Source organism: Tauraco erythrolophus, chromosome 8 (genome assembly GCF_009769465.1).
Source record: "Tauraco erythrolophus isolate bTauEry1 chromosome 8, bTauEry1.pri, whole genome shotgun sequence".
Classification (NCBI taxonomy): domain Eukaryota; kingdom Metazoa; phylum Chordata; class Aves; order Musophagiformes; family Musophagidae; genus Tauraco; species Tauraco erythrolophus.
Window position 1 is genome coordinate 5,595,413 of NC_141472.1, and position 142,073 is coordinate 5,737,485.

The window sequence follows — 142,073 nt, forward strand, 5'->3', positions numbered from 1 at the left end:
AGGCTGGGCGGAGAATGGATTGAGAGCAGCCCTGAGGAGGAGGACTTGGGGGTGTTGGTTGATGAGAATCTCAACATGAGCTGGCAATGTGCGCTGGTAGCCCAGAAAGCCAACCGTATCCTGGGCTGCATCCAAAGCAGCGTGGCCAGCAGGTCGAGGGAGGGGATTCTGCCCCTCTACTCTGCTCTTGTGAGACCCCACCCAGAATACTGTGTTCAGCTCTGGAGTCCCCAACACAAGAAGGACATGGGGCTGCTGGAGCAAGTCCAGAGGAGGTCACAAAGATGATCCGAGGGCTGGAGCACCTCTGCTATGGAGACAGGCTGACAGAGTTGGGACTGTTCAGCCTGGAGAAGAGAAGGGTCTGGGGTGATCTTCTTAGCAGCTTTCCAGTACTTAAAGGGGGCCTACAGGAAAGCTGGAGAGGGACTTTTGACAAGGGTGTGTAGTGACAGGACAAGGGGCAATGGCTTTAAACTGAAAGAGGGGAGATTTAGATTAGATAGAAAGAAGAAATTTTTTACATTGAGGGTGGTAAGGCAGTGGAACAGGTTGCCCAGAGGAGCTGTGGCTGCCCCATCCCTGGAAGTGTTCAAGGCCAGACTGGATGAGGCTTTGGGCAACCTGGTGTAGTGGAGGGTGTCCCTGCCCATGGCAGGCGGGTTGGAACTAGATGATCTTTGAGATCCCTTCCAACACAAACCATTCTATGATTCTGTGACTTGTTGCTTAAAAAAGAAGAGAAAACCCAGACAAATTGTGCTGTGGAAATGTTACTGCAACAAGTGCAGAGTCACTAGGCACACGAGACAGACTTAGAAAAGGTATTTATAGTCTTAAGTATCCTTTTCAGAATGACGTTAATTGGGGTAAAGAAAAGTTTCTAAACACCAGCAAAGAAAACGTTCTCTGTTAACGATAATCATAAAGTCCTGAAGATAAACTGCTAGTTAAAAATCAGTGGGTGGTGCCGCGTTCTGGGTATCTGTTGTGCCGTGGAGTGCGCCGAGTTCTCGTGGCCGTGGCTTCTCTGCAAAGGTCTGCGAGGGAAGGGGTGAGCACGCGTGTGCCACGCTGCATCTCGTGGCACCCGGGGGTGGCACCCGGGGGGCTGCCCCTTGCTCAGAGCTCGGTGTGCAGGAGCTTCTTCGCTCGTCTCATGTTTTCAATCACTGCGGAGAAAGCACTGAGATGCTAAAGATGACAGGGAGGAATCCTACAGCTACACAGCTTAAGGTCAGAAGTTAAAGCTACTCTGAATAGCTAGACTTCTAAAAGGTCTTTAAAAAGATTTTTTTTTCCCAGTTTTAATGAGTAGTTTCGACTAGTTATTTTGTCTCAGCAACAGATTTTGACTGGAATTAGCTTTTGACTTCTAGAAAAATATTAAGCCACTGGTTTACGAGAATAATTTATTTTTCTTCTTGGACTATTTTGCAAACTCCTCCCGGTAGAAGAAGCATCTATAATGCTGCGTTTTAATTGGCACTCTGGCCCTGGATCACCATTAGAATACACCAGTTCATCTGATGGAGTTCACAAGTAGGACAGATGCTCTTTTCTGCGTTCTGCAGGTGTCCTGTGAGGTTCAAAGCTTTCTCTGAGTGTCAGACAAAAGTCTGTGTGCTGCTGAAGTGGAAAAACTAGAAGGGAGAACTGTGAACCCAAATCACAGAATTGTTGTTTGTCTGCTTGTCTGAGAGAAGGGGTTTGTCCTGTTACCCACAGCTTTTGGATCTGGCTCATCCCAGCTTGCCATGATCTGGGGATTGAGACCTCAGAAAAATACAATTCTCTAAGTGTTAAAGTGGGCAGCCAGGAGAGGGGAGCACAGAGACACCAACCCTTAGGAATTAATTCCAGTCCTCCTGGATATGTATTTTTAAACTTTGGTGACCCCTAGGGTGAGATTTATTGAAACAGCTCCTGCGGTTGAAGTTACGAAGCAGAGCAGCAGCGTGCTCAAGTCTGCATGTGCCTTGAACTGAAGCAGGTGGGGTTTTGGGGCTAAGTTTACACATTTGAAAACTCCACCAGCACGGTTCAGACACTGAGAACAACTCTCCCTGTACTTTACTGCCCAGTTCTTCAGAAGTATTCAGCAATTCTTTTTTTGCCAGAAGGTGCTTATGCTGAATTTACTTCATTTATGCTTATAAAGGGCTGTGAACAGATTTTACTGCAGAAACAGATCCAGTATGTCTCAAGATTCCCTTATACCCTCTTCCTTTAACCACATTTGGCTTGTAAAAACTTGAGGTGGGTAAAAAGGGATCAGTAAAGTGCCCATTTCACTCACAGGTTGAAATATCATCTGGTTCGTAAGTGTACATCCTGTTCCCATATTTGCCAGTTAGATCAGCTCGAACCGTCATAGAAGGATCTTGAGGGGAAAAAAGTAGAAGATATTAGCAACTCCAGATTTGTGAAGTGGGCCAGTGGTGAATAATTTTGTGAGAATAAAACCCTTTTAAAATAGTGCTGATTGGCCTTTTCGTGGCTGGAAAGGTACATCTGGAAGCACCAGGTTCTCAGCAGCTCTAAGTTAATGAAGGAAGTCTACTTCTGGAACCCATCATGAGCAGATCCTCTATGTGCAAGCCTTGTCTGGTATTGCCTGTCGTCCCCTTCGTGCCCATCAGTTTGATGGTAAATTTGCCTTTTGTACAGTTGTTGGTCACAATGGGTGACAGGCCTTTGTTCTGCCCTTGGAATAAGAGGCTATATTCGGATGCTGTGACACGGTGTGACACAGGCAGGACCAAACTCTTAAAGGATATATGTTGGTCATTAATAGCAGTGCCACGCTGTCCGTTTCCACTAGTAGAATAAGACTCTCGTGGTCCTGTTTTTAAAAAGATGGTAGTAGTTTTGGGTGCCTGACTTGAGCTCTGATTGTTAAACAACTCCTCTGAAATAAGGCCCAATTTGGGGTTTTGCAGTTAAGCTGTTCCTTCTGAAAGTCTGGGATATTCCTACAGCTTGAGTGCTCAGAAGAACGTGAGCTATTACTTGGAGCAACATGAATTCAATGGAGACCATATAGAAAAAATGCTGCCCTGATTGTTCCCCTGACCCCAGAGACTCACCCACAAAGAGGATCCGAGGGACATAATGGCCATCGGGTGCCATGTTGTCATCGCTGCTGGAATGCTGTTGGAATTAGATAGCCTCTTAGTGATGGAAAACTGTCCGAGCGCCAGAAATGGACTGAATCAGCTGAGCTTGCCTCGTCTACCAACAACTAACAATTCTGGTATGATCAAATACAGAGTTTCCCTGATCTGTCCAAGTTGTCCCATGCTAGGTGCTTGGGGATGAAGACAGAAACCCCAGGCAGGTAACCAGAAAGCCTGATGACTGGGTATTTTTTTCCTATTTTCCCTTGTATTGGAATATATCCTGTTATTGGAGAATGCAAAATGGTGTTCCCTTACAAATAAGGCTATGTATGGCAGTGTTTCCCTGTCCCCTCTCCCAGGAGGAATTGCGTTGGTGTTTCGCAAACCCTGTTGTACATCCCCAGAGAAGGTGGGAGAATTTCAAATACAACTTCAAAGCTGTGCAAAGTGAATCCACTTCTCATTTTAATATGAATTATTCCACTCTCCAGTAAACGTTTTGATTAATATTTTAAAATTCAGACTTACCACCAGATTGAGCATGATAAAGTCCTCCTGAGCCATCTGCTGGATATCTGGGCTGGAAGCAAATGCTTTCCTCAAAGCTAGGAGAAAGAGAAATACATTATTTAAGCAGGAAACAAAATCTGGATCACTGCTTTTCATGAGTTTGCATCATCTTATCTTGCTTCTAGATACACCAGTAAATGACTGGCACTAGTTTCTGATGTACACATTTCTCACCAAGGACTTGAAGGACTTGATTCTCGTAAAGTAAAATGCAAAAGACATTTAGTCCTTGAGAAACTGAAGTGCTGGTGTACAGACATACTTCCTTCCCAGTGGCTGAACAGGTCAGGAATGCATACGGCTTGGTTTTATTCGGCTGTCTGTGGCCCTGCACTACAGAGCGCAGGAGTTGTCTGCACAGTTCATGCTGTTTGCGTTTGGGGTAGCAAATACAGAAGTTTCACAAGAAATGGTGGGGCCATACTTCCCTGACAAACCTCACTTTGTTCTCCATAACCTAGGAGGTATCAAGTGGTAGTGAGTGGCCTGACACGCAGGGAGCCTCATAACAGTGAGAGGAAAGTGCATAAACCAGATGGTAGCAGATCCTCTTGCAGGCCAGAAGATGATTTGAGCTTTCCAATGCTGTAAGCTATGGCACTTCTAAGGTTCTTGTCTGCAGATGAAAATACGCTGTGAAAGACATGTTGCAATCCCTGTGAATCAGTGAATATGAGGCTATAAAGATAATTTTCTCCATGTCTGACTCCTCCCTGCTTGCAGGATAACCATAACTTGAAAGCCACGGTTTAAAACAACACAACGGAGGCGAGGCAGTGTGATGCCTGACCTCGCTGACTTGACATGGTCTACTTTCAGGGCCTCTTTCTGGGAGGGATATGACTTCCCTAAGCTTTAATTACATGAGCTGATGATTTCCATGCTTGCCTGAGGCCGGAAGTAGGCAGGAAGGAGAATTGACCCGAAATCAGGGTTGGGAAAGAACATAAAGGAAGAAAGCATGGTTGTCTGCCTGCCTGTTTTGTAGCCATGTCTCTCTGCCAGGGGAGTTTTGACCTAGAGCATGTTACTGCCCAGAAAAACTTTACAACTGTGTTATTCTCCAACTCTTCTCAAGGGTCCCCAGTGGATTTTCTGTCTCTCCACCTTTCCCTGCATGTGCTGGAAAGGCTTCACACCAAGTGCTCAAATGCTTTGTAAGGAACGAGTACTGCCAGGGAGGTTTGGATCCTTCAGGTTGTTTGGAAGGGTTTGCTTTGCTCACCTTGGCTGTAAGGACACTCTTCCAAGTGGTGAATTACCATCAGTGGCTTCATGCTGAAACGACATTGCGGAAAAGGAGTGGGGAGCCAATTCAGACCCTTTACAAACTGCACTTCCAAAGTGTTAAGGCACTGAGTTGCTCCAGGGATACACTGACGTTGCGAGGAGCAATAGCAACCGGGCTAGTAGGGAGGTGTGGACACAGTCATGTACAGAGGGGCCTTTCACTGAGAAGGTGACACTGGAGGCACTGCAAGGGCATTTGCTCGTCTCCCAAAAGGTGAGCATCCACCAAAATCTTGTTCAGCCTCCGTACCATACACCAAAATACAACTTGCATCTTCCTTGCAGGGTACAGGGCACAGCGTGAGCATCACGTTAGAGCGTAGCTTTGTTCTGTGCGGTTAAATGTATGAACTGTCATAACAAAGAGTTGTGGGTTACCTGTGTTTTGATCGTGCTAAACCTTCTTCATATGTCTGCACCCATTCAATGTCATCTCCCCAGCCTGCGGAGAGCACCCTTAGTTAATTTTCCAGTCAGTATGGGTGAGGACATTCTGCTGAACGGGGAGTTAGAGCCACACGTGTAATTGGATGGCACAAACTGGGCACCTTCCCTTGGGTGTCAAGACCCTCAAGGCAGTTTGAGGGTACCAGGAGAGCCCCAAGCAGAAAGGTGCAAAGAAACAGCTGATGAGGAACCAGGGGGTGAAACCCTAGCCTTGCTAGCGCTCAGGTGGTGGATTAAGATTACAGACAGGTACTTCCACCCACTCAAAAGCTGGAGCTCAGAGTTCATCCCTCAACTTGTCCTCCCTCCCGAAGAGCAGAACCAGGCTTGCTGCTTGCAAGTGGCTTCCTACAGTAAGGGAGTGCTCAGCAGACTGGGAGCTAGGGAGGGTAGGGATGCAGGAGTGGTTTTGGCGTGAGGTGCCTGGATCTTACTTGATGGAACAAAGCTCGGACCCAAGTCTGGAGCCCCTTCCAATGGCCACAGCACCCTGCTCATGCTCTGCGTCATCCAAAGGAGACCTCAAGGGGGAAGAGGATGTACCTGTTGCCCATGCCTGACCTACGATGCTGGCAGGAAAGTGGGCAGCAAAAGGGTTGAGCTGGCTGTGTGGCTATGGTCTCCTGCATACATAGCATGCCTTTGTAGGGGTAGGGGCTGCTGGTGGGGCTGCCTGTTGAGCTCAGCCTCTGCAAAGCTGATCTAGCAGCTGATCAGCAGCCAGTGTCACAGCCTGGCTCTTGGCTCTGACCCCAGCCCAGGTTTGGAGCAAAGCACCTATAGCTGTTCCCAAGCACAGGAGCGTGAGGACTTCTCCCCTGCTGCATGCACCAGTGCTCTTGGCCACGGTGGAAATGGCACCTGTGAAAGGTAGGTTTGGACTTCTGCATGGGAACACAGAGTGGGTGTGTCCCAACTGCTGCTCTCAGACATTTACCTGCCTGGAATATGTGGGTGGAGGTGCACACTATCCACCGTGACAGGGAAATAGGGGTGCTTCAGGTCTGCCCTCAGCATGTCAGTCACTCACCTCGAGAGAGAGTCTGTGGGGTCCGTATCTGAGCTAGGCTTTCTTCCTCTTCATCAGAGAACTTCTGGGTCTTTTTCTGTGCAGCCACCATTATGTTGTTGCAGAGAAGGAGGGCACACAGTAGCAGAAAGGCGGGCATGCTTCTGGATGCCAACAACTGAGAGAGAAAGGATCTGTTCAGGCACATAGAACTTGACAAATACACAAAGTTTCAGGCAAATAAGAGAGAGGCCCATGAAACATTCATCTCCCTCTTAAAAATGGACTAACTTCAAGGTTGACACTTCAGCAGAAGCTTGGGGAGCCTCTGGAGTGACTGAGAGTTTGTCTTGCTGGTTGATCTCATCAAGAAAAAGAGCTCTATCTGGCTGTGCTTATCTCTGCACCTTGCCTTCCTGCTGAATTCCAACATTTTTTGCGTGTTTCCTACCACTCATAGAGATGCAGAGATAAGCTGCTCAATCCACTATTCATAGATTCATAGATTCATAGATTTCTAGGTTGGAAAAGACCTTAGAGATCATCGAGTCCAACCGTCCCTAATCCCCAGTAAACCATATCCCTAAGTAGATCATCCACCCTATTCCTAAACACATCTAGGGATGGGGACTCAACCACCTCCCTGGGCAGCCTCTACTTACTATGAAGTAGTCTATATTTGCAGCCAAGCGTGGATCAGCCAGTTGGGTTTGATGGGAGATAAAGAGAAGCAATACAGATCAGGTCATCTCTATCCGAAGGTCTGAATGCACCTGGAGCCTGGTAAGTGACTTGGAAGATGCAGGCTGAAAGAGCCATGGGGCAGCAGTTACCCTCTGTCCTGTGTGACCTCGATGTATGTTAGTTGTTTTGGCCAAGCGGACCTCCTCGCCTGGGTACAGTTCAGTGGTATAACAACCAGCAATTCCATCTAGCAAAAGCCCACCCACCCAGAGCAGGTACACTGGCAGAAAAGAAATGCCTGGTCTTTCTGAGAGACAAAGCAGTGTCATATAGAGCTACTTACTTGGAACTGGTCTCTCACCTGGCAGCTCCTGCTGACGTCTCGACAGGAGTGTCCTCGCTGCAGCCTCTCCTCTCCAGCCTGGGTAAGGCAAGGTCTCTTTATACCTCTGTATTTGCACAATAGCTGGGTATGGACGTCAGCTGAAATTCCAGGATATCCTGCTCCCGCCAAGGCACAGAACAACCTTTTTACAAAAGCTTTCTTCAATCAGCCCAGTAACATGCATGTTTTTAATCAAGGTATGTTGATTTGTGAAAGCATTCATGCAGAGTTTCTGCTAGACACGCCTAGCTCCTTGGGGTGGACTGTGGGTCTCCAGGTACGGTGAAGTCTCCCAGAGTCAAACTGAGAGATACAGAGAGGATGCATATAGCTTGCATATAGGGGCTGTTCAGCCTGGAGAAGAGAAGGCTCCAGGGTGATCTTATTGCGGCCTTCCAGTACCTGAAGGGGCTACAGGAAAGCTGGAGAGGGACTTTTTACAAGGGTGTGTAGTGATAGGACAGGGGCAATGGCTTTAAACTGAAAGAGGGGAGATTTCGATTAGATGTAAGGAAGAAATTTTTTACACTGAGGGTGGTGAGGCACTGGAACAGGTTGCCCAGAGAAGCTGTGGCTGCCCCATCCCTGGAAGTGTTCAAGGCCAAGTTGGATGAGGCTTTGGGCAACCTGGTGTAGTGGAGGGTGTCCCTGCCACTGCAGGGGAGTTGGAACAAGATGATCTTTGAGGTCCCTTCCAACCCAAACCATTCTATGATTCTATGCTTGACACTCTTCACACCAAGAGTGGTGCAGAACGCACACTCCTGTAAGGGGGAAAAAAAAAAAAGTAAGAAAATAAGAAATAGTAATGTAAACAACATGGTATGAACTGAAACATGTCACAAGTAGAAGGGAACAGCAGCATAATGAAAGGGCCATGCAAGGATAAGAGACATAACTCTGTGGAATAACCAGGGCTTGTTTAGGCGATGGCCTTCTCCCGCCATCGATTTTAAGGAAGTGAAACACCAGATTTCCATGGAGGGTTGACAGCTCTTTGCAAAGCTTCTGCTGTGTTCAAGGAAAAAAGACCATAATTTCCATTGTGGAACCAACCACTGTCCTGTTAGGAAATCCTACCTCTGCCTCTCTACGCTGTCAGATTGTGGTTTTTGTTTCTGTCTGCCCTGTTTTGCTGAGTAAGAGAAGGGCACTTGCGAGGACCCCCTTCTGGTGGCCCATAGAGTCGGCTTTAGTGTATCATATGGGCCCAGGAGGTCACAGCAGGGTTTAGAAGAGCTGGAAATATTGTGGCCCCTGTGTTTCCAGTGCTTGGTTACTCAACCGGAGGAATCCGTGTCCTAACGCTGTTTTATGCGAATGCCTTTCCTTGGCACTTTTTGAAGAAACAGTGTTTGCCTGTATTTAAGGTCCAGCAGGACTTGGACTTTGAACTGTACTTCTTGCCTTTGTTGCCTGAAGGACAGGGGACAACAGCCCTGGGCTGTTTCCCTGCTAGACCTTGGGGATGGTGATGGCTGTGCTCACCGAAGGGAGACAAGCCCTTCCTTGAAGTCCTCAGTGCAAAGGAAGGGGTTGGAGCCAGTGCAGGTCATGGGAAAGGAGAGATCCCTTCTTTCCTCTGACTTGCCCTCCGTTCTTGCCTTCTTATACCTTCTCATTGAAGCAGTGAACTGAGTCCCAGGTGCAGAGGGTCGTATATATATGTTCTCATTCATCACCAGTGGTTTTCTTCTATCTCCAGTTCACTCGTGAGGTGAAGAGGCAGTATCCAGACACGGAAGCATCACAAAGCAAGCTCAAGAGCACTGCCAGGGACTTACAGCACATGGCTAGCTTGAGGCTGAGGATTACAGTGGACAGAGAGACACTGAACTGTGCAAAAATCACACGTTTCTTGAAACAGAAGGATGCTGCATGAAACCTGGGTGTAAATTGCACGGGGAGGTTGAGTTGTGCAGTGGAAGGTGGATTGTATTTCAGCAGAATTCAAAAACTCTGCTTGTTTGCAAAGCTGGGCTATAAAAACACAAGCATGCTGCTGTGCTCTAAATGATGAACTTTTCTGAATTACAAGAGAAATAAAAGCCAGCATGGACAGCTTTAGCAGAGACTGGTGGAAGGAAACCAGCACACAGCCAAAATTAAAAAAAAAAAATAAAAAGGAGGAAAGAAATCCCGAGAACGAAGTGACATTTTGTAGAGACCCAGCTCTCACAGAAGTTGGGGTTTTCAATTTTGGTTATGGCGGGGCAGAAAGAATAAATCCACTCCATAACAGCAGGCATGGCACGTTAACGTTGTTTCAACAGTCCCAAAGGGAATGGTTTCTCCTGATAAAAAAAGAAATCTGTGCACGATACACCCATTAAGTGCAAAATTCTTTTTAATTGATTTAACAAAATAAATCAAACAAGCCTTTCCATTAACACTCCTAAGAGTAAACATGTCACAGCTTCCAGGCTGCTTATTGTGGTTTAGGTCTTATCCAATTCACCAAACACAACTGGCCAAATCAAATTTATGCTGGGGTCCTGAATGGTCCCTCCATTACGTATCTTGAGCAGGTAAAGATAAGAAAACCAAAACATTTTTAAAAGTTTTGTATAGAATCTGTAGTGAAATGACGGAAATCAGTAGGAAATATCTACCTGGGAAATCACACAGCCCTGTTTGTCCAGTCATTATCTCTGCACAAACAGTATTTAAGGCATATTTTATCGATCGATTGCTTTTGTATCTAAAAAAATAACCACAAAGGCAATTCACCTTGTTTCTCCCTTGCTTTCCGTAACACAGCACTCCTGAGGCGCAACATCTTTTGTTGCCTTGAGGATGGTGACACCCTGATCCAGGCAGGATCAGCCAGCGAGCTGCGTCCGTAGCGCTGGGACACGTCTTGCCAGCTGGATTGTCGCTGGATGGCAGAGGCAGGGCAACGGAGCCTCTGCAGAGCTGGGAGTTCTACAAATACATCTCACGGCAAGCAGCCAGGAAATGAAACAAATACCAAGGGCCATGCCAAAGCCCCCAAAGAGGTATGTAAGAGGCCAGGACCTCCGCTGGCAGAAGACAGGTTTGCTGAGATTCATCCCGTATTCAAAAAACTAAAAAGGTGTAGAAGGTGGCTATGACTGTGTGTTACTTGTCACCAGGTGGGCTGGTGACAAGTTGGTTTCTTTAAGTTCCCTCTGCCACAGACTTTATCCTGTTGGATGTGGTTCAGATTTTGAAGTGAAGGGTGTTTTGGAGTGTGAAGTTTTTTTTTGTTTCACAAGAGTTGCTGAGCACTTTAAAATGTCTGCCTACTTTGCTATGGTACCAGACTGGAGCCAAGCAGTCACCAGCATCTGTCAGTGCATTGCACTGGTGAGATGGAGCTCAGCTGCCTTGGAGAAGAGTGAAACGTGTGCTGGAGATCTCTATCCTGCACACAGGGGAAAGGAGAAGAGTAGGTTCAATCAAATGGTGTCTGAATCTGGATTTTGCAATCTGCAAGTCTGAAGTTTCATGGAATAAAATAGAATCATAGAATTGTTTAGGTTGGAAGAGACCTTGAAGATTAGAGAGTCCAACTGTTAACCTAACATCGCCAAGTCCACCACTAAACCATGTCCCATGACGATCGCTTCCCTAGTCATGCTGGCCACACTATTTCTCATACAAGCCCCGGTGCTATTGGCTTTCTTGGCCACCTGGGCACACTGCTGGCTCATATTCAGCCGGCTGTCAACTGGTACACTCGGGTCCTTTTCCTCCAGGCAGCTTTCCAGCCACTCTTCCCTAACCCGTAGACTTGCGTGGGGTTGCTGTGACCCAAGTGCAGGACCTGGCACTCAACCTTGTTGAACCTCACTCAGTTGGCCTCAACCCATCAATCCAGCCTGTCCAGATCCTTCTGTAGAGCCTTCCTACCCTCAAGCAAATCAACACTGCCACCCAGCTTGGTACCATCTGCAAACTTACTGAGGGTGCACTCGATCTCTTCATCCAGATCATTGATAAAGATATTAAACCGTACTGAGCCCTGGGGAACACCACTGGTGACCGGACGCCAACTGGATTTCAAAAAATGACCTTTCTTATTGCAAGTGCTGGCTTAGCAATGCAGAGCCCACATGGGACACACCCTTGGTGTCAGATGCCAGCTTCATTCTCCTTTCCAAACTGTCTGTGTTCCCCATCATTGACTTTTCTTGCAATTAGAATTAAATAGTAAATGAAAATGAGAAATCATTAGCCCCAGAGCTATAGTCACCAATTTCTTCATGGCTTACTGGTGGGAGGATAACTAAAAAATGACACAGAACACAAGGAAAATCTCACTGGTTTCCATGTTGCAGGTGTTGGGCTCGTGCGATTACATTTCAGGACAAATGAACTGCAGAAGTGGGCCTGGGTGGGAGCTCTGCCCACTGTGAAGTGCCATCCTTGGAGCCTGCTTTCTGAAACGTTCACAAGATGATGCCACATCCAAGTGTCTCTGGTAAGTCTGTGCTGAGTGAAAATGGTTAGTTTCCCACTCTAATTTTGACAGTTGATAGTAATCCAAAATGTGTGGGATTGCTGGACAAAATTCCAAATTCCACATTGACAGCAGCTCAAGGAGCAAAACATGGCTTTTAAGGGGGGATAGTAATTTAAAAGGCAAACAAACTTGCAGCTGTTTAAAGGAGGAGAGGGGATTAGAGAGTTCAAGAGCACGTTGAGCGTGGAAGGCTGTCTCCCAAGCAAATGCCATCGTTTCCACGTCTCGGGCTCTTTACATGGACTTGGTTTGGTTGCTGTTCTTGACATTAGGATAAGGGATCCTGTGTGAATGTTTATTTCTGTTTGAGGAACTGATTTTAATGTAAACTTCCCCAGTCCTACCCCATGAAGACCTTTGGCGAAATCCCCACTTGGTTTAGAATTCTGCACAATTACGAACTGTTTGGTTTCCTGTTACCTTTTTAGAAGTCTTAAAACTGAGAAACTCAGTGAAGCACAAAACCCCTCATGTTTATCACAGTCAGCAGCTAAAATCTTGTTCTAAGATAATGCAGTCCGTATGTCCTTCCGTGTTACTAATGTCTCGATACCGGTATCCTCAGGTCTGAACTAGACATGTCTTTGACTAAGACAAATTTTTTGTGTTGTGAAGCTGCATCTATAGTTTACAGCTGATAGGGGTTGGAAACTGCGTATATACATGTGTGCACTTAAGCTACTGAGTTCGAAGGCTTACTTGAGACTGGAGAGAGTATCCAGCTGTTTGTGGTACATAAAAGAAACAGAGGTAGGGAGCTTTACATTCCTGCTGCTGGGCAGTTAAGCTTTGCATATTTGGCCAGCAATGTGTACCATGGTGCTGTCTTGCTGCTTTCCAGCCTATTTCTGCAAAGAAGTTCTGCTGGTTTAAGTCAAACTAGTGGCTGGAAAGGTGGGAGTCTCTTGGTCTGGGAGGAGGCAAACTCTGGAGGAAAAGGCAGTGTGCGCTGATGTCTATTCCTGCTTGCGATGGTGGTGAAGTGCTCGGAAAAGCAAGTTTCTCTGCCACCCTGTTGGTGTTAGGATGGCCTTTGGCACATGTCGGAGATCTGTGAATCATCTCTGGAGCCAGCTGGTAAGCTGCTTTGTCTCTTGTTGATGCTGTGTGGTCAGCTCAATTTCCTACTGACATCTTCGGGAGGATTGGCCTCAGCTTGCCCATCTGTGAACAATTCTGGTCCAAGGTCCTCAAAAAGACTATGTCTCCAAACTAAACTTAAAGCTATCTGTTTTAAGGGCTTAGGGTACTTCTTCCAATTCCAACGCCTTCCTTTAGGTCCACAGGGATTCACAGAGACTTTGTGGGTTGCTAGCTCTTGGTTCTTCAGTTAAATTGAGCTGTGCTTCCTCGGGGTACCACCTCTTCAGCAACACAAGCATGCCAAAGGCCAAATTTAACAAAACCCCTGAGATCCCCTCTCAGGCATCTCAGACACTTCACGGAGAGCCAGTGGCAGAAATCCAGATGAACCACATGATTCCAAAATAAACAGTCCTCTTCCCCAGAGCAGCTTCTTCCCAGTCTTCCTGCTTCCTCTGAGACCTCTTCAGATACCGTTGGACGTAGAAGCTGTCAACACCTCCTTTTCTTCCCAGGCTCACCAGACCCTGTAGTCACAGCCTGGCTGGGAATCTCATCGGCCCACCAGCACGTTAGGCTGGGGGAAGACACAAAATGCTTCCCTGCAACCACCTGCTCTCCAGAGCCCAGCTGTAATTACCGGGTCAGTGTGGAAGCTGTTCACTTCCCTTCCTCTGCTTAAAAAACCCAACTTTTCCCTTGTTTCAGCTGACACCAGATAAATGTGTTTTGTTGTGCTGGGGGGAACGGGCCGTGGCCTGGCTTTGCCAGGGAGCGTGGCAAGGATCAGGCAATCCTGGCGTCAGCTCCTTCTCCTCACCTGTCCCTCTCAATTTTTACTTTTCTCAAAATGAGTAGAAAGTAAAAAAAAAAAACCAAAAAAGATACAATTGGCATTCTGAGCACCGTTTATCTGCTGGCGATTCAAATAAGGGGCTGGGATACCACTAGTTGTGTGGGACAAGAGGTTCGGGGGCTGATTCCAGGGGCTCTTCCCTCAGGCCCGGGCCGGTTGCTAGGGCCGCGCTCTGCCTAGCAACGGCCCGCCGCGGCTCTGCGCTTGCGCAGTGGAGCGCCCCGCGCCGCGGGGCAGGCCGGGAATGCTCGGCGCCGCCGGTGGCGGCGGCGGCGCGGTCCCGTCCCGCCGCCGCTATGGACGACGCGGTGGTGCGGCGGACGCAGGAGTCTTTGGGCCAAGTGATCCGCAAGCCGCCGCTGACCGAGCGGCTGCTGAATAAGCCGCCCTTCCGCTACCTGCACGACGTGATCACCGAGGTGGGCCGGGGGCCGGCCTGCGGGCCCGCTCCGCTGTTGCCAGGCAACGGGGCCTCCCGGCGCGCTCGGCCGCCCCCTGGCGGGGAGGGGGGGGGGGCGTCCGCGGGCGCGGGGCTCCAGGGTGGCTGGAGCGGGGGGTACCGGGGCCTGAGCGCTCCCCCGCTCGGGAGCGAGGACTCCGGCGCCTTCCCGGGCTCTGCGCGGGGCCGAGGAGCGAGTGAAACGCAGGGCGTTTAGGGCAGTCAGTAAATCTCCGGGGTTTTAGGGTGGTGGGTGAATCTCGGGGTTTTAGGGCAGTCAGTAAATCTCCGGGGTTTTAGGGTGGTGGGTGAATCTCGGGGTTTTAGGGCAGTAAGTAAATCTCAGGGTTTTAGGGTGGTGGTGAAGGCCAATGGAGAGGTCTGACTCTCTTCCTCAGCCTCCTGTGCATTTGATCTTTCGTGAAACCTGCTAGTAGGTTGTTTTTTCCACCTCTCATTTAAAAAAAAAAACCCACAAAAACAAGCCAACAAGCTAGTCTTAATGTTTACATTCGCTGAGCTGCTGCTTTTACACGTGGAAAGAAGTCAGTAAGGGAATAACGCGGAGCTGCGTTTAAAATGCATCTGCTGGTGTTTATGTTGTGAGTCTCCCGGAGTCACCAACCATCAAGGTTAAAGATGGAATTAAATAGGAAGGCAGGCCTGAGCCGTAAGCAAGGATTAAGTCTCGTTGTTCCAGAGCGTGTTCAGAGTCACAGCAGACTTCCAGACCTGCTCTGGAAATAGTTCTAAATGGGGTATCATCTCTGAAAGCAAATGAGACCAACGTGCTTCTCCTTGCCACATAGGCTTTATTGAACAGAGGCCTTCAGGTGTTCCTAACTTACTCCTTCTCTTCTGTTTTGAAGGTAATTAGAGTGACAGGTTTTATGAAAGGACTTTACACAGATTTCGAATTGAAATCGGAAAACGTGAAGGTGGGTATGAAATTTCCGTATTTACTTAGCTTTAATATTAGGATGCTTTGATGCTTGCCACAAGCTACTTTTGATCTTTTCTGTGTTCTGCATCAGTTTGGTGTAGAAGCTGTTGCCTATCGGTTGTGTTATGCATGGGGTGAACACCTATAGGTTGCATTCGTGGACGTGACACAAACAAGCTGCCGTGTGTCAAGAAGTGTTTCTGTAGAGATCTCAAAGCAGTGAGGGTTCGTCTGTGACTAGATCTAGGTTCCCAAAATGCTGTTACAGATAATGATGATCATTATGTAGCGAGACTGCCTTGAAGTCATTAGAAATTGATAATAAATCACAAGCACTGGAAATCCACGCGCAGCTTTTTAGGGAGTTGTGGTCTCTCAATGGAATGAATGGGTTTGTATCTGTGGCTTTATATGTGTGTGTATGCACATATTTATGTATATGCTGTGTATGTATATACAGTAAATATTCTTGCTTAATATCTCTCCTGGTTTCAGCTAGGGTACAGTTAGCTTTCTTCTTGGTAGCAAACAAACCAAAACAAGGAATTCATTCTCTGCTTCCCATGGGCAGGCAGGTGTTCAGCCATCTCCAGGAATGCAGAGCTCTGTCACGCTTAGCAGTTGATTGGGAAGACTCGCCATACTCTGAACGTTTCCTTCTTCTTGCCCCAGCTTTATACGCTGAGCATGACGTCATATGGTCTGGAACATCCCTTTGGTCAGCTGGGGTCAGCTGTCCCAGCTGTGTCCCCTCCTAACTCCTTGTGCACCCCCAGCCTGCCCACTGGTGGGGTGGGGTGAGGAGCAGAAGAGACCTTGACTCTGTGTAAGCACTGATCAGTGACAACAAAAACACCCCTGTGTGTTGTCAACACAAATCCAAAACACAGCCCCGTAGTAGCTACCATGGAGAGAATTAACTCTATCCCAGCCCAAACCAGCACAATGTCCCAGGACTTGCTGATGCCTTTATCTTGTATGTGCGTTCCACAATAGCTTCATTACAGTATGCAAATGGCTAGTTACTGAAAGAGGAGGTTAATGTTATCGCTGAAAAATGCATTTGTTGAAGTACAAGGGCGACTTTAGTCTCTCTTTGCTGCTCTTTCACTATCTGCCTCTTTTCTGAGCCAAGGATGCTGATTTCTCCAGCTACCACCTTGACTGGAAACTTTTGTTGTTTATTCAGGGCAAATATTGTCGTGTTTGTATGTTGCTAGTTAGGCAGCTACATCCCTTGGTCATTGTTTAAGACACCAACTGAAAGTATGAGGTCTGTCAGCCTGGTTTGTCATCCACACAGCCAGTTGCATGGATGTTTCATGCACTTCTTGCAGCTAATTCTTGGTCTGGTGGGTACGTTCATTTCTTTGACCATTCTTATTGTTGTTGGGATAACTAAAATCTAAATTAGTTATACAACGGATTGTTGTTTCTGTTGATACTTTCCCTGTTGAAGCTTGTCAGTAGTTTCTACGAGGAAGAGTAGCTTAGCACATGCTGCCTCTTCTTAAGGGAGCACTATGCCCTTTATTTCTGGATCAAAAAAGTGAATTTCCTTGCAGCTCCTGAGAAGGTCTTTGTATCTGCATACTGCGATAGCTGTGAAGTGGCACCAGTCTTGAGTACCTCTCTGAGAATTTTTTCACAGGCCATGAGACCATGGTTTGTAGAGTTCAGGCACAGAAGGTCGAAATGCTGTAATGTGGAGGAAAACATCTTTAGCTTGTGTCCCTATTTTCATGACACTAGTCAGGAGACAAGACTCGGCTCTCCCAGGACGCTTCCTTATTGTGAATTCTGTTAGAGTTGTAGGAATGCATGCCTGCAACAACTGCCTTTGTTTCTGGTTTTGATTCACCTCTCTCACCTGGACACAGCACTGGGGTCCTGAAGTACTTACTGTTTCTTCTGTGCCACCTTTTATGTCTCCACTGTTGGGATAACACATATTCCATGGATAGCTGGTGTCCTCCTCCCGCGTAGAAAGGGGTGGGAGGCAGGCTGGAAGCATCCCGAGAAGCTCAATATGAGCCGGCAATGTGCTCTTGCGGCCCAGAAGGCCAACCGCGTCCTGGGCTGCATCAAGAGGAGCGTGGCCAGCAGGTCGAGCGAGGTGATTCTCCCCCTCTACTCTGCCCTCGTGAGACCTCACTTGGAGTACTGCGTCCAGTTCTGGAGTCCCCAACATAAGAAGGACATGGACCAGTTGGAGAGGGTCCAGAGGAGGGCCACGAAGATGATAAGAGGGCTGGAGCACCTTTCCTATGAGGACAGGCTGAAAGAGTTGGGGCTGTTCAGCCTGGAGAAGAGGAGGCTCCGGGGTGACCTTATAGCGGTCTTCCAGTACCTCAAGGGGCCTACAGGAAAGATGGGGAGAGGCTGTTCAGGAGGGCCAGTTATGATAGGACAAGGGGTAATGGTTTTAAAATAGAGGGAGGTAGGTTCAGGTTGGATATTAGGAAAAAATTTTTTACTATGAGAGTGGTAGAACACTGGAACAGGTTGCCCAGAGAGGTGGTGGATGCTCCATCCCTGGAGACGTTCAAGGCCAGGTTGGACAAGGCCCTGAGCAACCTGATCTAGTAGGAGATATCCCTGTTCCTTGCAGGGGGGTTGGACTAGATGACCTTTGAAGGTCCCTTCCAGCCCTAACCATTCTATGATTCTATGATTCTATGATCCCGTGAGCCAAGTCTGGCCTGCAGAGCATGCCTGTGGACCTCACTGAGTTCAGGTCTGTTTCAGGGATGAAATCAGTCAATGGAAGATGGATGTAAGGGAAATGTAAAGCGTGGGGACAGCTGCACTGGGTGGTGTTGCTGTGTGCGTGTTTATCAGAAAGGTTCGTCTCATCAGGTCTAGTAAAATGTTCTCCTATAAATAGAAAGATTGGATATCAGGCTGGCTCTTTTCATCTTTCACATCAGCTTTATATAGATACACAAAAAAGTCTTTATATATATAAAGTATTACCACTTGAAATAGGGGAGATTCCTTTTTTTGAAATCTACTCTATAAAAATATTCTTAAGCTCTCGGCACTGTTTCAGGTGTTTGTTTCTATTTTGATGGAACTTTATTTACTGGTGCAGGTAGGAGCCATAGATTTCTCCTCGGGTTCATGGGGATTTCTTATATGGACAGAAAACACCGGTAACATAACTGCTGGAAATGATGAGGATGTAGGAGGAACTTTTGGATCTTTATTTGAAAACTTGTTTGGTTTAGAATAGTGTTCTGTCTCCTTCCCTAAATTTATAGATTGCACATGTCCTTGGAAGGACGGACAACCATTTTAATAGAAGGAGGTTGCAGTATATCCTTCCTTTCCTTTTTTATTTTTACATGCAGGGAGCACTGGAGAGGGTGAAGTGCTCCTGATGTTAAAGGAGACAATCTGGAAATCCCAGCTATGTGGCAGTTGTTTGTTTTAATCCATTTGGAAGAGTTGAAGATGGGAAGTACCCTGACTCTGGAGACTGTCTTCCCACACATTTAAGTATCGTTTATGTTCTTGCAGCAGAACCCAGTTCTTGTTTATGGAGAGTGACTCTGGGACTTGAGATACCTCATGAACACTATGAAGGTCCAGTGCTGCAGGAGCAGACAGTGCTACCAGGTGGCCTGTCAAGAGAGAGTTCCTTGCTCAGCTGAGGAAATACTGGCTTCTGTGGCTTTCCCCTGTATCGGTACCTCTGTCAAATTAGAGCCAGGTCATTCCGGATCTGTGCACCTGAGATACTCAGGTAGGAAGTGCAGTGCAAAGTCAGGTGTTTTACTGGATCATCAAAGCTGCTTCTTTTCTGAATAAACTGAAACAGCAGTGGCCCACTTCTCAGTTATCGGTTTGAACGCTGTAGTTTAAATTCTTTTGAACCAGTGCCTGTTAAAACATGCATACGGAATTCTTCTCACATGAGTTTGCTTTTTAACAGGCTTGTAAAATGCTGCGTCTCTGCTCATGACTTTTACTTGGTGGGGCTTGGTTTATTTGACTTTGTTTTTTTCTTACGATTTTGCATAATCACCAAAAGCCATCATCTCTACTGAAGGGCACTTGGGGAGAGTTGTTTGTAAGGTATAATTATAAAACTAAACCGCATCTGGTAATTGTGGAGATAAAAATACATGCCTGGATCCCTTTCCCACCATCTTTTGTATATTTTCTTTACTCACTGTTAAGTCTGGTTTGTAAAGTTGGTGTGCAAGCGTCTAAGTCCCTCAGTTTAGACTCATGTGAGTCCCATAACTCTGAGACTTCTGTGCGGAAAAATATTCAGGGCAAGAACTGTCCTTGTGAGCAATATCTGCTGTAGCAGTCCTGTTTAACTGTTTAGTGTTTGTTTTGGTAATACTTGCAGTCATTTCTTAGGAAAAACTTGATCTTCTTTAACATGTAAGCTTTGAAAACAAAGTGCCAAGGGTCTTACGAGAGTGTTAAAATGCACTGGAGCTAAATGATAAACACACTAAAAAGACAAAGTTATACTTTTGCTGTGGTCATTCCAGTTGAATGCTCATCCATTATCAAAGCTGTCATTTCTTAATCAGAAATAGCTAACTATAAATCTTTCCTGACCTTAGAAACCAGGTGCTGCTCCTGTTGTACGGATGCTTTCTGCAACTGTTCCTCTCATCAGAGTTTTTCTGGTCTTTAGGTGGTGTGCGGAATTATGTTGGAGTCTCAATATTGTTTCCTAATTGCTCTTTCACCAGGATAAAGATGCCAAAATCAGCTTCCTTCAGAAGGCCATTGATGCTGTGGTAATGGTAACAGGAGAGCCACTGGCAGTAAAACCAGCGCGTGTTGTGGCTGGACACGAGCCCGAAAAAACCAATGAGTTTCTTCAAGCAATCGGGAAGTGTTGCTTAAACAAAGTATGACATTGCTGTCTGTATTTTATACACAAGATAAATGTTGGGTCACCACTTACAGTAATGACAACAGGTAGAGGGTGTACAATCCTTAGCAGAGTTTGAGCCATGTCCCCATTCAAATACATTCTGGATGCTTTTAATGTGTACTGGTTTGTATTTTTTACCTTATTCTTTGGTCATTTAATAACATTTATTAGCTTTGAAGAACACATGAAGTTTCAGAACTTTTAAAACTTTGGGATGCAGATACATTAATTATATGACTAGATATGCTACCGCCTTTGACTTTATCTCCTTTAAAATGTCAGTCAAATCTCTCAATTCTGTAGTGAAAGCCAGAATTATTCCAGTGTGCTGCCTTTTTTTTTTTCAAAAATGCAGCAAAAGAGAAATTTGATAACTTGTTAAAAATAACTGCAGGCAGTTCTTAAAATAATTGTTGCATTAAAAGTAATGAGGATCCTTTGCTTATAGGTGTTAGAGATTTTGAAATACAAATGTATTGTCTAAAATCTGTGAATTAATGAGTGTGAAGAAATTGTGTATAACAAATGTGAAATACTACAGTGTTTACAGGCTGCCTGCAAGTTTAATTCGGATTATTTTTGTCTGATAATCTACTCATTTAAATTTATGTTATTTGTTTTAATTAGCTGAGTGCTATGAGCTGCTTCCTTATGAATAGCTTGAGAGCAGGAAGGGGAAAGTTGATAAACATATGCAAATAGACTGGACCAGTTTGGAAACAGCTTTGTAGAACGTTGTGATGAGATTTACTGTCCAGAGGACATAGTCTACCCATTTGAGCTAAGATAATTAGCCCCTTGTCTTTTATTGTGCTTGATGTGTATTGTGGAAAGGATTTCCTTCAGTCTCTAGCTCCGTGCTTTTAGTGCTGAGCTGAGCGCACTGCTTGGAGTTACATAGTTCAGGCAAACGTTGCTCATGTGCAGAAGTTTGTGTCCAAATGTAAAAACCCACAAAATTCATGGTTTACGTGTACAAACCAGGAGAGAATCAGGAGTCAACCCCCAGGGCAATATCAGTTGTAGTGATCTAAAAGCTGTTCCTGTTTCAGGGGGAGTTCCCTGGCAATGTGATGATTTTTTGTTTGTTTGTGTGTGTGTTAACGTAGTCAAACTCCTTGCCACTTGGACATGAAAACATGACATTAACTTGTTGTCTAAATGATCTAATTAATAATTGCTTGTCATCTTAACAAATGAACTAGATGCTTTTTAAAACACACTTATTGAAAGTCATTCTTAATGTAGTTTTCTTTTCTTTAGTGACCGTTGCTGATTGAGCAAGTATTAGGTGAAAGTGGAGTGGCCTAAAAGTGGATACAAATACAACACAGTGTGATTTATGAGCGTTTAACCAATCTAGCAGTCGTGGTACAGGGATTTGGCAATCATTTAGCTTACCGTTTTGGAAGATATTTAGGTTGTTGCAGTGAGAATTGCTGTTGTGCTCTAAGACATAAAAAGCACCGTATATTTATATAGCTCTGGCATGTATAATCAAATTATTACAAGAATTGCAAGGAGGTGTTTGATATCGAAGGGCATTATTACTCCTGCAAAAGAATGTTTCCAAAAGAGCAGAAATATAAGCTTTATTTAAAAAAATCTAACACCCTCCCCCTCCCCCCCAAAAGTCATGTTGATTACAGAGAGGAAGAAAGGAGATATTTAATAAAATAATTTACTCACTTCAATGATATTTTTCATTCCTTGCAGCTGTCCAGTGATGTTGCTGTAAGAAAGATCTTAGCTGGGGAAAGACGTGATGCTAAAGGGAAACCTCCATCCTCTAAATCTCGAGATAAGGAAAGCAGAGAATCCAAAACAGAAGAACAGAAAAGCCATAGAGATAAAGAGGTAGGCATTTGCAACTTTTGTGGGTCACAGGGACCACTGCTCTTTATGATTTATTGTTCGTTGTTCTTTTTGCTTGCATATTTGTCTGTAGAAAGTAGCTGCATGATAGAATTGTCATGTATTGGAATTAATTTTTAGTTTTTACTTTCATTTTAGAGTAGAGGAAACACTGGAATTAAAGACAGAAGCTCAAGCAGAGACAGAAAACCCAAAGGAGATTTGAAAGAGAGTGAAGAAAGAGAAAAGGAAAGTGATAAACAGAAGGATAATGAAGAGAAGCACAAAGACTCTGAAAGAGACACCCTTAAGGAAGGAGAAAAACAAGAAAGGGAAAGAAGCAAAAGCAGAACAACCAAGCAAGGAAGAGAAACAGAAAAAAAACAGGGAAGAGGAGACATAGAACGAGAAGATGATCTTGAGCGTGGTAAAGGCCAGGAAAGAGAGAAAAAAATGAAGGAGGAAGAGAAAAGGACAGACTGAAAGGAAGAGACAAAGATAAGGCTAGAGACAGAGAACGAGAGAAAGACAGAGAGAGAGGAAAAGGTCGGGAAAGGGATAGACAAAGGGACAGAGAAAAGATGGGGAGCATTAAGAGAACATGGAAAGGATAAAGCAGAGAAAAAGGTAATCGACATCTTGTTTCAAAGAGCAGTCACTTTTGCCATGCTGTGGTAGGGACTGAACATTTGTTAGAATGGCCTTGCGTGTTTGTGTTCTCTGCCCATTTAACAATTAAGTACTTTCTTTAACAGCAGTTAAAGTGAAAGTGTTGGTGTGGATTTGTTCTGGCAAGAGTGTGACTTGAGGCTGTGTGTCTCTGTCATGATATATCTTGACCTGAGCCATAAGACTCATCTGACCATTCTTCCTGAAGAGCTAGTAAGCGGTTTGTTTTCTGAACTCCGCGTGTCTGGATTGTCCTGATCACGTTAGATTGTTTGGCAGAGAGGGGTGGCAGCGACTGTTGGAACTATGTACTTATATCCTCACGTGTCTTCCCATTAATACATGCTTTGCTGCACTCATAGCCAGGTTTTGGCAAAGATGGGGCTGAAGAGTGCTTCTTTGGGCCATAACTAGTCATTAATATCTCTCTTGAGCTTACTCCTTCTGTAGCAGGACACACAGGATGGAGTTGTACATCTGTTTTGTTTTTTTTTTTTCCTGGCTTTCTAGATTTTGCTGCTTGCTTCCAGCCTGATTATTATTTTATTTTTTTTCTTGAAAGAACTCTTGGGAAGCCTAGCTAGATTCTTGCAAGGGTGCTCTATTTGCAGTGGACTCTGCACATCATGTTGCATCTTTGAGAAAGGAACACATCCACTGTTTCCCCATACTTCAGACCTTCTCCGTGTAAAGTCCTAAACTACCTTAAAAGTCATCTCTTCATTGCCTTTTGTTTTGTCGTTCTTTTATCTTCTCTGTTCCTCCTCTAAATATTTCCTATTCTCCTTTTCTACTCTGTTGTGTGCTGGTTCATAATAGAAATTCGGGATTAATGGGCATCAAAGGTGCTTCTGTTAGAGGGTAGTTTAACTTTGTTAGATGTGAGAAGGCACTTCTGTCAGTACCTGTCTGCTGGCCTTAAGGATTCTTGGTTTCCTGGTATTACTCAGAAAGAACAATGTTTAACTGCTGATTTTCCTCGATTAGCCCCTACGTGGGGGAAGAAGCAAGGTAAAGAGGGCAGGTGGATGGATAAGGATACCATTGTAACGTGCTCAGTTCTACTGTGTGCCCATTTCCTCTTTCATTTCCCTTATTTAGGTGAGGGCTTCTCAGCACACTGAATATAAAGCAATTAATTTCTTTTCAGTCCGCAGATTCTGAGGAATCCATGCTTAGAAAAACACAGAGACCCACCAAAGACAGCAAGTGCCAGCCAGATGAGGTTAGTAGTATGGAAAATCTGGGAAGGGGAATATTGAAAACGTTGCATTTCAGAATGGTTTGGGAGTCTGTGTGAAAGGAATGTAGGATTGAAAGGTAGGGAGATGGCAAGTTTTAGGGCTGTAAAATAGATACTTGTCTGTTTGTTGTTTTTTGAATTTCCCTCAGCTTGAACAAAAGAAGTCTACTCAGTTTATTTCACTTTCCAGATTTTGTTTCTATGTATCGATATGTTGAGTACTTCAGGAAAAACATTTATTTGTTCAAAGTTTTCTGTTTATTCCTGTCAACATTTCCTGGAAGGCTGTTAGGGTTTTTTTTTTGGGGGGTGGGATGGTGGTGTCTTGGTAGTGTTTTGTTTTTGCACTGTAATAGAAATGACTGTTTTGAAAAGAAAATTAGTCCAATGTTGTGTCTGGGTCTGTGTTTTGCAGCTGAATGATGATAGAGCAGAATAGCAACTCACTGATTGCCTCTGAACAGTAGCTGTTGCTTGTGATACCATTGTGTCTGCATCTGCTGTTTCTTGATGACCTGAGGCAATTTGGGGAATTATGGAGCCATATGGCTAGATGTTTAAAGAGTGAGACTTCAATAAATTAACCTAAAGCAGCTCAGGATAGGAAAAATAGGCAGGATCCCAAGTCTAGCAGGGGTCTCTGTTGAGAGTCTATGGGCCACTGACATCATCGTGTCTTCTACATGAGATGACAAATTTATAGCTATTCTTTGACTGAAATCCAACCAAACTTTTAAAATTATTGGCACTTGGAGGGAGAGCTTATAAAATAGTTTTTAGCCTAAAGCAAATGTTGATGGCCAAGTTAAACTTCCTGAAAATTTGGTCTCTAATGGAAATTCTGAGCCTCATCCCAAACTGTCGTAGTGCTCTTGGGCACCACAATAATACACTGGGGCAGTAAAGTTTTCATTTCCCGTCTAAAGTGCTTTTGGGAGTGATTCCAACTCATGTGGGTTTATTGCCTTAAATCTAGATGACATGCTTTTCCTCTGCTTGCTTGCGTAATAGTAGACGCTGCTTAGTTTTTAGGTGCTGAAAACACATGCTTTAGACCAGGGCGTGACAAATGGTCATCTTCTTAAGGCTGTGGAAGAGAGGAATGAAATAAAAAACGTTCCAATGAATTTTCAGAGCTGGAGAGCTAAGGTAGCCGCACAAAGTGATTTAGAGGAAATTCCAGTGTGAAATGAATTCTAATGGACTGAGGTTGATCATCCTGTCCTCATAGCAGTTTCACAGCAATGTAATGCCTTTATTTCTAGGGATTTACCCTGATTTGAACTGCTGTAACTCCATTTAAGTCACATGACAGTGACACAAGTGTATTAAAAAGAAACAGGTTGTGTCTTTATGCACATGAGGAGTATCGAATCATAGTTCGTAGTCTCTACTGCATAATTAATAAATCTTCAGCATCCGTCTGTAGGTTTTTGTACATATAATACCAGTCAAACGATTTGAAACAGCCCCTCTCAAGCAGTGGGTGATATGCCAGTACCTAACTTGTCACCCACTCTTTTCTGCCCTAAGAATTAACCTCTTCTCCCAGTCCTGCTCCCTTTATCTTCATGCTCCTAGCCACGCTTCCTTTTCCAAGCCTGGTCTTACGTGGCTTCACGTCATAATGAGCTATTTATCTTCACTTGATTTTCATCTTGCTTCTCCCATATTTGAATTGGGTCCTTTCTTCAGACACGCTGCTTGGCAGCATATGGACGTGGAAACAGGAACTTTATTTCATTTGAGATGTCTGTGGAATTTCAGGCTGAATGGCTTCTATGCTGCATTTACTTCAGAGAACAAATTAATTTAAATTTTTTTTTCCTTCCCTGTATTCTACATGTACAGCAAAGCTATCAATTAAAGTTTAGTTCCTGGCTTTGCTCCTATGAGATAAGTCTAAATAAGATTCTATCGGTGTTCATGCAAGTCATAATTTTTCTTGCTGCTAATTATCAGAGGCCAGCTTTAAAATGCTCCTTTTTTTTTTAAAAAAAAAACAAACGTATTTTTCTGGTACTAAAGAAACTATATGTTACCCAGCATGTAATAGTCATCACATGGGTATCTATAATTTTCTGCAAATAAAAGAAAACGAGTATAAGCAGGAATTAAGAAGAGACTTTTGGCTAACACGTGGCAATCAGAAGACGACTACTTGCTGCTTCAAGGCTAGCTGCTGCATACCACACTGTGATAAGAGTGAGTTAGGTGGTGTATTCCTTTAGCTCTCAGTCCATCTCAGGGAAAAGTCTTGTTTAAAATGGACACTTCATACCATGAGTGACTGACCTTCTGAACAATAAAGATAACTGTGTCTTTTGACAAAGGTGATTGAGGTCGTAGAGCTTCTGAGCGTATGGTGCTGTTATGTGAAAGGGGCTGCAGAACAGGTATGTCATTTAGCCCTGAGGCCAAACATGTTGGAAAAGTCTCTCCCATTTACAGACGGCTGCTGAATCTCTTGGCTAAAGCTTTTGTAATATCCTGTCACTTTTGGCCACTTCCAGAATGACTTTTACTTTTGCCCTGCAAACTGTATTGCTCTGGAACTGGTCAATTGAATCAGCCTCTAAGTCATCTCTAATGAACTTCTGTTTCTGTTGGAAGTCGTCTCGACTGCGTAATGAAACAACTACTGAATGAAAAAAAGATGTAACTGCCCTACAAGCAGCAGAGAGAATCGTTCCATGGAAATCTGCTGGACATGGCTCAAATGTTTTTGTTCCAGTGCTGTGAATGACCCTCTCTTTTTGGTGTCAGTTATTTATAACTTGCTCATGTAATAGAAATCCATCGTTAAAACTTAACTTTTTGAAAAGCAGAGTTTTTCTAATAGTTCTTTTTGTGTTTGAAAGGTTTTAATTATCAGAAGCTAACACCAATAGAACACCACCTTGCGAGCCTTCATTTGAGGAAAAGATAAATGATTGATATTTTCCAAATAAGTTTTATCTCCACAGCAGTCAAAGTGACCTTAGCAAATAGAGATCTTTCCTTGTTGCTGTTGCACACTAATAAAATTATGCCTGTTAATAATGATAGCTGGTTTAGGAATAAATACTGGGAATAAAGACAATTTGAGGGAAAGAGCAAAGAAAGTCTTTGAGGGATACATAGCTTGCAGTAAAAGCGTTAGAAATGAGCTGTGTTTATTGCTGAGGAATAGTCTGTTGTGCAAAATTAAAAAGTGTATTTGTATATTTAGTTTTATTTATCTAAAACTTCTACATTTATATGCATACTATTACATTACACATGCAAATATTCCTCCTGGCACTGTGGATCAAATTAGAAGTCATCCAAAACATTGTGGTGGGATGATTGAGTTAGATTCCTATGCACAGACTTAATTCTTGTTATTACTAGTGAGCTATTGGTTGATCTGATGAGTTAGAGGGGGGAAATCCCAGTGGCCTATTTATACAATGAGTTCTCCTCTCCCTTTCTTGAGTGAGAGTGTTTTTCTTCCCTTTGGCTGTTGATGCATAGCATGACTGTGGCTGGAGGAAATGTGTGTCAGTGTGTGGTGTTGTGAACATGCTGGAGGGAAGGGATGCCATCCAGATGGACCTGAACAGGCTGGAGAGGTGGGCCTGTGCAAACCTCATGAAGTTCAACAAGGCCAAGTGCAAGGTCCTGCACGTGGATCGGGGCAATCCCAAGCACAAGTACAGGCTGGGCAGAGAATGGATTGAGAGCAGCCCTGAGGAAAAGGACTTGGGAGTGCTGGTGGATGAGAAGATCAACATGAGCCGGCAATGCGTGCTGGCAGCCCAGAAAGCCAACCGTGTCCTGGGCTGCATCCAAAGCAGCGTGGGCAGCAGGTCGAGGAGGGGATTCTGCGCCTCTACTCTGTTCTCGTGAGACCCACCTGGAATACTGGGTTCATCTCTGGAGTCCCCAACACAAGAAGGACATGGAGCTGCTGGAGTGGGTCCAGAGGAGGCCACAAAGATGATCCGAGGGCTGGAGCACCTCTGCTATGGAGACAGGCTGACAGATTTGGGGCTGTTCAGCCTGGAGAAGAGAAGGCTCCGGGGTGAGCTTATTGCAGCCTTCCAGTACTTAAAGGGGGCCTACAGGAAAGCCGGAGAGGGACTTTTGACAAGGGTGGTAGTGATAGGACAAGGGGCAATGGCTTTAAGCTGAAAGAGGGGAGATTTGGATTGGATATAAGGAAGAAATTTTTCACTGTGAGGGTGGTGAGGCACTGGAACAGGTTGCCCAGAGAAGTTGTAGATGCCTCATCCCTGGAAGTGTTCAAGGCCAGGTGGATGAGGCTTTGGGCAACCTGGTGTAGTGGAGGGTTTCCCTGCCCGTGGCAGGGGAGTTGGAACTAGATGATCTTTGAGGTCCCTTCCAACCCAAACCATTCTAAGATTCTATGTGTACAGAATTAATTATGAGAGCAGTACAATAGTCACTGATAGAAACTGTTCACGTCATCCTTTCATGAATATAGAGGTTGGTTGTTGCATGGAAGGGGGAGGAATTAGCAGTTTGGCAGGATGTCTTTTCAAAGCATATTCCTGTTCTTGACCTGCTGAAACATTAGAAATCCCTGTTATTTTATGTCTTAAAGTCAACCTATTTAAAGGTTTATAATGGGGACAAAGCAGCAGATTGGGCGGTTTACAGCAGGCTGCTGTATCCTCTCCAAATAGAAAGGTAATTACTCAAAGCTGGGAAGCGTGCATACATCCATCTAGGATTCCTCTTTAATATTTTTTTTCCAGGATGGTGTGAGATGAAGTGTAAGATTGCTTTTTAATGGCTCCAGTAACTGCTTTTCAAAGTCTTGGTGCCTATGAATTTTAAGAAGAAGAATGACCTGTTTTATCTCCCTTTGGAAAGACTCAGATCATAAATACTGAGGGATTTATGTTTTTGTGTGCTACCATAGTGATTAAATTTTAGCTTTACTTTGCACCTGTTGCCAGTGTGCCCATGTGGCTCTACAAAAATGTTAAGTGGTGTTTGTAGTCACTACCTGACATAACTAAATGACTGAATCCACTCCTCCAGAAGCCTCAGCACCTATTCCCAACTCCTTCCCACCTGTGCTAATAATTACGTCACCCCAAGAGCCGCTGATGTTTGAGTGTACCAGATGTGGCCTTGAGGGCCTGTAGAGCCAGACTCTGACGGTGTGTAAGCTTTGCTTTTGCTCCTTGCGTAGTGCTGCGATTGTGAAAGATGGTAGTAATTAAGATGAACTAAGATTTAAGATTAATCACCTCAGTATTAGCTATGCATTTTGGACCTCTGTCTGTTTTTTCTTGATAATATGCCAGCATTCCTAAAGAGTGAAACAAAAGTATTGGTAGCTCTGGTTGTAGGTCGAATAATAATCGTAATAATCTGGTGAAAATAGTGCAAGTGAAAACTAGTTTGTGTCAAAGCAGGACCATGCACTGTCTGTTCGGAATAGATTCTCGTGAAGCATAGGATGTAGGGCTTGCTTTTGGCTGATGGAATACCTGAAATTCTGAGCATGCACATTGTGTTACAGTCATGGAGGTGAAGGAGATTAGTTTCTAAAGGACCTGAATGAGCTGGTGAAGCTGACTCTTGCATAGGACTGCTCGCTTTCCTATAAAGCACCTTCCAACAGTTCGACTTCTCAGTCTATCCCAGTTGCATGCCGTCATTGTGTAATTTGGCAATTTTCTCCTACAGGTTATTGAAACATAAAATGTTAAATTTGTGTAGAAATGGAAGAATATGTAATTCTCATTATCAATATGGACATATTATCTGTAGGGTTGGCAGTAATCTTGGATGCAAACTGCAGGAACTGTTAATCCACACAAACTTCAAAGTAGTGGATAAGGAGGAAATCCTGTGAGGATCTAAACATATGTCAGAATTTTGAATTAGATGCAGAGATGTGTTATAGGGAGAGAGAGCATAGAAACATGAAAGGTATTCTGTAAATCTCCTGTACTTCATCTGTGATGTTCAGAGGTGATCGCTGCTTCTGTAGCAGCAAACGTTGCTAATGAAATCAGGGAGTTTGGTAAAAAGACAGGGAAGTTGTTGGAAGCGTGAATGGCTCGTTGGAAGCTAGTGGTTGATTACTATGTAAAGTGCTGTAAGGAGTGGGAAGCCCTTCGTGTGTGCATAGTGGGCCAGATCCCATCGCTGTCTCCATCCTCCAGTCTCCACTGGAAGCAGAAGTCTGCCCCTTCTGCCAACTGAGATGGGCATAAAGGAATGGACTTCCTCCTTCCAACCCATACCCAGGAGTTTTGTGGGGCTGGCAGGAGTCCTCCTTTACACCTTGCACCTTCTCTGGAGGCATTTGGGCCTCGGCTGTGCTTTGAGTGGTAAATCTGTAGTGTACCTGTAGTAGTGGCAGCTCTCATGGACCTGCCCCTCTGCCTGCTCTTGCCAGGATGTTGTTTTGAGGCTTTTGTAGGGCAGTGCTGCAGCTGCCTTCAGCCTCTCTGGTGCTGCTTGTGCATAGGCTCAGTGATTCCCTCTTACACAGGAGACCTTGCAGTCCGGGTGGCCTCATCTCCTGGGACCGCTGTGGACCTAATCTCATGAGAGGCTGCTGCTTATGCATGTCTTTTCCCAACCTCCAGCCAAGTGGACTTGCTGATTTAACTCGCTCTTTTCCAAGGACATATGACCATTGGAACATGCAACATAGTGCCATTGCAGAAATTATTGTCCATCGGGTGTTCTTGACTTCAGGCAGTGTGAGCTACATCCAGAGAAAACAAAAAATTCTCGTGTGTCCTTGCCTGCTTTCATTTCCTGACCTGTCTGAATCACTTTTCGGACTAAGGTCAGAGTCCTTAGAAGTGTCTTGAATTTTCTTCCAGTTTGATATTTTCCACTTTTGAACTCGTATCCTCCTTCCTGTACCAGTTGCACCATCAGATCATCCATTGCTTGTTTGCTGGGCTCTCTAGCCGGACCCATTTCTTAGTTTGTCCAGGGTCTTTGTCCAGGAAAGTTGCCATTTGAGTAAAGGACTATGCAAGTCTAGTGGCACAGTTTTCTACTCTTTGCTTCTATTTTGGAATGAAATTTAAAAGACTTCCCAGCAGGTTAAAGAGGAACTGTGTGTCTGATGTGAAACATATAGGTGATTTTAAGCATCTTACTCCTTTCCTCACTCCTAAGACCACCAGTGGCATCACAGATGCTCTACAGGTTTCACAAGATCGCTCTGATACTCTTAGTTCACATTTGGAAGTTGTCTTTACAATAATGGAATCTAATCATATGGGTTAATTTAGAAGAAAATAGCTAGCATATATCCAGGAAAAATATCTGCAGACTCTGAGGAAAACAAGCTCGATGTGTTCTTAATCTCGTATGTGTGAGTCAGTTTTGTAAGGGAATATTTTTTATGTATAATACATACAGAGAAAAAAGGAACAGATGTAAGTAAGTTTTATGTATAAAGATACTATTTTGAATATAAAATTACATAAATTTGTGGGCTTTTTTTTTTTTTAAAGAGTGAAAGTCCTGCAGGAATATCAAGGCAGCCTTCAACAAAAGGATCAAGGCAACGCGCCAAACCCGGAGGAGAAGGTAAATAGAGGGAGGATATTATTTCTATTAAATATGCTGGAGGGTTATTGAATAAGAATAGCAGAAATACTTAAATATCCATGTTTATTATTTTCAGTGCTTGTTTTATACTCCCAGTCTGCATTTACGAATCCAATAGGCAATTTTTCTGCATGGATTTGATACCTAGAAGGTGGTACTTCAGTTTGCTCACATTCCTGATGCACAATTGCGGATATAAATTCAGCCTGCTCTCAATATTTTTGGTTAGTCTACAACTATTTCTTTTCCTGTTAGTTTCACAAGAACTGTTTCTTTGCATCATAATCTAGCAAGTTTAGACAAACCTGCTGTGCAAAACTTTGGGAGGCTTTTTTTTTTTTCTTTTTTTTTTTATTTCTATCACTGAAGATAATGTACAGTATTACTGAGTTGCTAAAATATTGCATGTTACCTTTATCTAAAGTCACATGTAAAGGTTAGTTAGATGCTTACAGCAGAGCAGTATTCAGCACAGTATTTTTGTTTTAGTAAGACTTATGATATGTTGTTTAAGATTGTTGTAGTAAGATTACAGACATTTGTGAGGCAAGATGTGCTTTCCTGTAGGGATAAGTCATACAGCCTTGAACCCTGAATTTGTAACTTCATCACTTACTAATATTCAGGAAGAGTGCTTTTCCTAAATTCGTCTAGGGAATCCAAACTTCATTTATTTTCTGATTTTTTCAGTCGTTTCTCAAGGATCTGAAGTCTTATTGTTTGGTCTTTAGAAATTTGGGGTTTATAAATGAAAAAAAGGTCATATTTGTGAAAAAAAAAAAAACAACCAACAAAACAAAAATATGCAATGAAAAAAAAGGCATGTTCTGGCCAGCGCAAAAAGGAATTTCATTGGGTTTTTGTTCGATAAGGAGCACATTAAAGTATCCACATTTGTGTTAAACTTTCTGGGGTTTTATCAGTGAAAAGATGATTGAGTGAATTCTAGATCAGCCAAACCTTTCTGAGTGATTTTCATAGCTTGAGACACTTGGAATACTGCAGGTGTAAGCTGGAGAACAGGTGAAGATAAAGTGTTAAGCATTTGATGGTTAGAGAAGATTTCCTCTGAGCATTGAAACAATGGCACATGTGTTTGGATCTTGGACTCTCTCCAATGTCTGCCATTACAGCTGTGATCAACTGTGTTGCACCTGGGCTGCTGTCAGACTAGGACCTTGTGATCTGAGTTGGAAGAGGGCAGGTGATGTGGATTGATGAGTATTGATGAGGATTCATCAATACTGAATCCTCCCCGACGGCGTCTTCCACAGTAGCTCAACCAGGTGTTGACTTGGGGCTGTTTAACAAATGGTACAATCATCAATAAGCATCTCTCCTGTTGGCCATTTCTCGTTGTGTCTTCGGACAAGATTTAAGTAAAGATTTTAGTCTTGAGATAGTTTTCACTGAGTTTAACAGACAGTGGTGCCAGGCTTTGCAAATAAGTAAATAATTTTATTTATGTTGTGATGTGCTTCATTGCAATTGATTGCGTCGCCAGCTTTTGCATGTAAGTGTATTAAATATTGTATTTGCATACTGGTTGGAAACTAGGTTCTCTTCAGAATATCCCAAGTGCTTAATACTTTCTCATTAAAAAGAAAGGAATAAACTTAGTACTGCTAGCCCTTTGTGTAAGAAAGCTAAGAGGAAGAGCCTAGAGAAACATGTAGGTAAGGAATAAAACCAGCTGCTAACCCCACCTGGAATACTGTGTTCAGCTCTAGGGTCCCCAACACAAGAAGGACATGGAGCTGCTGGAGTTGGGTCCATAGGAGGCCACAAAAATGATCCGAGGGCTGGAGCACTCTGCTATGGAGACAGACTGAGAGAGTTGGGGCTGTTCAGCCTGGAGAAGAGAAGGGTCTGGGTGATCTTATAGCAGCCTTCCAGTACTTAAAGGGGCCTCCAGGAAAGCTGGAGAGGGACTTTTTACAACGGTGTGTAGTGATAGGACAAGGGGCAATGGCTTTAAACTGAAAGAGGGCAGATTTAGATTAGATCTAAGGAAGAATTTTTCACTCTGAGAGTGGTGAGGCACTGGAACAGGTTGCCCAGAGAAGCTGTGGCTGCCCCATCCCTGGAAGTGTTCAAGTCCAGGTTGGATGAGGCTTTGGGCAACCTGGTGTAGTGGAGGGTGTCCCTGGCCATGGCAGGGGCTTGGAACTGGATGATCTTTGAGGTCCCTTCCAACCTAAACCATTCTATGATTCTAACCAGAGCTCGTGTAACGACCAGTGTAACTGCAAGTTCTGTCTGTATTTAAGTGCCTTTTTCCCCCTACTCTTATTTCAGTGACTTGATCATCTACTGTCATTCGAGTTTTCTTTCAGGGTTTTGTGCCTGAGTGTTGATACTTTATTTCTAATGAAGAAGGCTCTGTACCTAAATCAGTTTAATATCTCAGTTCTGAAGATACAATAACATCTGTGAATTGATACCTGTTAAAACACCGAATTCTGGCTAAAGACTGGTCCTGTTTAATGAAGCATGAAGATCTTCATGCACTTAATCTGCCAATGTCACTGTTATTCATTTATGTAGAGAGATTATGTGTTGCTGTGTGTCTTCCCAAGCATCCATGTTTTCTTTGGGTTTCTGTTTTAGTAGGTTTCCATGTGTCTGAGGCAAAATACTGAAGTTATATCAGAGTTTGGGTAGTGTTTTCGGAACAATCAATAGCCATGTTTTCAAAAGGACTTAGGGAACAAATTAAAAAGATGTTTGGGCACCTTAAATACCTTGGAGAAGGTCTGGCGTTTTGGTTATGAATGCCTGTTGACTTAGGAGCTTAATTCAAGTTGGTGCTTGAAAATTGAAAATTTTACGTCACATGTCATGTACTTATTTGCTGTGAGATTTTAATAATTTTGCAGCTGAAAAATACCGTCTGGATTCCATTAAATGTAGTCTTATTTTACTACTTAGTGATCCTTAGCTGATCCTATAATTTTTTATTTCCCAAGATTTGAATATTTGTTTTATAGCCTGAGCTGGCACTAAACTCCGGTGAACAGACACGCCTCGTTTCATGGGATAGTCCCTTCTTTAAAATTAAGATCCTGCTTTTCTGATAAATGAAATATGGTTAACGACTTATTCTGTGTTTTGGCTTTAAAGTAAATATTTTAAAATACTTCTCTTTTCATGATGCAGCAAGCCAGCACGCTCAAATTTCAGTTTACCAAAATGATAAACACTTTTTTGTTGTTCTAGTGCAGCAGAGCTGCAATAGGTGAGTAGGAGCAGTGAGTAGGGCTCGTAGGTGCTCCAGTAAGTAATCCAGAGGGGGTAGTAAAAGCCTTCTGGAGCTGTGCTGATGCTTGTTGCACACCAGTCTCTGTAGTTAGCAGTGATGATGACCAAAGCTTTCTGTATTTTCTGATATTAACTGGAGATAAAGAAATACACAACAGGAGAACGCAGAAGGGCTAGCGTCGTGACTAAACTTACAATAAACAAAACTGAAGTGGTGAATGGAGAACCAGTTAAGCAAAACCAGGTATATTGCTATCCTAGTAATTAAAACCAGTTATACCAACATTTGCTTACCTCTGTTACGAACAGATTCCTAATGGTATTGGAGCAAATGTTTTGGATTTTTTTTAAATAGTTAATGTTACATCTATTACTACTTAGGCAATGACCGCTTTATAGTTGCAACATGCCTTGCAGCAAAACTTGTATCATGCAATAGAGACTGTTTTTTTCTAACTTAGAAGTTGATTTATAAATTGAATGTAATTTTTTTTTAAACTCGCAGTTGCTCTTAATTGAGATCTGAGCAGATTTCCTTTAGACACTAAATTAATTTCTAAATGTAAATGATGGAGTAAAGTGCTTCACTTTCCACTGTTGGTTTGGCTTTTCTGCTAAGCTCCAGACCTTATGGGTAACTTGTAGCATTGCTGTATAGATTGGTGATGAATGTGTAAATGCTTGTTTGGTTTATTAAATGACAGTTTTATTAAATTTTATTAAATTTACCTGACCTTTGTCAGCACAGGTAAATGAGAGACCTTTCTCTGCTGCGTGTTAACCTCTTCTAAACTAGTAGAACTCAGTATTTCTACTGCAATGGACTATCTTTGTGTGTGCTTCTTGTGGCATGGGTGGAGGAGGAGGTCCTCTGCTATAGATCTGTATGTCCTGAAAGTTCAGCTTTATGCTGCATGCAGTAATTTCATCACTGGTTTTGAAAGCGTTAGATGTTTCAACCCAAGCATTAGGCTGGTCTCCATCTGGTAAACCTTTTCCTGTGCTGTCAGAACTGTGGCTCATTTGTTCTGGTGGTAGAAGTGTCACCTGACGTGTCCTGGCTGTAGATAAGGGCCCTGTGATGAATCTGTTTTTGCCTTTGCGTTCCAGTTACCTGTTTGGGAGCTCTGGGATCAGTTCCTGGGCAGCACTTTCGATACCTCCGTTTTGAACACGCGTGCTCTTTCTGTGTCTGTACTCTTGCCTATTTCTGAATTTGTTCTGCTTCTGCTGCATTTCGAGGAGTGTGAGAACTGAGTATACGATATGACTTCAAGTGAAGGAAGGTTTGTGTGGGAGTGTGCATGTATGTATATATTTTTAATGATAAAACTAAAGCTAAATATTCCACCCATTCTGTACGTATCTTGACAAACGATATGAACAGTTTAACTTTTCTTGACCATGTATGTTTAACACACAGGTATATTTTCAGGAATGAGGTACAAATAGTGCTGAATTGTTCCTCCTTTCATTCCCTCCACCCTTAATGTCTCTTGTCCCTTGTCATATAATTCAGAAGTCACCAGTATACCTGAATACTTTGCTTTTTTTCTTCCAGTATGTGTTACCTTGCTTTTGTCAACATTGTTTTATTGTAACTGGGGGATGGTTAAACGGTTTAAATGGTCTTTCATTTTTAGCAAAAATAAAATTGATCCAGGTAGCATCAGACATGAACAGCATTTGTGGACGAGGCTATTGCATTACCAGCAAATTGTGGAGTTCAGCTACCAGAAATCAGCTTTTCTTCCTTGAAATTTCTTGATGGCTTTAGTACGAAAAGCGTTTAAAGCTAAAGCCTTTGAAACAAATGGAAGTGCATTATGCATTCCAAGTAGTATACAAACAATATTGTGTATTTTAAGAAAAACTTAAGAGTTTATTATTTCACCAGCTATCAGGCTAATAAATAGTACCTGTAATTCGTTTTTGAATTGAAGAAGTTGCCTTTAGTTTGCAGTAACTTAAAGAGTTCAATCAGTGGTCATGTAAAAAGTCTTCGTGAACTTTGAATGTTATTTGTTTACACTCAAGATGGTTTATTAAACTAGGATAGCCCTGAAAGAGAGGATGTAACAAGTACTTAGCATCGCTTTGTATTTTAAATTTTTATTATATCCTTGGTTTCATTTGACTATAAACTGTTTTGTTTTAGGAACTGTGGAAAAGAAAATCATGGCAGATAAGATTTCAGAGGACAGTGTTGCTAAACTGCAAGAGAACGCTGACCCAGGACTTGCAGTAAAACAGAAAGGTAGGAAGAATGAAAAAATTACTGCCTTGGAAAGTCTAACTCGAATGCTTCAGGGTCAGACTTGAACCCCTGCAGCTAAATGATTTAAGGAGGGTGATTTATACTTAATCCAACTGCTGCCTTGTGTTTTGGTTTGAAAAAAGGAACGTTCCCTGATAAAACAGTTACTTTTCTATTTTCTCTTTCCTTACTCTTAACGCAAGTTTTCAAAGAGGCCAGTGCTTACAGTGTCCCAAGGAAAGTGCAGGGCTGCTGTGCCTGAATCCCTCGGTGGCTTGTTCTATGTAAGACCTGAATCTTTGCATGTTGCCTTTTGTACAAAGTATTTGGGAGTCTCACTTAATGTTTGCATTTTACAGGATTTTAGAGGAAAATTCCATCTCTGCGTTCTTATTTCTCCTTTCTTTTTTTCCAAGTTGTACATAGCTCCCAAGACATTTGTTGTTAATGAGGTATTTGTATCCAGCTACAGTATACATGGAGCCATAGAAGCAAAATGTAGGAGGAAGAGCTGAGATTTAAGCAGAAAGCTGAGTTTTTGTTTTCTCCAGATCCAGATGCTTGACCTAGTCAGTCCGGTTGATACCATGTATGTGGGATGTCAAAAAGCTGTTTCCTAGTCCACCTGTGGCCTTCAGGGCCTCATAGCTGTGTCAGTCTAATGAAATGTAGATGGTTGGCCAAGACATTTGTGTGACCTTACACAACTGGGAAACTTCCATGCTAAGTCCTTTTCATCTTTTGGAGCTGTCTTGCCTATTGGAACATCTTGTGTATCGGAATGTATTGGTTATATTCTATAACTTTATATTCCTCTATTTCTGATTTGAATGTATGTAAGAGGAGAAGTACTCCAGGTTCACTGTTGGATTTGGATAGGATTCTCAGGTGGTATAAGAACCAAATATTGTATTGACTGTTCTTTATTTTCAGCTTTGTTCAATAAGATAGTGTAAGATAGTAGCGCATTAGTGAACTTTAATTTTCTTTAGGTTCTTATAGGGGTGAAATTATCGTTCACATGTTTAATAGCTTTCACAGGTGGAATGGGCAATCAGTTGTGACAGTCGATAAAGACAGTCATTGCAGACAGATAGAGAAGTTGGATGCTATTTGGCAGTAAGCTTAAGTCAGTGATCACATGTCCCTTCTTGCTGTGTTCTTGTGTCTTTAACTACAAATGAAAGTTATGAAAGTTTCCAAAGGAAGAATAATTTATAGGATTAAAAAAAAAAAAAATTAACTGACTGACATAAACTTATTTTCCTGGATCTTTTGGAGTATTATTTCTGCATTCTGCCTCAGTCTTATATTCTGTTTCTGAGCATTAAGGCTGTGAACCTTTTCATTGTGTTTGTTTTTTTCTTTATAAATGAGGATTTGTCAGGATTTCTCCCTTGCTGTTCTCTATTAGAAATCCTCACTGGCTAGTCCAATGCAGTTTCTTAAATAGGAAGTATACGTTTAGAGCTTTCTGGCAAGAGTGTTTTGGCCTGCCTCAGCTATTTGATGCACCCCGAAGTTACTTAGGTTCTACTTTTTTTAGACATGTCACATAAATGCGCCCACTGTGACAAGAAAGGAGGAACAGTTGGATTTCACGGCCACTCTATAAAGTGTAGGCCGCATGAGGCTTTTTCAGAAGCTAATGATTATGTAAGGTTTTCTGAACCTTGTTAAATTCTAAACCAAACATTTTTTGGGGTTTCAGTGGTGCAGTTTATCTTCTCACAGTTTTGGTAATTACGTTGAGATACACTTCTCTGGGGGGAGTAATGCCAGGCTCCTTTCTAAAGCTTATCTCAAAGTAACCTTAAGAAGTTGTCACTCGTTTATCGAATAGAATCATAGAATCGTTAGGCTGGAAGAGACCTTGAAGATCATTGAGCCCAACTGTTAACCTAACACTGCCAAGTCCCACTAAACCGTGTCCCTAAGCACCATCTACACATCTTTTAAATACCTCCAGGGATGGCGACTCAACCACTTCTGGGCAGCCTGTTCCAATGCTTGACAACCCTTTCTGTTTAGAATTTTTTCCTAATATCCAATCTAAACCTCCCCTGGCATAACTTAAGGCCATTTCCTTTTGTCCTCTCGCTTGTTACTTGGGAGAAGAGACCAACACCCACCTCGCTCAGGCACCTACCACCCATCTGCAGAGAACTGGCCTTACACATGAAATATGAGCATCCATTCCACCAGCTTGGCAGTTTCTTAAACCAAGTTAAACTGATCCAATTCTTCAGGCAGTGTGTGAACACACGTGCTAATGGGAGGGAATGGGAAGTGTGAAGGCAGGAGTGCTAATTTGGTGGCAGTGCCAGTATACACTAATGAGAGGGTTTAGGAAGCTCTGCTTAGTTTACCTGTGCCTTTTGGAGCATCCTAGAAATCACAGTTCTCTTACAGGATGCTTAGGCACTGTCTTGTTTGCTTGTGTAGCTGGTCTGTGATACTGTTTGGTTGGTTAATTATGCCTTAAGATTTATGCTCCAGCCAACTCTAGTGGAATCGAATGGAAACTGGATGTTGAAACTGCTCGAAAATCACAGTTGCTGCCCTTCTGCAACTCCAAGCCAACAGGAGTAGGTTAGTCAGAGAGGAGCTGGAGATAGTTCTTCTACAATGTTTTCAAGGGTTTAGGGGATACTTGGAACTACTTAAAAAAAAAAAGTATTACATGCTGTGAACTGCTTTTGAATTTCCTCTGGACCTTTAATTTTTATATTTGTGGACTGTGTAAACTTACTTTGAGCAGGGTGAGCAGTTCCTGTGCTTTCCTAGTTCAAAGTAGAGTGGTGGCTTTGCCTCTCAGATCCGTTGTACAGATTTATACAATTCACCTTTTACACATCTCATTTAACTTTCAGGAGTATCAGATACTCAGATGTTCAATCAAAACATCCATTTTGATCCTCCACTGTCCTTTGACTTTTTAAAAAAGTTTCATTTCTGCTGAGTGTGTGCCACTTAGTGACCACATCGACGTCTTTAGCACCAAAGTGCAGATTTGTTGGAAACTGCTCCCTAAGGTGTTTCTCCAGGGTCTCCTGGCAGTAGTTCCCAAGTAAGAAGCTGGCTGTAGTTCTTGTTGTGTGCTTCATGCCTAACTTGGTCAGATTATTATTATTATTAAAGAATTTTTACAACTTCTCTGAAAAATCAAGGTATTTGTTATTTCCAGGTGAATTTGCCAGTGATTCAGGAACATTATAGTGACAAAAGACCAGCACTGAACGTACCAATGATGGTGCTTTTTAATATAAAGCACTTCTCTAGTTTAGTGCTTTTTTTCCTTTTATGCCATGTATTAAAGAATTTTTAAGCTGTAACCAAACATGATTTAGTTGTGTTTGAATGCTTTTAGTAGACTTTATCCAAGTAGTTTCTATTTAAAAGAATACCAAAAAGCCATCTATGAAAATTCTTTATGTTAAGCTTTTTTTTTTAAAAAAAAAGATTTAATAGTTTATGAGCACTTTATGGGTTCTAGCTTGAAAATAAGCAGAACCTGTGGGGAACTTTTTGCAATATGTTGCAGGTAGTTACTGTAAGACTCAGTTTAACAAAACATACGTTTTCCATTTTCTTAATGTCAGTACATGACATTGTTTCCCTTCTCTTATTACTTGTTGTGTTTGTGGCTTCTGTTCATACCGAAAGTGAAAGCGATCCACAAAACCTTTCCTCAAATAACTGGATAATTGGGCCAGAGACAGTGAATCTGGAATCTGGTACATTGGAGGTCCCTGAAGCATCTCTTAGTTTGCTCTGCAGGTGTCACCGTGCTGTGCTGTGATACTGTCACTGCCCTGTCTCCAGTGGTGCTGTGGGGCTGGGATGGACCAGGAGAATGAGGTTTTAGAGATGCTCGTGTTTAACACAGAGTAAATGATTGCTTGCAGGACTCCTTGCAACTGTTGAATTTCTGCCTCGTGAGCAGCTGCTATGTCAGTGTGATGTATGTTGGGACGTAGCGAGAGCAAGAAATCAGCGAGACCTTGACTATGGCTGATAACTGCTCCAAAAGCTAAATTCCTTTAGCAGTCTGCACTCCTTGCTTGATGGTAACTGTTTCTTTGGAAACGAAAGTAGTGGTTCTTGCAGGCGTTGTTTCCGGGGAGCTGGGTGTATATAGAGGCAAGGGAGGTCTGTACGTGCTTCCCACAAACCTGCAGAAACCTGCCCAAAGGTCAGCGATGGCTTTCCACTATGAGAAGTGAAGATGTGCTGTTAACAGAGTGAGTGTAACACACAAAAAATTAAAAATCCTGTCTGCATAAAGGCTGCCAAAGAGTTCGTTGTTCGTCTGACGTACTCAGGGCACCCGTGGTCACCAGTGGGCTGTCGCAGCTCCTGTGATTACGTGTGCAGGCTCCAAGCAGAGCCTTTATATGCAAAATTAAATATTTTACTAAAAAACAGATCTCTTGTTTTTATTTCTCTGTACTTTTGTGATCTCCAACATGTGGGAAAATGCCTTTTGCTGTGCAGAAGGAGAATTTTGAAATCCCTATGGCATCCATTGGGCAGGGATGCTAAATGAGGTACCCAGGGAAGTGCAGGAAACTCGTACAGCCAGCAACAGAGCCCACCTTTCTGACTCAATCTTAACGTAGGGACCACTCCAGCTTGGTCGGTGTACAGTGGTTTTTCCGTACCAGTAAGACTGAGGGAAAACTTAACATAGTGCTTACGATTGTTGACTGTGTTTACATTTCTTCCTTATGTTCTCCAGTAGACCATAAGTACAATTAATACACTGTATAAACATATTTTTTTTCTTTCAAAATGTGGGATATATGCTGCCCAGTAGTTTTAAATGAGAAGGTCCTACCCATGAAATGGCTGTTCAGAGAACATGCACAAACCTTTAGGAAAGTGGAATGCAATAGACTCTGGGAAAGATACTTGCATTTCTTTGCCTGGTAAAAGCCCAGCTGCCTTGGCTTCTTTTTTTTCTTTCATTGGTGCCATTCTTTGGTAATTTCAGAGCAGAGGGACACTGAAGTGTACAATGGTGTTAGAGGAGTCCTTTCTGTGCCTGGCATTATATGGAAGAAATACTGACAGATTCATCCGAGCGAGCTTCCTAGATGGCATCCAAGAACATGGAATGCTTTTTACCTACCAAAATTATGTGTAGAAATGCTAAAGCAGAAAGTGGGGAGTGATGTCCTTAAACCTGCACTGCTAGATTGTCGAGGCAAAGATGTCATTCATCTTGTGCTCTGCTGTTATAGAGAACGGTCTAGCCTGAGCTTGGCAGGTGTGGGTTCGGGCTGTTAGCTGCACTGGGCTGGTCAGAGTAGCTTGGTGGGAAACCTGTCAACTGGGATGGAATGGTAAAACTGGTTCAGTCTGATCTAAAGAGCAAATGGGTCAACCTGTGGAGAGTATAACTATGGTGGGGTCACAGAAGAAGCCCTCATCCTCCAGTCACAGAATCCTTTATGTTGAAAGGGATGCATGGATGGAGGTCAGCCAGTCCAACCCTCTGCCCAAATCTGGGTTAACAAGAACACCAGTAGAGGAAAATAAGAAGTTAAGGTAAACAAAAGAAAGGTTTTAAAAAATCCCAGCATAAGGAATATAAGGGGTTTTAATATGATATTTCCTCTTATAATTTTCTATAAAGAGCAACTTGAAATATGGCAAATATTACCACGGAACTATGGAAGAACTGAGTAAGATGATGTCATTTTCACAGAAGAGGGAATTTCACAATATTAAGAAGCAAATAAAAAAATAAAGGAAGCTTAAATGTTTTTTCAGTGTCCCTTTTGGATTGTGAATGCTCAGGGATGTTTAAAAACTGGAAGTTCACAAGGTATTTAACTTTTATATAAGTTTGTGGAATTTCATTTCTCGTTTAAAAAGTTTGTCACGTGATGATCCTGCCTGACTAATTTGGTGGCCTTCTGTGATAAGGTTACAGCATTGATGGGTAGGGGAAGAGCAACTGACATCGTCTACCTGGACTTATCCAAAGCATTTGATACTGTCTCACATGACATCCTTGTCTCTAAACTGGAAAGACATGGTTTTTATGGATGGACCACTCGGTGGATAAGGAATTGGCTGGATGGTTGCACTCAAAGAGTTGTGGTCAACGGTTCAATGTCCAAGTGGAGGCCAGTGACGAGTGGTGTTCCTCAGGGGTCGGTACTGGGGCCAGTGCTATTTAACATCTTTGTTGGTGACATGGACAGTGGGATTGAGCGCACCCTCAGCAAGTTTGCAGATGACACCAAGTTGTGTGGTGTTGTGGACACACTGGAGGGAAGGGATGCCATCCAGAGGGACCTTGACAGGCTGGAGAGGTGGGCCTGTGTGAACCTAATGAAGTTCAACAAGGCCAAGGGCAAGATCCTGCACGTGAGTCGGGGCAATCCCAAGCACAAGTACAGGCTGGGCGGAGAATGGATTGAGAGCAGCCCTGAGGAAAAGGACTTGGGAGTGCTGGTGGGTGAGAAGCTCAACGTGAGCTGGCAATGTGCACTGGCAGCCCAGAAAGCCAACCGTATCCTGGGCTGCATCAAAAGGAGCGTGGCCAGCAGGTCGAGGGAGGTGATTCTGCCCCTCTACTCTGCTCTCTTGAGACCCCACCTGGAATAGTGCGTTCAGCTCTGGAGTCCCCAGCACGAGAAGGACATGGAGCTGCTGGAGCAGGTCCAGAGGAGGCCACAAAGATGATCTGAGGGCTGGAGCACCTCTGCTATGAAGACAGGCTGAGAGAGTTGGGGCTGTTCAGCCTGGAGAACAGAAGGCTCCGAGGTGATCTTATAGCAGTCTTCCAGTACTAAAGGGGGCCTACAGGAAAGCTGGAGAGGGACTTTTGAGAAGGGCGTGTAGTGATAGGACAAGGGGCAATGGCTTTAAACTGAAAAAGAGCAGATTTAGATTAGATATAAGGAAGAATTTTTCACTGTGAGGGTGGTGAGGCACTGGAACAGGTTGCCCAGAGAAGTTGTGGCTGCCCCATCCCTGGAAGTGTTCAAGGCCAGACTGGATGAGGCTTTGGGCAACCTGGTGTAGTGGAGGGTGTCCCTGGCCATGGCAGGGGGCTTGGAACGAGATGATCTTTGAGGTCCCTTCCAACTCTAACCATTCTATGATTCTATGTATTTCCTGAGCACACATTCAAATGTAGTGCTGATAAGATTCAAAATACTGTCATAAGAGAAGTTAGATTTGTGTTGCCAGCTAAGCTGAAACTGTATGTTTCTTTCATTTAATAGAAGGAGAAGCAGAGAACGTGGCTCCTGAAAACCCTGCGGTATCCGAAAATGGTGATGTCCCGAATGATGTTCCACCTCAGCCCATCCAAAGGTTTGCTTCTATCCTTTATTCCCTTTCAATCAAACTAAATGTGTCTGAAGATAATACAGCCCATTTGAAAACAGCAAGAAAACCTGGAGCAGTGTGTTTCTGCTAGTGGTACCAAATAATAAATATTATCACATGTATTGTTCCCTTTATTCACTTTATTCTTCTTCTGTAAAGAAAACTTTCACATTGTGAATTGTCTCAGACTTATTTTCTTGACCCATGAAGTGCTTTGATGTGATGTTTTAAATCCCAATTTACTTCTCTTTGCCCAGCAAAGGTTTGTGTAATTACAGCACTTGTGAACCCTCTTTTTTTTTTCCATTTGTGTTTCAGTGGGTATTGTTAATGTTAAATTTGGTGTTAATGGTAAATAACTCTGTTGTATACAGGTTATTTTTTTAGTGAGACAAATCAAGAGATGGTTTTATGCGGAATCATAGTTTTTTTTTGTTTAGGACGCATTTTCTAGATTTTCCTACACTCCTACTAGGATAGCAAGTATTGTGGCATTGGATTGTACACACTGGGGCTGTTTTCAGTGTTGTTATGCATTGGCTGATTTACTCAGCTCATGAGTGTTTACAAGTCTGTTCCTTTGGAGGACATGTGAGCCTGCCTTTTATAGTATAAATGAAAAAGTTTTTTTTGTTCTTGCAGACGCATTCCCCGTCCTAGCAGTGCAAGACCAGCACCACCCCGAGTGAAACGTCAAGAAAGTGCAGAGGTCGTACTTCCAGAAAGGTAAGGAATGTGGGAGATGCAGAGCAGATGTTTCTAGCTCTTGTGCCACAGTATTCTCAGATCTTCTGTTTGTCACCTGCTGCTCAACAGCTTCAGGATGAATCATCCGACTGCTCATTGATTCAGATTGGAAAATTCAAGCCTGCTTTATTTGTTTTATTGTTTCTGCAAATCCAGGGCATTGTCTAGAAGTTATGGTTGGTAGTCCCATCTGGAAGTTCAAAAACATGATTTAATTTTTTTTGCCTTTGGGAACTCTGAAACAGATGACCCTGGAACGTTAATCTAAATTGCCACTAGAATTGATCTGTGAAACATGCAGTGAATATCCCGTGTTCAAAAAAGGCTGAAACAACCATTTGAAACTATGGACAAAATGGCTCACTTGATCTTTGAGAAGTACCAGTCACTGAAGTCGTGTGTTTAGAAGGAAAATGTGTGTCCTTTTGCAAGAGAAGGATGGCTAACTGTTTTCAGAGTTGGGCAGTGAAAGGAAATAGCAGAATTTGATGTGCTTTTAGTTGGTGCTGCTTTATTTTATGGGAGGAAGGGAGGGAACTGCTGTCTCTTCTCTACTGGATAGATCTTAATAGATTTGGACAGATCTTAATAGATTTTAATTTTCATTGTGTCTCTTTCAGGAGTGGTAGTGGTAAAACAGTCTCAAATGTCATCATAGACCAGATTTCTGATGATGATGATGACGAGTTTGTGGTTGAGGCAGCACTGCCACTGCCAGAAATGCCAGAGATGGAAATGGTCTGTTCATGTTGCAAATTATATAACCTTTTTCCATACTTTGTTTGTAACTTACTTGTTTGAGTCACTTCTAGCTGAATCTTTTTCAATAGTTGTATATTATAGCAATGATAACTTACTGCAACTAAAGCTCTCTTCCTGCATGTGTAGGAGCCAGAAGTGGAGATGGTTGAGGATGAAAAGCATGGTACGTTTGCTTTTACATATGTTTTTATATATATAGAATAAAACCATGGGTTTAAACCAAATGCTGAATGCTTAAAATGCTGAATAAAGCAGCAAAATACCTCCTGAGGATAGGAGCTTGCAACTTTCACAAGAAAACTAGAAATTATTTATCAAATGCAGTCTTCTTTAGTTGAGCAGCTGCATTTGCAACTGATGTTAAGTACAGTTAACTGATGTTAAGACGTTTCTATACGTCTTTAATATCAGCAGGTTTTAAAATTCTGCATAAAAGTAAGAAATTAATGTTTCTTTGAGTGTCAGGTACAGCTTGTCAGCTCTGAGATATGAGGTACTGGCTGTTTGAGGCAAGTTATAGAAAAGCTTTTAGGAAAACTGATGGACTGGTTCTTAACGACGTTTATGCTTACTTGTGGCCTCAGATCTCTGATTCAGGGGCTTCCATTATGGTTACATTGGATATGATTTAAGCAGATACACCTACCTGCATCCAAAAATTCCTTGCAAAGGAATATGTGTATCTGTCTACATGCCTATCATGTGCAGTTCTTGAATTCTTCTGAAAGAGGGGTGCAAAGGAAAAACATTTGTGTTAATACAGCTCAGGCATCTGGTTCTGTACCAAGAGTCATTCATGGATGATACTGATGGTACAGCTTGATTTGATGGACGCTGGAGAAAATAGATCAAGTAACAAACACCTTGTATCTCAGTAATTAGAACACATAGTAGAATGCTGTTCATTTGCTCTAAAAATTGTTTACATAAAGAAAAATTAGCAATTGGTTTTGATTGTATTGTCTGAATGTTTAAATAACATTTTAGTGCCAACCAATGCTCAGAAATATACTGCTTTTTCAACAGGTGGGCTTGTAAAAAGAATCCTAGAAACAAAGAAGGATTATGAGGCATCACAGAAATCATCGAAGACGACAGAGAGGGTAAGATGGTAATGGCTTTCAACCAATTGTGAATATTAAATATTGTAATCGTGACCTTTTTCTCTGCCTTAAATGTGTTTTTTTCCATTTATGATCAAGCTTTCCTTCTGATGTGTTATGCTGCTTTTTTTCTCCATTAGTCTGTCAGATGTCGTTACCTTCTCTGTGTAGTGCTCTCTCTTTCTTACCTTTAATTTCTGTGATTTTAGTACAGTTTTTCAAGGAGCCTTCTTTAGCCTATTCTTTTGTTTTCCAGAACAAAGTCTGCTGATTTCAGCCTGGCCCTAGAGGTAGTAGGGCACACTGTGCATCTGTACAGCTGCACCATTATTGTTTCAATCTTACTTTTGTCCTCTGGCATTTGAAGAGCAGTATCCCATTGCCCTGCAGTCATTATCACTGTCTAAAAAAAAAAAGGATCTCTGGTGCGGTTAACCATATAAAGTATTTTCATATCACTGAATGTTTCTCTAGTAATGTCCTAGCATACCCCAGCAATCACATCTGAATCTATGATTTGATTTGATTTGATTTTTTCCACGATCAATAGCTGGGAAAGGGAAGGTAGTTTTGTTGTTGCTGTTTTTTTTTTTTTGTGGATTTTTTTTTGTTTGTTTTGACAGCTTATAAAGGGTCTAGTAGTGATCACAGACCATAAGCAAAAGGTCTGAACCCTCCTGATTTCAGTGACTTCCTGTTACAACTGGAGAGCTCTTGCTTTTTCAGCCTTGCAAAGCTCATGTTACAAGAAGCAGCAAAAGGCAGAGCATTTAGATGTACTTTTCTGATCCATTGGCTCTTCAGAGAGTTTCTAAATCCCTGAACTAGTTCGATGTGCTGGTGAGGAGGCACTGAGGAATGCAGCGCAGAGTGCTGTTACAAAAATACAGCAGATACCTACTGTTTTGGAAAAGCAAGTGCTTTTCACGAACTCTTAAATCTGCAATTTTGATCACAGCTTCTCTCTTTTTTAAATGATCCTTCAGAGTTGTAGGTTCTCACCACGTATATTCTTCAGTAATGATCTATAGTTTGACATACTGTTTTAAGATGCTGCAACTCAGACCTCAGGAGTCCAGCTTTTCACAGAGCATCAAGCTCTTTCAAATAGCTCTCTGAAATCAGTAGTGACTTCGGAAGCCTTGGCCACTTGACTGCCTCTTTTGGCTTTATCGAATATAATAATTTGGCAATGAGTAATGATAATGTGATAGGTTATGAGCAAAGCGTACAGCGGGAAAAAAAATATTCCTGAGGGAGTAAAGCCATGGTAGACAGTAGACTGTTTTAAAAGCCTGGTTTTATCTAGAACCTGTATGGCTTTATAATCACCTTTACAATCTGCAGCAGGAGTGACAGTGTTAAAAATGGGAATTTTGGGAGGGTAAAATCAGCAATTCTCTCCTTTTAGAGATAGTCCCATATGCTTTCGTATCTAGTGGTAACGGGTTATGCTGCCCCACACAACAGCCTTTCCATTTCTTCCCCAGCAAGTTGAGAAAGTTGGGATGGCGGATCAGACCCTTGCGGGAGTATCTTCCTATCTGAAGTTTGGGACTATCTGAGATCCAGGCCTGCTTAGCTGGAAGAAAATTCCTTTCACATGTTTCAAGGGTGAGATTATACAAGGAAATGGAATTTTTAAAGTAGGGAAACCTTTAGTTTTCCCGTTCGTACTCTCTTATGAATAGTTACAGCTTTATCCAACCTGCTGAATTATACATCATTCGTTATTATAAACGCGCAGCTTGTCGCGCTCGCGTACCGATCACCGAAACGCTGTTGGCTGTTTCTAATGAGTGTCTCTGAGGTGAAAATTTGCCTGCCCGAATGAATTCTGTCTTTATGTAACTGTTGGAAGAAAAGGGAAGTTCAAAGTCCACATTGCTCTGTTTGTGCAGTAGCTCTGAAGCTCCTGACGCGCAGTTGAGCGGGCACTTGCAGAACATGAGATGCAGCTGTTCCTGCTTCTCTAACTAGATGGTGCTGTTGAATCATCAGTCTCAAGAGTAAGTTTGGGACAGCGTTAGGAGTTCATTTAATAGTGTCTCCCGCCAGAACGAATTGCGCTGTAGGCTCTACTGTTGGTATGGTGTCCTGTCCACTTAAGCACTGGACACAGAAAGGGACAATGGGGGAGGGTTTACAAAACCGCATGGATTTCATGCTCGGGAACGTTCCTCTGGTGTTTGTGCTAAATTTTCTGGATTTTTTTTTTTTTTCCTGAATAAGAGTAACTAACTAAAACAATTCCCTTTTAACCCCTTAGATTTTTTAAAATGCACATGGGCAATTGTGTCCGTCTACAATAACCATTGAGTCCCGTCGCCTGTTTTGAGTCCCTAAAACATTCATTCAGTCCTTGTTTGTCTTTTGTTGCGTCTTTTGAAGCCCTGATCTGTGTTAGCAGCACTGATAATAGACAACTAATTCTGGAAAAAAACGTGCTGACTTCCTAGTCCATCACGTGAAAACTTGCATACAGTGCTAAGCTCCTGGAATATCATCTGATCTCATATCCAAGCAGCTGGACCTGCTCCTGCAGTAGGTTTCTTTGCTGCTACTGCTTTTCAAATTCTGTTGAAGAAGTTGTTGCAATCCAGAGAGGAGAAGTGTAGCTTTCCTGACAGCAAATGAAAAAATCAATGGAAAAGATGATTAAAAATTCTTGGAGTTGGTGACTGGGACTTGTCAGATGTGGTTCAGAAAACATGAGCTGGAGACATTACTGAATCCTGGGAATTTATTTTAGAGGATAGAGACACTATGAGGCAGCAGACAGTAAAAGTAAAAAATTTCCAACCTGGCATTGCCTCTGGGAATATTTCAGGGACTGGATATGCAGAGGGTAGCAGGTGGGGGTCTGTCGTGCTTGTGTAGCCCTAGCAACACGAGCATGTCTCATCTCTGAGGGATGTTCCTAACATCACAAGGAAGACAGGGGCAGGATTTTTTCTTGTGAGACTGCAGACCAGCAGTTTTGGGAGGAATAGTTACTGGTCTGTGGAATCTCTTTGGAGAGAGGCAGCAAAAGTAATTAAAAAGAAAGAAGAGTTTCAAGTGGTTTGTTCCTGCCAAGCAGTCTAGGCAGGCAAGTGGAACCATGTCCTGTTCTGTTGATGGGACTGGGAGAATGGGTCAATGAACTCTGGCCAGTGTGCTCTGTTCAAATGGCCGTAGGTTTTGTGCCAGGTCTGGCTGTGCAGTCTGCTGGGAAGCAGTATCAGTCTGGGATTTGACCATTTCTCCCCAGACTGTCAGCTCTTTTATTTTTTGTTTTCCATCAAACTCTCCAGAAGAAATATCTTCTACATCAGTATGCAACTGTATTCCAAAATGTATTATGCATTGGAGAGTAAAATGCAGTTGTATGTCTGTGTTTTGGAGTAAGGTAACCAAAAGTCCAGTGAAAATTTGAAGGAATACTTGCTTTGGGAAATTACATCTGATAAAATGAAGGTTATCCTTGTGTCTGTCAGTAAGAATGTTCATCTTCCCTCGTTTTGTTAAAACTATTCCGTATACACAAAATAAATGAAATATTTTCCTAGTTATATTCATTAGTCTTTAAAGCCTTGTTCTTCTGCCAGCTGGGAAAATGAAGGAAGAAAAAAATATGTTGTAGACTGAACGCTGGAACTTTTGGCTAGTACTTTTTAAAGTCCAATATTCAGCAATAAATTGATTAATGGATGTACCTGATTTATTGTGGATTAATCAAATAGAAATTAGACGAAGTTGGTGAATTAATACTTAATCCAAATAATATTGGTGAACTCTTGGGGATGTTTCACACCTTTCGTTCTAACTGCTGACTGCTGAGGGGCATTTATTTGTGTTAAGCATTCCTCTGAAACCTTTTATGTGCTGCGTTTCCCAAACATGCATTTGCTTTTTAAGAAGTTTTAATGAAGAAAAAGAAGAGAAAAGGAAAGAAGACTGGGACTTTCATCTAGGTTTTGCATGTGCAGAAACTTAAAATAATATACACAATTTTCAGGTCAAACAAAGAGGTCATTCTGGAAATACACAAGTTTTTGCTGCCTTGATTAGCTGTGTTCAGCCTAACAAATTCCTAAAAAGACTTCCTAAATGTATTTGTTTAGAATCTAACCCTCTAATGTTAAACAGAGAAAGAAACAGATGTTACATTTTGTATTCCACTTCATCTATTTGATGTGTGGAAAATGTAGGCAGGTTATTAAACAGTTTAAGCAAGTGGGATCACAGAATTCCCATCTTGCACTACCAAATACAGTTCACAGGCTTCAGAAAAGAAGCAGCTTTGAGGTTTCTGCAAGGAACAAGTGATGTTAAATAGCTTAGCACCTGGATAATATTAACTTTAATTACAAATGTGATAAATTAAGTATGTACTTTTAAGCTTAGAACAAATACAATCATTGCTGATTCTGTTTGTTTAAAGTTCTTCAGGTCATTGATTTTTCATTAATCCATCAGCCACATGACATTGGGTGTCCCCTCCAGTCAATGCAATTAGTAACGTGTCACGTTAACCAGATGTATTCATATGTCCCACCATGTAAGTATTTTGAAGAGGCTCACCATTCAAGACCACAGCTTCTCAGCATCTTGCCAGCTTAATATGTCATAAAGAATGCTGACAGTAAAATTTAATAGGAGTTACCTGCAGAAGGGCTTTCATCTTTGTTTGACAGCTGTGTTCGTGATGATGTGACGTTAACGCAGTGATCTGAATAAAGTTGCAGTGAGAAATTTTTGATGCAAGCATGCAATTCCTAAAAAATAAGAACCGTACGGACAGACACCGCAGGAGCTTAAATTGAACGAGTGTATGTGCGAGTGTCCTTGTTACACTACTACCAACTCTCAGAAGAAAACCCATGGTTCCCCAAGTAATCGTGTTACAAGCTGCGAACACAGGAACAGGACTTTTGTCACTCTTGTGATATTCCTGCTATCATGGCTCCTTTGCTGTGGCCTTTGGACACAAAATGTTTTCTCCTGTGGGTACAGTATAAATACAACACGAGACAGCAGATGGCTGTATTAAACAGAAAGGATTTCTAAAAGTGCAGCGAGACAGCTGTGATTTCCATCCCTGGGAGAGGATGTTGTGCGTCAGCTGGGTAGCAGCAGTGTGTTGTAGGACACAGTACAGGTGACTTCCACGTATTTCTAGAAGCCTATCAATGGGTTTGGCTGGGATATTCTTCTGGGGCATAGACTGGTGTGAAAGCAGTTAGTTAACTCCAGGAACACATTCATGGCAAATTCTTTTTGAACAGGAAAGAGAAGGAGGTCGTGGACCCAGAGTTTCAGCAGTGTAAGCAGAAAAGGAAAGCTGGGCAGGACTGGCACCCAATATGCCGTGATCGCTAAATGAACGCTATCTGCTGTCATTAATTACTGCTAGAGTTGTCTCTTGGCACGTGTGTGGTTGGACTCGTAGGATTCCGCGTAGCATCTAATACGTGAGGCTTTATGAACTGACTTCTCCCCGATGTGGATTGAGTTTGAAGGAAGGCAGACTGGCTCTCGGGGCTGAGGTGGAGCGTTTATGTACGGCTGAAAAGTCCGGCTCTTTTTAGAGGTATCAAATGTGAACTGGAGAAGGAAAATCACCACCACCCCCCAAAAAAGCCCTCTGTAAAGAGCTATCCATTTTTTTGTCTTTTGATGCCTTTCAACCCAGAAGCAGGTCAGACTAACTCTGGTAAATCTAATTGTAAAGAACATTTTGTCTCTGATTCCTTGTCCTGTTACTGAACTCGGTACCTGGCATGAGCAGAAAAAGCATCCTGTTCATTTGAAATGATTTAACATTTACTGTTCTCCCTGTGTTTCTGTGAAAGAGTTTCTTTCGGTGATCCCTAGTGGATAGTTACAATCTGGTTAAAATGCAGACTCTGTAAAAACCAGGAAAAGAAAACACCCTTTATGATCAAAAATATTTTCTACAATATAAAAACCCACCCTGCTTTTGCATTGAACGTATCAAAATTACTTGTCCAAAGTGAAGTTTCTCTCCTGCCCTGTAGAAGGTGGTAGGGGGGAAACGGTATAGCTCAATAAAACTATGATTACTTGGGTCTGTTTTCATAATGGGGCATAATACAATAGTTAAAAGGGGCTGTAGAAGCTATTAAGTGCTTGATGGATGTTTCTTCTCATTTGATTCATATTTAAAAGCTGGTAATTAAAAAATGGAAACCGAGGAGGAGCTGTATAAAAGTAAGCAAATCCTGTTTCTAGAAATAAACAGTGGGGGAAAAGGAATATCTTGTCACCTCTGTAGCTTAGAAGATGTCAGGACTTCAAATGCCCTCAGCAGCCCAGCCATCAGAAGGGGGATGTCTTGTGAGTGATCCATTTTTATGGAGCTGTGCACACTGCAAAATTTATACTAATTGCTTTAGCGAGGGTAAATTACACGCAAGTAAATTCTGATGGTTTCTGGAGCCCTGTTGGTAATTTCCCCTTTTTTGATGAAATAGAAAATGCCTGCTTTTTAATTTCTTGGGTCCCTGCATCTGAGTCCACGTTGTGTTCTGTTCACATTGAGGTAATGGGAAAGGCACTTTTTCCCAGGAATCCAAAATAAACATTTATCTTGGTGCCTCATGAAAAACACGCAGGAAAGGAAGCGTGTTGGGCCTACAGAAGTGATATAGTCTTTTATACGGGGATAATTTATTGATTCTTGGGCTTTTGTGAAAGGAGAGTTCATTGAGGTGTATGGCCTAATTAAATAGGCTGGAACAATTCTGATTCTGGCATTTTTCTTCAAACTGAATATATCCTGTTACATGTTTGTGCAAAATGAGCAAAGGTGGCATTCAGGACTCTTACCACCCACGTTGCCTGTTGTAATAAACCATCTGCCATAATTCTTAGTGATTTAAAAGTGTCCCGTGTATATTTTAACCCATAACTGTAACTATGAAACTGAGAACAGACAGTATGGCTTTCCTTACACCCCACCCTCCAATAATTCCTTATAATCAGCAATAGCTTGAGTGCTTCGTGGTGGTAATTCTCTGTCCTGAGCTCAGCTTCCTGTAGACTGCCGGAAATGTAACACGGCATCAGGGTAGTACAAGCGAGCTTGAAATTTAAGTCCTTCTCCTTTCTGAGAGGTAGACTAAAACACTTCTTGCAGCACTTTGATGTCATATAGTATGTGTTTCAAAGATTTGGATTTTTTTAACAAGCCTATTGATGTACCTGTTTAAGTTCGAATAGTATTTAATAGATTTTTAGTGGTAGTATGTTTCAGTACTTGAAATGACTTTGGGTGGGATAATATTTTGTCCTTTTGTGTCAGTTTTGAAGAACTGAACTGCACAAAGAGTGTGCTGGAGTTATGGGGACATTGGAATTATTCTGGAATATTTACTAATGTACTTTAAGGGCATCTTCCTGATTCATAAAAAGTATCCCACAGTGTTTTATTTCCACTTGAGCTTTTCAAGCAGCCATGTATTTTAGCATGGAATATTTCAAATTGTTAGCTGGATCTCTCTTTTAAAGTATACAATTCTGGTTTGCTTGTTTACTGAATTGTGGGATTTTCACCTCTCTTTTTTTTTTTATTTTCGTACCACACTTGCTGGTGTTGAGAAGTGTGGCTGCTTGGACTGTCTGGTATCAGGGAGGTCACACCAGCATTACAAGAACGTAAAACATTGCAGTCGGCATTTGGGCAATAAAAATGAAGCAGTCTTCAGGTTTTCACACACCCAACTATATCCTCAGATAATGGACTGGCTGAGTCTTCTCGCTTCTGAGATAGCTGTATTTGAAACAAATTCCTTATCTCTTGGCTGTGGCTTCTTATAATGGATGGCAGGGAGGAAGGTGGTAAGGATTTGGTGCACTTAGGAGGAGAGGAAGTGGGACTTCTTCCTGGGAAGCTGTTGGATATGATACAACTCCGCTTTGCTGCTGAACTGAAGGTGATTTTCTTTATAGCCTTCCCTATGGCTTTGGTGGAGCACAACACGTAGTGAGAACTTGACTAAGAAAACAGAATTAGAATAGAGAGCAAAGGGTTTGAAACACTGTGAGAGTGCAGATCTGTTCTTACATCTTCACTAGGTGCGGCAAAAAAATATTTCCAGGAGAGGAAACTTGCCAACCTCAGATGTGTGCTGAGCCCTGGTAAATGACTGGTGTGCGGGACCCTGTCCTGTGATCCGTGCCTTCAGGGGCACCTGGGCAAAAGCTGGCATCTCTGGGGAGCTTCAAGATCAACAGGCAGAGAAGCTGGACGACATTGATGGGAACACCATTGGCCAAGGAGGAGACCCGAGGGAGAAGATCTATTCGACCCTTAGCAGCTGTGCTCGGAATGGAGGTGCTCACCAGGTCTCAGGGGATGAAACGGGTCAAGAAGCATCACTTTCATCTTTGTGTCATAAAGGAGAGCAAACTTATGGATGGCTCCAGAAAGTATCTAAATAACGTGTTTTAAGTAATGGAGTATAATGAAACACCTGCTTCTGTGAGAGAGGTACGGGTCGAGTGAGAAGGAATTAAGATGAGTGTTGTTTTTAACAGTTTAGCCAGCACTCCTGAATCGACTTAGGAAGCAAAGGTCACAAGTTCAGCAGCATTTGTCACTTCAGCCCAGTTCCTAATTAAACAACTTTAACGTTATAAAATCGCAGTAAACTCCGAAGTCCCACAGTTTTCTTGCGCCGCGTGTGTGGTAGAACACAAGCATCGCAAGTAAGTAAATCTCAGCCTTCAAATCTTTAGAAGTATTTTTCTAAAATATACATATATATATATATATCTGAGTTCATCAGTGAGCCAAGGGCTGCTGAAATGTGTTTGGCAGTAGTCCCTGCTGCCTCCAAACGCAGCTGAACAAACAGCCCACAGCTCGCACAGGAAGACAGGGCCAATTGGGTAGGAGGGCAGGAGGGGACAGCGCGGTAGATTTTGTGTCCCAGCAAGAGAGAAGCACGCTGCCACCTCCGTGTTTATATAGCCGCCAGGAACTGTGCTTAGGAATTGGTTGATCCTGTGGCTGGGGTGGTAGAGAAAGACCTTTCTAGTTTTCCGGCATGCATTAAATGACCGAAATGACTTTAAATAAACTTTACTTAAAGCTTTGTGTATCTTAAAGAAAAAGTCGGTTTGGGAATTCGACCTGTAGGGCTTTTGGAAAGAAAGAAAATTAGGTTGTTTTTCTTGAAGGGGAGAGAAAGCAGCGAACTTTTCTTTAATGGTGATTGTTGTTTTCAGGGAAGGCTTTCCTGGAATAAGGTTATTACAGCGTGTTAGTAACGTGGCATCGCTTTGCTCTTTTTATGGCATCCTTTTGCTCTTCGTGACTTCACCACTTTAGCAAACACTTTCCCTGTATTTAACTGGCAGTAAGCTAGGAAGCTTCAGGAGATTGACCACAGAGACTCTGCTGGCTGCACATGAGGGAAGCGCTCACCAGACCAAATTATTTTTGAGTAGTGGAGTTTATTGAGGCCACATCTGCAGCCTGCATGATTTTACAACCACCGTTAACAGAAGTACAAGGCATAGAGTAACCGCCGTCTATTTTAGCGGAGCGTGCTATTATTAGGATCAGCATTAGGAGCTGGAAATCCAGATCCAGACAGTGGAGGGAGAGAAGCATCTTGAAGGGACCGATTTAGAGAAACTCGCAGGAGGCCATGCCCTTCAGCATCCCCTGGAGCTCCAAGTAGCAAAAAACCACTGTGGCAAGCAGGTCCAATGAACATTTATGGTGCAGTAGCCTATAAATCATGAGTGAGGATGCTTCCGCTTCTCCAAGTTACTGCCTTTCAGATTTCATAATCACCTTCCTCCAGAGTTTAACGTGACCTGTTTTGCAGTGACTTGCAGCAGTGAGTGAGTGCCAGTCCACCGAGTCATGGTGCAGGGCTCTGGAGTGGTGCAGGTCTCTGGAGTGATGCAGTGACGGTCAGCCTTGCCCTGTAGAGTGCGCAGGGGGAGGGTGGATGGATGGATGGATGGATGGATGGATGGATGGATGGACGGACGGACGTGTGCTTTACACAGCGAATACATTGGCAGCCACGACAGCAGCAGATTGATGACAAAGTGTTGTTGAGTATTACACGTCCGTTGAGAGCTTCTTTTTAATGATATCACATTAAGCCACAGAAATTTCCCTTTCTGTATATGTAAATAGGTTGGAGTAACCCATGACTGAATGCAACGGATTTCACCCCCCTGCACCCACTGCTTTGGGAAAGATCATGTCAAGAATGAGAAAATCAGTGAGATCATTTATGGGATGAAATACTAATTGGCACTCTTGTGATCTGAAAAGCAATTGAATATTGCTGATGCTATTGCACAGTTTTGTAGCAGTCCTCCGTCACAGTGGTGACCTGGATATAGCGTGCTTTCTGCTCACACGTTTCTAGACTATTGCTTTGTTTCTTCTCTTTCATTGCAGATTGTCGTAAACATTTCATAGAATCATAGAATGGTTTGGGTTGGAAGGGACCTCAAAGATCATCTAGTTCCACCCCCCTTGCCATGGGCAGGGACACCCTCCACTACACCAGGTTGCCCAAAGCCTCATCCAACCTGGACTTGAACACTTCCAGGGAGGGGGCAGCCACAACTTCTCTGGGCAACCTGTTCCACTGCTCACCACCCTCAATGTAAAAAATTTCTTCCTTCTATCTAATCAAAATCTCCCCTCTTTCCGTTTAAAGCCATTGCCCCTTGTCCTATCACTACACACCCTTGTAAAAAGCCCCTCTCCAGCTTTCTTGTAGCCCCTTCAGGTACTGGAAGGCTGCGAGAATGTCTCCTGGAGTCTTCTCTTCTCCAGGCTGAACAGCCCCAACTCTCTCAGCCTGTCTTCATAGCAGAGGTGCTCCAGCCCTCGGATCATCTTTGTGGCCTCCTCTGGACTCGCTCACAGTTAGCAGTCTCTAAAACATTCTTCATCCAATACCTTGTGCATTTTTCCTAGTTTTGATGCTTTCCTCCTTCATCCTTTCCATTAGGAGAAGCCCTTTGTATCGGAAGCAGCTAGGAAGAAAGAGAGAGACTTGGTAGCCAAAGAAATTGAGAAGTTTCAGGTCTCTATTCAGGACTCTGTGCCGGAGTGCCCTTATGCTTGGGAGGATCATGGATTACATTCAGGAAGACATGGATGCCATGAAGAATGAGTTGCAGATGTGGCGGCAGGAGAACAGACCAGCACGCAGAAGCTCTGCAGAAAGAGCAAAGGTGAGTGTGGTCAGGGAAGTTGATTTATCTCTCCAAGCAGATTTCTGTTTTTGGAGAGGGGAGAGTTTTGCTCACTTTTCAAAGCAAATTTTTCATCAGTCATTTTTGTGGTTTCGGGAAATTTTTTTTGCAGTCTGAACTGTTTTGTAAGTGTTAAAGTCTTCAGGTCTTTTCGGCTCAATTTCACATGATGCACATGACAGCAGAGATGCAAATGTTTATGTGAGGCGAGAGGGCTCTATTATGATGTGCATAATAGAAACAAGGAGGTCAGCCTAGAACGGCTTCTTTGACCTTACTTGTCTCACTGATGGGCCTTCATGCTCCTCAAAAACAGAACGTCCCTTCCAGTGTATGTCCTCTGATCATAAGATGAGCTAGATATTGATCTTCTTGGATTCACAGTCAGCTTAGACAGATTGGCTGCTCCCCGAACTGCCATGCTTTGTTCATGCAGAAGCAAGTCTCTGTTGTATTCTGAGCTGAGTCCTGTCTTGGTAGGTAGAAATGTGTTAAATGTTGGAAATTTACAGCTGCTGGCTTAGTCCACTGGCTGGGGTGGGAATTAGGGCTTGGTTCACATATGAAGTGTAATGATGTTAATTCCTTGCCTTACATAGCGCCTTCTGTCCCAAAATACTGACAGGCTTTAAAAAGTTTGGTTGGCCTCAGAATGCACCACTCCTGCAAAGAGAAGGAAATGGCATTTGGCTTTATTTTATAGTTGGAGAAACTGAGGCATTGACTCACCTTGCACCCCACCGGATGACACTGAGCAAGTCTCAGGGCCTTTCTCCAGGCATGTCTTACTCAGGTGGACCCACTTTGGCCTTGCCAAACAAGTCATTTGTGCTTCAGCGTGTTTCCCAGTACGTGTCCCTTGAAGTTCCCAGGCAAAGCGGGCTAAGGACAAGACTGTCCCTTGAGTTGGTGCAGAAGGAGAGGAGAGTGGGAAGAAGGAGCTGCCCAGCTGATTTTGTTTGCAGATTTGTGTTAAACCCAGCTGTTTTGGGTGAGACTGTGGGCAGCCAGCACCCAGCAGAGCTGCTCAGCTCCCTTCATGAGCTGAGACTGTTTGCAGAATATCCCTCTCCAACTTCACTAAGTTTCGTATGAGATCCTAATCAGATCAGGGCAGTGCTGAGGCATGTCCAGTTCCTTCAGGAACGATACAGAGTATCAGACACGAAGAGACAATACTCCATATGTACTGGAATTTGGATGCGTGTCTTTGGTTTTCTTTGCTTCTGTGAAAGACAATTGAAGGATCCCGTGGGGGAAATGTTAGTGCAATTTCTAGTGATGCTTCTCGTGATTTATGCTAATGTGGTAGAAAAGAGGGAAACTAAATGATTTTGAATGCGGACTTTAGCTAATGAGCCCGCAAAGTGACTGGGTAATTCAGAATGACAGCAGGCTAGCTCAGTCTGTCATTTCCCTGCCTGTTCAGCGTTCCTGAAGATCAGCAAAGCATTACGAAAGGGGCACGTTTGTTTTAAAGCCAGACGGCCCCGTTCACCTCAGATGCGTCACTGTACTTGTGGTTTATTAGCATAGGATTTACTAAATTTCCGACCAGTGTGGGATTGCCTGCCCTTGTCAGCAGCTAGCAGGGGTCAGTTTTCATGTACCTTGCCTCTTCTCAGACGTCTGCCTGCTGTAGTTTTGTGCTCTGGCAGCGGCTAGTGTGTTGTAGGAAATAGCTGATGGCAGGCCGCAACCTCCACAGCGCATTTGTCCCTCCTGCCACATACTTCTCTCCTTAAAGCTCTCATGGTGAGGCCCAAAGGATGGCTGTTACCATGTATATCGTGGTAGGACCCATGGGCCCCTGTAAAAGGTGGGTTGTCCTTAGAATCATAGAATGGGTTTGGGTCAGAATGGGCTTTTAAAGATCATCCATTCGAACTCCCCTGCCATGGCAGGGACATCTTGCACTAGATCGGGTTGCTCAAAGCCCCAATCAGCCGTACTGTTGAACACTTTCAAAGATGGGGTATCCACAACTCCTCTGGTCCTTGTTGGGTTATGTCTCAGAGAGTCAAGTGCTGCCATCATCCCTGGGCTAGGTGGGTTGCAAGCTTTTGGCTGGGTAAAATGAAAAGTGCTACATGTATGCATGGTGTGGGGTGAAGCAAGAGAAGCAAAGCAAAGAGATCTTAGCAGAAAAGCTGGATTAGGCAAGAAGTGACTGTTTACTGTTGAATTGTGGGTGATCTCTTGTGAACAATATTCCTTCTCTGTCCATGTTGTTAGCTTTGTCTTCGTGCTCATATTCTAAACTTTCTTTCAGGAAGGGTGGGCACAACTTAAATTCTTTGCAAACTTTCAGGTACGAATGTACTTTCTTGGAGACTTAAGTAACCTGAAGCAGCATAATGTTCCAATAACTTCAGGCTCTTTGTATGTCTTTCAGCATCACAGACAGTGCTGTAGAACCATTAAAAGCTGATCTGGCTGAACTGGAGCAGTTGATTAAGACCAGCAAGACAAGATCTGTGCTGTAAAGCTAATATTTAAAGAACGAAGAAAAAAATCCGGAGGATGGTTCTTAGCATAAATGTGTCTTCAAGAAGGTGAAGAAGAGGAAAAAAAAAAAGCCTTTGGACTGACTGACATTCCTACCAAATAGAGACAAAATACCAGAGAAAACTAGATATGCCTGTTAGATATAAAAGGTTAGAGACCAGAAGCCTAAAAATTATTAAAATCCTATTATTGCATTGATCTTAGATGTTAATATTACCCAGGATAAAATTATATTAATTTGAATGCTTAAGTTGCAGAGGTATTAAAATAACTGTTTATTTAAATGTGAACTGCTGTTACTCACTTACCAGGTCTTCACAATCCTGTTTTCCTCCCTGCCTGTTGAGCACAGTTCTCTCTGCATCTCCTTCTTCTCCACATTTCCACTGAGGTTACTTTTGAACACACTGTCATGAAAAATGGATATTAGATATTTCTTTTGCTCCCTTGAGAAATGTTCCCACTCCTGCAGGTCAGAAGTTCCTGGATCCTGCTTGTTATTAACAGGCAAATTATCCACAAACAATGCCACAAGATGAAGAAGTAAAGGCTTGTGTAACTTGCAGTTCTTTGCATCATTATAGAGATGATGTCATGTTTTCAGAGCTGTCAGGAATCTGATTAGGAGCAACTGAAAATGCCATACGAGCATCACCGTGTAAGGGAGCAGAAGTATTTTATCTGCGCAGGTGTTAATTTCCATTTTTATTGCACATGTTCATTTGGAAAGATTAATTTAAGTACTGTTTCCTCCCAAATGCATGTTCCCGTAACTTTTTGTACGTGAATAATCCACTGATTTCTTTAGTTAACTGCAGATGTCTGTACTGTTTTCCTAATGACCTCTTGAGCGTACTGCGTGTTGGAGTCCAGCTTTACTGATTGCTAGGTCTGCAAAGCCTGTTAGTGTAGACACAACTATGTGACACTGCGCTGAGTGCAGAAGGCTTTAATCCCCTGCAAGGCTGTCTTCTCAAGATTTTTATAATATGCAAGCACATCTTCTCCATTCCATGTTGTTTGGATTGTGTTGAAGGGCTACTGTTCTTTTTGTCTTTTTTCTTCTTTGATTGGCAAATCTGTGGTGTTTTTTTTTTCTCCTTGGTTTCTTTTTCTGGTATCTGGACCTCGAAAAACATACCAACAGCTCTCACCAATAGCGTGAGTATTTACTGTGCTAAATATGGATATTTTAAAAGGCTTTGCTGCATGGGTTTTTTGGGTGGGGCGGAGAGGAAGTAGGGGACTTGTGAAGGAATAGGAGAAAACCTCTGATCTGTTCTTAACAGCATATGACACTATGGTCTTTGCTTTTGAATTGTCACTTCAAATTTTTATTCAATATATTTTTAAATGGTGAAGCAATATTGTGGGTAGAGTCCAGTGAGCAGGACTCCTGCAGTGACCCAGCCCAGCGTTGCCACCCTCTGCTACCGTACATTGCTTCTCAGCCCAGCTTGGAGCCTTTCCACGGCATCCTGCGCCTCGGCACCTGAAGTTAAAGAGGTTCAGAATGTCCACCAGAATCCCAGAGCCCAGAACTGATGGTGAAAAGCCTGGGTGGTCAATATGTAACTTTGGAGCAGTTTGATATGGTTAGTGTTAGGGTTTAGTAACATGTCTAACGCCTCCGTGTAGGTTTGCTTTCTCTTTTTTCCAGTGTGATGGAACAAAGTGCCTTGGAGCTGAGGCTTGGTTTAATTCCAAAGGCAGGTTGAGGATGCAGTGCCAAAAAAGCACATCAGCAGCTGTGCCTCACGAAGGGGAGAGGAGCTTCTCTGAAAACGGATCGAGAAGAACATCCGTGCACGCACGCCTGCCCGCGTCTCCGTAGCACCAACGCTGTGCCCATGCCTTGGGCTTGTGTTCCAGCTTGCGGGTGGTTCGTTAGTGAGGGAAACTGCTAGTGCAGTGGTTTGGGGTTGAAAACCCTTACATTGTCGGGCCCCTCTGGCACTAATGGAGACCGACAGTTCTGGGAAGCAGGACTTGTATTTCTGGAATGCCTGACATTCCTGTCTGTGCAGGTCCGGAGGTGACCGCCAGCCCCTCTGGGATAGGGATGGAGAGTGTTTCTCAGCTCAAAAGGTAGAGCTGCTGGCAGGATCTTGAAACACTGGCTAGCCAGCAAGGGACACTTGTGAGGTGGCAGGACCTCCCCAGATCAGGAGGACTCAGGTCCAGGGGCAGAGGAGGCTGGAAGGGGATGGTGGGGTGAGCTCAGAGATCTCCATCTGAGGACATCAGTGAGTGCTCTGGCCGTTGGAGACAGTTGCCTAGGGTGGAGATGCAAGAGGCTTAGTTCTGTGTTCCATGGTGCAGGGGGAAAGAAAGCCTGAAGGGTTAAAGTGCATGAAATGGGACTCAGATGGAGTTTAGGTACCAGAAGGTCCAACTGTGGTTATGAGGAACCCTTTCCCACCTAGAACTTCAACCCTCAATTCTGGAGGCACCAGTGCCATGTGTCCTGAGTCCAAATGTGATGGCCAGGTAGGCTGCTTCTAGATTCAGCCCATTTCTTGAGCTTTATTCAACTCACCTTATTGTCAGGCTGAGCTCAAAATAGGGCTTCCTAAGAGGCCCATTTCTCTGCCTTGTCTGCAAGAGTAGCCTCAGGCAAGAAAGCTCAGATAAGGCTGCTTACTTCGCCAATCTCTGAAGTTGTGAGATTTGTCTCACCCACCCACAAGTTACGACTCCTTCTCTTTCAGACCATGCACTTAGTTACAAGATCAGGTGCCTCTTCCCATCTCATGGAGGCTATCTGCCAGGATTCCTCACCCATCACAGTTGTAGATGCTCTGGGGTAGCAGGCTGTGCACACCCCTTGTCTCCCAAATTCTCACTCCCTGCTGGTACCCTCCAGATGGAGCCAGCTTCTTTAATTCAACCAGCTCGCTCAGGGGCAGGGCTTGCTCTTGTTTTGGTCTTGATGGGACGTGGTCCTGCTTGGAGGCATGTAGATGTGAAATTAAGAGTTTTGCAGACAAGTGGCTCTTGCCAGAGGTGGTACTTGAGTTTTTGTGTTTCAGCCTCGGATGTAAATGCTATGTGGTTTATCTCTTCCCGAACTGTGGCTTCAGGCTGCCTGCTGACCTGGGAAGACCGTTTTCTCCACTGTTCACCTCTCTGTTCTCACCAGCTCGGACAAAAGGAACACCAGTGTCATTATTTTTACTTTGAAATCTGAAATTCCTGATCACATGGTGTGCAACCCCGGACATACCACCTCCAACACAACCACAATGCATGTGTCTTCGAGTCAGACCTGGGTTCCTCTGTGCTGTTGAGCTGGTGCCCAACCTTGCTGTAGCTCCCTCTGGTCTGGCTCAGCGCTACTGGGTTGCTGTGCTGCTGGGAATCTGAAGAGCAGATGGAATCTCCTCTGCTTGCTGTGCCAGGAGGATGGAGAGGGACATGTTGCTTCCTTCGTAGCCTGCCCTTCCTTTCAGCTGACTCCTTGCTGCAATTTGCTGTATTGGATTTCTTCCTTCTGAAGCCAGAATAGTTCAGAGGCCTCAGAGACGGTCTCTTGCTTATTGGGTTACTTCCCTTGAGCACATCTTGGAACGTAAGGGGGAAAATGCCAATTACTTTTAAATGCTTTAGAATTGCACAGCTCGAGCTGTATTTCTGTGTTGGGAGGGAAGAGCCTGGCACTTGTAAGCCAGCCAGCCCCTACATGATTTAGGAGATGCAGCCCATTGAAAGCTGATTGAAACTGGGCTCCCAAACAGCTTTGCTTTAAAAATTAAAAAGCCTCAGTGTTTTTTTTTTTATTTTTTTTTTATTTTTCCAGAGCAACTTTGGATCCATCCACTGAGGAGGCAACCACCGCAGCCTGAGATTGCAGAAGAGGAGGGCAGGACTGTGGCTGCCTAAAACGCCGAAGCTGCAGGGCTGCTTAGGTGTTCCGAGGGCTTTTGGGAATGCATCCTTCTCTGCCGGGAGAGTCCAAGGGGATGGGCTATCACTGGGACCTTGTGTATCTTGGCTGCAGAAAGGTTCATCTGGACCCTGGCTTGGCTGAAATTGCACTCTCCCCTCTTCCCAGAGTCCGAAGGCATGTGGAGGCCAGTCAGTCTAGTACGTGTGATGGACTGGGGAGCTGCCAGCCGTGGAATGGTCTTCAGCTCTCAGAGGGCCCCAGGCATGTCCCATGACGCCCCGGATAGCTGCCTGCAGCTCCGGGGCACACCTCTTCTAAAGTGCTTCCAGCCATGTTTGTGAAAAAATACTATAGAAATAACATTTCCGTTTTCCAGCGAGAAATTTAATTAGAAGGAATTAAAAGTATAGTTTATAGTTTAATTTAATGTGATGAAAAAAGGATTAGCTCCCTCCCCCTCCTACCAAATCCCAACCTGAGACGATGGCAGCCCGGCTTCCAATTGCATCGACAGCCGCAGAAGGGAAACGCTTACCAAAAAGAAAAGGGAGAGGAATTCCACCCCAGATTTACGACTTGCGAAGCAGAGGTCGCGTGGGTCAGCCTTACTTTATGTCGCGCTGGGTCCCACAGACTTGACTTTGTTGTGTGCCCAGGAACGGCTCAAAACTGGTTATTTTGGCCGCTTTTGCAGGTCACTTGTGTGCTCAGGTGCTACCTTGAGCCAGGGAGGCTCTTGGTTGTGTGTACGTGGCTAAGTGTGTGTCCAGACACGTGGGAGCGTGCGCTTGTCCTTGCAAGCTAGAGTTCTCCCTCCCAGACCGTTTTCCCGTTTTTGGCATTTTTTTTGGCTCGTGGTAGTGACTAGGAGCATCGGGCAGAAAACGAATGGGAAGGGTCTGGCCCCAGGGACACTGGCAGCTTAGGGTTTCTTCCCTGCCATGATCAAGTCAGTTGGGTGGCAAGTTCTGGTGCTCAGGAGAAACTCTTTGCCTGGTGGTCCCTGCTCCAGCCCTTCTCTATCACAGACTTTCCAAAGCAGACATAGAAACATAGAACAGTTTGGGTTGGAAGGGACCTCAAAGATCATCTAGTTCCAACCCCCCTGCCATGGGCGGGGACACCCTCCACTACACCAGGTTGCTCAAAGCCTCATCCAACCTGGGCTTGAACACTTCCAGGGATGGGGCAGCCACAACTCCTCTGGGCAACCTCTTCCAGTGCCTCACCACCCTCGATGTAAAAAATTTCTTCCTCTATCTGGTCTAAATCTCCCCTATTTCAGTTTAAATGCATCTGCTATTCAGGGGGAGAACACAGATGGAGCTTCTTCCCTCAAGATCTGTCAGGCTTGTGGCACAGCCCAATGCAAGGGAGCTTCCCACACCCTTCCAGCCTTGGTGGTTTCACCCCAAAATGACCTCTGGGGAATCTTTGCACATCTCAGGACTTCAGCAGAACCAGGAAGACTTACGGCAATGGGTAACAGCAGAGTTGTGGTTGTGCTGATTATCTTTGGTTGTGCCATTTATTTTACTCGGAGACAAGAGGTGGGGATTGGAGCCTTGCTCTGAGGTGGCACAGGGAGTCCTCCTTCCATCCCAGTTGTGCTTTGTTTCTGCACGGAAGCTAAGCCAGTCACCACAGCTGGGATCAGGATGGAGCTCACCTCCTCCGTTACTGGAAGTTTGAGAAGCAACATGGCAGAATCTCAGTGGGGTCGGCTGGAGGCACGCGAGGTCAGACAAAATGACCCAGTGATCCCAGAAAACCTCTAATCCTCCTGTAGTATCTACACTTGGTGACATGTGTGCTCAAGGGATTCTCCCCAGGTGTTGCACCAGAGTCACCCAGGAGACATGGGAAGAGAGCGCCCAGCCATCGTCTGCCCTGGTACTTCACCTGAAGCGGACCATGGGACATGCAACGATGTGCAGGTGCCACCTTTGAAAATGCCTCCAGCCCTGGAGGACAGGGACTACTGCTGCTGCATTATTTTAAGCTCCCTCTGCCCTGCAGTGGATCAGGTCGAGGAGGCAGAGGTGATGTGGAAATGCCATCTTGGGCCTTCTACGGAAAGCAGCACCTGAACACGTATGGTGACAGCCTTCTCCCTGAAGCCAGGGAGAAAACAGAGTCTCTTCCTCCAAGAAGAGGAATGTCTTTTTCTTTTTCCAGCTCTTGAAGAAGTGGATGTTTCTTTTACAGGAAAGTGGGAATGGATTTTTTTTTTTTCTTTTTCTCTTTTTACAACTTTCTTTTTTTCTGTACATGAAAAAGCCAGGTGATTTCTGCCCTTTTCAGTACTGCAAGTACTGAAGGTGTCCTGGCTCTGCAGAGGGACCGGACGGGGCTTCAGAGATGGCAGCGGACGTGGTTTCCCTGTGCATGGGGCATCACTTAGATAACTCCCTACTGCAAAAACAGGGCAGCTACAACTCCACGGGCTCGTGGTCGCTTTCCCGAGGGACATGGAGGCACGCACGAGCAGGGTTGGGTGCTCGGCTGCTGGAGCAGGATGAGCCTGGGGACCCGAGTGCTGACGCTCCTGCAGGATGTGCGGATGGAGAAGCTCCCTGCTCTCCTCCTTCCTCCAAGAGGACGTTATAGAGGCAACAACTGAAACAAGTCTATCCCGGGGGGCCCCTATGCCCATCTTTACTGCAAGGTCTGTTAAAGGTTAATAGCATGAATAATACAGAGAAGGAAATCTACACAGGAGAAACTACTTAAACACCTAAAATAACTGATACGACCCAAAAACCTGAGACAAACAGAAGAGATTTAATTTTCCTGAGAAGAATAGCAGATAGTCTGCATGCCCAGGGTATGCCAACACCTGTCTTCTCTCTGACTCCTGCTGAACCACCTTTAGGGAGGTCTCGTGCTGCAATGCTGTGGAAGGGAACAGCCCTCACTTTCCATCCGGTGTAAATGCTTTTGTTTGAAACGCTAATTATGGACGTAAATTCCTCCTTCCCCAAAAGGCCAGAAGAGCCTGTTCCAGGTGCCGGGATATAAACCGAAAGGACTTCTATTGATTTAATGGAAAAGGCATATTTTAACAGAGCTCTTTTTGTTCAGAAGGCTGACTGGTCTAGAAGGAAATGGATGAGAGGTGGTACAGGCGAGCAGCGTGGAGGAGCTGCACCACAGTATCTCTCAATTCTGGGCTGACAGCCCAGCCGCAGGGACCGTTCTCTGGCTAACAGCTTTACGTTGGATTAGGTTGGTGGCAAGAGGCGCCTAATTTCTTCTGTGCTTTCAGGTTTCTCCGCTTTTTGGAACAGCATCTGCTGATGCTGGAGACCAAGTGTCGGCTCTGCTTGGAGGAGCTGGGGATACACAGCGTATTGCAGAGCTGTCTGGGAAGGGAGAAGCTGTTTGGATAAGAAGCAGTTGCTCTGAGCAAGAAGTTCCAAGCTGGTCTGGCTTTCACCTCAAGAAGGAGAAAGGCAGTCTTTCTGTCCAATTCAAATAATCTCAGTGGTACTTCCAGTGCACGTTACAAAGCTGGAAACGGGAGTCAAGCTGGGGTAGGTCCTGGGTCAGCATCAGTGCATGGAGAGTAGGAACGCACAGGTAAGAAACAGAAGTGACACTGATGGATTGTGAATGAGCAGCCGGAAGGCAGAGGTGCTTGGCTTTGTCTCGTCATGTCCTCCTAAAGGCAGACAAGCAGCCTTTCACCATTGGCACAATGCTTTTTTCTTTTACTAGAGAGACGACAGTGGGAAGAGAAAGAGCCCAAGATGCTCCTCTCCACAATACCCGAGTTACTCCGTTAACCATCATAGATGTCTGTGCTGCAGTTCTTGTTGTAAGGATAGATGGGAAATGAATGAGTGCTGTTTTCATAGTTCTCAGCTACTATAATGTCTGAGGATGTGGAGAACAAAGAATGACTCCTCCAACATCTTGAAGTGTCTTGTTAGTCTGATGACTGGCCATCAGAAAAATGGCATTAGAGTCAAGTGTTTGAAACAGATAGTGCCAACAAAGCACTCAAGTGGTTAAATGCGTGTATAAAAACGTACATAAATTGTATCATGGGGAGAAAGGTGAAAATAAACAGACTGACAACAATAGTGAATATAAAAAGGCCATGATGAACTGCTTTCTCCTAGTCTTCGTTTGCACAGGTATAGAAGTCTGTAAATTTGAGAAACTGGAATGAAGTGCTTGTAAAAGTGTTTCAACATATATGTTAACCTGAGAACAATCATTATAATAGTGTGTTTTGACTTTGTGTCAACACTGAGGAAGATGGCTAAAGGCGTCCTCAGCCCATCAGTGCTTGTGTCTGGAAAGTCCCAGGAGGTCCTGGGAAACGGTGGGCTCTGACTTTAGCTAAAGACATAAAGCTAGGCAAGAGCGAGTTTGGTGAGCTCTCACCTGGCATATCTCACTCCATATCTCCCTGCAGCAAGCTGAGACCTTATTTCTTTTTGCACTGTTTTTATAGCCACGTCGGTTCATGGTCACCCATGACCCCATCATGGCTGATTCACTGCCTGGTGTGACATGTCTGTCTGCGCTGCCAAATCTCTTTGGGTTTGTCATAACCACGGACTCATACCTGGCTCTTTGTGCATTGTTTCTTCAGAGGCTTGGGAGACGGAGAGAGAGGATGAGAGAGGACAAAATTGCTCCCTTTTACATATCAGTTAATCTGGAATTCTTTTGAAGCTGATGTGAAGCTCACCTGTTCTTTCAAGATGACTCTTACTGTGTTATGTTTAGCTCTAAAACTCAACTGTGCTTGATTTTTCCTCTGCAGTTCTTGCAGAGGGGATTTTCTCCCTGTCCTCTGTTGAGCATCCTTTCCAGATTTCCCTCTGTTGTGCTCATCTCTTGCAGGCCGGTCTCTTCACTGAGAGTTACACTTAGAGGTGGGAGGAGAAGAGGACTGCAAGGAGGGAGAGATGGTATTTAGGTTGGACAGAGATGCACAGCCCTTCCCGGGATGTGCAGCTTGATGTAGCAGGAAAGTTTATTTGTTCTAGTCACACTAAGAGTATTATTCATGCTTCTTGTTGCTCCTGGCAGAGTGGGAGCTGAATAAATTACCTCTTAGTCCCAGCAGTTTGGGTCTTCAGCAAAGAGCCATGGGTCCAAACAAAAATGTCCTGACAGGAAAGCAAAGGGATAGCTGTTTTGGAGGATGCACCAAGACCTTGATTTAAAGTCATCTTGAGCAGCCTGGAGGCCAGAAGCCACTGGGCAGAGAAGAGCCACAGGAGATTTTCTCTTAGTGACAGGTCTTCACTGTGATGAAGCCATGTATGGATGGAGTGGGATGAGGCAGAGGAGAGCAAGAAACGCCTCCTCGATGGCCTCAGCATCCCTGGTGGGGTCCTGGTGGCTGCAGAGGCAGCTCAGCTGAGGAGCACCTTGTGCCAGAGACCAGCCCTGGAGCCAGGAGAAATTCATGGGCCACCCAGCGTCAGTGGTTGGTAGGTAGCCCTGTGCTGATCAGGTAGCCTGGGAGGAAGGAAAGGTGTTCTCCTCCAGTTTTAGTGCTCCCTGGCTCTCAGCTTTCCATTCCTGCCCACAGAAGTGTCAAGAAAGGGTTGGTTTTATGTTTAACTCCGTTAGACGGAGGGCTGTAAACTCAGAGCTCGCGTTAATAGGATACTTGTCTTTCAGAGCCAAAGGGGAGGGCGAGAGACCGGGGTCTCTCACAGCTAAATACTGCTGCATTGTGCTGCGTTTTATATCTGCTGGTAGGAGCGACCAAAAGCCGTGTGGGAACGCGTGTTAAATGTGTTATTTCATTAAAATGTCACTTTCTCAAGTATCATGAGCTGTATTTGCACGGGGCTTGCGGGCTCTCAGTATGCGACTGCGGGGAGCAACCGGAGCACAAGACCACCCGAAGGCATCCAGCTGCTTCCAACACAGTGCCGCCGAGGTCTCAGCATCTGCGGCTGCTGCCGCCCGGGCTGGCTCTGCCGGTGGCTGGGCTTTGTGGGAAAGCCACTATGGGCTGCAGGAGAGAGGACATCTCCTCGGTGGGAGAAAAGGATGCTTGGAGTGGGATGGAGACCCTCCACAAGGGGTGAAGCCTGCCCAGGCTCATGTAGACGGGATGGGTTGATGGCCACGTAGGGCTGAGTCCCAGTCACCTGCTGGTGCTTCTGCAGAAAAGGAATCAGGGAGCTAGAGGCTTCGTTGCACTGTTAAAGGCAACAACGTTTTTGGGAAGTGTTGGGTTATTAAGTGCAGATTTCCCTGCCAAATTAAGGCTGAAATTTGCTGCGAAGGAAGAGGGGGTTCGTGTCAGGTGTCTAAGGCCCACTGTCATGGTTTAACCCCAGCTGGCAACTAAGCACCACGCCGCCGCTTGCTCACTCCTCCCCCATGGGATGGGGGAGAGAATCAGAAAAGTGAAAGTGAGGAAACTCATGGGTTGAGATAAAGACAGCTTAATAGGTAAAGCAAAAGCTGCACACGCAAGCAAAGCAAAACAAGGAATTCGTTCACCACTTCCCATGGGCAGGCAGGTGTTCAGCCATCTCCAGGAAAGCAGGGCTCCGTCACGCATTAACAGTTGATTGGAAAGACTTGCCATACTCTGAACGTCCCCTTTTCCTTCTTCTTGCCCCAGCTTTATATGCTAAGCATGATCTCATATGGTCTGGAACATCCCTTTGGTCAGATGGAGTCAGCTGTCCCAGCTGTGTCCCCTCCCAGCTCCTTGTGCACCCCCAGCCTGCCCACTGGTGGGGTGGGGTGCGGAGCAGGAGAGACCTTGACTCTGTGTAAGCGCTGCTCAGTGACAACAAAAACACCCCTGTGTGTTGTCAACCCAAATCCAAAACACAGCCCCGTAGTAGCTACTGCAAAGAGAACTAACTCTATCCCAGCCAAAACCAGCACACCTACTGTGTGTTCACTTCCAGCTCACTCCCAGGGCCTGCCCAGAAAATTTGTCCTTAATTATTTTGTGCAAGGGCACAGTGCCATTTCTTGTGTCAAAGATGTCCTTTGCTTTCCTGCCACGCCTTTGTCTCTTCTATTGTGGGCTCTCATGTCTTCATGCGCTCCTGGTACTTGCTTTGACTGTCTCCTGGAGCTTGGCTCTCTTTCTACACTCTGAAGGCTGTAGACACACTTTATTGGGAAAGCTACAAGGTCACACTGATGTATGTGCTTGGTGATGGTCCTGTTGCTTGTTCTGAAGAACCTGGGTGGTAAAGACCACTAGAGAACTGTGATACTGCTGAAGTTGTTTTAAGAAATTGTCTTCTTTTGAGCTGTATCTTCTCTACAGCTTTGGGAGATGGAAATGGAGCATCCCAAGAGTGTTCTTAGGCTCAAAAGCAGGGATTAATCAACACGTACATTCATAAATGATTGGCTCTGACTCCTCTGAGGGTGGTTGCCTTAGAGGTCTTGAGGGTTTTTTTTGCTGTAACAGGAAACAACGTGTTGGGTGCAAGGCTTTATCTGGCCAAGAAGATCAACATCCTGCAGACATCTGAAAGCAGGCAGCCAAATCTCAGGCTTTGGAAGAGCAGCTTATTGTGGGACTCAATAGGAGGGAATCTTGGAGTGGGCCTAAGCCATCCGTAGAAAACTGCAGAAGAGGTCGTTCAAGAGACACTGCCTTGCTTGGCAGAAAAGGCACCCAAAACAGCAGGGTCGCTTGAAAGGAAGGTGGTGATACAGCTGCTGTTGAGTCAAAGGACCATGTCAACGCATCTTCTAGGAGAGCGGCTAAGCTGTCTCCTGATGGCTGAAAGCAGCTTTCAAGGGGACAAGGGACCTTGTGCATCTTGTAAGCATGTTGCAGGATGGCTGGCTGCCCAGCCTTAGGTTTGGAGGAAGGATAGGCTTGACAGGTTGACATGGAGGAGCTTTGCAAATCAGTCTTTGCTGTGCCCCAGCCTTAGTTTGTGATCCGTGGGTGTTCCTGCCTCACAGTTCTTCTGGTACCAGGAGTTTCTTTCTCCCATACCCTTTTCTCCTGTCTTCTGGCAGCTGCAAGCTGGACATCTGAGTTTCCAAGCCAGAGCTCAGAGTGAAAGATAGACTTGTGCCACCAGGAATTACTCGGTGGGGGTGATGAGTGTGACAACTCTCCAGGGCAGTCCTTACAGGGCAGGAGGTGCAAAATGCCGTTGGAGGCAGCTAGACCCCTACTTTGGGGTTGGGACTGTTCTGTTTGCCATGTCTGGGGCCCCGGGGGTGGCTTGGGACCAGTGTGCTGTTGGGAATGAAGACAGATTCAAATAAGAGAAGAGATACGTTACCTTTAACACCGGGGAAGACAGAAACGGCTCAGGGAAGCTGAGACAACTTCTGGAGCAACATGAGGGGTTTTTTTAAACAGTTTCCTGATTACTTTGACTGCTTGATCTTACAGGCTGAGTATCGCCCTGGTGTTATTTCTTTGCATTTCATTTCCTAAGACGTCCTGAAGAGCAGGCAGTGAAAAATAAAATAAAAACCTGGCATGTATTTTACAAGCTGGGCTGGCTTCTCCCACAGACCCCACTAGCCCTTTGAGCCAGCTGCTCAGGTAGCTGAGGTCACCTGAATGGCTCCTACTGACTTCAGGAGGCTTTGGACTCACCCGTAATTAGTGATGCACTTGCAAGCCTGACCGAAAGTCCGTTTTGGTGGAAAAGCTCCCACTGGTTGCAGGAGAGGCTGAGTCACATCTCATGATGGAGGAGCCACCTTCCCACCACCATCGCTGCTGGATGCACTGGAAGCTAATGGAGCTCCATCAGCTACGTACCACCCACTGCCTGACAGCAGAGGAAGGAGAGGCACCTCGTTTTCAAGTCTTTGGGGTGGATCAGGGTTTTCAGCCCATGGCTGGGCTCCAGTCATGTTCCTAGAGTGTTCGCAGCAGCTCCCAAGCATCAGCTTTTTCCTTTGAGCTCCTCAACAAGTGTGGTTAGAAATTTTTTTGAATGGAGAAAGTTTCTTGCTTCAGGCCAAGCACAGAAATGTGGAATGGATTTGGATCAAACTTTTTTTTTTTATTTTTATTTAAAGAGAGAAAAAAAAAAAGTGCCTTGGGCAAGAGCTGAAGCATGGAAAATTTTATCCCAAAAGGTGGATGCTTTGTGAAATTATGAGCGTGTGAAAACAGGTGGTTAAACTGAAATGGTTTTACAGATTTAAGTACAGAGGGTGCTACCAAAAACCTGTTATAAATTCTGGAGTGAACTCTTCTTGAAAGGCAGAGGTAGAAGAACAGGCCATCAGCAAGTAACCTGAAACACTACCAAACCCACAGGCGACTCCAGAACTGGTAAAGAAGCCAAGCAAAATGAGAAGAAGCTTTCTGAAAGTTCAGCAAGGGAGCCAAGTCCAGGCCTGGGCTTTGGTATTTAAACTCAGGCTCAAAAACTACACCCTAGTGACTGGTATCTGGCTGGGACAAATGTTACTTGCAGCACCTGATCCAAAACCTGCTCGAGTCAATGGCAAGCGCTCCACAGACTTCTCCTAAGTGTTGGATCAGGGCCTCAAACGTGCAGCCAGGAGGAAAAACACACGAGGGCTGTGCGGCAGCACGTTGCACGGTGGAGGAAGGGCTGGTGCTACGCAAGAGCCAGGACTGCACTGCCCTGCGCCGTGAAAAACAGCGGACGTACTGCTGAAGGTGGAAATAAGGTCCTGGAGAGAAGAAAGTGGTGAGTTGGAGGTCTGCAGCTGTGAGAGATCAGGAGGGAAGGCTTTACAGCCATTATTGGTGTCATTACAGCTAAAGGGACTAATTACATCAAGGCTTTGCTGAGCAAGGTGCTGTATAAACATATGACAGGACACCTTCCCCTAGATCAGGTTGCTCAAAGCCTCATCCAGCCTGGCCTTCAACACTTCCAGGCATGGGGCAGCCACAGCTTCTCTGGGCAACCTGTTCCACTGCCTCACCACCCTCAACGTAAAAAATTTCTTCCTTATATCTAATTGAAATCTCCCCTTTTTCAGTTTAAAGCCATTGCCCTCTTTGCAATGGACTGTGCTCCTGCTGGAGCCTGGGGCCTCAGGAACGCATCTTCTGGGTGGATTAAGTTAAAATACGCAAGAAAATATATCTGCTTCTTCAATTAGCAAAATGATCTGTGAGTGAAAGTCTATTTTTGGTGGATTAACATGCCTACTCGTGTGTGTATATGCTCTAAAGGATGCTTGACTCAATTTTCTATACTAGCAGACTGTCTATTGTCTTCACATGTCCAGATTGTTTTCCTATGCACTCATGAGATAAAAAGAATCTATTTTTGCCCTTTTGTCTTATCCTTTCTTTGCAGAAATGCAGGACCCCTCTGCAACATGCCTTGAGGAGCCCAGCTCATCCCAACTGTTAGCCACAGAGCCCCACCAAGACAACACACACCGGAAAGTGTCCTCCTTCCTGATGTACACTTCTTGAAGTGCAGACCTGATGTAGCTCAGCAAGGACCTGCCAAGGAATGTGATGCTGGTCCCAGTCCCTCAATTCCCTTGGGTTCAGCGTGGTCCCACTGAAGTCCTTCCAGAGGACCACTGAGGAGGGCAGGGGGCGGGGGGCAGTAGTGCTCCAGCTCGACGCCTCGGTCCCAGCTTCATTAGTGACGTGCACTGGTGTACTGCTTTTAGGCTCTCCGGGTCACTAGGAATGAGCTGATTCCTGTCGTGTTACTAAAATGTAAGTGTGATTATGAAGTGTTACGATAGATGGTCTGCAGAGTTTTACAGCTGTGTCTTAAAGGGCTCATAACAAGAAAAAAAAAAAAAGGGAGGGGGGGCTTAAACTGGAAGCCAGGAGTGTGGTCAAATTAAGGAGTACAACGGCAATGCTAATTAAAACCCTTTGGAGAGTAGGGGAGAAGGAAATGACCTAACTCCCAGTGCTGTCACAGGATGGTTTTTGCCCAGGGACAAAACGAGGGAGAGGCAAACCAGAGGCTGGAGAGACTAGCTTGGGCAATGGGAGATAAAGCCTTAACATCTCCTCTTTCCCCTGCCACAGAGCAGGTGGGTATCCTTGCCTTGTTGGGAGAGCCAGGAGGGGCATACCAGCCATGGAGAATTTGCCGGTTGCCTGAACACTTTGGTCCATGGAAACCATTAAGATCTCAACTAAGGCAAAGAGTTGCAGCCTGGGGCACTTGTCCTAAGCATTTCCACTATTTCTTTTCACATTAGACAATAAATTTTTTAACCCTCTACAGAGGAAGTTGGTTAGAAGTGTTACTCTATAATTCTTCTCTTTTGAAAGCACGGGTGCAGGCTCTGTGCTCTCTGCCTTGGTAAAGAGGTGTGTGCTGGCATCTTCCTGGAAAGTCCAGTGGCCAAGAGATGGTGGGCTCCATGAGAGCCTGCAAGGGCTTCCTCTAGGTCCTGGGTGTACGTGGGGTAACCAGGTGCCTGGGTTGTAAAGTACAGTTTGCATGGTTGAGTAGCAGTGAAAAGAGAGTTTGAGATTTAGAGGTTCTTTTGGACCCCTCACAGTAAAACTGTGAAAAAATTCATAAATGAGCACGGCACTCATCAGAACAAAAGCTGTAACCTTTTTTTACCAGCAAGAAAGAAGTTGTAAGGTTGCCTTTTTCCTGCAGAAGCAGATTGTTTTCCTATACACTCAGGAGATAAAAGTAGTCTTTTTTTTTTTTTTTTTGTCCCTATTGTCTTATCCTTTCTTCACATGTCCTTGACAGAAATGCAGGACCCCACCACTGTGCTTTGACCCCTCACAGCTTTGTCTTCAGTCCCTGCAAAGCAGGATGGGTCTTGAGGTTTCTCCACCAGCCTCTCCAAGAAGAACCTTGTTGTGCCATCCAGTTTCAACTCAGAGTAGCATCTCTCATTCCAAGCCCAGAGAGACATGGCACAGCATCTGTTGGGCAAGTAACTGTCCAACTGCTTTGGCTTTCTCTTTCTGTGTTCAAGCTTGGCAAAAAATAAAAATCCCAGAAAGTGTAAGCCTGAAGTATCCCTCTGAGGTCAGTGTGAAACTTGCTGCAGGGGAATGGGATGCTCTATTTCAGCCTTGGACCTCACATCCCTCTGGAGAGCTCCAGGCCTTTTATTCATGTCTTGGCTCCAAGCTTGGGTTTTTCCTTCAAACCAATCCAACTGGAAAGTGTTTAGGAACTGCTAGCCTTGCTGTTCCCCATTCATCTGTTCAACACAATGTCTGTCATTCTCTTTGAGTTTTAGGAGTTAATTGAGTGGATACTTTCTGATCATAGCCATAACTTCAGCACCTGCTGTGGTGAAGGTGCAGCCTTTTGAGATGACTTCAAGTCCACCATCTAGGTTTTCTTAGAGGTAAGTAGGAGCGCATGAGACTTTTTTATGTGATGCCACTGAGCTAGGCTGCTGGATTACACAGCTCGATCCGGGTCAGTCCAAAATCCAGATAAATTTAGATCAGACATCAAGCCCTGCCAAAGGCTAGCAGATCAAAGCAATAAGAGTACTGGCGTGGGAACACAATAATATTCACTACATTGGCTTCCACTCCAGTTCTGCAACAGATCTCTGTGAGTCTGGGCAGGCCATTTCTCTTCCACCACTTTGATTTAAGTGGCTAGCGACTCACAGCACCATCTTTGTGCATTTTTTTCAGCAGTGGAGCTAAGGCTTGCGCTAGCGCCAACAGAGATCAATGGTAATGATAGGGAAGAATTAGTAGGGGCTAGTAATGACTATTTCTCCATCTAGTAATGACTATTTCTCCATCTGTTGGAGACTTGCTGTCTTATACGATCAGGTACAACTGTCTTTCTCCTCCTGTGTTATTGGCCTACAGCACTTTCTGCGTGTTTCATAACTGGTTTTGGCAGTGTGAAATGCCACACCACGTTTTGTGGCATTGGAAGACTCTCTTTCTTGGAGTTAAAGAATGGTCCTTACAGACTATTTGTGGTACCGCTAATGCACTGTTTCAAGTGACCAGGGAAAGTATCCTGTCACCACAATGAGTAAGTAACCAGGATAGGTTTTTATAGCTGGCAAACTGATCCGCCATACTCTGCATACGGGAAAGCTAATGTATCTGTATTTTTTTTTTTTTTTTTCTGAAGTCTAAAATGACTTAAACTCTTTCCTCTAGGTTCTGAGAGGATGTAATTTTCGAAGTGGTGAAACCTCACAGCAGCAGGAGCTGAATAAATTCACAGAGAGCTGATCACACCTACTTGCAAGAACTCGTGCTACTTTTACTTCTGGTTTAATGATGAAGAGGAAGAGGAAGGAAGAGGACGTTTCTGACAAAAGATCTGGCAACACAGCATGTAAGGTAGGGCTGATTCGAAGGCAGTGCCCAATCAGCCCAAGGCACCAAAGATGCAACAGAATGGAACTAATCTTGAAGACACTGTCTTCTCTTAAGCTGAAGGACCATCTTTTTTTGAGACAACTGCTACCATCAGAAACTTCCAGCCATGTGGGCTTTTCTTCAAGGACCATGCACAAACCCAGACTATGTTTCCAGCTGTACAGAGCCCAGAGTCTGGAAAGGACAATTGAGTCTTCCGTTGTTTAACCTGAGCCTATTTGTACACCACCTGCCATTGTCCCACATCCTAATGCATCTCCTTTGCCGCAGCACTGCGATCTGAGTTTGGAACCTCCTAGAGGAAAACCAAGTGCAAAACTTGCACTTGAAGGTCAGAGAGGGTCACGCTTGTTCTGTTCTAGAAATCCCTCACTGGCAAGGGGCCACTTTGGAGTGTCCAATTCCTTGTTGTTACCTAAAGGAAAAGCTGCTTTTGCCTTCCTTTGGCTTTTTTTAGAAGCTGGCCCCTTTTGCTCAGGTGAGGAAAGGTGCTCTCCTCTCCAAGGTGGCCTGGTGCAACTCCTCAGACCAGTGCCCAGCTGAGGTAAGGCAGAGAAAGCCTTTCCAAGTGGGACATCACAGTGCTGGTACATCAAAGAGTCTTTTCACTGGAGTGTTGGGGTATGTCTGCTCTTCCACGATGATGAGGCATAGGGCAAAATCTGAGCAGGATGAGCTAAGTGCTACAGAGTAAGTTATCAGGGAAGAAAAAGCTGATTTGCAGGCTCCAGCAGTAGGGAGCTAACAGCGTTTCCATCATCTCGTGTTAGAAGTCAGTGCTGCTGAAGACCTGGCCATGACCAGAACCCTAAGCAGAACCCAAGCAAAGTCTCCAGATAGAGACAGACTTGTGTCAAATAGGGAGCAGGGCCAAGAACCCAGAGTGTGCCTGTCCTCGTAGTCTGTGTTTGGTCACGCAGAGGAACATGGACGCTTCCTTGGCAGAGGAACGAGATGTCGCTAATTGCTAACTCCCCAAGGTCAGGATGAAGTTAGAAGGTGAAAAAATAGGTGCAAGCCCCAGAAATGAGAATCAGAGAATCATAGAATCATAGAATGGCATAGGCTGGAAGGGACCTCAGAGATCAGAAGTTGAAGGGTGCCAAAGTGGCCGTGGGCTGGAGTTTCCAGCTGTCTTTGTTCCTTCCTAAGGGAAAGAAAGAAACGCTCCAGCCTGGCCAAAGCCCCTCCTGGAGGATACATTTCCTGGGAACTCTCACTTTGATGGCTGTGAAATCCATAAAGTTTTTCTTCTTATATCTGGGAAACTACAGTCAAGCTCCTGTGGGGCTGTCCTTGGTTAAATAAATGACAGTAAAAATAACTCACAAATGCAACACCAACTTGGGCACGTAAATCAATGCCTGGAGTGCCCGTTAAGGTAAGGTGCCCCCTTTTAGGGCGGGGGTGTCTGTGAAGAAGCCATCCTACAAGCGAAACCCAGTCGAGGAGGAGGAGGAGGCAAAATCCCATCAAGACATGACTCACAAACCCATCAGCAATTTAATTGCAGAAGAGATAGAAAGATTTAACGTGGCTGTCAGCAGCATTCTTCAGGTCGCACTGCAGCGTAAAAGAGAGTGTTAGAACCTGGGACTTAAACTAAACAGATTTCCTATAGGAAACACACACAAAATTACATTGCTTCTAAAGTTACTTTTATAGACATTTTCCCTGAGAAATATTTCTCCCTGGAAAAATAAATTCACAGGATGTAATTAAAACAGTTATATGTGTACACTGGAATGGCCCCTTTAAGTGCTTCACCAAATGCACCACTAAATAAGGGAATGAAAGCCAGCTTTGTTTAAATCTATTAATAACAATATGTATTAATTATAAAATGAGACATTGTTCTGTTAGTTTATGGGTATGAAAATAGCCTTTAATAAGGCTGAGACTAGAATACTCAGCTTTTCAGTTGTCTCCACCGTGAAAAGGGCTTTGAAAATCTACCATAATCTACTACTTTTACTTGTCAAACCCTGACCCGATAAAGGCAACGGGTATCAGATTCCATACCCCATGGATTCTGGTAATAACCAGGTGCTGATGACTGTATATTTTTCTGCTTTTCTTGCTTTTTTCTTTGGGTTTAGCTTTTGTTTAAACAAACAAACAAAAAAAAGAGGCAACTGCATTGTATTGGAGTTTAACTTTCACACTTGGGGAACAAAGCCTTAAGAGGTTTATATGGATCCAGCTCTGCATTGTGCAGGGTGCACTGGTGCTCCCAAATCTGCTCAGATTATTAGGGATAATAATGATCTCTGGCCTCCACCCACACACCTCAGGCCCCACTGCCCCAGTCCAGCAACGTGTGGCAGACCTACTCACCCAGCTGTGACAAGTGCCCAGGCTACAACACTCCTTTTCTGCCTGGAAGAGGGTCCTCAAAGGTGGGGAGATGTTGCCACCTGATGCCAAGCAGGGGGTAGCTTTTTCCTCGCGTGGTTTCCTGCTTTTGGAGAAGCTTTGTGAAGCATCAGGAAGGGAAGGCAGCCCGCTTCATCAGTATTTACAGCCCAGCTAAAATATTCTTGAGAGGCTATTCTGTCTTTCCTTCCCACTTCTCGCACCAGAAGGACTGTGTAATGTGATACTCCTGACCTGAGGAAGGGATGCTGGTCTTATTAAAAGCGGGCTGAGATAGCCTGGTGTGAGAGAGATGCATCTCTCACGTTAGAGTTTACTACACCTGGTGGGTACCTTTTGTTTTCTCTTTGATTAATTCATTTCACTTTTTATTCTTTCTCTAGTAGGGATAAAAGCGAAAAGTAAAAAGCCAAAATTACACCTTTATACCCCTATTAACAATAGCTACATAATGTTTTTTATTGCTATAATGCTGTCCTGATGACAAATAAAACATTTCCACGTCATTCAGGCATGACAGGCCATATTTTCCATATCTCTCTCAAGCAGAGCAGGGTAACATTTCTAGTGCCTCTCCAGTCCAGGACCTCTTTTTGAGGGGAGAGCTAAGAACTCAGGGTCGTTTATTAAAAGAAATGTTGCATCACTGGTAGGAGAGAGATGCTGTAAGAGGGATTATCAGAACAGTCAATGTTATTTCTTTACTGGAAGCTGATTTTTTGTAACCGAAACATTTTAAATAGCCTCTCCGGAGCCACTTCCAATAAGGAAGAAAAGAAAAAATAAAAGGAGAGACAAAAGAAGCAGAGAAAAATGAACAGGGGTTGATCTGAAATACCTCGAAACAGAAACCTCTTCCCCGGGAGCAAGGAGAGGTGGTTGAATGTGTGGAGTCGAGAGTCAATTTTCATTTCTTAATTAGCTCTAAACCCCCACACCCCGCCACGGTGAGCGAAAGCCCGGCCGGGGACCGCTGCCCGCGCGGCTCCTCGCAGCTGCTCAGCATCGCCGCATCCGAGCGGGGAAAAAAAACGGGGAAAACAACCGGGGAAATGTTTTATGTTCACACTCCACCTCGGAGGTGGGCCGCCGTCCAGAGCGCGCCGTAAAACAGGCAGGAATGCCGCTGGTTGGGAACATGCTCGTAATTCTTGTGCCCCTCTTTCCAAAAGACACCTTTCTTCATGTAATTGTTTTAAAACCGCAGCATGTTCGCGTTACCCTCTGTGGAAATCACATCTGAAAATGACTTTGTAGTTTCTTTTTTCAGCGCTGGGATTTAGGAGGGGGCTAGTTCTTGCTTTGTTTAGTTTCCTTAAATCCCCCCTCACCGTAACAGCCGGGGGCTTCTTTTCCCCTTTCATTCTCCTTGGGCTCAATTCAATAAATATACATCCGGCTCCTTCGCAGTCGTAGTCTGGCTTAATGAAATTGTGCGAGGCACTTCCAAGGGAAGGATGTTTATTTTTCTCTGCTGATTCGGTTAGGCTGGCCCAGGTCTCGTGTGCCCGGAGAGCCGCTCTATAAAGAGACCCTTGTGATTGCAGCGGGGACGCCGTGTCAGCCGGTAAGTGCCTGCACTCACTCAACACCGGGATTCTCTTACCGCAGAGCCGGGGCGCGGGTGGGCGGCTGTGTTTTCCACATACAGCACATGGCGGGGGGGAAAAGCACGCTCAGAGCATAGTGTTAAGGTGGGAAAGTCAAGCACTCACGAGGCAGATCTAGCTAGAGCTGTCTGGAGAGCAGGCTTAATTCATCTGTTTATGTGAGCACATTATGAAACAGTCTCTTATTTTTGCATAGTCCCATGCTTGTTTTCAGTTAATGGCATTTTCTAGCTTTTGCCAGAACTTGCCGCCTTCACTGTGTGCTTTCTCCATAGATGCCCATGGCAGGGGGGTTGGAACTAGATGATAGAATCATAGAATCATAGAATGGTTAGAGTTGGAAGGGACCTCAAAGATCATCTAGTTCCAACTCCCCTGCTATGGGCAGGGAAACCCTCCACTACACCAGGTTGCCCAAAGCCTCATCTAACCTGGCCTTGAACACTTCCAGGGATGGGGCATGATGATCTTCGAGGCCCCTTCCAACCCAAACCATTCTAGGATTCTATGATTCTATGTCCAACACTGTGCAGATCCTGATGCCTGTTCCTAACTGGATGCAGCAGTGAAGTCGGGCATCTCCAAAAGCACAGCCACTGAAGGAAGGTGGAGATGGTAGACACTGCCATGGGGGATTCAGTGAGTCTTTTATCACTAATGCAGGTTTATGAGTTTGTTGCTCAATGTTGGTGAGTCCAGATTTCACAGTAGACCTCATCTGAGACAGCAGTCCTATTCCAAGTCTCTGGCAGCTGCACTGAAATGGACCGCCTGAAATGTCTTGATGGGTTGGACTACATAATCTTTAAAGGTTCCTTCCACCCCAAACCATTCTACGACTTCTGTGAACTATTCCTGACTGTGCATCAGGAGAAGAACGCTGGTTTGGGACATTTTGCACCTTTGCAGTGGAGTAGGAAAGCCTGACAATGTGCAGTGTGGGTGGACTGTGCAGAAAAGTCAGATGCATTCAAATGCCAGTAGTTCAGGTGATTCCTGTTCTCTTTGGGCCTGGCACTGAAAGTTCACCAAATAAACCATGTCCTTTGCCTGAGAGACCTTCAACCAAAGCCACGAGAGAGGAAGTCTCATGCCAGCATTGCCAGCAATAAGCATTGGGGAATCAGGAGCCAGGTCTCTCCTGACCCTTAGTTCCTGATCTGAAATTGAGTTTGCAAAGCATCAGATTAAAAACAACTCTCACACTTTCATTTTTGCCTTCCCATTCACAATTTCAAAATTTTCTACCCAGTGATGAGGCCCTCAATATATTTTTGAATGAAAGCTGAGTGTCTTTTACAGCATGTCTGGCTCTGCTTTCCATGACGTGGGGGTTAGGAAATCTCCATCTTCCCATTGAGGGCAGGGGACGGTAGCTCAGGGAGCACCAGGGACCTGCCAGAGATCATGCAGTGAGAAGCAGAGATGGGAACCTAGATCCTGTGAGGGGCAGTCTGCTTTCCCTCTTCCTACTTGTGTTGCCCTCAGCTCCTTAAACCGCAGCCTTGCTTTGAGATAAGCTGGTCTTGCTGCTTTGAGTTAGATTTGCTTCCCACTTTGCTCCTGATGGAAACGTTTGATGGTTATAAAAAAATGGAAGCGACTCCTTTCAGATTAGGTTCTCCTCCTTTTTGATCTGCAAAAGCCAACCAAGTGTTTCCATTACGGCAGCTACTTCTCCCTTCAGCTGAGGGTGGGGACGGAATGCTGCAGGCTGGAAAGGGTGTCCATCCATCCACAGATTGCTATCAGCTGTTGGGTAAGTTGGTGTTAGCTCTCCGGTGGGTACATCTCGGTGTACAGGAGATTCCGGTCCAGAGAAAGAGAGGATGAAATCAATTGACTAACTATAACTTTGAACAAAGATTCTGACCCTGTCTGTTGTCGTTTAACATTTTAAAAACTGGGAAGAGTTTCAGATTCTTTCTGTATCACACTCTTCTTGTGATACAGAAAGCCCCAGGGCTGTACCAGACCTGTCCTTTGCTAGAGGCAGAGTCTGCAGGCTTGCTGTAGCTTATATGAAAGCATTGGAGTTGTTTTGTGTTCGACATTTTTTGCCTAGGAGCTTATGTACTTTTTTAGTGTCTTCAAACAGTGGTGCTAGCAAAGTGAAGGACAAATATTCCCATATTATCCAGCAAATTATGTCATGGTCTTTTTTTTTTTCTCCGTTCAGGGACTAATTTCTCTTTCTAAATTCTAATTTCTCTTCTGGAGAAGAGAAGGCTCCGGGGTGATCTTATAGCAGCTTTCCAGTACCTAAAGGGGGCCTACAGGAAAGCTGGAGAGGGACTTTTTACAAGGGCGTGTAGTGATAGGACAAGGGGCGATGGATTTAAACTGAAAGAGGGGAGATTTAGGTTAGATATAAGAAAGAAATTCTTTACATTGAGGGTGGTGAGGTACTGGAACAGGTTGCCCAGAGAAGTTGTGGATGCCCCATCCCTGGAATTGTTCAAGGCCAGGTTGGATGAGGCTTTGGGCAACCTAGTGTAGTGGAGGATTTCCCTGCCCATGGCAGGGGAGTTGGAACTAGATGATCTTTGAGGTCCCTTCCAACCCTAACCATTCTATGATTCTATGATTCTATGATTCTAATTTTGGTCCTGCTGGAGCCAGAATCTTCTCTAAATCTAACTGAAATACCTGTTTTAAAAATTGTTCCTAGGAATGCAAGTAATCAGTTTTGTTTGTTGAAGAAAACATATGAAACAGGGAAGGATTTCCATTGTCAGGTTTACACAGGGCTGCATCTGCTTGGTGAAAGGAATCAGCTGTGGGTCCAACAGGTGAGGGGAAAAAAAACGCCATAGGCTGAGCATCAGGCACTCGATGGAGCCAGGTCTCCCATCCCACATCACCTCCACTTATTGCTTTCATCACTAATCGCTCCTGCAGGAATAGTTCTCACTGCTGGTAGCAGTTCTCCTCCCCATTTCTATGAAGATAAACCTTCTGTAACTGATATATTTTCCTCAGATTAACAGTCCAGAGACTGCTCCTGGCATTTCCTCTGCTTACTTAATGTTATGATTGGAAAACTTTAGACACTCGGTTTGCTCTTCAGCACAGCGTCTTTGGCATTTTCCAACACTGGGAGCAAATGAAAGAGAGACCTCCTGCCCGAGGGTGAAACCTGTCCCATGTCTTTGCTTGGTGGACCCCGTCTATCTCTTCTCCAGCCCTGAGGAGAGGGTGCACAGGGGCTGAAGATGGCTTTGTGTTTTGCACACACGTTGTGTATGTTGGAAATGAACTTTCCTCCTCCCCAGCTCTTACAGCTCCTTTCTTTTATCCTGCTCTTGCTTTTCCTTGAGGTATTTCTTTTGACAGTTCCACACAAGTGGTGAAAGAAGTTGTTCGAAGCGCAAAAATGAAGGGGAAAAAAGCGTTCCAGTTTTATTTTCCCATCAAAGCCTGAATATTTTCTGAAGAGAAAAAAACAGCAAAAAAATATAAATAAATCCCTTTTGTCTGCAAATCCCCTGGTGGGAGTGGGGGAGGTTTGACTGAAATGTTCCTGCGTGACTCATTTCTGGGCAGCTCTTTGCCGTCAATGGAAACTTGTCCTCAGCAGATTTTATGTTATTTTTTAACCTGCCTGCAAGGAGGTGTTTCGTTTGTTGACTGAGGTAAAAGGAGGCGCCTGCTTCTCCTTTGATATTCCCACATCTGCCATCAGAGGAAGGCTCCAGATGGCCATTTCTCCTGGAAAATGGTGATAAAAACTCCATTGGTGTTTTCCTCCCCTGCCTCATGCTGGGGATGTCTCTGATGCTGCCTCAAACTGTTGGTGATAATGGCCCGATCACAATAAGACACTCAGGAGAGTAAATACCCGCAAGCACACTGGCTTCATGAGCTGGGGACCTGTGGCCAAGGCATGGGCTGCATCCTCTCTTGTGTACTGGGCATGCCTAAGAGACTTGGACTGGTGCAAGCCCTTCCCTGGGTCCTTTGTGCTTTGAGCTAGGGTCTTCTGAGGTGTTCCTGCAGGATGGTACTGAGCTGCTGAAAAAGGATTTGCACAGCCGGAGCCTTTCACAACCTTTACAAAAGTAAACACTAGGAAAAGAATGAGAAAAAAAAAGCAAGAAATCCTGCTCTCTCTCAGGTGGTCCCATAATTTTATTGGGAGAAATGAAAGGGGACTATAGGACAATGACAAATACTAAACAGCAAGCACCCAAGGATCAGAGGCGATGTGTGGTCCACACCTCTGTGGGCACAACCAGTATGAAACACAATTTTTTGGGGCTGTTTTGCCTTGATGGTGTCGTTGCATGGTGAAGCCAGTGTCAACTTTCCTTTGGGACTGTGCTGGGACTAGCACCCTCCATGCAGGTGAGATGTTCGTGACTTGACAGCACCCACATCCAGGCTACCAATTTTATCGGTGTTTATCTTGGTGGTTCTTTACTCGATTTTAACCCTCTTTCCTCTTTTCCAGGACTGATTGTACCAGTCTGCTGGGAGCAGCAGGGTTACTGTTCATCTCCATCTCATTTTGTGCCATGTTGAAGGTGACAGATGGGCAGGACTTTCTAGTTGCTGCCTTTCTGTGGTGTTACAGTGTGATCTCCACTCCATGTCCTCCACTTTCTCATGGTCAGGATTGACGGAGCAGAGTCCTGGACACCTGATGGAAGGTCAAAATGTAGCTAGCTGATGCATCAGCCCGAAGACAGTCGTATTTAGGGATGTCAAGGCACATCTACAGCATAATTAACTCAGTGGACTCCAAGTCCTGTTGCCCAAGTCCTCCAACCTACCTGTTGTATTTTCGGTGATTACAGTCCCAGTCCTAACGACAGTCTGGATGTTGGCTTTATGTTCTCCTGTCTTCTGCTGCAGCCCCTTGTTAATGTACATCTTCACGTCCACATTAGAAACTGTACAAATTCCGCAGAAAAACGTTGAGCTGTGCTAAAAATGGGGGGATGGGGGATTTCCCCCCCCCCGCCTTCTTTCCCCACAGATGCGTTTATCACCAGGGCAACTTAACTTTAGAGTTCACAAAAAATTCGAGCTGCTGGCTTAGATCCAGGAAGGGAGAAGTTTTATAGACTGAGCTAAGCGTGAATTACAGTTATGGTTATGGGATTTTCCTTCTTTCTTTCTTTCCTTCTTTCTTTCCTTCCTTCCTTCTTTCTTTCTTTCTTTCTTTCTTTCTTTCTTTCTTTCTTTTCTTTCTTTCTTTCTTTCTTTCTTTCTTTCTTTCTTTCTTTCTTTCTTTCTTTCTTTCTTTCTTTCTTTCTTTCTTTCTTTTTCTTTCTTTCCTTTTTCCTTCTTTCCTTTTTTCCTTCTTTCTTTCTATTTTCTTTCTTTTCTCTTTTCTCTTTTCTCCTTTCTTTTCTTTCCTTTCTTTTCTTTTCCTTTCTTTTCTTTCTTTTATTTGTCTTTCTTTTCTTTTTCTTTCTTTTTTCTTTCTTTTCTTTCTTTTGTCTTTCTTTTCTTTTTCTTTCTTTTTTCTTTTCTTTTTTTCTTTTCTTTCTTTTCTTTCTTTTTTCTTTTCTTTCTTTTCTTTCTTTTTGTTCTTGCTTTTCTTTCTCTTTCTTTTTTGTTCTCTCTCTCTCTTCTTTTTTAAAGAACAGCTTGACTGTTACTCTGGCACTGAAGCAGTTACAGTTGGTAAGTATTTCATAATGTAGCTTTCTTCTGCTGCTTGGCAGGTCTGGGAGGAATCTTGAGGGATTTGAAAGGTGGTGCCTCTAGAAAGGGCGTTGGAGGTAGTGGTGGGACTAACCACTTGTTTTAGCACCAGGTATAAATGATTGTCCTTTTCAGTCATAGAACAGAGTGCCCATCCTGGCTGCAAGACTCTCAAGATGTCCTTGCTAATCCAGAAATGAGAGACAAGGAGGTGCATTTCTCTTCTCAGCCTTGTGCTGTGCAGTCTGGCACTAAATGCAACCACTGGCTTAACTCCAGGACGTAAAAGCAGTGGGTTAACAGGCGATCACCCCTGCTCCCTCTCTTCTCCTCCAACGTGTTCAGGCGAGACAGACCTTCTAGGTCCACAGAAGGGGCTTTCACAGCCCTGAAACTGGAAACTCTTGTTTGCAATAATCCCAGTGACAAAGTACAGAGAGAAGGATTAAGCTGTGGGTCTTTGCATGCCCATGCCCCATGCTATCAGCTTCACAAGTGCATGCAGCTCATGGGGGCTGCTGCCCTGCAGAAGGCAGACCACTGCTGGGCTGTGGTGACTGGTGGCAGGGACACGAGAAGGTGGGCTGTGCAGAGGGGAGCTGGCTGGAGGGCATGTGCCCGGGTCCTGCGCAGCAGGGACTCTCCAGCGGTGCCCCAATAGATGGGCTGGTTCCTTTCTGACCTGGGTGGTGCTGGATGGGATTGCAGCACCCTGTTTTCAGGATGCTGAATGGGGGCCAGGACAGGTGAGCTCCGCGATTCACTTGGAGAATAAGGAGTTTGGTTGGGAGAGGATGGTGAGCGGGAGGATGTGTCTGCTCAGGAGAGGCAGTGGGAAATGCTAATGTGGTGGGGTGGTTGAGCTAGCTGCCCATGGCTGAGGGATCCTCCGGTGAATCAGAAGGAGTTTTCTTTGCTTTTTTTTTTTTAAAAAAAAAAAACCAACCAACTTTTTTCTTTTTCATTGCTTCATTGTTAGAAGCTGTAGAAAAGGTCTTGCCTAATGAGCAAGTCAGTGCCTGTTGGCTGAGCTGGATTACTGGCTATTTTTAGATACTGGAAGCTCTCCTTGAGAGAGTCGCCGGCTGCAGTTGCTGGGTGGATCAGTTTTCAAGTAGGGTGGGATCAGGGCAGCAGTCCGAAAGGCCACCCACAGATAATGAACTGCCGGCCATGGAGGGAAGAGGGGCCAAGTGAGCTCACCTGCCCTGGCTGCTCGTCCCTTCTGGTGCTGCGTCTGGCAAGGGAGGTGTCAAGAAGTAATATGCCACGTGCTCCAAGACAGCGAGCCAGCAGATCCCGATTCCACTGGCTGCCTTGTGCCAGTGGAGGATCTGACTGGTGTACCTCAAAACAAGCAACAACTGCCTTTTGCAGTCTTTAAAAATAGTCCATGGACTGGAACAGGTTGCCCGGAGAAGTTGTGGCTGCCCCATCCCTGGAAGTGTTCAAGGCCAGGTTGGATGAGGCTTTGAGCAACCTGGTGTAGTGGAGGGTGTCGCTGCCCAGGGCAGGGGGGTTGGAACTGGATGATCTTTAAGGTCCCTTCCAACCCAAACCATTCTATGACTTCAGCAGTGGTCTAGTCACAGGAAGTGCTCATTATTGTTCATTATTATTAGGATTATGGGGTAATTCTGAGGCTGAGACAGCAATCACAGTTGCTCCCGTTCCACCAGCCTTGTATGAGAACTCATTATGTCAGCTTCGGATGGGTTGGTTTTCATGTGCATTTAAGGAAGGAAGGGGGGAAAAAAAAGAAAGAAGAGAAAAAAAGCCTGGTTCAGGAGATAAACATCTGCTAGAAAGTATAATGGGTTATGGTATGCCAAAACCTTTCTGCCTTTCATTGCAGCATGTCTGCAAGTACATAAAAACATATAAATATGTGGATGAGAGAGAGGAGAGTGGTTAAACGGAGGCATTTTCTGCAAGAAAACCTGAATGAACCTTGAATCACGAGCAATCCAGGCACTGGGGTTTCAGCTTCGTCTCTCCTGTTTACCAGCCACTTTGTTCCTCTCTGGGACTCTACTTTGTCCACAGGGACAACTACCACAGTGCAAGTAAACACCGTCTGCTCCCTTTTCTTGCCTGGCTGCACTTCGCCCATGGGAGAAGAGCGAAGCGTCAGCTCTGAATGGCACAGAGTGAGCAAACAAATCTATTTTGAAGAAAAATTGTGCCGAGAAGGAGCGTCCTGTTCCTAAAAGCTTTGAATACTGGCATTGCATTCTCACTGGGAAGGCACTAAAGTACAAGGGTTTCTGTCCTTTGCAGTAACTATCCCCTTGTGCACACAGGCATTATGGCTTTTGGTCAGGGGCCATGTGTATGAAAGCCCATGGACTAACATGCCTTTTTTCTCTGGATGAGACCTCATTGCTGGCCAACAGTCCAACACAACGCTTTGCAGCTGGAGGAGCTCGTTAAATCTAGTCCCATTAAATCTGTAAGGGCTGTAGATGATGCAACAGCTAGAAAGCTGCTCTGGTCTGTCTTGTGCTATCATCAGGCATAACAACAGGGAACTGGATGTATATGGCCTGTGAGCAGACACAGAGGGGGTCACACAGAGTCTCTGTAGCTGGATGCAGTGGAGATTGGGGTTAGAAACAAAAGGAATGTGCTGCTTGCAGAGGAGCCCATTGAATGGTGGTGGATGAGCTCTGTTATCCCAGGAACATGGGATGCTTGCAAACTCAGCAAAGGCATCTCATAAAGAGTGGGAGACACGTAGGCAAGCCCACCTCAGAAAGCTCTGCCTGCGCTCATCCCAACCCTAGAAAGCCTTTAGCAAGCGTGGAGGAGCACAGGCCAAGCTGAGGGCTGGAGCTCCCCCTAGCCCCGTTGTCTGGTTTCCAGATTTGGTCCCTTTGACTCAAGGAGGGCCAAACAGACATTGAGTCAGGTTTCCAGACCGGCAGCCAATTCATTCCAGGGGATGTTTCTTGGCCTCAGGTCTGCCTCATCTAATGGCATAAGGACTGCAGGCAGGGGAAGGTGGCAGTCCCAGCCAGCACCGATGGCTTCTGAAAACCCCATCGATTCTTTTCCCCTTTTGATCTTCCACCGGGGAAGGCAAAGAGGTTCAATTTGCAGACCGTGCCTCTCTCCTCTGGATCACTCAAACCCCAAATAACAGTTAAGAGGAAACCATGTTTGCAGCCAGAATCTGGCATGGGTGGAGTGACACCCTGCCACGGAGCAGCAGCAGTGGAGCTGCAGGAAAGCTAGATGGATTACCAACGTTCTCCTCTGGCACCGGAGACTCAAAAAACGCGCTCTCAGAAGCGGAGAGTGTGTTTCAAACGCTTGGAGAGCGGCTCTGTGCCGAGGAGCCGACACGACGAGCTGCTACAGCAGCTTCCCTGGAAGCATTGCCCTGGGAGAAGGTCGGGTTTGGAGCGAACCGCTTTCCTTGCAGACCTTTTGCTTTAGGTTTCCCTTTGCGCTCCCAGAGCGTTGTGCCTGTGCAGGCACCTAACACGTCCTCTGCTCCTTTGAGGGTGCAGCTTTGGGGCTGCCTGGTGCGGTTTAACCAAAGCAGTGGCTTTTTGCCCAGGCCTGGCTGTTTCTTGGCGGCATTTTCATGCCTGCCTTGCCTTTCTGCTGGCTCCCAGCCCGCTGCAGCTCTGTCCACCCTCACCTCGCCCCTTTCCTCCCTCAGCCTAGCAGCAACCCGTTGGCAAACGTGCGACCCCGGGAGCTGTGCTGTGGTGAAAAACAGGACAATAGGATCATGGAGGAAAAGGACTCGGGGGTGCTGGTGGATGAGAAGCTCAACATGAGCCGGCAATGTGCGCTGGCAGCCCAGAAAGCCAACCGTGTCCTGGGCTGCGTCCAAAGCAGCGTGGCCAGCAGGTCAAAGGGGGGGATTCTGCCCCTCTGCTCTGCTCTTGTGAGACCCCACCTGCAGTGCTGCGTTCAGCTCTGGGATCCCCAACACAAGAAGGACATGGAGCTGCTGGAGCGAGTCCAGAGGAGGCCACAAAGATGATCCAAGGGCTGGAGGACCTCTTTTATGAAGACAGGCTGAGAGAGTTGGGATTCTTCAGCCTGGAGAAGAGGAGGCTCCGGGGTGATCTTCTAGCAGCGTTCCAGTACCTGAAGGGGCTACAGGAAAGCTGGAGAGGGGCTTTTTACAAGGGTGTGTAGTGACAGGACAAGGGGCAATGGCTTTAAAGAGGGGAGATTTTGATTAGACGGAAGAAATTGTTTACACTGAGAGTGGTGAGGCACTGGAACAGGTTGCCCAGAGAAGATGTGGCTGCCCCATCCCTGGAAGTGTTTAAGGCCAGGTTGGATGAGGCTTTGGGCAACCTGGTGTAGTGGAGGGTGTCCCTGGCCATGGCAGGGGGGTTGGAACGAGATGATCTTTGAGGTCCCTTCCAACCCAAACCGTTCCATGATTCTATGATCACATAAAGCCTTCTCTGCAACTTCTAGCTGTGCGAAACCCCGCCTGGCCTCTGAAAAGCAGACCCATCCCCTCTACCGGCTTCCAGCCACCCCGCACAGCTCCCGCAGAGGTGCGGGTGGCAGCCGTGAGCGAGCAGGGACAGCACCGTGAATCCTCAGCCCCGTTTTCGCCCCTTGCTGGAAGAACGACCCTTTTCTAGAAGGGAAAACACCTCAGGAGCCCCCCGAGCTTGACCCACCCGTTCTGTCTCCGCGGCCGGGCACGCCGGGCCGCCCCCGCCTCCCTCCCGCGGCGGTGCCGCCTGAAGGAGGAATGGCTCCGGCTGTGCTCCCGGCTGCCGGAGCGGAGACCGGCCGCCGTCCTGCCGCCGGGGGAAAACCACCTTAACGCGGAGGCAGGAAGCCGCCGGGCTCCAATCAGGCCGGCCCGGGGAGGGAGGGCGGCGGCGGCGGCCGCGGCGGGGGGGAAGCGCTGCCGGCGGGGACGGGCGGCCGGACCGAACGGGCGCGGCGGTGCGAGGGGCGGATGGCGGAGGGCGGCCCCCCCGGCGGCGGGGACCCGCCTGGCGCCTCGGGCGGGCAGGCAGGTAGCGTGGGGGGCGGGCGTGCCAGGAGCTGCCTTCGGGCTCGCCGGGGAGGAGGGCGGGACAGCATCCCACCCCCCCCCCCACCCCGGGCCGCCTCTGCCCGGGGCTCAGCCCGGCTCCCCCCCGCTCTCTCCAGCGCAGGTCGTAACCTGAAGGAGTGGCTGCGGGAGCAGTTTTGCGACCACCCCCTCGAGCACTGCGAGGACACCCGGCTGCACGACGCGGCCTACGTGGGCGACCTGCCCACCCTCCGGAGCTTGCTGCAGGAGGAGAGCTTCCAAAGGTGAGGGGCTTCCCGCAGCCCGCGCCGCCCGCACCCTTCGGAGAGCCTCCCGGGGACGGGGGGGAGACCAGCTGCCAGCTCCCGCTTGGACCATTTCGACTAAATGGACTCCCGGGGGCTGCTCACCCCGCACCGTCCCCACGGCTTCCTCCTTTCCGACACCGTTTTTGCGGGAGAGGCGTCAGGTTGGGAGGATGCTCCGTTCTTTCCCCCGGAATCGTCCCTCACGGGCTCCCTGGAGTCACATCTCCAAAGCCGCTTTGCGAGGGTGCGGCGGCCGCGCACCAGCTCTGTTCAGACCGGGGTGGAAATGTAACACCCTGAAAAATAGGGGCCTACGTATAATGGGGAAAACACACAAAAGGGCTTATAACGGAATATAAACCTGAAACACCCCGTGTTACAAAATCCGGCCGGTGCTAAGTCTCTGACTGTGGGGATAGTTAATTAATTTTCCTGTGCCGTGGAGAAAACTGCTTAGAGTGCGAAATGTCTCCTAGCCTCAAAAAGTGGCCTTTCAGCAAAAAGGAGAATGAGCCAGCCCCTCTCTCTGCCACCTGGGAAGCTGGGTCTCTTCGGACCCTTGGGCTGAGATTTTTGCCTTATTTTTGTCCCGTGCCGCTGGGAACCCTGTGGCAGCAGGGCCAGGCATCCTTCCCTGCAGGAAAAAGCAAAAAGCTTGGTGACCAAAGGAAGAGGGTTGGACCTGCAGCACCATCACACAGGTGGTGGAGTGAGCAGAGAAGTGACTTTGAATTTGGGGGTGGGAATGGGGTGGAGGTCCCCAAACCTCCAAGGTTAAAGGGATCACTTTTATCGTAAGACTTGACAGCTGAGGGCTTGATGTGGGGTTTATGCTACTCATCTTCCTAAAACATGGTTGGAAAAAAAAAAAAAAGCTGGCATTGTTCTCCTAGCAAACTCTGTAAATGCACTGTATAACAACTCCTTTGTGCAGTACCAGTTGTGTGGGGCTGTGTGGAGTGAGCCAGAAGAGCGAATCCACTGCTGTGCTGGCTAAAGAGCGCTTTCGCCAGCCTACGGTTGGCCCTAAAGAAATCCCGTCCCCTCTCTATGTTCCAGCTAAAATGGTACCTGCAGTGATTTGCAGAGAATTTGGGAGTGAGATCTGGATGTTTATGAGATTTGCAGGGCTAACCTGCGATCTGGATGAGTGTGACAATTAATACAGGTTATTCCAGGGGAGATCTAAGGAGCCGCCAGCTAGAGCCATCCCTTCCAATTAATTGGAAAAGGCTCTTAATGCCGGTACAGCCATCTAACAAGGATGCTAATGGCCTAATTACGCTGTTCGGTGCAGGGAGGCTGCACCTCCCAAGCTCGCTCCTTGCTGGCAAGGCTGTGTTTCCCTGGATTTGTGTTTATGTCATCCCATGGTGCCTGGCTGAGCGTGGATGTTGACAGTGGTGTGATACAGATGTCTGCCTGCATTTCTGTTCGTTGCTCCCCTCCTCCTCTGTCATCTTGCTGTTTCCCTGCTGCTCTGATGACTTTCTGTCCCCTTTGGAGCAGCTTGAATTAAATGGTTGTAGTCCCTGGCTTGTCGCTTCTGATTTGGGACATTTCCCTCTAAAAAAGGAAGTAGGGAGTATTTTTTATTTTATTCGTAACTTTGACTGAGTTTTCTGGCTAGGTTTGTCCTTCACTGTGCATATGAGCAGAGCTGTGATAAAGCCCATCTTCCAGGCACCACTCTGGTACATGCTGTAGTCTCTGGCTGCCTGCGTGCAGTGCCTAGTCAGGTTATTGGGAGGAGGTTTTCAAGGCTGCTATAAAGTGCCAAAAACGGGGAAGAAAAGCTTCAAGGGAGCTGTTAGGGCTCTGCCAGCATCCTCCTCCAGGGCTGGGGTAGGCGGGGTGGTGCGAGGATGCCGGAGGCCCTCTCTGACCCAGCTCTTTTCCCCTCCGATGGCAGCCGGATCAACGAGAAGTCGGTGTGGTGCTGCGGCTGGCTGCCCTGCACGCCGCTGCGCATCGCCGCCACCGCCGGCCACGGCCCCTGCGTCGACTTCCTCCTCCGCAAAGGTGCCGAGATCGACCTGGTGGACGTGAAGGGGCAGACTGCCCTCTACGTAGCCGTGGTCAACGGGCACCTCGAGTGTGCCAAGATCCTCCTGGAAGCCGGGGCTGACCCCAATGGCAGCCGGCACCACCGCAGCACTCCTGTCTACCATGCGGCACGCGTGGGCCGGGCAGACATCCTCCAGGAGCTGATCAGGTGAGAGCTCGGTGCAGGCTGGAGACGGTCCTAGTGGGGAGAGGTGTGGCTCTGCCTCTCTCTCTTTTTCCCTTGGGATCTTCCCCCATGGGGCTTGGAGCAGCCATTCCCTCCTCACAAGCCCAGTGCCTCCACAGACCTAGTGAAGCTGGCCAAGAGATGGGCAGGAGAGAGAGTGGAGAGGTGGCCAAAGGGACATCCTTGTATTCCCCGTTGCTTGGTCCTGGCAACAGTTCTGTGCCCTGCTGTGTGACTCCCATGCCTGTGCTGCTAAGGCACAGCCCAAGGGAGGAGTCTGTTTCTGAGCCCACCAACCTCTATTCAATCAGACCTGTAGTATCTTCCCCCTGCCTCCATCTTGACTGCCAGCTCCATGCCTCTGTCTGAATTTACGAGTGATGTGAATCCCCCAGTGAACCGAAAATTGTTTGGAAATGCATCTCTCCTTTGCTTGGCTCTACTGCTCTGACGGTTTTCTGTCCTTGGGAGCAGAGATGCTTGTCACCAGCACTGGCTATTCCTGGCTGCCTGACACTTTCTCATCACTAGGACACCCTCTGTGGAATCTGAATTAGTCTCCTCTTGCTGGACACCTGATGTACAGCTCTGCCCAAGGGGTGACATCTCTGGGGCAGGGAGCGATGACCATCATTATGAGGTGATGAACAGTAACCTTAGCTGGGCAGTTGTTGCTCACCAGCCTAGGCTGCAGCTCCAAGGATGTCATTGCATCTCCCACAGCCAGGAGGAAATGGCCCACCTTTTGTAGGCAGAGCCTAAACCTTAATTAGATAATTACCAATTCAAGTCAGCTGGGTGATAGCCATAATTCCCCCTTTTTGTTTTACAGTTTTTTTGGTTTTCAGGAAGGCTTTACGGTGAGCAGAGACCCAGTTCATTCATTCCAACTCCAGCACAGTTCCCTCTTTTGGGGTAGCAGCTTTACCTTCTTTATCAAAGGACTTCTCACTCTGGTGAGGGAGTCGAGGTCTTCAGGGTCGCCAGATGTTGCTCACCAGCCTAGGCTGCAGCTCCAAGGATGTCATTGTATCTCCCACAGCCAGGAGGAAATGGCCTGCCTTTTGTAGGCAGGGCCTAAACCTTAGTTAGATAATTACCAATTCAAGCCAGCTGGATGATAGCCATAGGTAGTGGGTGTCTGGAGACCTCCTATCCCTCAGGAAACTTCCTCTGCAGCACCAGCAGTGAGTGTGCTCAAGGTCTAGCAGTAGGTGGTGCAAACTTGTGTGTCTTCCTCTGTGACATGCCATGATAGAATCATAGAATGGTTTGGGTTGGAAGGGACCTCAAAGATCACCTAGTTCCAAACCCCCCTGCCATGGGCAGGGACACCCTCCGCCACACCAGGTTGCCCAAAGCCTCATCCAACTGGCCTTGAACACTTCCAGGGATGGGGCAGCCACAGCTTCTCTGGGCAACCTGTTCCAGTGCCTCACCACTCTCAATGTAAAAAATTTCTTCTTTCTATCTAATCAAAATCTCCCCTCTTTCAGTTTAAAGCCATTGCCCCTTGTCCTGTCACTACACGCTCTTGTAAAAAGTCCCTCTCCAGCTTTCTTGTAGCCCCTTAAGGTACTGGAAGGCTGCTATAAGATCACCCCAGAGCCTTCTCTTCTCCAGGCTGAACAGCCCCAAATCTGTCAGCCTGTCTCCATAGCAGAGGTGCTCCAGCCCTCGGATCATCTTTGTGGCCTCCTCTGGACTCACTCAAACAGCTCCATGTCCTTCTGATGTTGGGGATCCCAGAGCTGAACGCAGCACTGCAGGGTGGGGGTCTCACAAGAGCAGAGCAGAGGGGCAGAATCCCCTCCCTCGACCTGCTGCCCACGCTGCTTTGGATGCAGCCCAGGACACGGTTGGCTTTCTGAGCTGCCAGCGCACATTGTCGGCTCATGTTGATCTTCTCGTCCACCAGCACTCCCAAGTCCTTCTCCTCAGGGCTGCTCTCCATCCATTCTCCACCCAGCTGGTACTTGTGCTTGGGATTGCCCCAACCCACGTGCAGGACCTTGCACTTGGCCTTGTTGAACTTCATGAGGTTCTCACAGGCCCACTTCCTTTCTTCTAAATTGGAAGCTTTTTGTGTGAGGGCCTATGCTGAACAACTGTGTGGGCCATTGACGCCAAATAATAAGGGATCATAAGGGGAAAATAGAGGTTGTAAAAAGAAATAGTAAAACAGAAGAAAGTTATTTGGATTCACACAGAAACACTCTCCAAGAAATGCATTCAGTGACTGCAAATGCTAGAAAATAACAGCCAAAAGGATCTGAATAGAAAAATTTCAAAATACTTGGGGTTTTTCTCCTTTCCTTTTTGCTTGTGGGGACATTAGTTTTCATACACGTGCAGCTTTAAGAAATCTGGCAAATAGGAGGTGAGATGATCCCCCATCTTTGCTGCTTTTTGTGCAAGCTGAGAGCACGATGTCCCCATCGCCACGTGCTTGCTGGTGCAGGGTTCAGCTCATACTCTGCGTTCCCAAGAGTCTCCCTTGGTATCTCCAAGAGTGAAATGTAGCAAATGGTATTTCAGCAGCACATGGAGAGCTGATGCATTGATTTATGTGTCTCCTCCTCGAGATACCTTGCCAGCAATATTAAAAGCGAGATTTTGGAAAACTTTCAGGATTAAAAATTAACTGGAGTTTGTCCAATGTCTTTTTATTAGACAATGTCTCTCCCAAGGCTGCTAAGCTAATACCAGATTGTCAGATTGCCCAAAATTTCAAATATCTCGGAGTACGGATTTCACAGATCTCTTCAGAGTTGCTTACTTTAAAATGCAGTCTTATGTTACAAAGCTCACTCAGAGATTTTAAAAATGTTGATCTAAAGGATTTGGCAGGGGAAACGCGATGAGGAAGACAGGTTTACTGAGATATAAGAAAATATTTCAGCATAATTCAGCTTGAGAGCGCCTCAGTGCCCTGAAAAGAAAGCCCAACCCAGTTCAAGCTTGCTGCAGGTGTCTAAACATCACCTGGTTCATTTTTTTTTTTAAAAATCATATGGTAGCACAATCAGGATTCCTGAATCCTACCACAATTGCTGAAACAGCTAACCAAGCAATAGGTGAAATCGTATCCATTAATAGTAAATACACGCGTAGCTATGGAATGGTGATCCATTTTATAAGAGGGCTGGCGGAAACATTTATGGTTATATTGCCAGGGTATAGATTACTTTCCTAACAGCTTGTGATCCGATCATGCTGTGGTGGGATTGGACTGTTGGCGTTGTACTTGCAGGGTAGCTGAGAGCTGACCCAGCAGGACAAGAGGATCCTTTTGCCACGCTAAAATGGTGAAAATGAGATCTGACGAATCGTCCCGATGCCTCAGGCGCGTGCCTAACTGTGATAAAAGCAGAATTTTGTATTTTGCTTCTAATTGGGAGTTTCCACTGAGAATTTTGATGACAATAATGAAAAGAAAAAGGACTGAAATGAAGGGGTACCTGCTCTCCGGTCAGGACCGTGGCCATAGGAGGCAGTGGCCCTACAACAGCCCTGCAAAAGTCCCACAGCAGCACAAATGACTCCATCCAAATGCTCATGTAGTCTGATTTTAAGAGGTTTATCTACAGGGAACAAATGCGATTGCCTGTGGAGAACAGACACCTTTTCTTACTTAGCCCTCTGTGCTCCAACATAGGTGAAGTGATGCAGGTTCAGCAAAGTGCTGCAAAAGTCCCCAAAAGATGAGAATGTCTCCTTAGCGTGCAGTGAACCCTGGGCCAGCTGCCTGGCCTGGGAAGCAAAGTGTGGTCCTGTGGCTGGTGTGAGGACCGACTTGCACTCAGCAGTGTCATTGCTGCCTCGCTTTGTCCTTTTTCTGCATTTCTCCACCCCCCAGATCTCCTGAGATCTCAGCCAGGACATTCATGCTGGGGACACGGTGTGTGTTGGGGTGAAAATACACCGCATGCCATTTGCAGCTCTTAGACAAGTTTCCTCGGCCCTTGTTCTGTGTGTACTTCCTTGAAATGACACTGTTCCCATCCCCAGAATTAAAGCATCTGGTTAAGTATTTGCTGGATAGGGACCAACCCCTACTGGGTTCAGGGAGAGCTGTGCTTGCCTTGAGGCAGGATCTGTCCGCAGGTGGTTTCCTTTTTTGTTTTATTAACTGCAGAAAGGAGTATAATGCTATCTAGGAAGACAGAAAAAATCCAGTTCTCTCCATGCTCAGTTTGCAATTTTGAGAGAGGGACTGGTGGGTAAAAGAACCTGTTATTCCTCTGTGGGGAGCAGAGACAGGGATTTGCTTGTTCTACAACGCTGCCATTAAACCCAGCTACTCCTTAGAGGGTTGCGTTGTCTTCCTCCTTGTTCCCGTCCGAGCTGTGTGAGGAATAGGTGGAGTTACAGTGTCCCCACAGCCTGGGGGAAATAAATGCTTACTTCTGCCCAGTCTTCTTTCTGCAGCATTGCCATCTCTCAAATTCCATGCTTTTCCAGAGAGTGACACTTGGCCTGTTTTTTTTTTTATCCCATTTATTTGGTCACATTATTCACTTTCTCCGAAAAAAGTCCAACTAACCAAAGCCCATAAGCCTCGTTTTCTGCTCGTTCACAACTTAGTGCCATCTGTCCTTCCCGAAGAGAAGTATGCTGCAGGTGCTGCTTCTGTTTGATGACGATGCTGATGTCCTTTGAGCAGGGCTTTAGCCTGCTTGCATGCCTTCTCCAAACCCAAGCCTGCTTTGCTCTGGCCACAGGGCTTATGGAGCAGTCAGGACACCATGGCACCGTGCGGTGAAGATGTGAGGTATGGGCTTCTCTGTGGGGTAGGGCGAGGAAGGAGCCAGTCGCAAAAGGCTCGAGAGGTTTGCTGCTGCAGGTCATGGAGGTCTCCCCTTCAGCACCTTGAGTGCTGGCCAGTGGACTGTGATCTCTCATGTGGTGTCTGTTATAATATATAACCTAGAAATGGTGCTGTGCAGGATGGATGGGGAGAGCAGAAGGTCTGACACAGTTATTTTGTGTTTTTCCAGTTTCCTACGTGCTCAGAGTTGGCAGGTACATCCCTTCAGCTGAGCTGAATGGTAGGGAAAAGGCCTCTTTTTGACTCCCTGATGGGATTTCTGATGGGATTTTAACCACCCCGGCTCCTTCGGGAGCAGGATTTTGTCATATATGTTTCGCTGCTGGGCGCTGATTTCTGTTTCCATTTCCCTGCTGTTTGTGACAGGCGGATCGATTGCTTTTTGGCCTGTTTTGTCGTGGTGGGGAAGTTATTCCACTGCATCTCTTCAACTGAGTCATTTGGAAACATCCCCGCTCCCCAGCCGGCTCATTAGCATCCAACATTACATGGTGCTGGCTCAGGGCTGAGCTATCCCTTGTGCCAAGGCCGTGCTTGGCACATCCTTCAGGAGGGCAAGGAAAGATGTTCCTCAGTTGCTCTCTCCCAAGCCCAGGCTGTTGCACAGAGAAACACCTTTCCTCCCTGAAGACCAGACTGTGCTGGATACGGCAGCACTGCTCAGAAACGGTTGGACTGGATGATCTCTAAGGTCTTTTCCAACCTAGAAATCTATGAAATCTATGAAACCCTGCTAGGCCCTTCTCGTATCCACCCAGGTGTGGGTGGTTCTTGGGTGGTGGGCCCCAGAGGTACCAAAGGCAGGCAGGGTTCTCACCCTCTGGATGTCCTTCAGCCTCATCCCCTGCCATTTTGTCACCTTGGGGTGCAATCGTGGTGCCGTCGCCCTTGTTTCCAAACCTCTGCTCTTCTCCCTCCCCCACCCAGGTACGGTGCAGACGTGGATGTGAATCACCACCTCACTTCCCGGGTCCCCAGCCTCTCCGTGCGGCCCCTCACCACGCTGGTGGTCTGCCCGCTCTACATCAGTGCTGCCTACCACAACCTCCAATGTTTCCGGCTGCTGCTCCAGGCAGGAGCCAACCCAGATTTTAACTGCTGCGGGCCCATCAACATCCAGGGCTTCTCCCGGGGCTCTCCGGTGTGTGTGATGGACGCTGTCCTGCGGCACGGGTGTGAAGCAGCGTTTGTCCAACTCTTGATTGACTTTGGAGCCAATCTGAACCTGGTGAAGGTGGAGGCCTTGGGAGTTGAATCCACTGGAAGGGTCAAAGTCAACCCTGAGGCTCTGCAGGTGTTCCAAGAAGCAAGGGGTAAGTGCCTTTGACATACTGCAGTGGCTCTAGTTTTATCTAACTCTTTGGAGAACTCTTTGGAGAGTTTATTTGGTAGTAAGGAGCTGTTAAGGTGGTAGGGTGGATGTTACCATCCTCTTTTGGGTCTGTTTGTTCAAGTGCCTTTAACCACCTGCAAAAAGATCCAGTTCTAACAGACAGAAAAGATAACTGGGATTTAACAAGCTGTAAAGCCAAGTGTTAATGACTTCGCCACCCTTGATATGGCTCCCGAAGAGCTGTTGCTGGCCAGGCAGGCAGCAGGCAGGAGAGGACGGTGGGGCTGGCCTCTGCAGCTCCCTGGCACAGATCCTCAGCGTTGCCGAGCCGCTGCCTGCCTCCAGCTCCGTCAACACTGATGACTCAACCCAACAGCTTCCCCATGAGCCTCCAGCTAGAGTCCCTGTTTATCTTCTGTTGCATTTTGTACGTTCACGTGGTGTGTTCCCCCTTGAGTCCTTCACCTACCAATGATGCCTATGGGCATCAGCCTCTGTAACTTTACATTTTTTATCTTTCTCCCAGCCCTTTTCCGTCGCCTAGTGGTGTCTTCAGCAGCTCGATGTGAGGTTAGGCAATGTGGTCTTACCAGAGCTGGGCTTTGGATCTGCAAACCAAAGGCAGGTTAAGGCATAGTCAGAGAGACCCCGTTCTCCAAAGCCGTGCAGATGTGCCCGCACTGTTCTGGAGTGACTCTGTGCTCTGCAGGGGGACCCAGGGAGGGACCCAAGAGGTAGTCGTATCTGGGCAGGCTGCTTGCTACAAGTGGTGGTAGCAACTGGCAGGAGGGAGCTCAGATGGTGGTGGAAAAAGGTGGGGAAAAGCTGGCTTTTGAATTTAACATCCTCTGCGAAGCACATGAGTTACAAAAGAACTAAACCAGAACATCAGACCTGAACATGCCTAAATTTACCTGCTGTTTCTTTCTTTTTATAACAAAAGCAACATCTCTACAGTGCGCACCCTTGTTCCAGCAAGGGCAGCACCTCATAAAACCACCAGGCTCAGCTGGTGAAGGCCAGGGCTTTGCACCAGGGTCAGAAGTGGGGTTTCCCTCTTGAACTCCAGAGAAATTTCAAAGGGATTCAGGACGTGGAATACAACCACCAGCCCCCACCCCAAAGTTATGCAGCTTTGCACATGCTTGGTTTTTAAACCTACCTGGACTTCAGCTGAGAAGAGAAGCACATAAGCTGAAGCAGGTGGTTTCCATTACACCCGCGTTTAGGAGGCAAATGGGATTCCTCAGGTAGAGCATGCAGGATAACGGAGCGGTGCCTTGGACATCCAGTTCCTGAATCAACATGGATACCACCATCCTCTTGTGCCTGTGCTGGAGTTGCTCTCCATAAACCTAAAAGAAGCCCTCAAAAGAAAACTGGGATAAGGCCTGAGCTGGCCGTCAAAGCTGTTGATTCCTAGGGGGTGGTTTACAGCAAAAACAAAGTGCACATGATTTTAAAATGATCTGATTAGTATAAAGCTGCTCACAGCCTCCTTACAGAGAGGATTTGTTTGTGCTCATCTCTCCTGCGCTGCCTTCGTCTTGCTGCGCAGGACGTGGCCTCAGCATCTGGAAGGGGAAAGCGGCTCCTCAGCTGTCAGCCCGAGCTCAGCACCATTTAAATGCTGTTATCTCTCTCTCTCTTTCTTCCTCTCTCCGTCCCTCAGCAGTTTTTCTCTGCTTTCTTTATTGCAGGACGCACCCGGAGCCTCTTGTCTCTCTGCCGCATAGCTGTACGAAGAATACTTGGCAAATCTCGTCTGGATCTGATCCATATCCTTCCAGTCCCAGACCCCATTAAACAATTTTTACTTCATGAACACAGTTAAAGGGCAACTGGCTGCTTTCCGGGACAGTTTGGTTTGGTAAATGAGTGCGCTGATAAAGCCAGGTGCCAATCCTAACCCTTCCCTCACCGTGAAACACTGTATTGCTCATGGAGTACACATAATTGCCTGCCCCTCTGATTCTCCTCTCCAAATTTAGGGTGCAGTGATTTTGTGTGTCTGTTCTTAAGCTACCAGTTATCTAACTGGTGATCTCTTGTTTGCAGCTGGTTGGGTGATGAGGTCAATAAGCGTGTGGGGCTCTTACATGAGCAAATACAATATATCCTATAGCTGTTAGCGTATGTCTGTTGGTTACGACTCTACCTCTGTTATTCCTCTGTGTGACACACACCTTGGGTCTCAGCAGCACTTATGTGTGGGGAAAGTGTCCCTATTTAAGCCTTTCCTCTTCCTATAACATCTAAGGGAGTCTCTCCTCGCCTTGGTAAGGGTTTTACAACAGCACTGTTCTCTTTCTGCTGTCAGTACCTGGCCTCTCTCTTCCCTATGAAGTTTGTGATTAGTGCTGTAAAAGTGGGTGTATTTTCTTCTGTCCTCTTCTGGTGTGAAATGCATCAGATTTCCTGTCCAGTGCCGTGCATTACTTAGAAAATTGTATCTGTGTCTCTGCGTGCTGCAAGCTAGCTGCTGACTTGGCTTTCTTCATGTAGAGACCCCATCGCATGGATGGGAGAGTAGCAGAATGAGTAATCCTGTCCTGTCTGAGTCGTTTCTACAGAGCACCAGATCTGCTGTGGCAGCTTGGCTCTCCCTCCAGCGCTGTGATGGATGAGGCAGGGGCTGGCTGGTCCTCCTCCTGACTGCCTGAGACTGGGTCAAGTCTTGTGACCACTGTCGTAGCAGGAATGGGAAAACGTGGAGAGGAGAGGGAAAGGTGGGTTTGCCTCTGGAAACTGGATGGCTGCACAGCCTGTTGTGGGGGCGTAGTCCCTATGATTCAGTTGCCGCTGCAGTGGTGGTGGGACAAGGACTGTGATACTCAGACGAAGCCAGCACATGAACCTGAAAGATTTCTGGGGTACTTCTTGGAAAAGCAATGACTAAATTAATCTGTTGACTGTAAAATAGATTTGAGCAGTGGAGGGGTTGCTAAATTAAACTGTTGTGTTGCTGTGCTGGATGGCGGTTGATACAATGCCCATGAATATATCTGTGTGATTGTGCAGAAAAAGATATCAACAATGATCTCTAGGCTGCCTGCTTGCAATATCGCAGTGATGATGACATTATTGAAGGTCCAGGAAAGTAGCTGACAATGCACAGCACACAGAAATAGAAGTTCCTACCTGCCTTTTACTCCATATCCCACGGTGGCAGTATGACCAGGGAAAACCCTCCAAGATCCACTTAACAGGTCTTTTTGTTTACGGAAAAGGGAGAAGAAAGGACTTTTGTCTTTTCTTGAGGAGTTAGGAGGTTATGTGCTCCTAAATGCAGTGTTGTGTCCAACAGCCTCGGCTCCTTTCATTTCCAGTGCCTCTATATTGCTGTTTACTTTCATGCCTGAAGCTCACAGAATAGTGTCGTTCTGCAGTGAGTGGACAGCCTTCCGTCAGGATCTCAGGGTCAGCCAGCTCCTTAAAGGTAGCGACATAGTCATTGTACGGGAAACATTGTCGAAACAGCAGCTTCAGAAGGACAGAGATGATGGTCCCTCAGGATCTTGGGTAAAAACCCGGGTGATCATTGGTATTTGCTTTAACTTTACTCAGCCAAGTTCTTTCTAGTCTCTGTGTTATAAGTTGATGTCTTTTTTTCACTTTTCTTTGCCAGATGTTCTTCCCGTGCCCATGCAGTTGGCAAGGGCATTTTTCCAGATGTGATCCTAAAGATGATGGGGATTTATTTATTGTATGGTATTAGTGCCTAGGACCCCGTTGTTGAGAGCTGAACTAAGCATGGAATGGCAAGGCCAGTAAGACGGCCCCTCCTGGGATTTGAATTTAGCTCTCGTCGCTCTTCTCCTTGACCCCCTGCGGTAACATGGAAGTGAAGTTGTTTAAACTATGTTACATTTCCATTTTGGATGCCTTTGGCAGGCAGCCCTGGTTATCCTGCCTCTATAGGTGCAGATCCTCAAGGCTGCCCTGTGGACTTGCCCCGTAGGTCTTGACACTAGTTACAGATCATTCGTTTTCCAGAGGCATAAATGAAGGCAAAATCACAGTTCAGTTTCTGGTCCTCCCACTATGGGATGTATTCAGGGTGAAGCTGGATAAGCAACAGTGGAGTTTCTTGTATGTTTTATTGTCTGCTGAAGAACATGTGCCTTTCCAAGATGCTTTCAGAGAAGGAGGAAGGGCAGGAAAATTGCAGTCCCTGATTGTTTCCTGTTATTTCAATTCCACGGCCAGGCCTGGAACGTCCAGCTGGCCCCTTACATTGCTCTGCTCACTGATTTTAGGACAAGGTGGTAAAATTTGCACTGCTGAGCACTATGCTGTTGCAAACAGGCCAAGCATTGTGATTACACTCAGTGCTCAGATACCAAAGCAAAGGATACTTTCAAAACCCTCATCAGGTGAGATATAATGTCAAGGATATGTAGCTGTAGGGAAGCTTTCAAGGTGAGAAGGCAGTAGTTTTGCACTGTTTCCTTTCCAGACTTGCAGATGGTTTAGGTTTTCACCGTGCTGGAGGCCAGAGCAGCCCATGAGCATGTTGCCTGAGAGTTGTGTGCTTGCTTTATAGAAGTGTTAACATGCTCGAAAGATGCAAACAGGTTGTAAAGCCTCTTGTCACCTTGCTGGTGGAACCATAATGTTTTGCAGGAGCGTGGGCCGACCATACTCTCTAGCTCCAGTGTAGAGGCAGAAAATGAGGGAGGTTGTCCTGTGAAAATGTCATGGCAAGAGCTTCTTCAGGTCGACTTTTTCTCCCTTGATTTTTTTCTTGTTCAGACAGTTTTGCAAACTGGTCACACATTAGTGCCTTTTCGGAGAAGATAGTAGGGTGGATGTGGAAGGCATATTCTCCTCTGGGGAGAGCTGTCTCCAACTGGAATGAGCTACAGTGAAATGCCACGGTGTGAATGATGGCGGATGGCCCAAAGAAGTTCGGAGAATTCAGTCGTTATCTCCGTGCCTGATGTAACTCGAGCATATAGTGAAAGCTAAGCCTCTGCAGATGACCTGCTACAATTTTAGTTATGGATACCTTCAGCACTTAGTTTTTTGACTCTCGTGCCCTTGCCTGACGCTGTCCTACAACGTACTTACGGATATCCAGCCAGTAGCACCCCGACCAGCCTAGCAACTGTGCTCCCTCCCAGAACCATAACTCCCATGTGGGTGAAATTGAGAAGAGCCCCCTCTTCCCATGCACAGAATCAATACCAGGTACTGATACGATTCCTTTGTAGGTCCCACTGGTAAGCTCAAGCCATGCTGGGGGTAGGGACTTTGGCCTCTGTTAGTTTACCATTCAGTATTTATAATTTAAAGTATGATGATTGTGGTGCTCCAACAGTATGCTGAACTTTGTGTGTATGGGTAGCTCTTTTGGCCTCAAGCTTGGAGGACTACATGGGTCTTCACATCCAACAGATGTGGAGTCCAAAGGATTCCCCTTACCATGGATATCTTCAGCCCCTGATCCACAGGTCAACGGATGGTTCTCCCAACCCAATAGCAAACAAGCTTGAAGTTCAACAATCACTTGAAGGTTTGCAGAGTCAGCTTTGAAGCGCAGGAGACATTTTGCCTGGACTACCCCTCCAACTCCCATCTTAACTGAAGGACTGTGCCTCCTGCAAAGGTCTCAGTGTCAAACCTGGATCGTCTTTCTTTTGGCTTGAGGACCTGAAGGGATTCCAATTCAGGGGGACAACTCAGGAAGTATTAAGCTGTAAGTGCAAGGACTACTGTTAGAGTAAGTCCTTGTGGACGTTGGTTGCTGAGGCGACATAAACCCAGCTTTGCCTGTGTGAAGCGGTTTAATATGCAGACTTAGAAGATCTGGAATTTTCATCGTAGAGAGGTAATAATGAATCTCAAAATAGATTCATGGTATTCATAGACCTGAGTGTCCTGTCCTGTGAGGCCGAAACCTACGTCCTCTGGCTATCCCTGTACTTCTAAACCCAAAATCCAACAGTCTTCCAATATGAAATCTAAGTAATAATAGATGTGTATTATATATCTTCACACTATATAAACACATTTATTTTTGCCTTAACTCGAACTTCACCATTTCTTCCTATGTAGCAAAGCATTCTCTTTTGTAAAGGTATTCTTTTCCATGTTCTCCATGGGGCGTACTCAGATAACATGAGTAACAAATGAGTATTGTGAAGTCATGAGTGGGAAATTAAGCATTTCTGCCGTGTACATCCCCTATATTGAAGAATGCCTGTTATATTTGTGCATAACATATAAAGCGTGCATTGTGTGGCCTTGCTGTAAGTGGGAGTGGGGTGGGATAACAAGATTTGGAAAATGGTTAAAGAACCCAAACAAATCTGGAATAAGCAATGCAGATCCAAAGCAGTCTTTTTCATGTGGGCTTTCTTCTTGTCTTTGTTGCTATAGGGGATTTCCAGAGCATGAAATGCTGGTAGCTGGTACCCAAATATAATTTCCTGCTCTTTGGGAGTTTTGAAAAAAAAAAACAAACCAAAACACAATTTTTCCCGTCCCCAAAGTCAAGTAAAGCACTTTTTACACCAAAAGCAGCCTTTGACATACAATACCTCTTTAGTCCTTCCTGATCCTGTGCAGAAAGCAGCGTAAGAATCTGCCGGGGACAGCACAGAGATGAGAGTCCTGCTTCAGTTAGAGCTCATCAGTGGTCTGTTGATTTTGCCCGACGTAAAACGATTGTGCACAGCAGCGAGATCAGATCTGAGAGCAGACAGGAGGTGTCTGTGGTGGGTCTGGAGCCGCGTGTAGCTGAATAAAGATGTTCCAGTGCACGAGCGTGGATGTCTGCCTAATTCTTTTACTTCGCCATGGGAAGGGGGAGTACTGCTCTGTGCAGCGAGGAGCGGGGGCTGGATTTGCAAAAGCTTGATTCCTGCTGGCCTGGGAGGCCGGAGCTGATTCCTCTGCGTGTTTCGTAGCCGCTGGAGGGGGCCGGAGAACCGTGATGCCTGCGAGGGGGTCACGGGCAAGCGGGCAGGGACTGGGCGGTGGTTTCCTCCACCACTGCCAACTGCTGCCTCGCCACCCCTGGACAATTTTCAGGAGGGATGTGGCAGTCAAATCACAATGTAAACCGTCGTGAATGTGCAGAGGAGCCCCTGCCCTCTAAAATCCCATTTCCCAAGTTGGCACGTCCTCTCAGCAGTGCTGGCCTGCCCTTTCCTCGGGGTGCTGGGGCAGCTTGTGCCAATGCAAGGTGGCTGCTGTCACCCACTGCTGCTTAGAGCAGCCCAAAGCTCTTGGCTTTCCACCTGGTCCTTCAAAACAGGCTGAAGGAGGCTCTTCAGACGTTTCGTTTCTGCTCTGGCTTTCTTCGTACCCAGCTCTGGAAATGTAGCTCCTCGGTTTGTCCTGGCGTGAAAGTACTCTGAAGTCGGTGTGATGCCTCAAAAGATTTTGATTCTTATAACTTAGCTTTTTTTCCAGCGTTTTCATTGGAAAACTCCCTACAAGCTTAAGCTGCAAGCATTTCTGATGGTTGCTCTGTTCTTCCTAGGGGTTAGCAGACTGCAGGCTCCATCTGCAACACCTGGACAATTTGCATTCTTTAGCTCAGGTGGTAGAAAGAGCATTTTGGGTACCTGAGGGTTTCATCCCTGTACCTATCAACAGTCAAGGGCATAGTCCCTTTTTTAGGATTCCTGCTATTTTTGCTTGGAAAGTGTTTGTCTGAGCTGGTGCCAGCATTTCCTCTAAAGGCAAAAAAGAGAGTTTCTCCTAAATTGGAAGAAAGTGATCAAATGGTTCGGAATGACGGTGATTAAAACCAACACAAAACAAGCCTTAATTTGAAATTCTAACATCTCCAACCTCGATATTCCTCTAGCTCAGAAGTGGCTGTGTGTCTGAGCTGCAAACCTCCGGACAATAAACATGGAACTGTTTAAAGGGCTGCTAGACTCCAGCCGTGATTTTTGCGTGCTATTAACCTGTCCCTTCTCCATTATCTTTCTGGAGTAGATGGGTTGGGGTTTCTGGTCACCTCTCACTGAATTTCATGTATGGTTGGGGAGAAGAGCTCGTGGGTGAGCCTGTCCTTGGTTTATGTAACAACACCACAACATTTTCCTTATTACTCGAACTCGGTAATCTTAAGATCTAACGCGGAGTTCCCTTTCCTGCAGCAGCAAGGAAGAGAAGAGATTTTGCCTTGCACCGTGCGATGCTCAAATATTTGCTCTGGGCTGCGAGAGCCGACCAAGACTGCAGTAAATCTCAGGCAGTCTCAAAGCGTTTCCTCAGCTGCTGCTGGGGAAGCCCCTACTTGTTTAACTTGCTTTTTTCTTTTTTTTTTTTTTTTTTTTGTTCTCTATCAGCTCCTTCAGGCTTGTCTTCCTTCCCAAACGAGCTCTCTGTCCCCTGCAAGTTGCAACCTGGAAGAAGAGGTCTGTGCAGGGGAAAAGAGGCTGCAGCCCTCTGAGACCATTGTTGCCCTGAGGAGCTCATTAACCCATCTCCAGGTATGCGCATCTCCCACTGCTTTCAGCACTTTTTTTTCCCCAGCGTGTACGTAAGAGCCTGATTCGTACTGTTCTGTTTTGCACTTTTTTATAACTTTTTTTTATTGTTGTTGTTGTTGTTTATGCTTTAGAGACAGACGAAATCTGCTTTTGTTTACTGGAAAGTATGCTTTATTTTCCCATCATCAAGCATCTGGTGTTTGTAAAACGCACGACGAAATCTTTCCAACAGAAAATCAGCCAAGCCCGAGCATGCCTGGTCAGGAATTCACGTGTGCCACGATCCTTATCCTAAAAAGGTACTAAAACATCTAAAGCCAGAAAACGCCGTCCAAACACGCTGCACACGGGTGAAAATCTACAGGTGAAATGCTGGAAATCCACGTTTCCCATCAATTGTATGTTTAGCAAAGACTGAGTTGCCGCAAGGCTCAAGTCAGCCTTTGCCTAAAAGCTTCTCTCAAGAAGGGAACAGTGGCAGGTGGTGTGAGCCCCAGGAACAAGCATCTCCAAGTATTTTCATAGGATGCTTCTGGCTCTAGGAAGTCAGAGAGAACAATAAAGCCAAGATGGGTGGGATGGAGTAGGACAGCCGTTGTCGTTGATGAATAGCTTCGGGCGTCCCCCAGAAGGTAGCGGGATGATGTACGAGCTGTACGCAGTCCGCTCCCTGTGGCACGGGCTTTCTATAAGCTTTCCAAACATACACAGGGTGAGGTGATGCTTGCAGACACGGCGTTTTCTCTGATGGCATCTTTCCACAATCTGAAAGCTGCTAAGGGAATATTGGACGCTGGTTTCCAGCCATGGTTCTCTTGGCCAACACTGCACTTGCCTTTAATTTTAATAAATTTGGCGACGTCCATTTATTTAACGTTTCACAAAGCGGGGTCTGCGTTTGCTCTGGGAAAATGAGAGTTGAAGGATGGTAAAATGCCTTCATAAATTGGAAGCTCAATGAAGAAATGGCTTTAAAATCGCTGAGCGCTGTTAGCTCCGTGCAGCGGTGTCGCTTACGGCATCGCGAGCTGTCGTGCCGGTTGGAGGCACGGAAGATTAAGGAGGCACAGGGAGTGGGGTGGATTGTTTTGTGGGCATTCCTGGCCTTTCTGAGCCTGAGTTTGTTTGCAGTTGGAGTGTAATAATAGATTCATCCCTTGTTTTGTTTCCCACAAAACACAGTTTTTACCAAGAAGTCTTGATTTTGGAAAATTTCAGCAGTTGAGAATTTTGCATATAAGCGTTGAGCGTCAGTGTGTAAGAAGCTTCTGAAAGTTTTCTTTTACTTTTGATCATATCAGTGTTATTCCATGATGCTGTCTGTAGTGGAAAGTCTCAACGATGCAACAGATGCAATATTTTATTTAATTTTTAAATTTTTATTTGCAAATTTCTAATGGTAGCTGCAGTTCGGTCTTGATTGGAACATACATCAAATTAATTTGTTTATTTATTTGTTTATTTTTAAAATGAGAACTGTTTTGCTTTGTCCCCGTTGTCCTAGGATGAGGTTAAAGATTGGGTGCTGTAGTAGACGCTAAGTGTGTTTTCAGGGGTTGCTTGGACACCACTGAGATTCAGAGATGGATGCTCTGGAGAGCAGTCCAGGGCATATCAGTGTGGTGCCATCTGGCACAGACAACTGACGAAGCCTCGGCACCTGGTGCTTGGTGCCATCTCTGAGCAGTACTTTGTTGCCAGGCAGGATGAAGCTGCTGGGCCATGGAAAGCCTGGCTCAGTCTTGAGATGCTGCAGTCTTTGAGCCTTTGTGGCTGTGTAACAGCAATCTTCCTCGCATCTCAACACTTGGACACAGACCTCCAGATACTTCTTTTTGAGCTGGAAAGCAATTTTGCTTTACAATAAACGTGTTGTAAGACTTTATGTTGTTTAAAGGCGTTCGGGTCCTCACCTTCATCAAAGCAACCAATCAAGCCTCCTATAAATCCTACCTAGGAAAGCAGAAGTTTCCAATTACCCTAGCTCCACTCCTAGTAGCAGTTCCTATAATTACCAGCCTCCATTAGCGCAACTTTCTTAAAGCCAACACATCAAAGCAGAGGTTCCACTTTACTTTAGTCAGTGACTGCCACCAGTCTGGACGTGGGTCATCTTGGACTTGGTGGTGTTAGGTTTACACTTGGACTCGATGATCTTAGAGGTGTTTTCCAACCTAAATGATTCGATGATGATTCTAAATGTTCTTTAAGGTCCCTTCCAACCCAAACCATTCTGTGATTCCATGATTCTATCTGCACCTTCAGGTATGCTGGCTGCTTTTTGCCTGCCTGCAGCAGCGTCTCCATGGCCTTCAGGACACAATACCACAGTATCCTGTCCAACTCACCCATCATTCGAACCAGAACTGTAGCCTAAAGGCTATCTGTGGAATTGGAAAGTGGAGAATTATTTTTAACTTGGTAGCCTGAGACAGTGTCTGGTCCCTCTTGCTGGGAGTCGTTCTTGCTGGGTGTTCAGTGAACTTTGGGTTTAGTCCATAAACTTTCAGTTTAGTGATAACCCTAAATATTTCATGCCTCGTAGACTATGAATGATGCAGAGAAGTCAGCGAAACCCCTCGTGCCAATGCAAACAACGCTAGGAAGTTTTACTGTTCCCATTGCTGGTGCATGAACCTTGTTCCTCTTCACGCTGTGTATGTGTCCATGCATCAAGAGAGGCCGAAAGATTTGAGGTGCAGGTAAATATGAATCCCATAGTGCTATGCTATCCAAAGACAAAAAAAAATAGGACAGTTAAAGGTTATTTGTGCATTCAGATTTCCGTAACACTGAGAGGAGCTCTGTGCTTGTTGAACTGCTGCAGGTTTGTGTTCACTTGCCAGCGGAGAACATTTAAACTGCCACGGAAACACGGTGAGTATGTATCATTCCACTCCAAACCGGCACAGGATTCTCTGGCTGGACTTACTTGGCTGGACGTACTTTCACGTGGGATCCTCTTCGGGGTCCAATGGGAATACGGACAACACCACCCTGCCGTTTGGAAGAAATGACTTAATTGGCGATGCATTTGTTTGCAAGGTCAGTGACAATGGTAAACTGGCAAATGGGACGTCAATGGGTGTCCGCTGTGAAGTTGGCTCTTCTGATGTTCCTTTTCTCTGGTATGAAAAATGATTCACCCGGCTTTGAAGTACCCAATCTTGTTAGCTAGGGTCAGATGTTTAAGCATAACTAAGGATATTATATGGGCTAATTAAATAAAGGCATCTGGCCTGCATATCATTCTGCAGATACGTTTCCATGGAAAACAGTTTGTATGCCATGAATGTCATTAGAAGATTAGATTACCAATCAGATGGATCTTGTGTTCTTCCAGAGACCAACTCTCTTAAAAATGAGGTTTAGACTACTAGATGGAGCTGGCTAAATAGCTGGGGCTGCTTAGATGCCTATCTGGCCCCTAAGCAGGTGGCGTTTTCAGTCTACAGCCCTGCTCTTCCCTGCAGCATCTTGCTGCTCACAAGAAGATATTCATGATGTTTCTGTCCAGGTGACCCTTGGTGTGCATCGAGGCATCAGCATTTTCTTTTTAAAGTGTCTAAAGCTGCCTTTTTGCCTCTCTGTAGCCCGCAACAAGAAAAGGGAGAGAGCAACGAGCTGTCTGGCATGACGTGGCTCCAGCACATGAGGTGCTCGGGTCCCGTGGGTAGGTACGAGCACGGGAGCCTCCATACTCATTTTCTTAGTGACTCGAGTTTTTTCCTTCACATCACTTTCCCCCTCTCTGCCCAGACTTCCCTGAGTCCAAGCTTGGGTCGTCGTGGGCAAGTGCCATGTCTGCTCCATGTGATTCACCGCCGGCAGGAATGTGCGATGCCGGGATGCGGGAACTCCAAGACCGACGATTCATTTCCCTGCAACCACTGAGTGCTGACGTTGGTTTATCCCCGCTGGGGGTAGGGAGAAAGGATTTTTCACTAAACTACCCCAAATGTTGAAGTCCCCACGTGTTTCAGCTATTACTCACATTCTCTTAAAACAGAACTAGCCCCTGAAATGGGGTCTGAGCCTCCCTTCGTGCAAGTTGACATGGTCCATTGGAGAAGCAAAACTAGTTTATCCCAGAAGATTTTAATTAGTTCAGGAATTTAAAAGCCCAGCGGAAAACTGGGCTCAGGCAAACACCATTTTATTTCGATGTCTGAGGCAGTACTGCGCCTTTCGCTCTTCTTTTTCAACCTCCTCCCCTATCCCCCTTCAAATTTGACAAGGAGCTGTCAGTCGTAGCCCCTTCAAGCCCACAGTGGGCTGAATGGTTGTGTTTGTAGTGGGAGGACAGCAGGTCCCCAAGCAATGCTGAACATCTCCCCTGTACGACACAACGCCATGGGACAAAGCTGGCCACAGGTTTTTTGGATCTCGGGACAGACGGGAGGCACGCAGCGTTTGCTTTTTGGGTGTCTTGCGGCTTGTGGGACTTCTTGTCAGGCTGCAGTTCAGCAGGAGCCAGTCTTCTCCCGGTGCTGCCAAGATCCAGGAGTTAATTCTTGTTCCATGAGAAGGCTGAAGCTAGCATCCAGCCAGTTCCCTGGGGTGCAGAGAAAGAAACTCTCTGAGAAATAAACACAGACACAAACAAACACCAGACTTGGCACGCGGCTTCGCAGGCGATGGGAATATCTTTTAGATTCTCGCCGAGGTAATTGGACTGAAGGAAGCTTCCCTGCTCTGGCCTTTGGCTCCCGGGGAGGGTCCGCTTGCCAAAACGTTTTGTGGTCCCTTGAGCTGTGCCTGGGCTGGACCCTGCGCTTCTGCCCAGTCCATCCCACCCCAGGGCTCGCCTGCATGCTTGCTGCATTCCTCCTCTAACCTATTCCCAGGGATGTGCATTAAAGCCTGCCATTAAATCCACCCTCTTCTCATGCGTTTTATTCCAATTCTTGGTGTTCCTCATGAGAAAGCTTCCTTAAATCTCCCTTACATCATCTTACACCTACTGAGGTTGTCCTTTCCACAGAGTCTTTTCCATAGCTGGGGTGGGATCTGGTCCTGGCTTGCAGGTACCACTGTGTAAGATGATGGCTCTTCTCTCCCAAGCCTTCTTTGGCACCTTTGTGCTGCTCCACACCTTTCTCAAAAAGCAAGACCCAACTCCAGATCTTACCTGCACTGAATAATACGCCAGAGTCTGGATGCTTTCCCCCACAATGATGTTACTGTACAAGGTAAGCATGCCAACGTTTTTCAGGCTTTCAGAAATCAGGGGAATATGGAAAACCCCACATCTTACACACCAGCGTTGAGGAACGCAGAAAGGTGCATCTGTACGTGGGGTTGAATAGCTGCAGTGCTTAATGTGGGCGGCCGAATTTATGTTTGATAATTTGTTCTCATTTTACCCTCCATCTCACCTGGAATGACACAGGTTGGTATTTCTCTGTAATTCTGTGGTTTCCTTTTTGTTTGATATTGATGAAGCGTGTTTCAAAAACCAACTTCAAGTGTGAATGGAAGCCCGTCCATGCATAGGGCAAGAAATATTATTTTTTTTAAGTGAGAATAAAAAGGATTTAACTATGTAGAATCTGGTGAATACTCACTTTGGGAAGCAAAAGGCTGTTTTGCAGCTTAGGCTGGAGATGCTTTTAAAAAATAGATCCTTCACCTAAATTGAAAGGCAGCTTATTTCTCAGGGATCCTTCTTCAGGCAGGAACAGTTTTCCTTAGGACTGTCTCTCTATCCTAGAAGCTCGACCATGCTTCATGCCAAGCAAGGAAAGTTACACCCTATGGTTTTTGAATTACAAATGGGAAATCCATACTGTTTTGGAATAAACAGTGCTGGCCATTAGACAGTCTATTTAGTTACTATTTGGTTACAACTGCATAAGGAACAGCTCTAGTGGAAAAAAAAAAAAGCAGCAGCAGTAACAGTCAATCGTCACTTTTTTTTCCCCTCTGCCTGGAAAACTTGGAGTTTTATGGCCTACGAACCACAAATTAGAATTGCAGGCAACAGATAAAGCTTCACTATAAATCCAGCTAATGCCAGTGCCTGTTGATGACTCCAAGGAGGCAGTTGTCAAAATGCCCCTTTGGCAATTATTGCCTGAACGAGATCTTTCCGACCAGCAAGGATCACCAGGTGGGTCCAGACCCCTTTGGAAAGACAGAGCATCCCTGGTGCAACAGCTAGCGCTGCTCTGGGGACCCCCAGCACGGAAGGGTCCCCCGGGTAGGGATGAACGAGGAAGCCGCTGCTGCTCCCACCATCAGCATCTGCCATCCCAGTAAGTCCTCAAGGGCTTCTTCAGCATTTCCCCCAAGCTCTGTTTTCTCCAAGGACCCCAAATCTGTCCTGTCCCTTCCTTCCTTGGGAAAGCAGAGTGCTTGGCTAGGTAGGAAAACTTGAGCCAGCTTGTCTCCAGAAAATGAATCCCTGTGCTTATTTGTCTTTCCTGATAGAAAATTTTCTCTAATTTCTGACCTGAAACCGTCTGGCTGTAGTTTAAGTGGAGCTCTGCTCTTCACCGTGCCACGCCGCAGGGAAAGGACACAACCCTCCCCAAATGTCTCGTGGATAAGGTCGCTGGATGGAAAAAACTTTTCAGACATTCTGGATTGGATTCAATTGCTCAAAGATGTTGCCACTTTAGGACTGGTGAATTAGGCTGCCAAGTCTCCCACCGCTGCTCCAGAAGGATGTGGGACCTCTGTCACATCTGCCAGCGCCACTGCCCTGAATAACCCAGAGGAGCTCCATGTATGAGGCTCCCGTGTTTAGGAAGGAACCCAAAAGTCTCGGGTTGCCTTGGATGTTTCAATGCCCACCCGTGTTTGTTCACCGCTTGAGTGGCTTCCAGCAGGAAACAGGAATGGCCTCAGGCAGCAGCTGCTCTTCCAGGAACCAAGAGGGTGGTCGGAAGCTCCGTACCACCGTTAGGCATGTCTGAGACATTATGTCTGAGACTTTGTGAGGTCTTGGTCTGATCCAGTCCAAGGCCACTATTTGAGGAGCACAGGCCACAGTTTTGACTTTTGCGTTCCTGCTTAGATAGGCGTTTTCAGAAGTACTTAAATGTCTCAGGTGTCAGGGGAATGGATGTTCCTAAGTCACTGATTGGGAAAACCGGTCACCACCTAAGCCAACAGGACCGTTGTCTGAGCTGGTACGTTCTGCTGCTGGAGATGTTTGATGTGCGGAGTCCTGCTGGCTTCTCTTTCCTCTTTGAGCAGAGACTTCAAGGTCTTTACTGGTGGGAGGAAGTGCTGAGTTTATCCTTGCTAATATGGAAGAGCTCACAACCTTTTTCTTTTATACAAGCAATCATTCTTGGTGACCAGAGGAGATGTGCAGAGGAGCATGACACCTTTTCCTGTCTGAGGAGTCTGCAGAATAGATATTCTTGGCAATTCGCAGATGTCAGGCAAGGATGCCAGGGGAGCATTAGGGGAAGCTTGAGACCTCGTGTCCTGCCTTGGCTTTGTCAATGCCCAAGTTTTGTTGCTCACAAGTGCATGGACTCCTCCAATCTCTTTCAGGTTGAAGGCAGAACTTCAAACAGGTACAGAGCCATTTCAGAGCATCCCAGAATCATTCTTAAAAGTACGTATTTAAAAGATGAGAAATAAATGTGCTTTTTTTCCTTGCTGTCCATGCCAACAACAGAGGTGGAGTATGGTTGGGCTTGTTTTTTTTTTTTTTTTAATAGAGGTATTCCTGGCAACTACCTGGGATTTGAAAGACAGGTTTATGAATAAAGTCCACACAAAGCCCATAGCGATAAGACTCTGGTTTTGCTGGTTGACTTGGGAACTAATACAGGGGACAGGTGCTGTGTGTCAGTTACACACATTTTTTCTTTCTTTTTTTTTTTTTTCCCATTAACCATCACCATTAGCAATTGCATTCAAACAAACAAACAAGTGTGTTTAAATACTGGATTTTTTTTCTGACCCTTCAACCATGAATAATTACAAAATAATCACCGAAGTCTGGTTTCGTTCAGCAAATGTTTTCAGGTTTTGTTTTCTTTTTAAATAATTCTGGGTTCCAGCAGTCCCTGCACCCCCCCCCACCCCCTTCTTTTATTTTTTGGAGGCAATTTCAACTGGTCACATTTACTGATGCCTGGCACAGCATGATCAGAAAGCACATGAGCTTCTTTAATGCGTTTCATCTTTACAACGACCCTTTTCCCTGCCTTTGCTAATAGCTTGAGCACGCAACTTTTCCAAGCATATGTGGCCCCAAACTACACCCCACTGCAAAAGTGGCAACATCTGCTGGCAACGCAACTTTTCTCCCAGTTAAAACGCAGGCAGGACATGAAAAAAAAAATCCTTTAATCGGGCTAATCGCATGCGGTTTAAGCCATGTTGAAGCTCAGTTCCAAGTTCACATAGATTTATGTGCTACGGGCAGGTGTGGAGAGGGTCTTGGGTGCGTGGAGGTCAGTGGTTTGGGTTCACGTGAGTTCAGGAAAAAAAACCCCAGTTTTTCGTTTCAGCTTACCTGGTTTCCCTCTCTGCCTTTTCTTTTGTGCTTTGGTTTCAGCCCAAACAAAACCCCAGTTTTCTTAGTTTCAAGCTCAAGTGGGAAACAACTGACTGTCATCTGGTTTTCCCCCAATGCTATAAATCACCGTAGGCTGACCTGCTGCATGGTACAGACCTATGGAGGGCAGGGAAACCTTCTGGTTCAGGCTCTTAATGCAGCTGCAAAAGAAAAAAAAAAAAGAGAATTTTCCCCTGATCGCACAGTGCTACCTTTATATGGCTTCAGGAGCTTTTCTTTCGCTTGCAACCTGCCTTGGATCGGAGTCCAGGTGTCCAAAATGATGGTTTCCCTTGTTTCACTGTTGGAAAACTCACTGGTGCCTTAATATCATCATCCTGCTTGATTCAGGAAAGGCGGGTGGGGGGGTTGGGGGGGGGGATGTCCAAAGACAAGCTGTGTTATTTCTTTGCCAACGTTTTTATTGTGCTGTGCTGTGTAATGCTGTGGGAAAAGCCTCTGAGGCAGATTCCTTGGGAAGATTTTGTACAGGCCCCCCGTCAGCTACCTTCTCTAAGAGCATCCCTCACTTCCCTCTGCCCTGAAATACTCCCCCGCCCCGAGGGAAGCCTGTTGGGAATCCCGACACATCACTTTTTGCTCATTTGATACCTTTTCATTTAGCAAGTATCTGATTTTCCCATTTTCTTTTTTAAATGTTTTTAGGTTTTCCCAAAGTTTGTTGCTTGCTAATTTTGTGTGAGAATACACATGGGTGGGAGAAAAGGTGGATGCATGCACATTACATGCATTTTGTCTGCAACTGAAGTGCTGCAGTTATATTAATGTTTGTTGCACATCTTCCTTTTTATTGCTGGAGTCCCTGTGTATCGTGGCAGACTGGACAGCAGCAAGCCACTGTTTGAGTTGCTGGAGAAGAGAAGCAGATTGAGGTTTAGGAGAAGGGGAGGAGGTGAATTCTGCAGCTGGTAAGAGGAAACGTGCGTCGCAAGTGTTGCAGAGCCCCCATGAGAGCTGTCTCCTCAAGGATGAAGGAGAGGAGACAGAGGGGTGGTGAAGTGAGCAGAGTGATGCCATGTTACAGGAACAAGCTTTATTTATGTCCTAAGTAAAGTTACAAGTTGTTTGATTGGTTTATTAAAGTTTGGAGGTGTTCTGGGAGACAGCTGTATTTATCATGAGGCTTTTTCTACCTACGTGGCCGTGCAAACCATGGCTTCCTAGAAGATGTGTCATGAGGACGAGACAAAAGGTACAATTTGTGCATGCCCCACCTTTGCAGAGGCAACAAGGCACCCTGAGGAGAGCAATCAACCTTGAAAACATCACAGTGCTGTTTGATGGCTGTGCTTAGTCTTGGCATCTCAGGTGGATGGATGCTCTGGGTCCCAAAGGAGCCCCCTGAACGCTTTAAGGTCCTTATGGGTGGGCTGAGTGCTGTGGGCCTGGTTGTGCATCCCAACGCTGTGTCTTGGGGAACTTGGGACCTGGTTATTAGGAGCGCTTGCGGCTATCAGGCTGTTGGGGTGGGAGACAAGGTGGGGCAGGACTTGGGGTCATTGGGAGACAGCGGGAGGATGGTGGACTTGTGCCATCTGAGAGCACCTGGATGGTGTGCACCTTGCAGAGAGAGCACTTGCAGGATGCTGAGAACGTGGTGATGAGAGATGGATTGACTGAGCTGTCATCTTCACCACCACATGCGTTTTCCCTGCAGAGAAGGGCAGAAGTACTTCTGTGCTGACAAAATGCTGCAGATTCAACGTGAAAAACAAAAGCGCAGGAAGAGCCTGGATGTTGCAGCCAAAGGCTTGGGGACGTGCTCCAGAAATGCCTTTGTTTATGCTGGGCTTGTGATCCTCTTTCCTTGCTGCAGGGTTGAGGACATGTCTTGGTTGGAGGGGAGAGCACTGGCTCGTCTTCTGAAGAGCAAAGCCTGGTTCCCTTCTATGGAAGCCAATCATGATGTAAAACCTGCTCTGCTCCCTGTCTTGTGGGTGCAAAGCTCAGCCCGTGCCTCAGGTCTCACCTGGCTCCTTTGCTTTCTTGCAGGATGAGGTGAGGTCTCCATTCCTCAGCCAGCATCCAAGGAGATATTTATCATGGACCCAGGAGGTGTCCCACTCAGTCACCCTTACAGAGATAAATCCAGAAGTGTCGCTGGGAAGATGTTTTATGGCACAGGTCTTCTGCTTCATCCCTTCTCCCTGGGAGCAAGTAGGAGTGCTTGGCACTCAGTCTTGGGGCAATACTGCAACACACTAATGCCATGCAGTGAGTGTTGAGCATTATGTGAAGCAAGGGCCCGGGGTGGGATGAACTTCATCATCACATCCTGAGGAACACGGATACCAAAGGGCAGAGTTCGATGGACTTAATTTCATCTCGCCCCTGAGTTTCCTGTGTGACTGCAAAGGACTGTACTGCATTCAGCTCTGGAGTCCCCAGCACAGGAAGGACATGGAGCTGTTGGAGCAGGTCCAGAGGAGGGTCATGAAGATGATCCGAGGGCTGGAGCACCTCTGCTATGAAGACAGGCTGAGAGAGTTGGGGCTGTTCAGTCTGGAGAAGAGAAGGCTCCGGGGTGATCTTATAGCAGTGATAGCTCTGGGGTGATCTTCCAGTACCTGAAGGGGGCCTACAGGAAAGCTGGAGAGAGACTTTTTACAAGGGTATGTAGTGATAGGACAAGGGGCAATGGCTTTAAACTGAAAGAGGGGAGATTTTGATTAGATAGAAGGAAGAAATTTTTTACATTGAGGGTGGTGAGGCACTGGAACAGGTTGTCCAGAGAAGCTGTGGATGCCCCATCCCTGGACGTGTTTAAGGCCAGGTTGGATGCGGCTTTGAGTAACGTGGTGTAGTGGAGGGTGTCCCTGGCCATGGCAGGGGGGTTGGAACGAGATGATCTTTGAGATCCCTTCCAACCCAAACCATTCTAGGATTCTATCATATCTCTAGCCAGGCAGTTAGATAGCGACAAGGAAGGACTCTGATGGCCATGGGTGACCTGACCCGCATACAGGCAGGAACTGGGCTCATGTTTGATTTACAGGGCAATTCTTTCCTTTAGCTGATACGATATATGCACCTTGGCAGCTAGGTTCCTTCACAGCACAGCAAGTTGTACACATTCACTCTTTCACATGTTTTAGGAGTCTTTACAGTGAATGACAGGTTTGGATTCTGCAAGGCATTTCCTTTGAGATGCCAACAGTTTCAAGGCTGGTGAAGCACTGGCTGTAAGCTGCAGGCCCTATCTCTTTATCTTCAGCAGTCTTCTGTGCCTCTAGTCTGCCTGTGTCTCCACTTACTGGGGGAGAGTTGTGGTTGTCAACATATGCAATTTACTCTCACCCTGCCCAGCTGTGGATTTCCCCACTGAGATCAATCTTGGTAGAGCCCACCAAGGGATTTGGTTGCAGTTGACTTGAAACGACCATTGCATTTGCCTTCAGAAATCTCTTTTTCCCCTTCTTCCTTTGTGCAGGTTCTTTCTCTCTCAGAGTCAGTTTTCTGACCAGCTGCGGTCTAATGTTTACTCAGCTGGGACACATAACTTTCCTTTTGGTCTCTTTGCCGCGCTACGTGTTTTCCATACACAGGCCAGCAGCAGTGTCCTCCCTGCTCCATCCATATCAGCACCTGACACGAGTTATCTGCTGGCAGACTGGCTCTGAAGTCGGGGTGAATGCAGACATCCATGCAAACGTGTTCTCATGCAACCGAGGGACTGAGCTGTTGTTGTCCTGAGAGAGCCTGGTGGGGTTTGGTCAGCTTTCCAGGCCGGTAACGTGGAGCCTGAGCACCAAGTGCAGCAAGGGCCTGAGGGTGGGAGGAACCTCATCATCACATCGCAGAGCACAGGGAGACCAAATTAGGCAGCCTTCATTTCACCAAAGCCTGCTGTTTCTTAGGTGTTTTTTATTTGCAAACAGTAGAAGACAGTGGATTTTGACATGACCCATTTTCTGGGTCATGATCAGTTCAATACCAAAGGATGAAAGGAAGGCATCTGGAATATTTGTCAAGCTCAGGAAAACCTCTTTCTTCTTCTAGTCTTTTTTTTTCTTTGTTTCTCTTGTCCTGGTAGGCATGTCCCCTCCCCTTCTTTCCTTGCTGGGACCTCAGGACTTGTCTTGGTTCCTGGGGCTCCAGAGGTAAATTCTTGGCTGGTCCCAAATGGAGGAGGCTTGTTCCGATCAGGAGATCCCTTCAGCTCTAATATTGATATCCGACTGCAGCAGGCTGCCACATGCCAGCTTTTAAGGAAGAAAAATTGTATTTTAAGCCTATTATTGTATCAAAAGGAAGGTTTTGGGAATCCCACTGTCTCCTATCAGGCACATGGTATGGGAGACCTGTTTTGTGGAAGTGGGAGAGAAAGCATTTATGGTACAAAGCATACACAGGGATGTATTTCAAGGTGCTTTCTGTAAGTATAAAACCCTGGTTCTCCAAGTTTTTATTTTCTGTGGATTTGCAGCAGCAATAGGGCAGTGTTATGAGAAGGTGCTCCTGAAAGAGAGGAGGATTGAATTAAATGGCAATTGGTGTTGATGTCTTGCAGCCAACACAGGAATGAGTCCAGTGACTGGAAGGAAAAATATTATTAATAATTATAAGAAGAAGATGAAGATGGCCAAAATCAGAAACATGTTCTGGAATCCTCCAAAAATAGTACAAAAGAGATGCCAAACCTAACAAGTGAATTAAAGCTCTTAGGGCAGGGTAATATGCTAAGGGAAATTAAAATGGTGAGAGGAGTTTCAGATGGGACCTCACTGGGCGTGAGACTCTGGCCTCCTGAGTTCAGCTATTTTCCGAACTCAGGAGCATCAGAAGATGGCTCTGGCTTCCAAGAGTATTTAGTGATGTTTGGAGTCCTCTAGCATGACCTGCTTGTTGCATCAGTTCCTATCAATAAAATAAGCGATAGTGAATGAACGTCGCTGAGATTTGGACCCATGAACTCCCAAGTGGAGATTGGGATGGGGATTTTCTCAGTAGCTGGAGAAAAGGCGATGCCAGGGCTCTGCTGACAGTCTTCTCTGAACAGTGGCTCAAACATTGACAGCACCTCTGGGCAGTCAGAAGCTAATAGGAGAGCTGGGAATAGAAATCCTCACGTCCTGCAGTGACTGGCTGGCCGGGTGAAGACGAGTGCTCGGTATCAGATGTTCATCTTGAGACAGCAGCCCTGGTCCTGCATGCGAAAGAAGACAGATGGAGAGATAGGCCCTTCACTCCTTTGGCATGATGGCTAGCCTCTGTCCTGCTTTTGCTAGCCTGAGGTGGGCTGGGGTGATCTGGTTGCCTTTTTCAGCTTTAGAAAGTATAAAGGCTCCTGGGACAGGTGTTAAATACAGATGCACCGGTAATGTCTGCTTTCAAAAAATAAAAAAGACCCTATTGATTAATGCTAGTGCTCCGGGCGGTTGCAATGCTGAATTCCCAGCTCCCATTTTGCTCCCTTCAGATGCATTTCGAGTTTCTCAGCTGTGCTCTGTGTAATCTCTTGCTCCAGGAAAGAAGGCAGAGCCCTGACCACACACAGGCTTCGTGCTGCCCTGGTGAGCCCCCGGGAGCATCCCAGGCAGTGAGCAACCAGCACTGCTGAGCCCACCAACCACTCTGAGCACCTGGGGTCAGCGACAGCTGTCCAAACAGATGCACACATGTGTTGAGACCGATGGAGGAAGACCCAAGAGAAACAGAGAACTCCTCAGCTCTAGAGGCAGCGTGGTGGCTCTCTGAACCTGCCCTTCTCCTTTGATCTTCGCCCTACCTTCCTCTGCTGCTTCACTTCACCCCTGCTTTGTTTTCTTCCTCTCCTTTCCCTAGGTGGTTCTGGTCTCTGTTCGAGCACCGATCTCCACCTCAGAAATACTGCCTTGGGCTTTCAAAGGCATCCGAGAGCGCATCCTTCTTCCAGAATTAGCTCAGCTTTCATTGAGATGATGTCCTATTCGCCATCTGAACGCCTCAGCCCACTCCAAGGAACCAAGCAGGAAGCAGAGGCAGCAGGCAAGCACCACTTTTCTTCTATGTTTTCAGCTTTATTTTCTCACCTATCTTTTACTCTACCCTACACTAGCGTAGCAGGAGTCACATCTTGCTCCAAGGATCCCCTCCTTTGCTGGGGTACTCCCATTTCCCATCTGAAAAGCAGCTCCCTCGAAAAATAAAATGGGAGCCAGCCAATCTTCCTGGCATTAGTCAGACATGCTGGAACAGGGTACACGCACACATTCATTCATCCTGCCTAATACATTTGTTTCTAGTTTAGATCTGTTCAGAATGAGTCTCAGTGTGGACATCTGTCTTATTATCCAACAGTAGGTTAAAAAAAACAAACTCTGCTGGCTCTGTGGGAGGGATGTAGATAAATGGCAGCTGGATGCAAGAACTGGACTTCCAGAAGCTTTGATCCATGAACGAAGTGGTGAGACTCAGTGTGGAGAAAGTCCATCCCATGCTCTTGCATCTTCCAGAGCAATGGAGGGCCATCACCTTCTCAAGATGGCTATCACCATGATTTGCACCGTAGATGTGCTCAGACACTCGCTGTGAGAGTGAGAGATCAACTGCCTTATTAATGAAAGACAGATTTGCCCATAATCCAAGGGGACTGAACCTTGAGAGTGTTTCTCTCTCAGGGCCTGGAGGATACCAATGCACCTTAATTACCCTGAACGGCCTCATCAGGGACCCCCACCCGTGCACCCTACACCCTTGGTCTGTCTCATGGGCTCCTTTTACCTTCAGGGCAGGGCACCCAGTCCATACATACCCACCTCTTCTCTTGCCCTATCTCCTAGATGGGGTCTTGTAGAATTATCTCCAGTCTTGCCCTTTGCTCCATCTCCTGCTGGTCCTGGCTGGACCCCTGGCTGGGTCCTGGTGTGGTCTTTCTCCAACATGCCATCAGCATAAAACTGATGTCTTCTTGAAATCTCCCTCCCTTGGATTTGGCAAAATGGCCATGTCTCTTTGGGAGGCTGATTACATTGCTTGGGACAGCCAAGACCAATGACTTCTCCAAAGCTTCTCTAGGCATTGGCTGGAAAGAGCAATTTAGCGTGGAATATGTAATGAGTAGTCAGATTGGTTCCTCTTCATTTCCTTAATTGAACACATGAGCTCAACTTTATAACGGGAGTCCTTCAGCCTTTGGTAAACGTTTTTGTATGTACTCTGCTCCTCTTTAATGCTGCAAGGGAGGCTGTGGGAGGGCGAGGTGCGTGCGTGGGATGGGGATGGAGGGAGGAGAGGAGGATAGCTTAGCATTGGGATATAGTCCAGGTTTTGATGCGCCGGTGAAGCTGAGTGGTTTCTTATCCTCTATTTCTCTCTTCTTTCATCCGGCATTTATGTCTGCCACATATGTTCCCCTTTACACCATGCCAGAACTATGACAGAAAGAAAGGGCAGGGAAAGAGTGGGGGAGGGAAAAAAAAAAATCGGTAAAGTTTCTGTTCTGGAGAGAAAACAGGATTTTATCAAAATATTAGCAGAGCAGCAGCTGGTGCTGATTAGCACAGCGCTCTCTGGGTGAGAGTTTTCCATTTACCTTGTGCTGTTTTTCTTTCTCTGGGCTGCCCATGGCCTTTCCCGAAGTGCCAAGGTTTTGGCCATCAAGATTAATCTGCTCTTCTCATCCTGCTTGGGCATCGTTTCTGCAGCCTTGGTCCATTCAAAAGCCCATTGCTCTGGGGGGACCAGATATCAGTAAATGTCCCATCCACATAGGCTGGTTCGAGCTCGTTGGATAATGAGAGATGAAGGATCACAAGAACTAAAAATGTGTTGTGCAGATGCTCATTAGCTAAATAGTGTGGCTGCAGAGCCTGTGTCCCCATAGCTGGTTTGCAAAGGTGACAGGGCTAGGCTGGGTCCAACTCCCAAAGCACTTGAGGTGTCTGGAGACAAATGCTTCCCACCTTTGCAAGAGATGCCGCTGCATCCTGGACTCCAGTCTGGTGTTGGGCTTTTGCGGAGTGAGGAAAGTATGGCTCATTCATAAATGCATGTTTTTAGGGATATGATTCCTGAATATAAAGTAGAACCAGCTTTTAGAAGCAGAGGATAAAGATTTGGCTGGGAACCTCTGAGCTGGAGGACCAATAACTTGGGAATTGCTCTGAAGTGTTTGATCTGTCTCAGGCCAGCAAATGCTGAGCCAGCGCCTGCTGTTAAGTGGAAGTTATTTTCTGCATCCACCAGAGTCCTATAAAACCATTTCCTCTGGGACCCACAGGGACAGCCAGGGCTGCTTTTTTTTCACCCCAACAATATCAGTATGTGAGCGCTAAGGGAAGGAGAACGTTCTGTATGACAGATTTAGGGGTAGCCTTGGGGCTTCATCACCTCTCTCCATGTGGCTTTGCCAGAGTGCTGGAATGGCCTCCTATTTATCTGGAGAGAAGGCTGGTCTGGTGCTTAACAGGCAGAGCTGGTGCTCAGGAAGCCTGGGTCCTACACCCACCTCTTCTCCAGACTCCTCGTGTCAGCCCAAGGAGATCACGTAGTCCTTCAAGACAGGGGAAAGGGCTGTCTTCCCAGCCTGCGGGAGGAGTAAAGCCAGTGCTGAACGCGTGGAGGATGCCTTAAACAAACAGAATCCAAACCCCACAGGAAAGAAGCACCTTCGATGTGTTTGTACAATGCCTGGCACAGAGGAGCTTGGGTCCCGGATCCCCGGCTGGAGATTCACCACTGAAAGACCTGCACCAAGCCAGGCTTGGGGGCACCTTCATGATGATGCCTCTCTGGAGACGTCTTCCATGCAAAGCTCTTCCATAGTCTCCAGTGGCTTTTTGTTCCAGGTCTTCCAATAAAATGTTGTACTCTCTGTAGCTGCACTGCCCTTAGTTTTAGTCAGCTCGTTTTCTGTGTGGAACAGGGGAACAGACCTTGCATGGATAGTGCAAACCAAGCTTACTTCAAGTATTTCTGTAGGTGCCTTGAATTTTCAGACATGAGCTCCCTGCGCATCCCCCCCTCCTCGTGTCATTCCTCCCTCTTTCTTGCACTCGCTTCTTGCAAACCTTCATCAGCTTTTTGAAGCATAACTGTATTTCCTCAGCATCCTTTGGTCCTTCTGGGGATTCTGATCCTATGTTGAAGCACACTCAGTCCTGGAAGGTGCAAGCCTAAGGGTTGTGCTCAAAAAGTGCCACCGTCTTCCAGCTAATCACCTTGGAGGCCAGCAGCTGGACATTTGGGGAGTACATTTCCTTCAAGAGTGGGATGTTTAGGCAATGAGAAACCTAAGAAGTGATGGGAAAGGTGACACCTCTACCTGCCAAGCAATGTCTTTCAGCTCCTGCGTTTTTCCTGAGCCAATTACTTTTTATTTTTTTGTCCTGGAAGCCCATTTGCAGAGGCTGAAGGAAAGAAAAACAACCTTCATCCCCCACTCTGCCCCACCACCTAAGTGCTAAAGCAGACCCCGGGAGGTGCAGCACCGGGAGGTGTAAGTAGGAGAAGACCTGGCAGGAGATCTCATTCTCTGCCTGTGCCTGGGGGCTTTTCCCGTTGGAGCCCTGGAAGGCCAACAGGGAAATGATTCCAATTCCAGGCTTTCCAGCTTCCACGCTCATTTAAACCCAACCATTTCCTCCTCTGTAAGAGGGAAGCAGGGATGAGGTTTGCAGATTTGAAGTAGGAGGAGGAACTGAAAATGATATCAGCAGTTTTACGGCCACTTCTTCTCTTGGCAGGACATGAGGGAGAATGCCTCCCCGCCTCTAGGACAGAAGGTGGAGGAATGCGAACGCCGAAACATTCTTCAGTTTACCCTGATTGTCTTTCCTCCCCCAGCAATTTTAATAGTCTTCATAAATTCATCCTTAGAATACAATTCCCCCATGCTTTTTAACCCTCTATGGCCTCAGAGGTCACTCATCCCAAGATATTGCTGGCTATCCAAGAAAAGCCACCCTTCCCATCAATGCTGACTTTGAAGGCTGTGGCGAGCAAACACAGGGTATCATCTCCATCTAGAGAGAGCAGAAATCACTTGGAAAAAGTGAGGCAAATGTTCACATTGAGCCTTTTTTTTTTTGTCATCTGTGCCTCATCTCCTGGTGTGCTCCTGTGCAAACACCTTGCTTAGGCTAAGCCACCTGAGCAGAGGCAGCTGATGGGGAGCCTAGAGGCATGGCTGTGGTCATCAAAGCCTTCCCACTGAAGAGTGTCACCCCATCCACTGGTAGTAGGGATCCTGCCTTTCTGGCTTAGATCTTCTCTGCCTTGAGGCTAGTTTCTCTTCTGCTTCTAGACATCTAAAGAAGATCCCCACAACAAAGACTTGGACCCCTGTTTCCCACCTCCCCTGAACCTGTTGGCCAAGGTGCATCCTTTGCTTTAAAACCTCTGTGTGACATGTCAGATCCTCTTCTCAAGAATGCCACCAGCTCCCTGTGCCACCTTCCACAGCTTACTTAGCTGCTGCCAGTTTTCCATGAAAAAAAAAGGGGAAAGAAAAAAAAAAAAAAAAGGAGAAATAGCTGCCCTGCTGCTGCTTTTGCTCTGATGTATTGATTTACACGCACAGCATTTGAAGAGAGGGATACCTCTGTGTTTTTCCAGTCCTGAGCACAGTGAGAGCTTGTGGCACAAATGTAATATAAATGACAACCCTAATAATACAGTGAAATGAATGAAGACATGGCCGTGGAATACGATATTGTCTCAGAAGTATTTCAGTGCGGTGGCTTCGGCGCTGTGCTCCGCCAGCACGGCAGCAGAGCAGCGGAAAATTCCTCGATCCCAGCACAGCACCTTTGCCTGGTACCCTCTTATAACGAGAAGCCACTGAGGTAATAGCAACGCTTTTGGCAAGAGCGTTTTCTTCACGACAAGCCAAAATACATCCCATAATACAGGAGGGTCCCATAAAGTGCAGTGCAGTAGGGACCTGTTAAACCCATAACCTCTGTAGGGCTGGTGCACAGGTTTACCCAGCAGCCCACAGCTCTTTTGGAGAGTAACGACATTTAATGAAATATTTTATAGCTGGCCTTATTCTGGTGTCAAAGTCTCTGTTTTCTGTGCAAGGTTTGCTAAAATCGCAAAAATTTTTTTGCACTGAGATAATATTTTTGATGAAATTCCTCAATTTCGCAGTGTGGGGTCGCCCACCGCTCACTTCCAGGTGTCTTTGGTGATCCTCAAGAAGACAGCCCTGATGGGCACCAACACTAAACTGACTGCTTCTACAAGGGGAACCACCCCTCCCTCTTGGTCAGAGTTTACATCAGATTAGAAATGGGGTGATTTGAATCCAATTCTTGCAACTGTACCCCTTTCCCTGCTGTTGACTTAGGTGGGGTTATTTTTCCTTGAGAAGATGGCAGGCAATAGGAATGGATTGTATGTAAAGCATTAAAAACGAATCTGGAGAAAACCTACTCCCAGTTAGGCTGGTTCAAAAGGGACAAAAATTAGTTTATATATGGAGAAAGCAGCAGCATTTGGTGCGTTATTTGCTCCCTGTTTGCTGCAAGGGAGGAGAAAGTCAGAAAAGCGCAGTGCTAAGCTATGTTACTTCGGAACAAAATATTTACATTTTTTCCACATTTCCCATAAGGCATTAGCACTTTTCCAAATGCGACATGGGAGAAGCAAATGCTCAGTGGTCTGCGGATCTGATGTTTGCTTAAGCGCCATGACATATGTGCATATGTGTACACACACATACACACACACACGAGATATTTTAGTTCTACTATTTAAATTCAGGGTGGGATACCCTTCAGCACTGCATTTCTCAGCATATGTGTTCTTATACTCGCTCGCTCTTTGTTTCTGCCAATGCCTAAATGGGGAATACTAAACAGCCACAAATATGCAGCTAGTGGAAACGCAGGAATTCATTCGCAGGGAGCGCATTTTGATCTCCACTTGATATGTTTACAAGGGAAAGAGTCGCTACAGCTGCAGGAGAGGAGATTTGTGCGGTGGTATCTGTCTGTAATCTGTGTCATGGTCTTGTTTTCGCAAGTGCCTCGGGGCGAAACTGAAGCTTTTAAACAGAAAACAGCAAGTAGTTTTGGTGCCACATCGGGGATATATGTATATATATATGTACACATATACATATATAGGAAACACCTGTTTGTGCATTGTTGACACTGTTTTTTTTTTGTTTTTAACACCGCTGTGACTACAACAAAACACCCAGGAGAAGGTAGGTGGTGGGTGTCTGGGAGGAGGCAGCATCCCCACGGAGTGGTCCCTTGCCCTCCGGGCAAAGGTGAGCTCCTCCAGTGACAAGGAGGTGGTCGAGGGGAGCTCTGGCACTCGCTGTGTGACTCCTCGACACGTGCAAAGTCTGCCTGTCGTCACCCCAGCCCGTGCCACAATGAGCAACGAGGTGATGGTGGCTGGGAGCGGGCTGGGGGATAGCAAGGGAGGGCTGGAGAAAAACAAGCAACTGGGTAGGTACTGGGGGAGCAAAGGAAAGGAAAATTTGACACAAATGCAAGTGTTTTGCCTTCTAAATCATCTTAGTGCTTCACAGCGAAAGTGCTGCTCTGGCTTGGGTTTCTGGAAATCTGTGCCATCTCCCTTCAATACCCTAATTACCCACTTTTTGAGCGTGGCTATTGGTTACCCCAGGAGATTTTGGTCACCTCCAGCCATCAGTTCCTCAGGAGAGCATCGAGGTCAGGCTCTGCTACCCATGTGCCCCCATCTCAAATGAGAAGTGGGCTTGCAAGGAGGCCCAGATGTGCAGGCACAGGACATCCCAGGTTGGCCAGAGATGTTGCAGATGTGCTATCCCTGCAAGTGTTCAAGGCCAGGGCTTTGAGAAACCTGGTGTAGTGCAGGGTGTCCCTGCCCATGGCAGGGGGGTTGGAACTAGATCATCTTTGAGATCCCTTCCAACCCAAACCATTCTATGATTCTATGATGCCATGATCCCCAGCACTGGGAGGCAGTGTGGCTGGCTGTCAAAGTGGGGTGGTAGCTGAGCTGTGCCGGGATCTCTGCTGGCAGAGCTGGATGGGGTTAAGGGGCTGAGACAGAACTGATGGATCTAGGTTTTGGGCGGGGTGTCTGGTGAGCTGCTGCTGCTGCGACTCTCTTGTAGCCGAGGGAAAAGGCACTGTTATATCCATCGTGGCAACAAGCTTGGCCAAGAGGAAGCATTATCCCAAGGTACCCCACTTTAGGCAAGAAACAGAGCTCAAGCAGCATGGCTAAAGAGATAGGAAGCATGCTTGTGGAGGAACAACAGGCAGAACTGGAGCTGTTTTTCCTGCCCAAGACCTGCACCAACACCAGGTACTAGCAGGCACCAAGGTTGCTTGCGCAGCCATCAGAGCCGGGCTTTGCATGGCTAGTACGCGCAAAGGTCTGCTCAAAATATATAGCCAAGCTGAGTTCTTGTGTTTATTCCCATTGTCTTAAAGCACTGAGGTCACCTCTTCAGTCTTGGGTCAGCTAGACAGTGAAAGGCTGACACGGTCAGGCCTAAATTTGCTGCTCCTTAGGAAAATCCACGTGAACTTGAGTCAACGTTTTGTTCACTGGCCAAAGAGGCAAAAAGTCCATGGGAAAGTTTTTCCTGGAGCACCCTGTATGGGAATATTTGCTGTTACAATGCGGTGATCTGTTTGGAAATGAAAGGGCAAAGGTGTCTGTATGAAAAATTTGCTTTTCTGTCATCTCCGTACACTCAGAGTGAATGAAGCTGGAGCAACTAAAGCACTAAGATTTGCCCTCACCAGCTTTCTGCCTATGTCTTGGCAGCGTGTCGGCTTGGGTTATGCTCTCTTTGCCCACCTTGGACCATGCAATATGCCTGAATGTCTCCTCACTCCAAGCACGCGGGATGCAGACACTGGGCAAATACCTGATGTGATTTGTTTTCATCACAAACATCAATTTCCACTCCCACCCCCCATCCTCATAGGTTTTCAAACCCACCAATTTTTTTTCCTTTGTCTTTTTGGCAATGAAAGCCTCAAGACACACAATCCTCTCGCAGTATTGCCAGTCTGAAGCTGTTGAGTGAGCCTCTCAAGGCAAGCTCAGCTGTGCTGTGAAAGCGTTCCTGTATTACCCACCCCGACAATAAAACATTGGCAGGGAAGCAGAAAGAAGATATTCACTACTCTCGAGCTGGACATTGACTCTCCAGCTGTAATATTGCTTCCTTTGCTCCAGGAATGAGTCCCATTGATAGTAGAATTTAATTTTCTTTGCATGGTATTGCATGAAAAAGGGTTATTTTTTATTTTTTATTGGAGAGCAGGTGGGTTTCAAGGTGTTGGTGGGTCTAAGGTGCTATGGGTGATGCAGCCCATTGATTATGTAATGAATTGTATAACAGAGACACTGCTCTGGGCATGACTCAGCTGCCTTTGAAAGGGAATCCCGTATCTTTTGGGGATGCCTGGAGGTCAGGCACCCTGCTGGTAGTGATTCTTGTGTTGCAGTAGTTCAACCCTTGGTACAGGGAAAAGGAAAGTCCAGGGCCATCAGATGTCCCTGAAGCCTGTGAGATTTATTTGGGGTGGTGGAGCTTTATTTGGGGGTGGGGGTGTGTGTGTGCTATCTGCTGCACTTCCAGCTGCCCTTATGTCTTGAGACAGCAGCTCGCTATCAGCTCCTGCATCCTGCTTTAGCCCAAAGCAATGTCCCAGAAGAACTAAACTCCTTCCCACTCCACACAAGACCCACCCCAACTCAGACCTTAGTGCTGAGGCCCCAGGTGGGTGCCTTGCAGCTCCTCTTCTGCTCAGCCATGCCCACCCAGCAGCTCTCTTCCTGCCTATCACCCTTCCCTCTTCACATCCTCCCAGCCTTTCTGCCCATCTCTTCCCACCACCACTCTCCCACCTCTTTTCTCCTGTTTTTCACTCCACCCGTTTTTCACTCCACCCCTGTTTTTCACCCCCCCTTTTGGTGGGTTTCCCTCCCCTCTGTAGGAAGAGCAAAGGGAAGGGAGGGGATGAAGCTCGTGGGCTCGGAGGGGGCATGGCAGCATCCACCATCCCCAGCCCTATGTGCCTCCCTCCTACATCCCCAGGCAGCCGTTGCAAAAGATCAAAGCACACGGCAAAAATAGCAAAAGGGGAAGAGCTTGTGGGTTTGACATCTGGAAGCCAGAAGCAGCTCCTGCTTTTGAGTAGGCAAGAGGTGAAGGAGGAAGGGTAAAAGTGGGTTTACAGTCTCTTATTTTTTACCGAGATTAAAAACTTCTTATAAAGTTATATGGTTTGCTGTTACTTGAGATGGTAATGTCTGTCTCAGTCCTCTGCAAGGCCCTAATTTCAGAAGAAGAGATGCTACCAGCACTTATAAATAGAGAGGTGGGTATTTTCTGATAGGCAAAACACTGATTTATCTGTGATGCATCATCTGACAGCCTTATTTTTATTCGAAGGGGTGTTAAGAGGCACCTGGGAAATGTCTGTGCTGCTTGGCTGAGTAGAGCAGGTACTATTCCCTTTTGGGTCTGGAGGCTTTAAACCACCCCAAACCCAAGGGGGTGTTCAAGTCAGAGCCCAGTTTTTCAAAGCGTTTCACTTCCAGGCTGTCCGTCTCTGTCTCCAATCCTTTTGCAAAATCCAACCTCTGGACAATACCACCAATACATGTGATTAAAAATCACGCCACCAAATGAGGGTGAGGCTTAAAAAATAAAATTACTTAAGTGCGTGGCAATGTCAAAGGCCATTGCAATATCGGACTCACTCTATAAAGAGTTGAATGGGCAAAGTATTTTATAGAAATACTCGTATCTGAGTGGGATGAGGATCACTGGAGGCAACCTAGCGTGATATTCTCTGATGAAACCATTTACCACAGGAAAACATAATAGGGGATGATTTGCATCCAGTGTGATGAATAATTTTGGCCATGAGAAAAAAAGCTGGGAGGGGGTGTGAGATTGGAAAAAGACAGTTTTGGTTTGTTTTGTTTTCTTTTAACAGGAGAAGCCCATGAAACAAGCAGAAATCTTCGTTTTTGATGAGACAAAATGTACCATCTGATCCCAAGCAGGTTAGAGTTTCCTTTTTTTCCTTTTTCTCCCCTTAGCTGTTCACTCTGTTGAAAAGCTGGAGCTATTGGGAAATGTTTTGTGGCCTATGGCAATGGGGAGGTGTCGGACTCCCTGTGGTCCTTTCTAAACTTCACCACAATAATTGCTTGCCCTTGATTGCCTGGATGTGGGGTCAGTGACCACCTCCCACTACTTCATCTACTGTTAAAATAACTGTTTTCCTCTTCCATTTGCTCCTTCCAGTCACTAAACCAGAAAACGTCTCTCATTTGCACTGGCTTGACATGTGTTTCTGGTGGTTTTCCCCACCTCGAAGCAGGGCTGCTGCTCCCAGCCTCAGTGCATGGTACCAGACACATGGTTCATGATGATGCAAAACCCTACCAGGTCGCACGTCTAAGTGCTTGCATTGTGCCACTTTCATTATCACGGTGATTAACTGTCTCCTCATGGTCTCAAGACTTCCACTTGCTCATCACCCGTCGTCTATACTAGGAAATCACAGAATTGTGCAATGCTCATCAGAAGACTGGAGAAAAGGAGGGGAAAAAAATGAGCGTGCAAGTGTCGGAGGCTGGATTGGGCAGGAATGAGAGGAGGAAGAAATGTAAAGGTTGCGGCTTTTTTTGTGTGTTTTTGTTTTGTTTTGTTTTGAGTTTTTTTTTTGGTGATGAGAGAGATGGGACGATAGCTGCCTTCATGTGAAACTGGAGCTACATCCAGGAATGGTATTTATATGCACGGATGTAGCTTTCAATCAGGATGATGTAAACACTGCTGCAGAATTTTTTGACCAGGCTTGTTTGGAAAACGTGATGGATTAAATATGACAAACAAGATTCCTGGACGTTTATTTATCTGCCTTTTCATTTGTGCCAGTTTCATGTTAGGCAAGGCTCTGGCTACCAGACCGATGCTAACCCTTGGGGGCAGGCAAGGCTGAGGGGGAGGGAGCCACAAAGAGAGTGTTTTCCAAGCCTCATCTAATTTAAAGCATCTTTTGCTGAGTGGTGCAACGAAGAGGATGTGGCTAACACAAATAAAAAAATCATAAAGGGATCAAAGTGTGTGTGCAAATTCGTTCCTTGTGGCAGGAGTTCTGCCAGCTCGCTTGCTCGCCTGCTTTCCTAAAAAAAAAAATTTTCTTCCCACTCCCAGCCGCCCATGATGGAGTGAGCAAATCACGTGTCAGATTCTCTTCTGGATTTCATAAGGGTTTCAGCATTGATGGATGGCCAGGATGACACCAGAGCCTGTACGTTGTGCCTGAGATCCGAGCTGCTTCCCCTCGGTCCCATGGTCGCACATGAAACAATCTATTTATAAGTGGTTCAAAGGCACCACGAATGTGGGTGGATGCTGAGCTGAAGCTCCAGGCCACCAGGAAGCTCTCTAGCACTTGCAGGAACCTGACGTTACCCCAGCGGTGTGAAAGATGAGGAAAGCTTGTCTTAAAAATGAAAATACTAAACAATAAAAATCCAGCCTTTGGAGTTAGGGTGATTCCTATGAGAAGGCTCCAGCTGAAACAGTTTGGGTGATTGGGGATTCTTGTAGAGGTGTCAAGGTCAAAAGGCATTAAAATAACTGAGTGGGCACTACTAATGCTGTATGGTAAATCTCATGGTAAAAGTGTCTCTGGTGCTGGAAGGCAAGCTGGAGATTTACACCAGATATGGGAAAATTTGCAGGGGTCAGGTCAGAAACCTCTACTGCGATGAACATAGCAGTTTGTGCGCAGGCTGTGCTGGGGGATTCCCGCTTGTACACTCTGCCGGCAAAGGGCAACCAAGAACTAACACCACTCCTGCTTTAACATCTCCATGATTTGCTGTGCAAGCATCAGAGTCAGGGATAACCCCGATGACAATGACCAATTTCACTGGATGGTTGCGGACTCACCGGAGCACCTCCATGGACCACTGTGGGGGCAATGCCAAGCACTGGCCACTCCATCCAGCTTCGCGCTCTGAGCTTCTCCTTCATAGTGTGTCCTGCTCAGATGATGACCCAACCTGCGTAGGACTGGGAAGAGTTCCACCATGGAAGGCAAACTGGGACCCCAAAGAGACCCACCGCAGGTGCCTTCTGCATCTGTGGCCTTGCACAGGCCACCCTACTGTCTTCTGACCCCATGATGCCATTACACACATGGAGGAGAAGATGCTTGCCTTCAAGGCAACCACTGTAGCCTTTGAGTTGTTGGCTACTACCTAGTCCCAAACCAGTTCTCCCAGTTCAACAAACTCATACCACTGTGGAAACCACACAACACATCAAGGCCATGGTTGTGTTTCCTATGGGAGTGCTGGCCCACTAGAATAACATCCGCAGAGAACAAAAGCTAAAAGCCTGGGCAAATTTAACGCCGGAAAAAGAGTCAGGCTAAAAACCAAAGGGAACATGCCTTCAAAAATCTTGTGGCATTTCTAATGAAAAATAAACATCCATTTCGCATCTGCAGAGAAGGGAAAAGAAAATGGAGTCAAAGCACAAGGTCTTGTTCTTATATTCTAGGAATTTTCTCTGCTGAAGATTGTCAAATACTGCATGCCAACACTCTGGAGAATGACAACAGCGTCTTTAAGTGCAATGAATCAAAGCACAAGAGTAAATTTTTATGGAACCCAAACTGCTATTCTTAGAAATCATCAGAATCAAAAATAAACAATTCATCAGGAAAAAGAAATGTTCAAACTCGCAGGGGAGATTAATTCTCATCTGAGTGGAAACAAAGCCTCAAATGAGCCACATCGTCATTCCCACACTTAGTAAATTGCAGTATTGTTCAAGGGCAGAACCAAGTGGTTGGGAGGCTGCAGAACTGGGTGGGGTAGATGCTGTCTTAAAAGAAAAAAAAAAGGCATGAAATCATAGTTTTTCCCTCGTGGCTAGCTTCAGAGATTTCGTTACCTTTGCTAAGGTCTAGGACGAGAACATAACAGATGGACAGAGGTGGCTCCAGAAAACGAAGATACTGGAAGAAGTACAGAAAAGATATGGGCACAACCTGAGCTCAGGAACCAAATTATATATTTGGAGATGATTAAGAGAGCAGTCTACAATGTCTTAACTCAGGAGCGCTTCTGATGGCAGATAACTTTCCGATTGAGCAGGCAGAGGCATAAAGAGATCTAGCTGTTGATGCATAACCAATTCAGGTGGTAGGCGAGATACGCAGACATAAGGAAGCTCTCAGCCAGCCTGGCTACAGATTTGGTGGGTTCTTCAACACAGGAGATCTGCAAGTGAAGATTTGACATTTTCTCTCCTAAAATTGGTAAATCACAAGATAAGTTTTTAATGCTAGAGCTACCGAGTGAAAACACACTACCTGTATCTAGCCAAAACACTTGCTTTTAATGAAGAGCAGATGCCCGTGCGCTTCCACCACACGAGAAAACACAAAGCAAATTGCCCTCAGCCTTGTAGGACTCTGGTTCTCAGTTTCCAACCCTGGTGTTGATGCACGTGGGGCTGAGCGTGTTGGAGAGGGACAGCTGGCTCTCTTAGCTGTGGTGAGATTCACGTTGCACATAGACCTTCCTCGACGTGCTCTTCTCTAATGGAATGAAAGCATCTTGGGATGGTCCCTCTACCAAAGGGTGGCCTAGGGGGACTGTGTGGATGAGAGGCCTTGTAATGATCTCTGCCATGTATGCTTTGGAGGGAGAAAAAGAGTATCCATAGGTTGAAAGGTGCAAATGCTCATTAGCAAGTGTCACTGCGCGTTTATCTCTCTGGAGCTGCTTCAAATGTGAGCGTTCACAGAACAGATTTTTCTGCAAACAGACTTGCAGTGAAAAATCTTCTTTTCATACAAGGTATCCCCAGAGAAAAAAGCAGAAGTCAAACAAATTTGTATCCTTTAAAAATAAAACCAAACAAAGCTTCTTGGATGACTCCGTAAAAACTCTAACAACAACAGGAAAAAAAAAAAAAAAGCCTGGAAAAACAATTCACACAAAATAAGCACTAAGGGGCCTCTGTCACCTGCAGGTATATGCCCAATGATTTCTTTTTGGATCATACAAACACCAACAAAGTCGTTGAGAGTCAATTCTTTCCTTTTATTAGCAATAGCCATGGCTTGATGATTCAAACCACATTCAGTTTTCAGAAGGGAGATTTTGATCAAAGCATTTTTAAAATCAGATGAAAGAAGTATTGTAAAAAATGTTCATGCAATATGAGCCAGGAAGTGGAAATGGCTGTCCAGGAGAAGAGTTGGGAATATACCAGAAAAAAAAATAATACCAAAGAACCCCAAGCTGTTACTACAAATAGCCATATCAACAGTGTAACAAGTCAAAGAAAGTTTTGCTGAGGTTGTATTTCTTAATTCCTAGAACGAAGAATCGGATTACCACTTTAAAATATGGTTGACTCAGTCAAGTTGTACGACCATTCAGTGGGAGGATATTATTATTCTTACTTTGAATCTTTTCAGACAGGAGACAACAATCCCAGGTATGAGAAGAATGGCCAAGCGTGACACAATCTAGTTCTTTGGGATGGAACCTTTTCTTCTCAGATGTCCTCTTACCACTTCTCTAACGTAGGCGGTAATTTGTTGGAGAGGCTTTTTTGATACAAGGAGCTGGTAGAAATGAGAATGTGGCATGGAGTGTGTGAAGCTGGAGGAGAAAGAGGGAAAAGGAGATGATGAGTAAGGAAGAGAAGAGCAAAGATGCGCAGAAATGACCTTAAGATGGTGCATGTCTTCCTGGCGAGGGACTCTGGAGGAGATCTCAGAATTCTGGTGGGAAGTTCAACAGTGTTGTGTTCATCCTTGCTTGGTGGGTGGCTGTTCTGAAGAGTGTTTTCCTTGAGCATCCAGGGAATGCAGTTAAAGACAGAAACCTTTACCTTCGTTTATTCTAATGGCCTTTCACCCTTGTTTTGGCAGCAAGGAAGATGCTGAGGTCATCGTATATCCCAGCTCTAAATGACTCTCGAGCTCCCTCCACCAAATGACACTCTTTCAGGGTTTCTGTGTACTCCAGCGTGGACATATCTGCTCTAGCTTTAAATGTACTCAGGTCCTTGAAGAAGTCTAGCCGTGGAGCTCAGCACTGCCTCATTCACTCTGTCAAGAAAGCTTCGGGGACTGCCAAGAACTTGAGAAAATGAGTCTGCATTGAGCTCTGGGAGCTGGAGTCCCTGAGGTGCCTTGTTTGTGGAGACCTTGGTTATTCCTGCGTTCGATTGTTGGCTTTTGGGGATGGTGAAAGCACAGTGCATGAGCAATCCTTTCCTGCTGGGACATTAGTATAGGCATCCTTGATACCAGCCCCCGCCATCTCCTGCCTTTAGGGGAGTTTGGGAGAGCTCCTGGTGGTGAAACAGCATTCCCCAGGAGAACGCTGCAAAGGCAAGAATGCGAGATGTGTTTGTTTTTTTTTTTTTTTTCCACAAAAAGCTCATCTTGATTGATGAAGAGTTGCTGGAACTATGAATTTCCCCACAAAAAAGTGGCTATGCTCAGACGTATCAAAGTAGTTGCCAAAGCTATGATTTGCATCGCTAAATCCACACATTTAAATCCACCTGTCAAGAAGAAAAGGCTCATATAAATTATGATTGGTTATTGCCTGAGACAACAATTTCTCACTGTAAATGCAGGACCATGCCAGGCACAACCACCATGGTGGTTCCCATGTCCAAGATCAGCTTCTCCACAAATTTTGGAGTTTCTGGACAAATGTGGTGGTGCTCCAAAAATGCTACTGGGTCTCTGTGCCATGGGTCATGACTATGAAAAGCTAACCTTCATTTAAATTTCCTGTCAATCACATCCTGTGTTACTTCTTTAAATGTTAATTTATTGCAGCCTAATTAAAATGAAAATATGTTCAGGACACCTAAGGATGCAGGGATGTTCTTTGTTTTTAAGTCAGTGCTTTCTCCTACAACTTTGTGGTTACCTGCACTGTGAAACATAAAAATAATCTGAATGGAAGGTTTTGACTTGCCCAGAAGAATTTTAATTTAAAATCAAAAGGGTTTATGTTGTGTTCTTTTTTATTTTTTTAATTTTAGGTGATTTTAGTCAACGATACAATAATACTCAAAATAAAACTACAACTTGAGCAGCTACAACCTGGCTTAAAGCTGAAAACCAATCTGAAAACATTCACTTTTTATTACTGAAATGAAAAAAAGTGTGGTGTTTTATTTTCTATTTTTTCAACGCAAACGAAAATGTTAGGGAGTGTGTATGTGGTATGTATGTATTTCTAGTTGATCAAAAAGTGTTTTCACAGCCCTCGAACCTCTGTTTTAATGCATTTCCAAAGAGAAAGCATTTTTCAGTGAGGTGCAGATTTCAGTGAGTTTAAGATGAACCATCCTCTCCTCTCAATTCTCTAAACATCATCTGAGCCAGAAACTTTTCGAGGGAAGTTGCTTCTTTTTTTTTGAAGCAATAAAAGTGCTCAGCAGATGTTCTCATCTACTCTCCCATGCCAGCGATGTCTCCTGCACTGCAAGTTGCTAAGAGTGGATTGGCAGAAGCCAGCTGTCCAAATGAATGGTTTCTGATTCATTAGCAATCAAAACTAACGAATTCAGTTCCTATCAGATTGATTTTCCTTTTTTTTATTTTTTATTTTTTTTTGCAATGCATGAAGCCAAACCAAAATGATAGCAATTCCAGGTAGAGTGGAGCATTTTGGTTAAACTTAGAAAAAAACACTGCCTTTGAGTTTTGAGTGAGTGAAAATTGCTTTCAAAAACTGAAGCAAAACAAAATAAGGACGTTCAAAAAGCAAAGGTGGTTGTTTGCGTGGAAGAGCTACAGTGTTTTATTTCAGAATACATGTCTGAAGAAACCCGCATCCTCAGACTTTTAAGAAACATTTCTCAATTGAGCCGCTCGGAGAAAATTTTGCAAAATACTCTGAAGGTTCCAGAACTGGGTATTTCTGTTGCAAAAAAAAAAAAAAAAAAAATTCCCTGCACTGAACACAAAACGCTTGGCAAAACTTCTGTTGCCTGGATCTAAGGCAGAGCGAGATGGACTGTGCTGGAGACCCAGCCCAAGTGACACGCTTTCATCATCTGGAGAGGCTGACGCCGCGCTAGGACAAGAGCCAACAGCTCGATTTTACAGATGACTAAAATTGGACCATATTGTGCTCGTTTTTGAAATGGATGTTCAACCGAACGGGGCTCTTGATGTGCTCTCGGCATCGCGGCGGCTCTCGAGCGCGTTCGAGCCTTGTTGCCGTTGAACAGCCGTCGTGGCTGCCGTTCATGCTGCGGTACGGATGCAGCTGAACTGGGAGCCCAGGGAGATATTGCAGGGCTGTGCTGTGAGCTGCTGGTCAGCTAAATATCCGACACGCAGAAGGAAGGGTGATTACTGAACAGGGATCAGGCACGTTCCTGGGGGAACACAGTGAATCTGTGCGAAGACGGGATGTGGTCTGCTGATGTCCGTAGGTCTACACATAAACCCACCATTTCTTCCTAATCTTGAAACAAACAAACAACATGCCAGATGATATGTTGTAAAAGATTGATAGTTCAGCTTCTTTTGCCGTTTCCATCGCCCTTTCCTGCTCTCTGGGAGAGTAAACCTCAAACAATCAGGGCGTTCAGGTGCATAAGGGGCAGGAAGGACTGACGGGCTTTTCTTTCTTTTTTTCCCTTTTGCAATCTTTTCTGCTCATGTTTGCCCATTTTCTAGTTGGTTTTCTACAGGAAAAGGGACGGGACATCCCTGACAGACATAAATTTTGGACTCCAGGTTTTGCTTTTGCTGCCCA

The 142,073-nt window shown here is 45.7% G+C and overlaps 3 protein-coding genes across 4 annotated transcripts; 2 read left to right on the forward strand and 1 right to left on the reverse strand.

Moving 5' to 3' along the window:
- Nucleotides 1-1,122: 1,122 nt before the first annotated feature.
- LOC104374809 (anterior gradient protein 3-like) lies at nt 1,123-6,598 on the reverse strand. The gene is made up of 7 exons (XM_009981012.2): nt 6,460-6,598; nt 5,361-5,424; nt 4,918-4,970; nt 3,651-3,727; nt 3,090-3,153; nt 2,300-2,383; nt 1,123-1,172 (listed from the first exon to the last, which is right to left on the reverse strand). The coding sequence occupies exons 1-7, from the start codon at nt 6,596-6,598 to the stop codon at nt 1,123-1,125; spliced, it is 531 nt and encodes a 176-aa protein (XP_009979314.2).
- Nucleotides 6,599-14,231: 7,633 nt separating this feature from the next.
- Nucleotides 14,232-60,922, forward strand: IFT54 (intraflagellar transport 54). Its single transcript, XM_086615792.1, is given in 21 exon segments — nt 14,232-14,354; nt 15,244-15,312; nt 20,036-20,197; nt 21,940-22,080; nt 22,237-22,528; nt 22,531-22,658; nt 22,660-22,704; nt 23,897-23,971; nt 31,474-31,549; nt 36,990-37,088; nt 44,339-44,423; nt 45,081-45,164; nt 45,806-45,923; nt 46,074-46,110; nt 46,974-47,050; nt 58,048-58,134; nt 58,136-58,240; nt 58,242-58,273; nt 60,690-60,748; nt 60,751-60,774; nt 60,777-60,922. Coding segments are annotated over 21 exon segments (1,995 nt in total). The 3' UTR covers nt 60,854-60,922.
- Nucleotides 60,923-92,571: 31,649 nt separating this feature from the next.
- Nucleotides 92,572-103,170, forward strand: ASB1 (ankyrin repeat and SOCS box containing 1). Of its 2 annotated transcripts, none has more exons than XM_086615903.1 (5): nt 92,572-92,632; nt 92,774-92,915; nt 94,852-95,154; nt 100,931-101,316; nt 103,037-103,170. In XM_086615903.1, the coding sequence occupies exons 1-5, from the start codon at nt 92,572-92,574 to the stop codon at nt 103,168-103,170; spliced, it is 1,026 nt and encodes a 341-aa protein (XP_086472029.1). The 2 variants fall into 2 exon arrangements, with proteins under 2 accessions (XP_086472029.1, XP_086472030.1); XM_086615904.1 differs by having other exon boundaries at nt 92,572-92,606; nt 92,769-92,915.
- The last annotated feature ends 38,903 nt before the right edge of the window (nt 103,171-142,073 follow it).

Excerpts from the sequence above, each read along its gene's own strand:
- LOC104374809 (XM_009981012.2), bottom strand. The coding sequence starts at position 6,598 with ATGCCCGCCTTTCTGCTACTGTGTGCCCTCCTTCTCTGCAACAACATA. Across the intron at positions 5,425-6,459 it reads CCCACAGACTCTCTCTCGAG|GCTGGGGAGATGACATTGAA; the intron begins GTGAGTGACTGA and ends TGCTCTCCGCAG. Across the intron at positions 2,384-3,089 it reads CCCTCGGATCCTCTTTGTGG|ATCCTTCTATGACGGTTCGA; the intron begins GTGAGTCTCTGG and ends TTTCCCCTCAAG.
- ASB1 (XM_086615903.1), top strand. The coding sequence starts at position 92,572 with ATGGCGGAGGGCGGCCCCCCCGGCGGCGGGGACCCGCCTGGCGCCTCG. Across the intron at positions 92,916-94,851 it reads CAGGAGGAGAGCTTCCAAAG|CCGGATCAACGAGAAGTCGG; the intron begins GTGAGGGGCTTC and ends CTCCGATGGCAG. Across the intron at positions 95,155-100,930 it reads ATCCTCCAGGAGCTGATCAG|GTACGGTGCAGACGTGGATG; the intron begins GTGAGAGCTCGG and ends TCCCCCACCCAG.